We start from the raw sequence: 144,179 nt of genomic DNA, 5'->3' as shown, positions 1-144,179 counted from the left end.
ATTTTTTTCCTGACAACAATTTTCTCTTCCCTGCTGGAATGTGATGCTCATATTTCCACAAAAAACAGTTAAAAGGGAACACATCCATCTGGTACAGCCAGTCTGCATGTTTTCTAGCTCGATTGGGATGTGACACAGAAGTGGTGAGTGGATTTCAGGCTTCACGGTTATCAAAGACCTAAGGCACTTTCTCCTTAGAACACTCTAAGTCTTCATCCACACTTGCATATTTTAGTCAATATTTTCCATTGGTATTTGTAAGTCCAAAAAAAACACAAAAAACATGATAAAAAGATTTAAAAATACTGATGCTATATACAAGGCTTTCAGCTGTAAAATGCAGCTACCTCATTGGTACTACCTTATTGACTACTTCATTGGTACAGATGTTGTTGTCACACCCGAAACAGCTATTAAAGGAGAACTCTGGTACTTAACAACTTACCCACTACCCACAGGATAGGGCACAAGTTTCTGATCGCCGGGGCTCTGATCGCTGGGACCCCCTGCAATCTCCTGCATGGTGTTCCAGTTCCCCACAAGCATGGAGTAACCACCACTCCATGCATGGAGTATTGTTGACCATGGCACGGGGTGGTGGCCTGAATGCCACCTCCATTCACATCTATGGGAGAGCCTGAGATATCTCTGGCTCTCCCATAGTGATGCATGGAGGGTACATGTGGGACACCACTTCGTGAGGTGGTTGACACAGCTCTGTACATGGAGAGAGCTGGGGCGCAGGGCAAGAGACCCCAGCAAACAGACACTTATCCCCCTATCCTGTAAATAGGGGGTATGTTGTTTGGTACCAGAGTTCCCCTTAAAGCTCAAAGTTGTATTAGTACAGTGCTAAAATAGAGAAAAGCACCTACATAACCCTCATTCATATAGTTTCTAATCCCTTCTCATCCATCTGTTTAAAAATAATTTTATTATGACCAATGGTAAGCTGCAAAATGAAGGTAAACTAAAGTTTTATAAAATTACATTGTGCTTCTTAAATAATGGCCAAAAGAACAAACATGATAGAAACTTAATATCATACGGTTTAAGCATAGGTTTACTCAAATATGTTTTTAGTGATGACAGATCACAACCGGCAACTATTACTGCTGTTTTTCTTTTTATTTATCTTTAAGTATTGTATTCTTTAGATTGCAACTAGAGATGAGCGAACTTACAGTAAATTCGATTCGTCACGAACTTCTCAGCTCGGCGGTTGCTGACTTTTCCTGCATAAATTAGTTCAGCTTTCCGGTGCTTCGGTGGGCTGGAAAAGGTGGGTACAGTCCTAGGAAAGAGTCTCCTAGGACTGTATCCACCTTTTCCAGCCCACGGGAGCACCGGAAAGCTGAACTAATCTATGCAGGAAAAGTCATCAACTGCCGAGCTGAGAAGTTCGTGACGAATCGAATTTACTGTAAGTTCGCTCATCTATAATTGCAACAATGCCACAGTGTACAAACACACATTAATATTGGACTCAAAAAAGTTACACTTAGAATCTAATCTAAATAGCAGAAATTACCAAAATAAATGAAAACTATGAAGTATTTGTAATCTTATCAATGAAGACATAATATAAACAAATAGGAGTTGGAGATGTAACAAAGTTCCTGGGCCCCAATGCAGAGCTGTAGCAAGGGCCCTTCTTTCTGCCAGTTCATGAATAGATGTTTGTTCTATTTTTTTTACCATGTTTAATATAAAACTATGTAGTTTAATATATAAAATGTTAAATGTATAATATAATTAAAATATTTAATGCAAAAATATAGTTTCATTTTAACATGCAAATCTCCAATGTTCTTTGAGTCTGCAGTTTTGTTCAGAGCTAAAATGTCCATCAAATAAAGGCAGCAGTAATGCTCTTCTTTGGTGCTTTATGACTATTGTGGAACTCCAACCTAAATAATGGAATGATTGGGCTTGGTTTGTTTACAAACAGTAAAAATATGATTATAGTGATGTGAAGTCTGGATGTATAAAATGATGTTCCTGTAAGCATGGTCATAAGAATGCAGCAAATACAGGCAGTTTATAACATGATGGCTTCTGATGGTCCCTTTGTGTGCATGCAGATAACTACCACTTATCTTAAACAAGAATAATACTTGTTTATGCTACTTGTTTTGTTAGAGCAATGACCCTACGGCCTCACAGATAGTAAATTACTGGAGACTGTAAATCTATTATCTCCATTCTGATTCACCAGCTATTCTCCTGTCACAGAGGTTCTTATATGAAGTAGATAGCTTGGTGACACATTAGAATGTTACAAGGGTTAGCCTTATTCTTTTATTAACCAATTTATCTTAAAGGGTTATTCCAGCCTTAGACATCTTATTCTTGTCACGCCCCAACCCCCCCCCCCCCCCCCCATAGAACAGAATTATAGGGGCATGGATGGCGTAATGTCACGAGGGGGCATGATGTCACGTCTCTGTCTCGGGAGCAGCGCCCGGCACGGAATGCCGGAAGCTGCACCGAGATCGAGGGGGGTCCTAGCGGCAGGACCCCCGCGATCAGACATCTTATCCCTTATCCTTTGGTTCTTTGGAAAGGTGATAAGATGTCTAAGGCCGAAATACCCCTTTAAATGTTTACTGACTTTTAAGCTATGGTGAGTTGAACAGTGATCACGGATGAATACTAAAAAAGTAAATGCTCATTTCTTAACATAAATTCAGCCGGAATGCATTTCCATTAGTGGCTATGGCCCAGATTTATCAAATTGTTTTAGAAAAAAATGGAGTGATTTTCCCACAGCAACCAATCACAGCTCAGCTAGCGAGCTCTGGTAAAGTTAAAGCTGAGCTATGATTGGCTGCTGTGGGAAAATCATTCCACTTTTGCTCTCACATAGTTTGATAAATCTGTGCCATGTCCATAAAGATAAAAAATGTGTACCTATGTCACGCCACAAAATGAGGGATGCCAATGTGTAGCCTAAGGTGTTGCTGACATATCTTTAGATTTAAAGGGGTATTCCAGCCAAAAACTTTTTTTTATATATGAACTGGCTCCGGAAAGTTAAACAGATTTGTAAATTACTTCTATTAAAAAATCTTAATCCTTCCAATAGTTATTAGCTTCTGAAGTTTTCTGTCTAACTGCTCAATGATGATGTCACGTCCCAGGAGCTGTGCATGATGGGAGAATATCCCTTGCATGATGGGAAAATATCCCCATAGGAGCTGGACAGCTCCCGGGACGTGAGTCATCAGAAAGCAGTTAGACAGAAAACAGCAACTCAACTTCAGAAGCTAATAACTATTGGAAGGATTAAGATTTTTTAATAGAAGTAATTTACAAATCTGTTTAACTTTCCAGAGCCAGTTGATATATATATATATATATATATATATATATATATAAAAAAGTTTTTGCCTGGAATACCCCTTTAAGTGGGCCAAATGTATTCTAATTGTGACTTCATTACCCAAATATATACATGTTTTGAGTCCCTCTCACAAAGCATATATGTTCAGTAAAGGGATTGAATGTAGCCACTATAAGGGAGATTCATCAAGACCTGGGCTGAGGAAAAGTTGACCAGTTGCCCATAGCAACCAAGCAGATTGCTTCTTTTATTTTTCTGAGGCCTTTTTCAAAAAAGAAAGCAGCAATCTGATTGGTTGCTTTGGGCAACTGGTCAACTTTCCTCTGTACAAGTTTTGATGAATCTCCCCCTAATTAGACTATGTTTTGCCCCCTAAAGACTATGGGCCCCTCAGCAACACATCTGTCTACATGTCGGCGTACCTTTTTGACAGGATGAAGACATGTAGCCTGACGTAGGACTTTACACATGATGTGAATCAGAACTTAGTCACACCACACTTACAATTGTTTGTTTTATCTTTTCAAAAGAAAAACAGAAGACAACAGTTGCACTTGGGTCAACAATTGTCTGATCCCTTGGCCGAGGGTTTATGTCTTCTGAATGGAGAGGGATGGGTTAAAAGGGTTATCCAAGATTAGAAATACAGAGCTAATTTCCTCCAAAAACAGCACCACACCTTTCCTCTGGCTGTGTGTGGCATTGCAGCTCAGTTCCATTGAAGTGAACTGAACCAGGTTGTAATACCAACCTGCAGACAGGTATTGTGCTGTTTTTGTAAGAAATTTGCTCTATTTTTCTATTGCTGGATTACCCTGTTAGGTCACTTCAAGACTCCGCTGGTGGCAGTTTATCTACCCAAGAACACAAGGATCAATCAGTTGAAATCCAACATGCCCAGTCTTTTTTTCTCACAGCATGATCTGTTAGGGAGAGTCAGGAGGCCCCATACACATTAGATGGCCAATCAGTCCCACCTATATTGGTGGGCTCAGGTGACACATGTCTAATGTTGGTACCCATTGACTGTTTAGGAGTGAGATTCAGATAGAACACATGCACTATACTTCTAATACTATTAGAGCCATGTGACAAATTATACAAACTGAAAACATTACTCATACTAGGGCACATTCTTAATATTGTAATCCAAAAAAGGGCAATATCATAAACTGAATATAATATGGTCCAGTGTGAACACTAACTAAAACATCATACCTATCAAATCACACCGGTTACAGGAATAACTAAATAATCAGCAAAACTTTATTGAAAATTAATATAAAAACACTTGAAAAGAAACAGCAGCAATTGGACTACAGCTAGCTGCACATATATGGGACCATACACTATTAATACATTATATAGGTCTCAGATAAATAAATACTTATACGAATATTGCACCCAATTCATAGGAACTGCTGTATCATTTCTACAACCATGAATACATTTACAATGTGTAACCACATTGGTAATTCAAGTATCCCCAGGTAAGTATAAATATTACATTTATATTTATACTTACCTGGGGATACTTGAATTACCAATTTTTTTGCACACTGCATTTATGCTAGCATATGTGATACAGCACTTACTATGAATTGTGTACAATATTGTGCACAAGTATTTATTTAATATCTATATGAATTATTATTAGTGCATTGTCCCATATATGTTCAGCTAGGTGTAGTCCGATTGCTGCTGTTCCTTTTTAAATGTTCTTATATGCATTTTCAATAAAGTTTTTCTGATTATTTCATTATTCTTGTGTCCGGTTGGTTTGTAAATATTAATACATGTATGTCTTGTGCATATGTGAAAGGAGATCAGCAGAATGAATTCTCACTTTACTGCCGGAGTTATGCAAACAGAGTAGCCACGGAGCTACAGCGTTTGTGCAACTCCTTTTAAAGGAGATCTCCGGCAAAAATTATCCCCCATCCACAGGATAAGCAGCTGATTGCAGGGGGTCCCACTGTTGGGACCCCCTGCAATCCCCGGAACAGGCTACAACTGGCATGCGCTCCATTCATTTCTATGGGAGCGCCAATAAAATCCAAGTACAGCACTCGGGCATCATTGGCGATCTTATAAAAATGAAGGAACATGTGCCGTCTACCAGTAGACGACATGCGCTCCTCACCGGTGATTGCCAGGGGCTCCCAGTGGTCAGCTACTTATCCTCTATCGTGTGGATAGGGGATAAGTAAATTTTCTCATTTAAAGTCAAGGAGAGTTAAGCAACTTCCCCGCTTCAGCTGCTTTACGCTTTCCCGACCACCTCTGACCTCTGCAAACAGGTAGGAGGGGCTGGAAAAGCTGGAAGTAAGGAGGTGAGACAACTTCTTTAATCCTTTTGAGTATCCACTGATGGTGCTTTTACATGCTCTGGGAAACCTTCTAAAAATGCCACACTGACTTTAACAGCAATTAGCTTTTAGCATTGCAACACTTAAAGGCAAAAGTTATCTTTTTACTACAGTACTTTTTTTTACGTTTTAAGAAGTTTTTCAACATTTTATGAAAGTGTGCAACAAGGTAAACTAGGATTATGCAAATAGCATTTTTCTTTCTTTTTTTTAATCCAGCAACTAAATCTGCATGTGTTAAATTCCACAACGTCCAATTTTCTCTAACGTCATTGTTCGCCATGGTCTATATTCTCCAGAGAGGTGTCAAGTATACCTCAACACCAATTCTTACAGTATAGTGTTAAGGTGTGTCAGCTCTTAGCACCTTTCACTGAATGAAGGTTAATGGAGAGGACAATGACACTGTCACAGAGGAAGTCGTTCCTAATTATATGTGAATATCTTCAAAATCACAGAAAGGAAACTAAAGTCATTTCAAGGCAAGAAAAAAAATAACACATCTACAGGATTACGTACAAACAATAAACCAATGAACTATGTAATAAAAATGATAGAAATTATTTTTTTATTGACTTTTTTTTTTACTTTAGAGTATATTTTAACTCCTACCAGAGGTATAGCTTGGGGGCGCAGATGTAGCAGTTACACCATTGGTCTCTTTACCACTAGAGATGATGCCAACATCAAGCAGATATAAAGTCATTGTTAATTATTAAAGTGTTTATGACATACAAAAAATAGTTTTGATATGTCATAGAGATATGACAAGAGTTTTGATTGGTCAAGGTCTGGGTGTTGAGACTCCCAATGATCGTTAGAACGAACAGGGAGAAGCGTTAAGCTGAGGACTCCTCGCCCCCACCATCTCCTCGCTGCAGGAGACAGATTCTATAGTAAAATTCTATATTTATACTTATAACGAGGGTTCTAGTGATTAGTGGGGGGTCTTAGCAACCAGATCCCAACCAATCAAAACTTTGACAAGTGAGTTTAAAATGACAGTGACATTTTAAATGGGCACTCTCATTAACACAAATTTTTGCTATTGCACTCCTTATGGTAAATAAAAAAAATCTTTCTAATTTACTTTGTTAAAAAAAACTGTAGTTTTCTATGTTTTATTTGTGTTTAAAAAAGCTTCCACTAGGTGTCTCCCTACATGATCAGAGCACATTTTCCTCCATCTTTTGCACAGACTTTGGACTCCTGCTGGCCTGGCAGAAGTCCAAAAGCAGAAAATGCTGAGGGGTGTGTGTGCAGCCTTAGCCAATCAGAGCTCATCTCACACACTGAACTGCTATGGGCTGTGTGTAGCAGAGTGAGGGAGGAAGTTCTCCCTTGTATAGCTTCAGATGATGTCACGTCTGCTAGGTAACGCTCCTTCCCAGTCTGTGAATCTGACTGAGACTTAGCAGAAAATACAGAGCAATATCAAAGTAGAAAACTAAAAAACAATAAAAATAAAGGCAGGGGGTAGTTTATCATGATGGGGCAGTGAACTGGGAGGATTATAAAATGTCAAGATCACAAGAGCTACTCTTTAATGGAGAACTGTGGCGTGAATTTTTTAGGTCCCACTATGCCCGGGCTGAAAAAACAACCTTTAACAACCTTCCTACAGTCCCCTGTTGTGAGATATCGGCATCGCCTTCCTCCGGTGCAGCTGGCTTCTGAGGCTCGAAGCGTCACAGTGCAGGCAGCATATCGTCGGCCACAGCGATGTCCCACCTCAGCCACCTTCTCCCTGCTGTCTGGGCTCCTTACATGTCAGTGCGCTCAGCCTATCACCGGCTGAGGCGGGACATCGCTGTGGCCAGCAAAACATTGCCTGCACTGTGACGTTTTGAGCCTAAGAAGCCCTTAGCACTGGAGGAATGGGACGCCAATATCTCAGAAACGGGGGAATGTAGGAAGGTGAGTTAAAGTTTGTTTTTTATGTTTTTGCAGCCCCGGGCACAGAAGGGCTTAAAAAAATTACCCTGCAGTTCTCCTTTAACTATTTTATGTGTGGTATGGCAATGTCTCAGGGCCCATGCCCCAATTTTACGCAGAGCAAGATTCTGCTGAAAGAATCAAAATGTTTATACTTTTGGTGGAAACAGCCCAGAAAAGCACAATGTCAATGGGACTTTGAATTACAGGGTTAAATTTCATGGCAAATTCCGTGGCAAATTAACCAATTTCAATTGCGGGGATGCGCTGTCGGAATTCAGTGAGCCTTCTCTTTTTTTTTTTTGATTGATCTATGAGATTATAATTACTGAATAGTTTCAGAGAAGGAGATAGACAAACAGGGAGAACTTGTGCTTGGTCCAAGCGAACTGATGCACTCACCTGGATGGATAATGTAGCACTATATATGTGGCGTTGTTTACTCTGCATGTGCACTGTATTTGTTAATTGTGATTTCTTATTTGTATGCATTATATGGCACCACCTATACTTATCGATATTCAATATACTCCCCATAAATTATTTTAAAAACTGCACCCTGGTATTTAAAACAGCAATAAGGAAGTTTGGTAATTTAATAAATATTGTCATTAAATATTTAGATTGGCCACAGTATAGTCTTTTTAGACATCTTATGGTTATAAGCAATGGAACTATGGAAATATGAGACATCTAAGGAAAGGGATTGATGATATCAGCACTTTATCTGCATGTGACTGGTCTTTGAGATAAGTTGATCTGTGAGTAGTGTAATGCTATATAAAACGGCAATCTGTAATACATTGTATAAAGCTTGACAAAGATCCAAATGTTTCATGGGTCAAACGCTTGTTTTTCTGTATATACTGCTGGAATACTGCTGTGTAATAAATAATGTGTTCACACATGTTGTGCGTGTTATAACCACCATTTTCCAAAATCACAGTATAAATGACATGTTTTAACTGTGATGTGCACAATAGCAAAAAAAATGGCAAAAATGCAAGGTATGAAGGCATGGGGGGGAGGGTATATTAATACTATATATGATGATCCCATAGAGATAGCAGCAGCATATAGTATTTTTTATTAATTATTACTTTAATGCTGCAATTGTTTTAGAAATATCCCATTTGTAGCCCTAATGTGCATCCTTATGGGGCCGCCTGATCATAAAGAAATTTTTAGCCATCATTTCAGGAATTTAAATGGGTATTCCAGTGGAAAACATACAGATTTATTACAATTGCTATCTTTGTGAGTGTTAGCGCTTGGATGAGGCTTTTTGTGCTCTATGTTTTTTGGATTATTCTACGGCTCAGATGCCAGTGATGTGCCTTGGTGACCGCCAATCACAGCGGAGAGAACTACATAACTTCTGGCTTCTGGTGAGTTAGTTACATAATGGCTAAAGTGTTTTACAGCTGTCACGCCGAGCGCTCTGGGTCCCGCTGCCTCCCGGAGCGCTCGCGGCGTGCCTTTGCATGCAGCGCTCCGGTCAGCATCGCTGACCGCAAGCGCTGCTCTCGTGTCACCGGAGGGGACGCGATCCGAGGCACGGGACGTGCCCGCTCTCGGATCGCGCCCCATGTCACTCATCTGCCCCGTCCTCCTTCTGTCCCGTCCCGACACGCGCGGCCGCGCTCTCTAGGGCGCGCGCGCGCCGGCTCTCTGAAATTTAATGGGCCAATGCTCCACTAATTGGTGCCTGGCCCAATCAGTGCAATCACCTTTCTACACTATATTAACCCACTTCCCCTTCCTGTCCCTGGCGGATCTTGTTGCCTTGTGCCAATGAAAGCGTTCCCGTGTGTCTTTTGCCTGTGTATCCAGACCCTTGCCGTTGCCCTTGACTACGAACCGCTGCTGCCTGCCCTGACCTTCTGCTACGTCTGACCTTGCCTTTTGCCTAGTACTTCTGTACCGTGCCTGACTCAGCAGTCAGTGAGGTTGAGTCGCTATTTGGTGGAACGACCTGGGGGTTACCTGCCACAGCAAGTTCATCCCGCTTTGCGGCGGGCTCTGGTGAAAACCAGTAACCCCTAAGATTCCGTTCCCCTGGTACGGCCCACGCCATCACCTCACTGACATAGAGGATCCACTACCTGTGTCTGCCCTGCATACTACTCCGGATCCTGACAGTAGATCCGACACTGGATCCCGCAGTGTCGCTGACCTAACCTCCGTGGTCGCCCAGCAATCACAGCAGATCGCGCTACAAGGACAACAACTGACTCAGTTGACCGCTATGCTGCAACAGCTTCTGCCTCAACAACAGCAACCATCTCCTCCGCCAGCTCCTGCATCTCCTCTGCAGCGAGTGGCCGCTCGCAGATTCCACCTGTCTCTACCAGACAAGTTTGATGGGGACTCTAAACTGTGCCGTGGATTCCTGTTCCAGTGTTCCCTACACCTGGAGATGATGTCAGACCAATTTCCTACAGAACGGTCTAAGGTGGCGTTCGTGGTCAGCCTACTGTCTGGAAAGGCCTTGTCCTGGGCGACACGATCCTGCCACTGCTACTGTCCAGTCCTTCTTCTCAGAAGTCAGCAGTGTCTTTGAGGAGCCAGCCCGGGCCTCCTCAGCCGAGACAGCCCTATTGAATCTAGTCCAAGGGAGTTCTTCAGTGGGCGAATACGCCATTCAGTTCCGCACCCTTGCCTATGAGCTATCCTGGAATAATGAGGCCCTCTGCGCGACCTTCAAAAAAGGCTTATCCAGTCACATCAAAGATGTTCTGGCCGCACGAGAAATTCCTGCTACCCAGTCTGAACTCATCCATTTGGCCACCCGCATCGACATGCGTTTCCCTCTGAAAGACGCCAGGAGCTTCGTCAGGAAAATGATTTTGTTCGCACCAGGCGGCTTCCTCCCCTGGCACCTCTCTTCCAGCATCCTTTGCAATCTGTTCCTGTGCCTTCCGCCGAGGAGGCTATGCAAGTGGATCGGTCTCGCCTGACCCAACAAGAGAGGACTCGCTGTAGGAACAAAAACCTGTGCCTGTACTGTCCTAGTACTGAACATTTCCTAAAGGACTGTCCCATTCGTTCTCCACATCAGGGAAACGCTCGCACCTAGTTAACGTAGGAGAGGCGTTGCTAGGTGTGAATTCTTCCTCTCCACGACTGACTATACCTGTGCGGATTGCCATACCCGCTAATACTAATACTTCCTTCCCCGCTGTGGCCTCCTTGGACTCGGGTTCAGCAGGAAGTTTCCTTGAAGCCTCCCTAATCAACAGAATCAATATTCCAGTTACCCGTCTTGTCAAACCTCTCTTCATTTCATCCGTCAATGGAGAGAGACTGGTCTGCACCATGTGTTACCGCACTCAACCGCTACTCATGATTGTTGTAGTTCACCATCATGAACATATTGAATTTTTTGTGCTACCCAACTGCACTCCTGAAATTCTTCTGGGCTTGCCCTGGCTCCAACATCATTCGCCTAGCCTCGACTGGGTCACCGGGGACATTAAGAGTTGGGGAACTTCTTGCCACAAGCGATGTCTCCACCCAGTTTCTTCCTGCCAGGTCTCCATGGCTACTCCATTGCCAGGTCTTCCTAAGGCCTATCAGGACTTTTCGGACGTCTTTTGTAAAAAGCAAGCAGAGGTCTTACCTCCACATAGACACTATGACTGCCCTATCGACCTGCTCCCTGGTACCACACCGCCCCGTGGTAGGATTTACCCACTTTCTGCCCCGGAAACACAAGCTATGTCAGAGTACATACAGGAAAACCTCAAAAGAGGTCTTATCCGGAAATCTTCTTCTCCAGCTGGAGCTGGATTTTTTTTCGTTGCTAAAAAAGATGGATCTCTATGCCCCTGTATTGACTACCGCGGTCTTAATAAAATTACTGTAAAAAATCGCTATCCTCTGCCTCTCATCTCCAAACTCTTCGACCGACTGCGTGGAGCTAAGATTTTCACCAAACTTGATCTAAGGGGTGCATATAACCTCATCCGTATTCGAGCAGGTGATGAATGGAAAACCGCCTTCAATACCAGAGATGGTCACTTTGAATACCTTGTCATGCCCTTTGGTCTATGCAATGACCCAGCAGTCTTTCAGGACTTTGTTAACGAGATTTTTCGGGACATGCTGTACTACTGTGTGGTAGTCTATCTTGATGACATCCTCATTTTTTCCTCCAACCTAGATGAACATCACCTTCATGTCCGTCAAGTGCTCCAGCGACTACGCCAAAATCAACTTTACGCCAAAATTGAGAAGTGTCTATTCGAACGCAGCAGTCTTCCATTCCTGGGATACATTGTGTCCGGTCAAGGTCTTCAAATGGACCCTGATAAACTATCTGCGGTAATGGATTGGCCTCGTCCCACTGGCCTACGAGCTATCCAAAGATTTCTCGGATTTGCTAATTATTATCGTCAATTTATTCCCCACTTCTCCACCATCGTTGCTCCTATTGTAGCACTGACTAAGAAAAATACTAATGCGAAATCCTGGCTGCCACAAGCGGAGGAAGCATTTAACCACCTCAAAGCCGCCTTCTCCTCTGCTCCAGTCTTGTCCAGACCAGACCCTCTGAAGCCCTTCTTCCTCGAGGTTGATGCCTCCTCAGTTGGAGCCGGAGCTGTTCTCCTACAAAAATCCGCTAAAGGAAAAAATGTCACTTGCGGATTTTTCTCCAAAACCTTTTCTCCTCCAGAAAAAAACTATTCCATTGGAGACCGTGAACTATTGGCTATTAAATTGGCCCTTGAAGAGTGGAGACATCTTCTGGAAGGATCCCTTCATCCCATCACCATCTATACAGATCACAAAAATCTGTGTTATCTTCAATCCGCCCAGCGGCTAAATCCTCGCCAGGCTAGATGGTCGTTGTTTTTTGCCCGTTTCAACTTTCAAATCCATTTTCGTCCCGCTGACAAGAATGTCAGGGCTGATGCTCTATCTCGTACCACCGATGCCTCTGAAGCCGAGACCCTTCCTCAGCACATCATCCCCCCTGAGTGTCTGATCTCTTCTGCTCCTGCTTCTCTGGTGCCTATCCCTCCAGGAAAGACTTATGTTCCTCCCCGTCTTTGCCTCTGGATCCTCAAATGGGGCCATTCCTCCCTTCTGGCTGGTCACGCTGGAATCAAAAAGACTTTACAGTTGATTGCCAGACACTATTGGTGATCCTCACTGGAAAAGGATGTGACCGATTTCGTATGAGTCTGTACAGTGTGTGCCCGTGACAAGACCCCTCGCCAGAAGCCTTCAGGTTTTCTCCTTCCGCTGCCGGTGCCTGAACAGCCTTGGTCCCACATAGCCATGGACTTCATCACTGATCTTCCTTTATCCCATGGCAACACTGTCATCTGGGTGGTCGTTGATCGTTTTTCCAAAATGGTTCACTTTATTCTGCTTCCTGGCCTTCCTTCTGCACCACAGTTGGCGAAGCAATTTTTCTGCAGATTTTTCGTCTTCACGGGCTTCCAACGCATATCGTCTTGGATAGAGGCGTTCAATTAGTGTCAAAATTTTAGAGAGCTCTCTGTTTGGAGTCTTCCACCAAATCTCCATTTTTTGTGGTGTACGACCGTCACTCGCTGCCCCCCTCCCCATTCCTACTTCTTCTGGAGTTCCTGCCGTGGATGAAGTAACCCGGGACTTCTCCGCTATCTGGAAGGAGACTCAAAAGTCGCTCTTACTGGCCTCTTCTCGGATGAAGAGACATGCAGATAAAAAGAGAAGAACTCCTCCTGTCTTTGTCCCGGGTGACAAAGTGTGGCTCTCCGCCAAATACATACGGTTTTGTGTCCCTAGCTACAAGTTGGGTCCTCGTTATCTCGGGCCTTTTAAAATCAAGAATCAAATAAATCCTGTCTCTTACAAGCTTCATCTTCCCTCTTCTCTTCGCATTCCTAACTCTTTCCATGTGTCTCTTCTCAAACCTCTTGTACTTAACCGCTTTTCTATCAAGGTCACTGTTCCTGCTCCTATTTCTGGCTCCTCTGATGTCTTCTCCGTTAAAGAAATCCTCGCCTCCAAGATCGTCACCAGAGGGGAGGCGATCCGAGGCACGGGACGTGCCCGCTCTCGGATCGCGCCCCAAGTCACTCACCTTCCCTGTCCTCCTTCTGTCCCATCCCGGCGCGCGCGGCCCATCTCTCTAGGGCACGCGCGTGCTGGCTCTCTGAAATTTAAAGGGCCAGTGCACCACTAATTGGTGCCTGGCCCAATCAGTGCAATCACCTCCCTACACTATATTAACCCACTTCCCCTTCCTGTCCCTGCCTGATCTTGTTGCCTTGTGCCAGTGAAAGCGTTCCCGTGTGTTCTTTGCCTGTGTATCCAGACCCTTGCCGTTGCCCTTGACTACGAACCGTTGCTGCCTGCCCTGACCTTCTGCTACGTCTGACCTTGCCTTTTGCCTAGTCCTTCTGTACCGCGCCTGACTCAGCAGTCAGTGAGGTTGAGTCGCTGTTGGGTGGAACGACCTGGGGGTTACCTGCCGCAGCAAGTCCATCCCGCTTTGCGGCGGGCTCTGGTGAAAGCCAGTAACCCCTTAGATTCCGTCCCCTGGTACGGCCCACGCCGTCACCTCAATGACATAGAGGATCCACTACCTGTGTCTGCCCTGCATACCACTCCGGATCCTGACAACAGCACTAATATATGTACATTGAGCAGTTATACAGCTTTTTATTTGAAAGCTACAGGTCAAAAATGTTTTATCACAGAATAACCCTTTAAGTCACTTTTTATAATGTATCAAGGACTAATCTATATAGATGTATACTTGAGCAATTGTCTGCTAAAATGATCAAGGACCGGCCTGATCTTAACTAGGCATTTATGTGTTGGGTCATTTGTGTACGGGCACTATGCATTATCCTTATTTACTACATAGCGCTTTCCAGATCATGGCCATGTGCTGAATAAAAGTGGTGTAAAAAATATCTGCACTTTAGTACTGCTTAATCTTTTGCAATACTGAAGTACTGAAGTGCCATGTGCAGCAAGAGGCTGGTGATCCACCCATCATATAGAGTTTCGGGCAAAAAAAACAAAAAAACGGCTAGGCATACAAACCACCACTTTGCATCACTGAATTCCGAGTGCCATAACGTTTTTTCCGGCTGTTTTTTTTCTGTTGTATGTATGCCTTTGAGTTCTGTTTTGCAGTGGCACCATTAGGGAGTAAATTTAATATAGTGAAAAACTTTTCCTAAGGGTCCAGTCACACATACCTTATCCTCTGCGGGTTTCCTGCAGATTAAATTTTGCTTGTGGATTTTCTGCAAGTAAAATTTCTTAAGCAGTAAATCCACAAGTGGATTATGTTGCTACCCATCAATGTCAGCAAGTAGAATTTCAGTGGATAAGTTATGTGTGACCGTACCCTAAAGGTTAAAATGTATCCTCTACTAATAGGATGGGGATAACTAGCACATCAGCTGCTGCTCCATTCACTCTCTATGGGACTACCAAATAAAGCAGGGCACTATTCTCCACCCCAAGTGCAATACTTTACCGTACTTTTGGAAAGGCAGAACTACTGTCCATGTTTTGGACAATTTTTCCAGAACAGCTAAATTATTTACCATGTTGCAAACACTTGCGGGAGCATCAACCTTATTGCACACTTTTTTTTTTCTACAAGCAGAAAATCCTTACCAACCAAACCTTCTCATGTGTCACTTATTAAACATATTAAAAGCATAGGACCCAGAACATTGGTTATTTCCAATCATCGGGAAGGTCTTCTGTTGTTAGGGACTGGTTATATAAATCAATCAGGGTGCTGCAATTATTTTTTGCAGGGTACAAATCATTCTTTGAAGGGGATGAAGGTAGAGAAAAAAACAACCCTTGAAGTGGCGCTGCTGTGTCCAGTAAAAGATGGAGGCCAAACCAGAAATATTTCAAAACACTGGAGTGGTTTATTGAAAGCATAAAAACAATAAACTTATGGCTGATGCGTTTTGGGGGAGACACCCCCTTCCTCAGATCGGTGTGTGGGTTCTGGGTACAGTCAGAGTATATATATGTTACAAAATTGGCACCAATACAAAGGGGGTGGAGCTACAGAGATGACATCATACATCAGAAAAATAAGTGTATCGCTATAATAAAAAATACACATCATCACAGGGTAAAAGTCATGTAAACAATAATGCAGCCAAGGCACAGCGCCGCTCCAGGACTGTTGACATGCGGCTTCCAGATGTCAACATCCTGCGGACTGCTCTGTGGGGAGAAGGGGATGATGCTGACAGCGCTGGAGCCAGTGGTTAAGCCACAGCGCTGTGCCCGAGCGTCCACGTGACCTGAACAGTCCGAATCAGGGCTCGGGGGCGGGTGCAGCTGTCACTGCTCCCGAGGCTTGTACGGAGTTGATCTGTCATTACAAAGCCCTTGCTGGGGCGATATTAGCAGGTACCGTGGCACATGAATATATGAAAAATGCGCATAATGCGCGCGCATATTTATTCGGCACACTCGGGACTAAATGTTAAGCAATGCGGCACATGAATAAACAAACAAGCGCATACTTAATCTGCCAGAGCAGCGGCATGAATGACAGAGCGCACGGCGTGAGTGACAGAGCACACATATGTATTGTGATATGCAATACAAATGTGCTTCATGATATGATTATAAGATGAAAAAATGGTAGTGTGTATTATAAAGGATAGATGAAATTTTTTAAATATATATATATATATATTTATATATATATGAAAAATCACATCAATAGTTATGACATAAAAGATGGAAGTCTAAACAAACACACCATAGGGCAGAAGGCATATGAAAATAATAATATGATGGTGCATAATGGTATCATATTTGGCTGCAGAATAATTAGATAATAATAATATATAATTATAATATAATAGTATAATAATATTATAATAATATAATAATAATATAATATAATAAATATGAATAAATATAAGTAAAATCTTATTATAGGTGGTAAGTATAGACATAACCATGTGTAGCATCATAAAATAAAAAATAAAAAAAAGAAGTAGACGCATAAAAGAAGGGGGAGATGGAACTAACGGAAAATACAATATACTGGGTGGATAAAACAGAAAACCAGTGGGTTGTCCATTGGAAATTGCAAATGCCATCTTGTCGAGAACATGTGGCAAAGTGAAAATCTGAATATGAACAGCATGTTAATGTAATAGTATAATAATGTGTAATAGTATCGTGTTCAGCACTAAAATATAAATTCATGATAGTAAGTAGTATCGCATTCGACATAAAAATTCATGATGATAAGTAGTAGGTCCCAATGTAAGTGATAGATATATAATAGTATTAAACATTTATAAAAATAATGGCAATATGAAAATATGAAAGAGGGGACACACCCTCCGGAATCTAGTTGCCCCCAGTAAATTGAAATCCAAATCTACTATGGCGGCAACATGCAATTTTTTTTCTATAAAAGGCAACTTGCTGTCCTCACATTACACACAAATGTAAAGAATTCACTTCAAATGTCATTAGGGTTTCATACCCCATCAAGTCACGACTTGACTGTGGGTCCCAATATATAGTGTATTTACTTCAGTGCTCATGTGGGCTGCAATATGTAGGGAGGACCATACACTGCTTCCAAGAGCACCTTTATAAGCACAGGAATAACACAGTCCATGGGTTCACGTTACACAGTGTATCCCGCCATATGCGCGAGCACCACTGAGGCAACTTTAGTCTTTTATGAGCCACTCTGATAGAGCATATTGCCAAAGATGTATCACAGAGGTTTAACACTCTAAGAAAAAGGGAAAACTATTGGATACATTCTTTACAGACACTGTTGCCACATGGTCTTAATGAGATGATAGAGTGCAATTATTATTATTTTTTTATTCTGCTTTATTAATCAAGTGTATTTCCCCATTCCTTTATCCCACCCCCTCTTTTTAGACATCTATTTAGCTATTTTCATATTGTCATTATTTTATAATAATGTTTAATACTATTTTATATCTATCACTTACATTGGGACCCACTAATCATCATGAATTTATATACTTAATTTTTTGTGTCGAATGCGATACTACTTACTATCATGAATTAATATTTTTGTGCTGAACACGATACTATTACACATTAGCAGGGCCACCATCAGGGGGTTACAGGCAGTACCCCAGTACGGGGCCCCGGGCTCCGTGAATGACCCCGCTCACTGCCCGCAGGAAGTAGGTTAAGGGCCCACCTCCAGTTCTGAGGATCCGGGACATTCATCCCAGATCCCCGCAGACAGCGCTGTCTTCTCTGGTATGTGCGATACACGCACATACAGGAGAAGGCGTCCCCTCTATCTAAGCTGCATCTGCAGCTTACACAGAGGAGACATGACCTCCACCCCCGCGCAGCATACAGTACAGGCGCCGATGACATCAATGACATTACTCATCGGCGCCTGTACTGTGGAGGGGAGAAGACGCGGGCCCCTGCTGCTGAGGAGAGCATAATAATTTTTTTTTTAACTCTGCCTATACCTAATGGGAAGAAATGGGGGGGGGGGGTGTAACTCTATCTATAGGGAAAGGGGGGTAACTGCCTAAACCTATGGGGAAGGGGGGGGTGGCTCTGCCTCTACCCATGGGGAAGAGGGGGGGGGGGTAACTCTGCCTACACCTATGGGGAATGGGGGGGGGGATAACTCTGCCTATACTTATGGGGGGGGGGGTAACTTTATACCTGGATGCCTAACTACTTTCCTACATACCAGGCTATCTAACTATGTACCTGGCCTTCATACATGGCTGCCTAACTACCTAGCTAGCCCCCTACCTACCTGGCTTGTCACCTACCTACATATCTGGCTTCCTGATCTACCTACCTAGTTACCTATGTACCTGGCTACCTACCTACCTGCCTTTTTACTGTGCAGGACACCAATGAAGGCATTATTACAGTTTGTGGGCCTATAGATGGAAAGATTATGTAGAGGAGGGGAGGGCAGTGGAAAAATGCAGAGTCTGACATGTTTGTCCTGCAGATGTTAAGAGATCCACATGGCTGTCTTATCCGGATGGAGAAGAAAAGGAAAGAGGACGCCGCTGATCAGAAAAGACGTAATTGTGAGTCCCAAAATGTAACTGTAATCCTGTGTACAGCTGATATCTACCGCCATATGGTCCTGTATATAATCACTTATACAGATCCTTTATAGTATACTGATATGTGTATAGTGGTTTTATTCAGTACAGTATGGCGGTATTATCCAGTTATTGTGTGGTGGTATATATTTAATCCTTGTATACCAGAATTATTGATCATGGAAATTTACCTATGTTTAAGTGTTTCTTACATATATAAATTTTTGTTTATTGTGTGTGGGATTTGGGTGGAATAGAGTGTGGCAGAAGATTGACGAGCTGCAGAGCCTAGTAGGGGCCCTTGTCTTTTCGTCCGGGGGCCCCGAGTGTTGTAAGGAGTGATTGGACCATGGAAACTGGCCGGTACACCGATATACTGCCTGCAGCCGCATCCTATATATGGCTGGAGGCAGTATGTCTGTGGAGGGCCTACAGCAGTATATGTTGCACAGAGGGGAGGGGGGGGGGTCATTAAATATATTATGGGGGCACCAAGAGGGAATCATTAAATATATATATGGGGGCACCAAGAGGGGGGTCAATAAATATATATGGGGGCACCAAGAGGGGGTCATTAAATATATACAGTACAGACCAAAAGTTTGGACACACCTTCTCATTCAGAGTTTTCTTTATTGTCATGACTATGAAAATTGTAGATTCACACTGAAGGTATCAAAACTATGAATTAACACATGTGGGATTATATACATAACAAAAAAGTGTGAAAATATGTCATATTCTAGGTTCTAGCCACCTTTTGCTTTGATTACTGCTTTGCACACTCTTGGCATTCTCTTGATGAGCTTCAATAGGTAGTCACCTGAAATGGTCTTCCAACAGTCTTGAAGGAGTTTCCAGAGATGCTTAGCACTTATTGGACCTGTTTGCCTTCACTCTGCGGTCTAGCTCACCCCAAACCCTCTCAATTGAGTTCAGGTCCGGTGACTGTGGAGGCCAGGTCATCTGGCGCAGCACCCAATCACTTTCCTTCTTGGTCAAATAGCCCTTACACATGGAATAGCATGCCGCTACAAGATGCTGTGGTAGCCATGCTGGTTCAGTATGCCTTCAATTTTGAATTAATCCCCAACAGTGTCACCAGCAAAGCACCCCCACACCATCTCACCTCCTCCTCCACACCAGCACACCTGTGAAGAGAAAACCATTTCAGGTGACTACCCCTTGAATCTCAACAAGAGTATGGCAAGAGTGTGCAAAGCAGTAATCAAAGCAAAAGCTGGCTACTTTGAAGAACCTAGAATATGACATATTTTCAGTTGTTTCACACTTTCTTGTTATGTATATAATTCCACATGTGTTAATTCATAGATTTGATAACTTCAATGTGAATCTCCAATTTTCATAGTCATGAAAATGAAGAAAACTCTGAATGAGAAGGTGTGTCCAAACTTTTGGTCTGTACTGTATATGGGGGCACCGAGAGGGGGGGGGGGTCAATAAATATATATGGGGGCACCAAGAGGGGGTCATTATATATATGGGGGCACCAAGAGCGGGTCATTAAATATATAGGGGGGCACAGAAGGGAGGGGGATTTACAAATATATATGGGGGCACCAAGGGGGTCATTAACAATATATGGGGAAAAAGGGGGGGTCTATAAATATATAGGGGGGCACAGAGGGGTGTACATATACATATATATATATATATATATACAGGGGCACAGAGAGGCACAAAATGGGCACTATTAATGTGTGCAGCCATACACATGAGGAGTCTGTAAAGAAGTGGGCATTGTGCTGAAGAAAGGCGCCTAAAATGTTTGTCTGGCAGGTTCTTTGGAGACGAGTTTTCATGTTGGCCTCTAATCAAAAAAGACGTAGCTTGTGAGTCAGTAAATGTAACTGTAAACCCTTATAATAGCTGCAGAGCCCTTGCTAGTATTTACCTCTGTATGATCAGTATGTGGCAGTATTGTTGAATTTTTAGGGAAGTTTCACAGTAACTAGATTAGGGTGTATTAGAATATAGCAGGGTGCAGTGCAGTAAAATACTGTGCATCACAATGTCTTATTGCACTGCACTCTGCTTTAATCTAATTAGAAATATATCATTAGAAAATAAAATAAGATTAGGGACAGGCCTTGGGGACAGATTCTGGAGACGGGCCACATGGTGGAAGGGGGGGCCCAAGCCTTGAACTGTGTAAGGGGCCCCGAAATTTCTGATGGCAGCCCTGCACATTATTATACTATTACATTAACATGCTGTTTATTTTCAGATTTTCACTTCGCCACATGGTCTCGACAAGATGGCATTTACAATTTCCAATGGACAACCCACTGGTTTTTCAGTTTTATCCATCCAGTATATTGTCTTATCCATTAGTTCCATCTCCCCCTTTCTTTTATTCTTATTATATTCTTATTACTATTATATTATTATTATTACTTTATTATTATATTAATTATATTATTATAGTGTTATTTTCATATGCCTTCTGCCCTATGGTGTATATATTTAGACTTCCATCTTCTATGACATAACTATTGATGTGATTTTTCATATACATATACAGTGGAGCAAAAAAGTATTTAGTCAGCCACCAATTGTGCAAGTTCTCCCACCTAAAAAGATGAGAGAGACCTGTAATTTTCATCAAAGGTATACCTCAACTATGAGAGATATAATGAGAAAAAACAATCTGTAAAATCACATTGTCTGATTTTTTAAGAATTTATTTGGAAATTGTGGTGAAAAATAAGTATTTGGTCACCTACAAACAAGCAAGATTTCTGGCTATCACAGACCTGTAACTTTTTCTTTAATAGTCTCCTCTGCTCTCCACTTGTTACCAGGGCCGGACTGGGTGTGAAAACCAGCCCTGGAAGAAATTACATACCAGCCCCATAGTGTTGCGTCATTATACCAGCACGTCATCATTTTCTTGTTCATAAAAGGTAAAATCATGCATTTTAAAGCATATTAGTTTCCCCACATTAGGTGCAGTATAGTTTCCGCACATTAGGTGAAGTATAGTTCCCCCACATTAGGTGCAGTATAGTTCCCCCACATTAGGTGCAGTAGAGTTCCCCACATTAGGTGCAGTAGAGTTCCCCACATTAGGTGCAGTATAGTACCCCCAAATTAGGTGCAGTATAGTACCCCCAAATTAGGTGCAGTATAGTTCTCCACATTAGGTGCAGTATAGTTCCTCACATTAGGTTCAGTATAGTTCCCCCACATTAGGTGCAGTAGGGTTCCCCCACATTAGGTGCAGTATAGTTCCCCACATTAGGTGCAGTAGAGTTCCCCACATTAGGTGCAGTATAGTTCTCCACATTAGGTGCAGTATAGTTCCCCCACATTAGCTGCAGTATAGTTCCCCACATTAGGTTCAGTATAGTTTCCCCACATTAGGTGCAGTTCAGTTCCCCACATTAGGTGCAGTATAGTTCCCCACATTAGGTGCAGTATAGTTCCCCACATTAGGTGCAGTAGAGTTCCCCACATTAGGTGCAGTATGGTACCCCCAAATTAGGTGCAGTATAGTACCCCCAAATTAGGTGCAGTATAGTTCTCCACATTAGGTGCAGTATAGTTCCCCACATTAGGTGCAGTATTGTTCCCCCACATTAGGTGCAGTCACTGAGGACAAGCAGGGCTCTGTACACTGAGGACAAGCAGGGCTCTGTACACTGAGGACAAGCAGGGCTCTGTACACTGAGGACAAGCAGGGCCCTGTACACTGAGGACAAGCAGGGCTCTGTACACTGAGGACAAGCAGGGCTCTGTACACTGAGGACAAGCAGGGCTCTGTGCACTGAGGACAAGCAGGGCTCTGTGCAGTGAGGACAAGAAGGGCTCTGTACACTGAGAACAAGCAGGGCTCTGTACACTGAGGACAAGCAGGGCTCTGTACACTGAGGACAAGCAGGGCTCTGTACACTGAGAACAAGCAGGGCTCTGTACCCTGAGGACAAGCAGGGCTCTGTACACCGAGGACAAGCAGGGCTCTGTACACCGAGGACAATCAGGGCTCTGTACACCGAGGACAAGCAGGGCTCTGTACACTGAGGACAATCAGAGCTCTATACACTGAGGATACGCAGGGCTCTGTACACCGAGGACAAGCAGGGCTCTGTACACTGAGGACAATCAGGGCTCTATTCACTGAGGACAAGCAGGGATCTGTACACTGAGGACAAGCAGGGCTCTGTACACTGAGGGCAAGGAGGGCTTTGTATACTGAGGACAAGCAGGGCTCTGTGTACATGCAGGGCTCTGTACACTGAGGACAAGCAGGGCTCTGTACACTGACGACAAGCAGGGTTCTGTACCTGAGATCAAGCAGGACTCTGTACACTGATGACAAGCAGGGTCCTGTACCTGAGGACAAGCAGGGCTCTGTACGAGAGAGAGAGCAGCCAGGGAGGCAGGCGCACTGATCGGTGGCACAGTGAACTCTGACGTTGCACTGCTGTGCTTAGACGTGAGGTCACGGCACCCCCACGGTGACGTGACCTCACGTCTAAGTGCAGCAGCGTGCCATGCCTGAGTTCAAAGCACCTTTTCCCGGCAGCCGGCCACCCAGGGCCGTAAGTAAGAAGCAGGGCCGGCCTGGGACAGTGCAGGGCCGGCCCTCTTTTTCTGTTAAGATATTTATCGTCGGCGCCAGGCGGCCTGTGCAGCCAGCTGGGCCTATTTTTATGTAGGGGCCTGGAGCCCCTATGTTAATTCAGCCCCAAAGCAGCCCACCGGGAAAATTCTTGGTAGGCCAGTCCGGGCCTGCTTGTTACCTGTGTTAATGGCACCTGTTTGAACTTGTGATCAGTATAAAAGACACCTGCCCACAACATCAAACAGTCACACTCCAAACTCCACTATGGCCAAGACCAAAGAGCTGTTGAAGGACACCAGAAACAAAATTGTAGACCTGCACCAGGCTGGGAAGACTGAATCTGCAACAGGCAAGTAGCTTGTGTGAAGAAATCCTCTGTGGGCGCAATTATTATAAAATGGAAGACATAGAAGACCACTGATAATCTCCTTCGATCTGGGGCTCCATGCAAGATCTCACCCTGTGGTGTCGAAATCATCACAAGAACGGTGAGCAAAAATCCCAGAACCACACCGGGGGGGGGGGGGGGGGGGGGGGGTTTGGGGGGACCTAGTGAATGACCTGCCCTGCAGAGAGCTGGGACCAAAGTAACAAAGGCTACCATCAGTAACACACTACGCCATCAGGGACTCAAATCATGCAGTGCCAGATGTGTCCCCCTGCTTAAGCCAGTACATGTCCGGGCCCTTTTGAAGTTTGCTAAGTTTGCAGAAGAGTATTTGGAGAATGCCATATGGGCAGATGAAACCACAGTAGAACTTTTTGGTAAAAACTCAACTCGTCGTGTTTGGAGGAGAAAGAATGCGGAGTGGCATCCCAAGAACACCATACCTACTGTGAAGCATGGAAGTGGAAACATCATGCTTTGAGGCCGTTTTTCTGCTAAGGGACCAGGACAACTGATCCGGGTAAAGGAAAGAATGAATGGGGCCATGTATTGTGAGATTTTGAGTGAAAACCACCTTCCATCAGCAAGGGCATTGAAGCTGAAACGTGGCTGGGTCTTTCAGCATGACAATGATCCCAAACACACCGCCCGGTCAACAAAGGAGTGGTTTCGTAAGAAGCATTTTTTAAGGTCCTGGAGTGGCCTAGCCAGTCTCCAGATCTCAACCCCAGAGAAAACCTTTGTAGGCAGCTGGAAGTCCGTGTTGCCCAGCGACAGCCTCAAAACATCCCTTCTCTAGAAGAGATCTGCATGGAGGAATGGGCCAAAATACAGAAACAGTGTGTGAAAACCTTGTGAAGACTTACAGAAAACGTTTGACATCTGTCATTGCCAAAAAAGGGTATATAACAAAGTATTGAGATGAACGTTTGTTATTGACGAAATACTTTTTTCAACCATAATTTGCCAATAAATTCTTTAAAAATCAGACAATGTGATTTAATGATTTTTTTTTTTTCATTATGTCTCTCATAGTTGAGGTATACCTATGAAGTAAATTACAGGCCTCTCTCATCTTTTTAGGTGGGAGAACCTGCGCAATTGGTGGCTGACTAAATACTTTTTTGCCCCACTGTATATATATATATATATATATATATATACACACATATATATATATATATATATATATATATATATATATATATGTGAGTTTTTAAAATTTTATCTATCTTTTATGATACTACAATTTTTTCATCTTATAATGTGATATAGTAACACCAATCATATCATGAAGCACATTTGTATTGCATATCACAATACATATGTGCGCTGTCACTAACGCCGTGCACTGTCATTCACGCCGTTGCTCTGACAGATTAAGTATGCGCTTGTTTGTTTACGCATTGCTTAACATTTAGTCCTGAGTGTGCCAAATAAATATGCGCGCAAATTATGCACATTTTTCATATATTCATGTGCCACGGTACCTGCTAATATCGCCCCAGCAAGGGCTTTGTAATGACAGATCAACTCCGTCCGCCCCCGAGCCGAACATGGGCACAGCGCTGCGGCTTAACCACTGGCTCCAGCGCTGTCAGCATCATCCCCTCCTCCCCACCGAGCGGTCCGCAGGATGTTGACATCTGGAAGCTTGATGTCAACAGTCCTGGAGCGGCGCTGTTCCTCGGCATTCAACATGATATACTATGATTATATACAATGTTCACTCTGCATTATTGTTTATATAACTTTTACCCTGTGATATTGTGTATTTTTATGTATTATAGTGATACACTTATATTTCTGATGTATGAAGTCATCTCTGTCGCTTCTCCCCCTTTGTATTGGCACCAATTTTGTAACATATATATATATATATATATATATGTACATACTCTGACTGTACCCAGAACCCACACTGATCTAAGGAAAGGGGTGGCTCCCTCGAAACACATCATCCATAATTTTATTGTTTTTATGCTTTCAATGAACCACTCCAGTGTTTTGAAATATCTGTTTTGGCCTCCATCTTTTACTGGACACAGCAGCGCCACTTCACGGGTCGTTTTTTCTCTACTTTCATCCGCTTGTAGCAGGATTTGATCACTTCTTCTTCTGGGACCCTGGGCACAGCAGCCGTTTCTTCTTTTACTGGTTACCCACTGTGGTGGGTTATATGCAAATTACCTATTCGCTACAGGTGAGCGGCCACTATCTAAGGGCCATCTAAGCCCGTTCTCTCTACCTTATTTCCTAAAGGGTCTAAGTGGTAATACACGAGGCGCCTCCATTGGTATCTTTTTTCTTTTATTCACAGGTTCTTTAAAGGGGGGAAGCCTAGTAAGACGCTAGCGAGTTTAGTGATGGCGCAAGAAAATAGAAAACCTATCTGCACTATTCAAAATGAACAGGGAATTGTAACTCATGACTCAGGAGAGGTAGATAAAAAAAAATTCTGATTTCTTTGTTAGGTTGTATACATCAGAGTATTAGCCCGAGGAAGTGGAAACTGTAGCTTTCTTAGAAGGGTTAGGACTCCCTAGGGTTACACCAGAAGGGGCTGAAATCTTGAGTTCGCCTATTTCTTTGGAAGAGATTAGGAGTGCTATCTAGACTACCCCAGATAGATCCTCTCCAGGCCTGGACAGCTTGCCTTTTGGGGTTTTTAAAAGATTTTCAGATGTACTGGCCACAATAATGTTCGAATGAATTAATTAATCCTGTATGGGAGGTATTCTCCCAAAATCAAAGTCAAATCATTTAGACGAATCTCATTATTGAACTCAGATGTAAAAAATTTTTACAAAAATTCTGGCTAAAAGACTGAGCAGAGATATAGATGGGTTGATAGCAGAGGACTAGACAGGCTTTATTCCTCGAAGAACTTTATTTACAAATATTGAGAAGGCATATGTGTGTATTCAGAAAGGGGAGGGGGAACTCCGCTCCATCCTGTCCCTGGATGCCAGGAAAAGCATTGGACAGGATGGAGTGGAGGTACCTATGGGTGGCCCTTAAGTCTTTTGAAATCGGGGACACGTTTATTAAGTGGATTCAGTTACTCTATCACGCACCTAAGGCTTGTATCTCATTGGGCAATTCACGGTCCGGGTGGTTTGAAATGTCCAGGGGGACACATCTGGGGTGCCGTCTATCCCCTAAACTCTTTGCTTTGTACATCGAGCCGTTGGCTGAGATGATTAGAGGGTTGGAGGGGATTAGGGCGTTCAACAATAAAGATGGAGAGAGTCGTATCTCTCTTTAGGCTGATTCATGTTTGTACAGGATCCGGTCAAATCGTCCCCAATAATTATTAACCCCTTGGGGAGGAGCCCATTATGACCCAAAGGAAAGGAGCATTTTTTTCAAATCTGACCTCTATCACTTTATGCATTAATAACTCTGGGATGCTTTTACTTATAAATTTGATTCCAAGAATGTTTTTTCGTGACATATTCTACTTTTTGTTAGTGGTACATTTTCGTCGATACTTGCATCATTTCTTGGTGAAAAATGTAAAATTGTCATGAAAAAATTTAACATTTTGCATTTTTCTAACTTTGAAGCTCTCTGCTTGTAAGGAAAATAGACATTCCAAATAAATGATATATTGATTCACATATACAATATGTCTACTTTATGATTGCATCATAAAATTGACATGTTTTTACTTTTGGAAGACATCAGAGGGCTTCAAAGTTCAGCAGCAATTTTCTAATTTTTCACAAAATTTTCAAAATCAGAATTATTAAGAGACCAGTTCAGTTTTGAAATGGATTTGAAGGGCCTTCATATTAGAAATACCCCATAAATGACCCCATTATAAAAACTGCACCCCTCAAAGTATTCAAAATGACATTGAAAGTGTGTTAACCCTTTAGGTGTGCCACAGGAATAGCAGCAAAGTGAAGGAGAAAATTCAAAATTTTCATTTTTTACACTCGCATGTTCTTGTAAACCCAGTTTTTTTATTTTTACAAGGGGTAATAGGAGAAAAAGCCCCCCAAAATTTGTAACCCAATTTATCTTGAGTAAGGAAATACCTCACATGTGTATGTCAAGTGTTCGGCGTGCGCAGTAGAGTGCTCAGAAGGGAAGGAGCGACAATAGGATTTTGGAGAGTGAGTTTTTCTGAAATGGTTTTTGATGGGCATGTCACATTAAAAAAGCCCCTTTGGTGCCAGAACAGCAAAAAAACGCCCCACATGGCATACTATTTTGGAAACTACACCCCTCAAGGCAAGTAATAAGGGGTCCAGTGAGCCTTAACACCCCACAGGTGTTTGCCGACTTTTCGTTAAAGTCTGATGTGTAAATGAAAAAAAAAATTTTTCACTAAAGTGCAGCTTTTCCCCCCAAATGTACCATTTTTACAAAGGGTAATGGGAGAAAATGCCCCCCAAAATTTGTAACCCCATCTCTTCTGAGTATGGACATACCCCACGTTAGGACGTAAAATGCTCTGCGGACGAACTACAATGCTCAGAAGAGGAGTCACATTTGGCTTTTGGAAAGCAAATTTAGCTTACTGTATATACTCGAGTATAAGCCGAGTTTTTCAGCACGATTTTTCGTGCTGAAAACACCCCCTCGGCTTATACTCGAGTGAACCCCCCCACCCGCAGTGGTCTTCAACCTGCGGACTTCCAGAGGTTTCAAAACTACATCTCCCAGCAAGCCCGGGCAGCCATCGGCTGTCCGGGCTTGCTGGGAGTTGTAGTTTTGAAACCTCCGGAGGTCCGCAGGTTGAAGACCACTGCGGCCTTCAACATCATCCAGCCCCCTCTCACCCCCTTTAGTTCTGAGTACTCACCTCCGCTCGGCGCTGGTCCGGTCCTGCAGGGCTGTCCGGAGAGGAGGTGGTCCGGTGGCATAGTGGTTCCGGGCTGCTATCTTCACCGGGGAGGCCTCTTCTAAGCGCTTCGGGCCCGGCCTCAGAATAGTCACGTTGCCGTGACAACGACGCAGAGGTGCGTTCATTGCTAACGTACTTCTGCGTCGTTGTCAAGGCAACGCCTCTATTCCGGGCCGGAAGCGCGGAGAAGAGGCGCCCCCGGTGCAGATAGCAGCCCGGACCACCTCCTCACCGGACCACCTCCTCTCCGGACCACCTCCTCTCCGGACCACCTCCTCTCCGGACAGCCCTGCAGGACCGGACCAGCGCCGAGCGGAGGTGAGTACTCAGAACTAAAGGGGGTGAGAGGGGGCTGGATGATGTTGAAGGCCGCAGTGGTCTTCAACCTGCGGACCTCCGGAGGTTTCAAAACTACAACTACCAGCAAGCCCGGACAGCCGATGGCTGCCCGGGCTTGCTGGGAGTTGTAGTTTTGAAACCTCTGGAGGTCCGCAGGTTGAAGACCACTGAGGGCGAATGATGAGAAGAGGATGATGAAGGGGGGGTGTGGGGATGATGAAGGGGGGTGGGGATGATGAAGGGGGGGGGGGTGTGGGATGATTACAAGGGGATGATGAAGGGGGGATGTGTGGGATGATAAGGGGATGATGAAGGGGGGATGTGCGGGATGATAAGGGGATGATGAAGGGGGGATGTGTGGGATGATGACAAGGGGATGATGAAGGGGGGATGTGTGGGATGATAAGGGGATGATGAAGGGGGGATGTGTGGGATGATGACAAGGGGATGATGATGAGGATGTTAATGACAGGGAGGGATGAGGTATTTCCCACCCTAGGCTTATACTCGAGTCAATAACTTTTCCTGGGATTTTGGGTTGAAATTAGGGGTCTCGGCTTATACTCGGGTCGGCTTATACTCGAGTATATACGGTAAATGGTTTTTGGGGGGCATGTCGCATTTAGGAAGCCCCTATGGTGCCAGAACAGCAAAAATAAATAAATAAATAAAATAAAAAACATGGCCTACTATTTTGGATACTACACCCCTCAAGGAATGTAACAAGGGGTACAGTGAGCCTTAACACCCCACAGGTGTTTGACAACATTTTGTTAAAGTCGCATGTGTAAATGAAAAAAAAAAAAATTCACTAAAATGCTGGTTTTTCCCCAAATTTTACATATTTACAAGGGCTAATAGGAGAAAATGCCCCCAAAATTTGTAACGCCATTTCTTCTGAGTATGGAAATACCCCATGTGTGGACATCAAGTGCTCTGCTGGCGCACTACACTGCTCAGAAGGGGAGGAGCGCCATTGAGCTTTTGGAGACAGAATTTGTTCGGAATGGAAGTCAAGGTCCATGTATGTTTACAAAGCACCTCGTGGTGCCAGAACAGTGGAACCCCCCACATGTGACCCCATTTTGGAAACTACACCCCTCACATAATTTAATAAGGGGTGCAGTGAGCATTTACACCCCACTGGCATTTGACAGATCTTTGGAACAGTGGGCTGTGCAAATGAAAAATTAAATTTTTCATTTTCACGGACCACTGTTCCACTAATCTGTCAGACACCTGTGGGGCGTAAATGCTCACTGCCCCCCTTATTATATTCCGTGAGGGGTTTAGTTTCCAAAATGGAGTTACATGTGGCCCTCCCACATGTCACCCCATTTTGGAAACTACACCCCTGGCACTATGAGGGCTTTGTAAACACACATGGCCTTCAAATCCGGGCAAATTTTATCTCCAAAATCCCAATGGCACTCCCTCTCTTCTGAGCATTGTAGTTCGCCCGCAGAGCACTTTACATCCACATATGGGGAATGTTCTTACCCAGAAGAAATGGGGTTACAAATTTTGGGGGGCTTTTTTTTTTCCTATTTTCCCTTGTGAAAATGAAAAATGTAGGCTAACACCAGCATTTTAGTGAAAAAAAATGTTATTCTTCATTTTCCCATCCAACTTAAATGAAAATTTGTTAAAGCCCACTATACCCCCTTGTTACGTTCCGTGAGGGGTGTAGTTTCCAAAATGGGGTCACATCTGGGTATTTTTGTTTTGCGTTTGTCAGAACCGGTGTAAAATCAGCCACCCCTGTGCAAATCACCAATTTAGGCCTCAAATGTACATAGTGAGCTCTCACTCCTGAGGCTTGTTGTGCGTCCTCAAAGCATTTTACGCCCACATATGGGGTATTTCCGTACTCAGGAGAAATTGCATTACAAATTTTGGGGGTCTTTTTTTCCTTTTACCTCTTGTGAAAATAAAAAGTATGGGGCAACACCAGCATGTTAATGTAATTATTTTTATTTCTTTACACTAACAGACTGGTGTAGACCCCAACTTTTCCTTTTCATAAGGGGTAAAAGGAGAAAAAGCCCCCCAAAATTTGTAGTGCAATTGCTCCCGAGTACGGAAATACCCCATATGTGGCCCTAAACTGTTTCCTTGAAATACGACAGGGCTCCAAAGTGAGAGAGCACCATGCGCATTTGAGGACTAAATTAGGGATTGCATAGGGGTGGACATAGGGGTATTCTACCCCAGTGATTCCCAAACAGGGTGCCTCAAGCTGTTGCTAAACTCCCAGCATGCCTGGACAGTCAGTGGCTGTTTTGCTACAGCTGGAGGCACCATTTTGGAAACACTGCCGTACGATACATTCTTCATTGGGGGGCAGTGTGAATTTCAGTGTGAATTCACCGGCGATTTGCGGCGATTGCCAACATGGGGGGGGTCTCAGGACCTTTGCACGGGATGCCTGCTGAATGATTTCAGCAGGCATCCCGTTCCGATCACCGCCCGGCGCACTGCGGAGATCGGAAATGCGGAGGGCGTACATCACGCCCCCTACCGTTGGCTTGCATTGAGGGGCGGAGCGTGACGTCACACGCCGCCGAACCTGCAGTCGACCTTAATCAGACCCGGAGCAAACATGCTCCGGGGACTGATCACTAACGGGGTGCCGCGTGCATGATTGCGGGCGTCCCCAGCGGCAGGGACTCCCACGATCAGGCATCTTATCCCCTATCCTTTGGATAGGGGATAAGATGTGTAAGCACCGGAGTACCCCTTTAAGTGATAAGACATGAGGGCGTATCCATACGCCCTCCGTCCCCAACAAGTTCAGGCCTTTTCTGACTTTGGACACCATTCAGGGTTGGAAATAAACTGGGGAAAATCCTATATTCTTCCTCTTTCAAACACAGTCATCAAGGCAGATATTCCGTTTAAGATTATTGAGGAAGGAAGTGGTTTAGAATATTTGGGGGTAACCATTACAAAGGACCCCAGGAAATTCATAGAGTACAATTTTAAGCCCTTAGTAGGGAAAATAAGAAATAAAGTAGGAATATGGTAAAAACTGGTTCGATCAATGTCCGACCGTGTATCATTAATCAAAATGATAATACTGCCCCAGGTTCTGTTCTATCTTAATGCCTCTCCGGTAAATACGAACTGTGGTGTACCCCAACTGGGAAAGATGGGTTGGCCCTGCCAAATTTTAAATTATACTACCTGGCCAGGTTTACTAGGATTATCACTTTAGGAATTAACTCTATTGTAGGTACACATTGTATATCCACTGACTTAGATAGTAAAGCATTATTAGAGGGGCTAGAAAGAAGCCAAATAAGTTATTCTTTTACATACGGTAAAATTGTGAGTTAGGGGTGGGTTTTGTTGAAGAAATTAATAAAAATTAATGGGAGTACGGCTTTCACTCCAGTATGGAACAACACTAAATTAGTAGAATATGAATCAATCCCAGATGTGGGTTGGTCACGGGATAAAATATATGTTTCACATATAATGGTAGGGGGAAGTTTAAATAGTTTTGAAAATATGCAAAATTTGTACAGGATAAATAGAAATCAATATTTTAGGTACTATCAAATTCAAAAGACCTGTGGTTTTCAATCAGGATGCCTACAGTTGCATTAGTTCCAGATTGATCTCTCTGCCATCAATCGATCCCTCCACCCATTGAAGCAGACAGGCTCCCTGTCATCAGCTGATAAGTTAGTCAGGTCTCGGCTGCATTGCAACCTGGGAAAAATCTGAGACAACAGTCATTTTGTATGCTGTTAAAAATAAATATTGGGGTGAAAATCTCAGAAAGAATTGTGAGAAAACCGTCACACACAGGTACAGACACTATATTATGAACTATACTAACTTTACTGCCCCTGTTGCATAGTCAAATAAAAAAAAAAATCCTGGAATACCCCTTTAAGAACACTGAGAATAAAGCTTATTTGCACATACAGGAGCATCACTTGATGGAGTTGTTTCACAAAGGGATAGTAGGGAGAAAATTTCTGGTTAATATTTATAAATGTTTGCTACGGGAGGTTTTAGTAGGGCATTATGGCAATCTCAGAAATCTCTGGTCATGCCAAATAGGAGATATTAATGTAATAAGGTGGCAGGAAACTCTTAAAAATGTTAGGAATATCTTGGTGAATTATCAACTCATTCAAACAAAAATTATACATAGGGTTTATATTTCTCCTAAGCAGATAAAATTGTTTGGATATAAGGAATTGGACAATTGCCCTAGATGCTCGAGTGAAGGGGCTGACTTTATGGTTTACTGGTGTCCTAAATATGTATATTTTTTTCTTTTCTGTAATTTTGTAATAAAATAAAATAAATAATAATAAATTAAAAAAAAGCGAATAAACAAACATTTCCCACCAGTCACAATAACCATTTTATTGGTATCTGTGATCACAGAACATGTTTAAGCAAAAATAGCATTTTGCTGTTTTCCTATAACACATACTGTACAATAGAAACAGGTAAAATGATCATAAAGTAAACAAATAAATCCAATAAAAAGATTTTAATGTAACCACCGTTTTTTAGTGTGCAAAGTTTATAAGCTTTATAAATGCACCTCCACATTTACAGCATATTTTTGATAACATTTTACCAAATAATAAATTACCCCCTTAAAACATGAAATACAGATAATAATGTATAGTTTTTTTTTGTTGTTGTTTTTTTTTTTTTAGCAGCAATGAGGTAGATTATATTGCACAAAAACCTTATAGAAAAAGTATGAAATTTTCCATCTCACATCTGACAAATTACAGTATATGGCTTGTACTATATAATAGTTTTTCTTTCTCTTGTGGCACTGGCTAAATTACAGTAAACTTACAGGAATCAGTAACTCTACAGTGACTCTTTGTATAGCACCTAAGCCACAGAGCAAAGTCATAAGTAGACCACAGGTCATTGGTTCAATACAACCCAAGCTTTTGATAAACATTATTTACATTATATCATAGAAAGACACATCTCAAATATCAGTCATCCTAACTGGAACTAGGCACATATAGCAAGATGTTGCTACTTACACATTTTTTGTCTTATTGGTACAATATATCAGTACAGTATGTAGTTTAAATAAACAATTTAACGTTCTCATATGTACGCATTTCCGCATTTGGGATCTCCATTAACAAGCCAGAACAGAAAGAGGCTACAAAAGAACACATCTCTTTCTCTCTCTGGAGGTCTGGGCCTGTCCATAACTTACAAGAACAGATCAATGATTTCAATGGATGTCATGCATTAGTTTTTTTTTTATTTGTGCTCATGCAGGTGTTAAAAAAAAACCCTATTCTCAACTTCCCCACTCTCCTGTTGGTATAACGGAACACCATTGCGCAGTGCTTCAATCAATGGCTGTAGCGATGTACTGCGTCAGCCACTGATTGGCTAATTGACTAATACCATGTGAAAAACCCCAAACCCAGAAGCGAAGAGCAGAAGAAACAAGAGCTCCATGATACCAGTAGCGGCGGGGGAATAAGATAAGTAAGTATAGTGATTTTTGCTTTTATCACCTGCAATGAAAAAATTTATTTCCTGGAATTACCCATTTAATTTTTAACGTGATGGTGCTGTGAAGTAATAGAATGCTATCCTAATAGTAAGTGATAGCTGATGGCAGTCTTTGATGTGGACTGTTAATGTTTCTTATTTTTGTCTTTTATGGCACAGAAAACTATTTAAAAGAACAGCAATGCACAAATATTTCCACTTGTATTCTCATTGGGGGAGATTTAGCAAATCCTGTGCAGAGGAAAAGCTGACCAGTTGCCGAGTGTTTCTTTTATTTTTAACAAGGCCTTTTTATAAAGTGAAAGAAGCAATCTGATTGGTTGCTATGGGCAACTGGTCAACTTTTCCTCTGCACAGAGTTTTGATCAATCTCCCCTATTTTCTTGTGCAACCAAATCATCAAGAAAAATATATAAAATAATCTTTTATATAAATCCCATGAGATTAGCCATCCCATGCTTCCCCCTTCTTCCAAATCCTGGCAACTGGCTTGAGTGTTCAGTGTGCAACAGAAAGAACATGGAGCCCTCTTCTTCCTTCAGCCATCTGCCAGCTCAAAAAAAGTGATCAGGAGGAAATTTACAAGTCTGTTCCCTGCAAGATTTCTACAAGATTGTTTTTTTTTTTTTTTAAAGCATGTACAAATGGTGATTGAGAAACATACTGACAAACCATGAGGGCAAATATATCATCTGTTTACTTTTATCTTTCAATTCTCTATTAGGGTGCATTCACACCATGATTTGGGCATACAGCAGGATCCGTACCCTATTCATTTCAATAAGCCGCACGGCGTCTGATAGAGATTCCGGAAGGATCACTTTTGGATCATATCCGTTTTTGTTGCCAGACTAGAACTGCAGCAGACCACAGTTCTCTAACTGTGTAACTATGTGTGTGTTTAACTATGTGTGTGTTGTGTAGTGTGTTAAATCTCTCACACAACTAAATATTTGCTAAACTGGTGTACTAGTTGATTGCTATATAATACTTAAAGGGGTACTTTGCTGCCCAAGCGTTTGGAACATTTTGATCCGAACGCTTGAAGCAACTGCGGGGGTTGTGACGTCACGGCCACCCCCCCTCAATGCAAGTCTATGGGAGGGGGTGTGGCGGCCACCACGCCCTTTCCCATAGACTTGCATTGAGGGGGTGTGGCGTGACATCATGAGGGGGCGTCGCCGTGACACCCCAACCCCCACACCCAGGATTTTCAATGAACGCCGGGTGCTGCACCGAGATCGCGGGGGTCCCAGCTGCAGGACCCCCGCGATCAGACATCTAATCCCCTATCCTTTGGATAGGATATAAGATGTCTAGGGGCGTACCAATAGAATAAAAGTGTCAATAGAACGAAACTTTTGACATATGCCAAGGATATGCAAGCCATGGAAAATTATTCTTAGGTCCCTGGCTTCCATAGCAACTAGTGTTGCAGGAGTGCCAATGGGGTGCCAGAGGAACAAGACAGGCTTTGTCAAACAGGGTTTTCTGCTGTATGTTATGCTTGAGTTCTCATCATCATAGTGCTGTAATAGAATGGTTCAAGGTGGGAAAGGGTTGAAAGGAATCATTTGCCAACATTTTTAACAAAACACATTGGTCAGTCACATTATTTTTTTAAATACACATGTAGAAAACATCTTTCTTTTTGCTTTTACTAGCCCATATTATAATGTTCACATTCTGAAAATAAAATGGGTTGTCAGTCAAAAAGACTTTTTTAAATGTATTATACCTGGTACTACTACTGTGTAAGTCACAAGGCAGTGCATCAGATGCACTCTCTAAAGAGGGAATAGTTTAGTGAAATTCAGGTCTGAGTCTCCAGACCCCAGCTCCATCACTCTTTCTATGAAAGGTGCACAATTTGCGCAGCAGTTCTCGGAAGACACAGGACTGTGAAGGAGACAGTTTATGCTCGAACTCCTGAAGCATCTCTTGGGTGGTTGCTTCCCCATCTTGCTGAGCTTGGAATGCTACAAAATTTCTCATATCTGCTAGTAACTCATCATGCTCCGTGGGATCTGCTGTTGGAGGTCCACCCGCTGACTCGCTGTCCTCTCTGTGAGGAAGGATTAAATGATTTCTTGCCTTCATACGAGCAAGCAAACTGGATGAAGAGAGTGGAGAACTACTTGAGGTTTTGGTCTCTCCACTGAAATGAGAGGGGGCAACTGTCTTGTGTTCGTCTTGTTTAATAATCTTTACATCCTGAAAGAAAAAAATACATTGAAACTGCAGAAAATTCTATATAAACACAACAAATATGAAGGTTCACCTTTTCACTCATTTTACTTCTTGTTCCAATGTTTCTTGAAAATGCAAAAATGTTGCCACCTTCTAAATAGTCTTCTAAATATTTTACTTTCGAGTCCAATCCCATCTATAATATGAATAACTCTATAGCTACCGACAGCGCATAGCTTCAAGCTTAGTCAAATACTAAGATGACATAATCTAATTTACTGACTCCCCTCTTTGTAGTATTCATCTACTTCCCTTCTTTTACAGAAGTATAAGGATTAGGGATAAGTATTAGGGATACGAGCAGGTTTGAGAGTTAACTATACAAACAGAGAAGAGCAGAAGGAAGGGTGAACTGTACAAATGGCATTGGGTGCAGCGAGAGGGGTGACGATCACCCACACAGAGCAATGCACTAAAGGTTAGAGCAGATCAAACACAGGGACAGATTACGCAGGAGGGTCTGGTGAGAAAAAAGTAGATCACGCATGACTGTGTAAATGTTATCAAAAGAGAAAAGAAATTAATTTTTTATTTTACAAAAGGGGAAGCAACAAGCGACAAGTTTTTAAGTTAAGCAAATGTTGTTAATGTTTTTCTTTCTAAGGCTGGGTTTACATGTCTTGCATCTGCCTCAGTGAACCCAGCTTAAAACTCGCCACAACTGATGACAACATGCATCAGATGGCATCAGTTTTTTAGCATCCAGCGTTCATTATATCGGAATGATGGATGGGGGAACACAGCAAGAGGAGTTCTGTCTGTCTGGCGCCCGTGCAGGGTGTCCAACCTGAAATGCCAGGAGAATGTGAACTGTCCTTTTCAAAAGAATGAAATCAGTTCTATCATCAGTTTCCCTTCAATGCTTTTTCTACAGCGCCAGAGAAAAATGCTGCCAGACGATGGAGATTTAAGAAGGAGGCCAAACTGTTCATTTTCCTATCTATATTTGTATATATCTATACTTGCTGTTTTCAGTCTGGTCACTTATTCTTTTAATATGATGCTCACTGTTCTATAGCAAAACAGAAAGTAATATAGAGAAATACATTTAGATTTATTTACAGTAGGTCTATATATGGTTAAGAGATGCTATTCAAAGCTGGTTATGCTAACAAAATATAGGGATCTGCACTCTATTTTCAGCTGTTTGTGCTGATATGTATTATAGTTTACTAGAACATACATTATGAATCATGTATCGTGCATCTGGCATATTCACAGTGCACAGTGATAGGGATAAGTCTGTCAATTATCAGCAGGTGGGCGACGGGTAGAGGAATTGAATAAATATGCTGGCGCTGCATGCTTCAAAATGCAAGTTTTTGTGAACTACAATACATATGAATACAAGTAACAGACCACTAGCCTTAAAGTATTCTTTAGGTGTAACATGGGATTCCAGGGTGAACATATACGCAAGTCTGAAGATTACTTAGCTGTCTGTTGGCATAGGAACTTTAAGAGAAAAGGTTGCATCATGGAATGCATTTGGCTGACAAGGCAATCACACAACCACTCAATGTCACGTAACATCCAATCACATTTGATGGTTGACTTGATTTGGGATTATTGTTTTGGTTATTGTTGAATAAACTTGTTTAGCCTTTTGAAAAGTGAACATGGAATTATCTTAAATTTCTTCTAAAAAGTCTTGACATGTGAAAAGTTGTTGAAAGCCCTGGGACTCGCTCCTGAAACCCGCTGTGATCTTGAGCTATTAGCCAGGGAAGCAGGTGTCCATTTCGCTACATATAAGTCCATGCAGAGAAATGAACGGATCTCTCGGCTAGACGGGGAGTGGAGCGAAATATGGCCCTCTTCCCTGACTGATAACTCATGAACATAGTGGGTCTCAGGAGTAAGACATGGTGCGATTAACCACTTTTGGCATGTCTGTCTGACATGTCAAAACCTTTTAATATTTAAGCTTTTAATTACATTTTTTTATGGTAATGCTTTAAAGAAACTTTATGATTTTTATAAATATAACTAGTGCTGTATAGTGTTCACTAGTAGTCAACAATACAATACAACCACAAGAGGTATAAATAACTGATAATATGAAGGCATTTAGAAAAGGTTTAGAGGCTTATCTAATGCCAAATGGTACTGAGGGTTAATTAACCAAATAATGGTATATTCTTCATCTGAACTACAAGCTCTCCAAACACATTTTCCTGTCAAAAGTAGAAATTTCCAGAATTTATCTGCAAGTCATTTATTGCTTAGATAGCTTAGATGAGAAATGTATTTTCCATGTACTATTGATTTAGTCAAAACTTACTTGAAAATAGTTTTTTTTTAACAATCTGGCAATCTAGCTGCACATATATTAACTAATTGATAAAAGCTACAACATTTTTTTCCCTATGCATGGATATGTTGTATCGTTTGCTTACTGCAATAGAAATATGTTATTAATGTTGGCATATACTGTGTTTGGTACAAAATCAATACCAACAACCTATCCTTAAACAGCTACAACTGTGTTTTCCCATAATAAATTCCAGTTACATGACGGATAATTACAGTCAGTGTCCATTCATGTAAAGGATGCAATCACTAGAGTACAATTAAAAACACATGTAGCAAGCTTCATTGAGATCAATTAGATGCAAATCTTGAAAAAAATTTAAAAAAAAAAAAGATTCCTGGGAGACGGCAATTACTTCCCAGCACTGTGCGCTCTCCTGGGCAGGCTTCAAGCACAGAGATCACTGTCAGTTTGACTTTGAAGCAATTTGGGCTGTCACATTAGTGTTCTTGATCCTTGCTCTGTGTGGGGAAGCTTGCCCAGCAGAGATCACAGCGCCGGGAAGAGGTCCTTCTATAATGGTCTCTGAACACCTTTCCTCTAATCTCCTTCTGTTTCAACAGTAAACAGAACATGATCTCATATATATTTCAGTACATGCTGCAAATAAACCATAAATATGTAACTACACATAACACACGTGACCACTGATAAAGGAGGTTCTAAAGGTTAATTTCCAAGCAGGATTTCCTTTGAGGATCCTAGTATAAGTAAGTCACTTTACCTTGCACTTGTCCTGTGGGATCTTGGTTTCGGGTACATCTGCACGATGTAACAAAGGGTTCTTTTTCTGACCAAACCGCCTATAGGGAAAACATAGACGGTTGTATTTTCTTATATAAAGGAAAAGAAGTTTTACAAATGACAAGTTGTAGGAAAAATATTTACATACACTAAACACAAATAATGCAAAATACATATCACTTTCAGATATTTTGCATTGTCTGATAAAGATGTCTGAACCTTTATTAGTCACACATCAAAATAAATTAACACACATAGCACCATCTACAGGTCATTAGTGGGAATTGCACCTAGAAATTCTGATTTCAAAGGATTAAAGAATGTATGACCTGTATTGCACAGGGCTTTCAGTTACTTGTTGCACTGAACCTATTGTAGCTCAGTAGTGAAGCCCGTGATTAGGCTGCCACATTCCTCATATCTCTGCATGTCCAACCACAAGAATTAAACAATCCAGTCCAGTTCTATGACATAGGAATGTTTTATTCTGTATGCTATAAAGTCACTGAACAATTGTTATTGGCTTGGCATGCAGTAGATGTTACTGTGGCCCATGGCCTTACCACTAGCATCATAACCCTTTCCACATGAATAAAAGAAAGCAAGTGAATCGGCTCACTCCATAGATAGTCACAGAGGCACGGACCAGTGCGGACTTCACCGAAGCAAATACAAAACCAAAGAAAGGACGTCCAGACTTGCGGCTCGTGAGTGCGATGCTTGACTTTATTCACTAAGTTGCTACACAAAACACAGGTAGGGACAATGTAGTGATCCTTTTTGGCCGAGGGCCAAAACATGTCACTTCTTTGTCTCTACCTGTGTTTTATGTAGCAACTCAGTGAATAAAGACAAGCATCGCACTCACGAGCTGCAAGGCTGGATGTCCTTTCTTTGGTTTTGCATATGAACATACACAATAATTTTACATAAGACTATCAACTCAAGACATAACTTACTTATATAGTGTTATCACAAATTGTACTGGTTTTTGCATGATTCACCCCTGACAGGAAGTTGTGTAGTGCTTTCATTGTCAATGTGGTATTGTCTCCAGCTCCTCCCTCTATCCCGAGACAACACATTATCATCTGCTGTCTAAGGAGGTGTGGCTGGATCTTGTTTGTGAACTCTAGCCCCCCGAGTGGCGTCAGCTCCTCTGACCAGACCCTATATCACCATCTCCCTTTCATATACACATATATCTTCATTGGGACATTTAGGGAGAATGACGTGTGCTGAACAATGTCACAGGCAGAGATGCTGAAAGGAAATCAATAAGCAGGTGCTGTGGCCGCATCACTTCTCCCCCAGAATCTCAGTCCCAGCAAATTTGGGAACACAGGTGTCCAAACCCTGACCCTAGAACTCAGCTGTCAGACAGAGGAAGGGAGGAGGTGTGCCGATGGACCAATGATCTGCAAAAAATTCCCTATACTGTGGATAGGAAATACATTGATAAAGTGAGAAGAATCTTTTAACATACAATGAGCAAAGGGTTGAACTGAAAACACACAAACATATTTTTCCCTTTTAGCACAACTATAACTGCAAACAACTACAAGATTTTTCAGTATTTTCCAATACACCCACCTAGTTCCCACACTGCCATTAGTCCCTGTCCATGTTGGAATGCCAGAAGAGGCAGCATGGCAACGTTGGCGTGAGACTTTTAAAGCTCGCAAAGCCTCCTGGGCTACTCTACTTGCTTCTCCTTCCACGAGCACATAATCTGCATTAGATGCATCCATAATGACATCATGTTTCATCACACTGTGAATACCTAGAGAATACACATTTTGGTTAGAACATTACTTTATTTTCTTTACAGACAGTTGGATATTCCCTCACTTTATGATCGTGGTGGTTTAACCTTTGGGTGCCTCAGGGCTTATTTATTGATGTGTCCCCCTTCAGAGTTTTCCCTGTACAGCAGCAATCCCAGCTAGTCAGCTGTATGGGGCCATGCTGCAGTTTTCCAAATGCTTAACTAGAGGTCAGACCCCCCCCCCCCCCCCCCAAATAAAATAATAGCATATCCGTGCTGATAAACTTTATCAGATGGGAATAACTGTTTATGTACTAGAACTTATACAGCTACAACACAAACTTTTATGTATAATTGAACACATTTCAGAGCAGCACCTACCAGATTTTTTCATCAGTTTCTCCAGGACATACTCGTCACTCATCTTCCTGCTCTCATCTTGCTCCTCTTTCACATCCTTTTTAAGGGGCTTCAGTTTGGCTAGATGAGAGATCCGTTCCCCCTCATATTTGGCACCTTTCTTTCTTCTTCTCTCTTTGTCCTGGTGTTTCGTTTTAGCTTTGTGCTTGTGATGTTGCACAGGAAGAACAGAAACTGAACAATCACTTTCTCTGACAGCTCCCAAGTTAGAATCCGGATTTCTCCCTGAACTAGACTTGTCCTGCACTGTAGCTAGATCTGTGGCATGAGACTGAGTAGTACTTCCAGATGGCGAGGATGTACATAACACAAGCTGCTCACTTTTAATTGTATTCAAACCCTCTTTAGAAATACCATTGACTTCTGTTGCCAGCTGTTTTTTAGGATTCTTTGACAGCTTAACATCTGATCCAGTTCCTACAAAAGAGACATACAGCACACTATGAGACAAGTGAATGAGTTCCATATAGCTGATTTAGAGGCAAGAATTGTGATGTGTGTATAGTACACAACAAAATATATGCTAGGTAAAATGTGTGTGCTGACATGCTCTAATTATATTCCACACAAAAATGTTGTACATCAGTAGTGGGTGGGAGCTTGGTAACCCGAGTATTAGAAGAATGGCTGCATTACACAAAGTAATATATCAAAATACTGCCCTCAGATAGCACAGCATTAACCTAGTGACATATCGACTTTAACACCATTATCCTATGGAATGTTCTTAGAGCTCACTAAACACATGTGACTATTGAAAATATACATTAGCCATTTATACCTGCAAAAATAGCACTGGTTTCTGTTCCTTGGTTTGAATCTGGACTGGTCAGGGTAAACAGCTCATAAAGATCATTGGATTTGAAGAAGCGTCTCTGCTTTGGGTCTTTTAAAACTCGGTTAGTTAAGAACTGCTTAAAAATTTGCCTATGAGCAAGGAAGAACAGATGACACAAGGTAGTTAAAAGTGCAGAATTCAATTTAAGTCCGTAAAAATTAAATAAGGATTATTTATACATTAAAAACACATAGAATAATAGTAACAATTGAAGAAATGGCAAGGCACAGTGCTGGAACTTGTAATTCACTAATGTGAACTTCTAGTCCAAAGAAGGAGTGCTCAGCTCCAGGACCAGACCCTCCATCCAGAGAAACAATATGAATCCAAAGAGGAAGCGGCACTCCACAAAGCAAATCAAAGCAAAAAGTGTTGTTTATTCACTCATCTGTGACAAGAAGCTACGTTTGAGCTCCACAATAGAGCCTTTCTCTATTGTGGAGCCGAAACTTAGTTTCTTGTCACAGATGCATGAATAAACTACACTTTTTGCTTCAATTCTCTTTGTGGAGTGCCGCTTCCTCTTTGGATTTGTAGAATAAAAGTAATTTACTGTGTAATAATGCTACAACACGATCTAAACCATCTTTAGCCCAGACAAAGAACTGAAATGGAGAAACACCAATATACAGCATAGTAAGCAATGTAGCAGAAGATCATTTTACACTCCGCAGCGAAAAGCTATTTTATAGTCAATACCTGTGGTAAATTTTTTCTTCTATAGTTCCTGCGGTGAGCAGCCTGTAAACAGTAACATCTTTCTTTTGACCAATTCTCCATGCCCTCTCCCGAGCCTGGAAATTAAATAGTTTAAAAGCTTTTTCAGAACAATTTAAATGAAGACATAACCGTTTTATACTAATGATTAAGTGTCTGACACTTGACTAAGCTTTAAATCCAGAAATATTCTCTATGTAGTCCACCTACTTGTGTATCTGTGCTGGGGTTCCAGTCAGGATCGTAGATGACAACTCTGTTGGCTCCTGTGAGATTCACACCCAGACCTCCAACTCTGGTAGTAAGAAGGAACACAAAGATCGAGGTGTCCTGTAACACACACAATCAGGCTGACAACAACACAGCAAAAGCTACCAATATGAATCCGTATTTCTGCATAGAACATTACAAGCTTTCAGCCTCTGCATGCATACAGTTATTATACATAAACTCACACAAACACTCACGTCAATGTCAGTTTAACATACATAAAACAAGAAAAATCTCTGCTACCTCATTAAACTGTGTGATAAGAGGCTGACGGGATGCAATAGTTGTAGTGCCATCCATCTTCAGGTATGTATAACCTATTCTCAAAAGGAATGCTTCCAAGATCAGCAACATCTAATAGATAAACATTTGCAAAAAATGAAACAAATTAGAATTTTTTTAGAGCCACTCATAGGCAGAGTTCACATGTATAATTTTATTTTTAGCCAGTCCAAAATACAGAAAAGGTGGGAAAAGTGTTCCCCCGACATATTTACTAAGGTTTCCACAGAAAACCTAGTGGATTTGAGCTGAGGAAAACCAGACAGATCAGAGCATGGGTAAAAAAATAAAATAAATAAATATAGGGAAAAGTGCAAAATGTAGAGAAACCTTAGTAAATACCGTGGAAAAAAATTGTAGGGAATTAAAATCTACAAAGAAAACTACACTTTATTCTTAGTAAATCAGGGCCGCTGTGTATATAAGAAGGGAAAAGCTGTTCATACTAAAGAAACGTACAACGGACAATAGGAGGCTGTTTCCACATGATAAAGTGGTGTTAATATCTCCACTATGGGAAGTGGTTCATGGGAAATTATAAACATGAAAACCATAATTACTATATTCCATGTTGAATGTGCAACCAGAAGGACCAGAAGAACCGCTTATTACTTTTAACCATTTTGACTTCCTAACCTGCCGTGACTGAGTGAAAAGGAGAACTCTGTGTCCTTGGCGATGCCAGATCTTTAAAAGGGACTCCACCACAATCATTTTTCCTGACAGCTTCCAGTAACCAAACTGTTCTCCTTCTTCTATATCTTCATCTTTGGTTCCCACAAGAATTTTTTTCCCTCCTGTGAACAGATCTGGATGATTGCAGATTTTTCTTAAGGCAATCAGACCAGGAAACACCTATAGGAAACCAAATGTGAACCAACATGATGACCTACAGCCTAACATACTGTTCCATAAACCTGTAAACTTACAGGGCAAGAAGACCTCTTTTACTTTTTATTACTTGTTAAACTATAGCCAAAGTTCTTTGTCACATCACAATTTTCATTTTCATTTAAATTGTAAGCAAGAAAATCTCTCAACACACACCGAATGCGACTGTAGAGTTACATTAGATGATGTTACGGCATCCATCATAGCCATTATTTATCACATATGATGAGAGCATTTTCCACCATATCTTCTAAACAGAAACAAATAAAAGAGCTGGTCAATTCTTTTAAAGAGTACCTGGTCACGAAAAGGAGATTTTTTAACACTTACCGTAAAATTTCTTTCTCGAAGGATCCATTGGGGGATACAGACCGTGGGTGTATGCTGCTGTCTCTAGGAGATGTGACACAATGGCAACAAAAACAGTTGGCTCCTCCAAGCAGGATATACCCGCCTTCAGGCTCTGAGCCAATCAATTTAAGTTCCAGAGCAATAGGAGGAGACTAACAGGTCAAGAAAAACCCAAAACTGTCTGAGAAACAGAAGAAAAAACATAACTGAACACACCCTCGGACAGAGAACCAAGGAAAATCCCAAAAGGGTGGGAGCTGTGTCCCCCAATGGATCCTTCGAGAAAGAGATTTTACGGTAAGTGTTAAAAAAAATCTCCTTTTCTCTATCCGCTCCATTGGGGGACACAGACTGTGGGACGTACCAAAGCCCTCCCTTGGGTGGGCAGATAAGCAGTCAGGCAGACGGCCGTTCCACTGCCGCCTGCAACACTTTACGGCCCAGATAGCCGATGCGAAGGTATGAACTCGGTAGAACCTCGAGAAAGTGTGCAAAGACGACCAGGTAGCCTCCTTGCAAATCTGCGAGGCCGAGGCTCTATTCTGTAGAGCCCAGGATGCCCCAAGAGAACGGGTAGAATGAAACACAACCCTGAAAGGAGGAATCTTCCCCTTACAGCGATAGGCCTCCGAAATGGCAGACCGAATCCACCGAGAAATGGTGGCCTTGGAAGCAGGTTGTCCCTTGCGACGACCTTCCGTAAGGACGAAAAAGAAATCACACTGACGAAATGAAGAAGTGATGGAGAGATAAGACCGAACAGCCCGAACTACATCCAGCTTGTGTAGTAAGCACTCCTTAGGATGAGAAGGAGCAGGACAAAAAGACGGGAGGACAATGTCCTCATTGAGATGAAAGGCCGAAACCACCTTAGGCAAAAAGGAGGGATCTGGCCGGAAAAAACAACCTTGTCTTGGTGGATAACCAGAAACGGAGAACGGCAGGAGAGAGCTGCCAATTCAGACACCCTCCGGATGGAGGTGATAGCAACAAGAAACGCCACTTTCCAAGAAAGGAGGCGAAGAGACACCTCTCTAAGGGGCTCAAAAGGTGCACCCTGAAGAGCACTCAGAACCAAATTCAAGTCTCAAGGGGGAGAGGGTGACCGATAAGGAGGAACAGCACGCGTCACTCCTTGACAGAAAGTCCGGACATGAGAATTAGAAGCCAGGGGCCGCTGGAAAAGAACAGTAAGGACCGAAACCTGACCTTTAAGGGAACTGAGAGACAACCCTAGTTCCAACCCCGACTGCAAAAAGGAGAGATGACGGGGAAACAAGGTTAGTCAAGTCAGCCATATACTGGGACAGGGAAGAAACCCAGGCTGGTGGAGCGGCTGAACCCACTGAGATTGAAGGGACATCAGGGGGTACCAGGGGGTCTGGGGGAGCAGTGGAGCAGGCAGGGCAAGTGGGCTCAGCAGAGCCAGACATCTTGGTATTACACTGGTATTACAGAGATAGTAAGTCACGGAAGTTCCAGGTTTCTGTTTAGAGGAAGGAACAGCTCTGGATATGGACATAATGTAGAAAGAAAAAAGGAGATAGGAACTTTCTCACCCTAGTCTGTGTCCCTGTCAGCTGCAGTGAGGAGAACTCGCTCTGAGCAGCTAGAAAGAGAGTGAACAGGCCAGCCAATAGTAAGAGAGGGGCGTGCCTGAAGCAAGGCACTCACTAACTGACCGCTTCTAACTGAATATCACGCCCGCGGAGCTGATTGGAGGCTGCTTCGCGCCTCTGAGAGCTCCTAGCCCTGTGGGCGGAGCTATAGACGGCCTTAAAGAACTGTCATGGCGCCCGCTCCTTGTCCCGAGCGCACCTGACGGCCGTTTATGCGCCCGGGGGAAGAGAGTGAGTGGACAAAGCGCCGACAGAGACTGCCAGTGAAAGTAAGCCAGGGCTGAAGCGCCCGGCTCACGGCAGCGCCGCGGCTAACAGCCGCTTATAAGGCGCTGCCGACAAAACGAAAGTAAACCGGCGCAGAGAGCGTCCGGCCCAATACAGCGCCGCGGCTGACAGCCGCATATAAGGCGCTGACATGGTAGCACAAGCACACGCACACACATATATAAGTGAAGTGCACCAAGCACACATAAGTGTAGTGCCCCATATAAAATGCCCCCTCAGGTGCCACTGCTCCCCCAGAATAAAGTACAGCCCTTGCATAGGCTAGCCCATAAAGTGTAGGTGGGCCAAAACAGGGGGGTCTCCAGAGGTTGCGAGTTCGTACCTATGGAGAAAAAAGGGGGGAAAGTACTTACCTCAGTCAGAAGAACTTACCTAAAGGAGTCTTCAGTGAAGTCTTCAGTCAGCTTTAGTTACCTGCATCACGCCTGGCTGCTATGCGCGAGCGAGGCAAGCAGGTAAATAGGGCGACCCGGACCCATGAGGTACCACCCAAGCACTGACCATTGGCGAGGGGGGGGGTTAACAGTGCATATACGCAATGTCTGTGCCACCTCACTCGCAATGGGGAAACAGGGAACCGCAGTCCCTGAGTCCCCACCTGAAAACAGAAAAGAAAAAGAATAAAAAACTAACACGTCTCTAACTAGGAAAACAAAAAAACAGAAGACCTGGTCTGGAGCAGTCCAGACCATGTCCACCTCCTCAGACACTAAGCTTAAACTGATTAGCTCAGAGCCTGAAGGCGGGTATATCCTGCTGGGAGGAGCCAACTGTTTTTGTTGCCATAGTGTCACATCTCCTAGAGACAGCAGCATACACCCACGGTCTGTGTCCCCCAACGGAGCCGATAGAGAAAAAAAACTTTTGGTATGTTTTACACTAATGTATTTGGAACACATATAATTAAATTTTTTTTTATATTTTATTGTGAATTTTATGTTTAGTGGTAGAAAAATCTACCACCAGGGGTCTCCCTATATGGACGGGCCGCTAGTCTTTTATAGATTTCGGACTCATGCTTGGCAGACTTCAGCCGGGACACGTGACGCGCACAGCGCTGCTCCCTGACTGTTAATCAGACAGGCAGGAGTGAGCACTGTGCACGCTGCTAGGTTTACTTGCTGGCGAGATGGAGTTCGTACCCCCGCCGGCGTGTCCATTGTTCGAGCCCCCCCGAGAAGAGTTCAGGGACCCCACAGCGTGCAGCAGAACAGAGAGCGCTCCTCACATGGACGGCCGCGTCATCAGGCTCCCCCTGCCTGAGAAGGAGAGCCGACGCGCACTGGCCATATGTCAGTGCAGCGCTGCTCTGAATGAGGATCGGGTAAGTGATGGCTAATGTTCACATAAGCATATAAGTTTGGACATAGTGTTTCACAAATAGGGTGCCTCCAGCTGCTAGTACTAGATTTGCAATAGCTGGAGGCACCATGGTTGAGAAACACTGATCTATACATGTATAGAGGAAGAAGGGTGGAAGTGAGCCCGGCCAGGCTTCAGATGATGTCGCACCTGCCGGGTACCTCCCCCTTCCTCCCTCGCACACAGCAGAAGGACTGAGCAGGCATATTGAGGGGGAAAATGGTATTTATGAGCATTTTTAAGTAGAAATAAAGACAGGGATAGCGTTAGTGTCAGGGACAGATATGGGGAGGGGGGGATTAGGGACAGTTTAGTAGATGACAGATACTCTTTGAGTAAAACTTACTTGCATGTCACCATTCAGGATCCCATACACTTCCTTAGAGTCTATAAAGGCCTGGTAAACCTGTCTTTGCTCATCTGTCAGGTGGCAAAACAGAACCTGAAAGCACCAAGGTAAACCTAATAAAAAAAAAGCTCTACTAAACACGTACAAAGCACAAGACAATGACAATGTTGGTCACCTGTTCATTTTTGTCAGGAAGTGATAGGCTCATCTTCACATCAGCCTTCATACGTCTCAGGAGGTAAGGATTTATGGTGTCGCGCAGAACACAGGCACATTTGTATGCTGTTTTTACCTACAATATAACGTTTACTTAATTAGTATACTCTGTTGTTCCAAAGACATTTTCTCACCAAAAGGCCATACTGATCTTACTGGTTACAGACATCAAGCCTTTATGACTTCCAAAGGCTTCAGGCAATTGCTCAAAGTACTAATTAACCAAAATTGCTTGTGTAGCCAACCTCTATAGGTGCATTCTGTGCAGAGAATGAAACACCCAAATCCTACCAACAGATGTCAGATTCCGATTTTATTTCCATTACTACTGAACTTATTCTTTCAGGGTTTGTCGTTTTTTAACACAAATTAATATTTCATATGTCCCTGAGGTGAATTAGTTTATTAAAGGCTCATGGAGTAAGCAGATTAAGACTGAGTTCTTCGTTGTTAATCAACAGATAGAAAGTGTAAATAGGAGATAGTGTCATTACACCAAACTTTTTACAGGGGCTATCCCAACCAAACAGCCCTTCTATACACATTTGATAACTGCAGGATGAACATTTAGCTATTATTTCCGACTCCCCCCCCCCCCCCCACCCCATACATATGGATGTATAGGTAAAAGCACCATGTAGAGGCCGCTAAGCAGCTGAGACATGGCCTTTTTTCTATGGTAATGGATATGTAATACGACACACTGCATTTATAGTAGTGTTAAAGCATACCTGTCAGACCTCACAAGAAAAACAAAACTGTTATATGTTACTCAGTACCTCATCCTGATCATGTCCGTGTAATTTATATGTCTCTATCACCGATATTTCACAAAAATAGCATATTACAGCTGCTCAATGTCTTTTCCATCTTGTCAAAGGGAGGGGGCAGCCCAGCTCTGTAACCCATTACTCTCAAGATTTATTCTGTATATACATACACAATAATTATTGGGGATTGCCTGTACTCTACCAAAGACAATATGGCGAGTGTATAACTTACTATCTTCCTATGTCATTCGTGTGTGTCATCATTTGGCAGTAATGTAATGCTGGGACTTGTAGTTTTGGAATAGTTGGAGGTACAGTGTTTGGATAACTCTTTTTGCAGCAGTGTTGCCTTCAACTGTGTGCCTACAACTTTTGCAAAACTACAACTCCCAGCATGCCCAGACATCCTAAGGGTAGGTTCACACTACGGAATTCCGCAGTGTGAACTTAACATTAGTATGAATGGGTCTCCGCGAGACCCGTTAACACTGCGGAATTCCAGCGGCAGACAATTCCGCTGCTGAAATTGTTCCGAGCAAAGAAAATTTTTTGCGTGGATTCTGCGAGCACTGCATAGCCGTCAATGGTGTCGGCTCAGTGCCCTGCGGCCCTAGCACTGAAGTATTATCGGCAGCGCCGCCAGACGGAATCACCGCTTGCTGAATTCAGCAAGCAGAGATTCCGCAGTGTGAAAGCGCCCTTAGACTGTCCAGGCATGCTTGGAGTTGCAGGTTTGCAACAGCTGGAGGCACATGTTTGGTAAAACTCTGTGTTACAGAAGTGTTGCTGAAGGCTGTGTTCCTTGTCAATCAGCCATCTGGTGTCCATGACCATTGGACACGCTCATGCAGCTGTGGGACTCATCAGTGTACCAGGAGGTATGGGGACCCCTAGTGGTGGTATTTTCAAAGGCAGTTTTCTTTAACCCCTAAGGACCAGGGGTTTTACTGTTTTTGCCCTTTCATTTTTTCCTCCTTACCTTAAAAAAATCATAACTCTTTCAATTTTGCACCTAAAAATCCATATGATGGCTGATTTTTTGTGCCACCAATTCTACTTTGTAAAGACATCAGTCATTTTACCCAAAAATCTACGGCGAAACGGAAAAAAAAATCATTGTGAGATAAAATTGAAAAAAAAAAAATGTCATTTTGTAACTTTTGGGGGCTTCTGTTTCTACGCAGTACATTTTTCGGTAAAAATGACACATTCTTATTATTCTGTAGGTCCATACGATTAAAATAATACCCTAATTATATAGGTTTGATTTTGTCGTACTTCTGAAAAAAATCATAACTACATGCAGGAAAATGTATACGTTTAAAATTGTCATCTTCTGACCCCTATAACTTTTTTATTTTTCCGCATACTGGGCGGTATGAGGGCTCATTTTTAACGCAAGTTTTTAGCGGTACTATCTTTGTATTGATCGGACTTGTTGATCGCTTTTTATTCATTTTTTCATTATATAAAAAGTGACCATAAATGCACTATTTTGGACTTTGGAATTTTTTTGCGCGTACGCCATTGACTGTGCGGCTTAATTAATGATATAATTTTATAATTCGGAAATTTTCGCACGTGGCGATACCACATATGTTTATTTTTATTTACACTGTTTTTTTTTAAATGGGAAAAGGGGGGGTTATTAAAACTTTTATTAGGGGAGGTGTTAAATGATCTTTATTCACTTTTTGTTTTCACTTTTTTTTTTGCAATGTTATAGCTCACATATGGGGCTATAACACTGCACACACATAAGAAACCACTGATCGATGATTCTGCTGCTTGACTGCTCATGCCTGGATCTCAGGCACTGAGCAGTCATTTGGCGATCGGACACCAGGAGGCAAGGTAGGAGACCCTCCTCGTGTCCCACAGCTGTTCGGGATGCCACGATTTTGCCGCGGACACCCCGAACAGCCCCGTGAGCTAACCGGCAGTGATTTACTTTCACTTTAGATGCGGCGTTCAAATTTGAACGCCACGTCTAAAGGGTTAATAGCGCGCGCCACCGTGATCATTGTCGCGCGCTATTAGCCACGGGTCCTGGCCGTTGTTAGAGGCCGGGCCCGACCTGCTTATAGAAAGGGAAAGGACTCAGGACGTTAATAAACTGGTTAATAAAATGTTTTTTTTTTTAAAGAAGAATATTAAAAAAACTATTCTTTTGCCAAGATGTACAACATATAAAAAGTTTTTATATCTGACAGTGCCCATTTAAGTGATTGACTTCAAAGCTTATGATCTCTGTTTATAAACGTTGGTCACATTTACAGCCAATTTAAATCACAGTCTGGTGTCTTGAAGGTGACGACAATCATAAGCAATCAATCGATAACATCTCGATAGATTGTTGTCATCTGCCCACATCTATATGCTTCCACCTCTCTGCCGTATTATATTTTTCAGACATAATTTCCATAACAGAAATTTCAACCTAATAGAATCAGTTAGTGCTAATACATTATAGGATACATAGAAAACTTTTATACTAAAATTAACACAATATTTTAAGCTCAAAGGCCATAGATATCTGGCACTGGCCATTCGTATCTGGTATGGCCCATACAAGTAAGCTATCAGTCATGACTAGTACCAATAAAAGGCCCTTGTCATCATTAAAAAAGAGAACCTGTCATTACTTTCATGCTGCCTAAACCACCAGTCAGCAGGGCAGTCCAAAACAGCTTCTCCCCACTCCATCGGCCTTCAATGATAGATCTCTCCCTGTTTGAGTACAGAGATCTATCGATCCAAGGCTGGTGGTACAGGCAGAAGCCATCAGGGACTGCTCAGATGACTCGTGAAGCAGCATGAAAGTGATGACAGGTTCTCTTTAACCCCTTAAGGACCGGGCCATTTTTAATTTTTGCACTTAATTTTTTCCTTCTCACCTTCAAAAAAATCATAACGCTTTCAATTTTCCACCTACAGACCCATATGACGGCTTTTTTTTTGCACCAAGTTTACTTTGTAATGACATGAATCATTTCACCATAAAATCTACAGAGAAAACGGAAAAAAAAAAACATTTGTGGGGCAAAAAAAAAAAAAAAAAAAAAAAAAAACATTTTGAAACTTTTAGGGGCTTACGATTCTACGCAGTGCAATTTTCGGTACAATTGACATCTTATCCTATTCTGTAGGTCCATAAGGTTACAAGGATACCTAATTTATATAGGTTTTATTTTACTACTTTAAAATAATGATAACTACATGCATCAAAATTAGCATGTTTAAAATTGTCACCTTCTGATCCCTATAAGTATTTTTTAATTTTCCCGTATACAGGGAGGTGTGATCAGATAGATCAATTGCTTGGACGCGTTTCAGGATAGACATTCTTTTTTCAGCAGCCTATGTGGAATTCAGCAGCCTATGTATTCCACATAGGCTGCTGAAGAAAGGATGTCTTTCCTGAAACGAGTCCAGCCAATTGATCTATTTTAAGCCTACATTGCTGCCTTTTACTACTATTAGTATTTCAATTCTAACTGCCTTTCTTACATCTGGTTTGTAAAAACACCAACATCCTGCCAGGCATCCACGAGGATTCTGTCCCACCTGGCCCATCTCCTATCACTTATCATTCCACCTATTGGAGCAGCGTAGTCTGCGATTTTACCAGCGAAGCAACGCAGATCGCTAAACTTCAGGAAGCTGTGCAGTCCGTTAATCATCCCTACCTTCCAGATCTCCTTGTACCTGCTACTAGCTAGTGCCGCATGCGCAAACTAGCGAATCCCCAACGGACAGTTACATTGCGGGGAGAGGACTCACACAGGAGCAGGTAAGATCTATCTTGTTTTCTACCTTCGGATTATCAGTCTATTTGTTCAGTGGCTAACAGAGGAGCCTGCCAGTGGTGTACAACAGGCATCAACTGTCGCTATTTTTTGGTTGCTATCCACTATACCATTAACAATCTCACTTGCGAAGACTATAAATCCCACAATGCCCTACAAATACCAGCTATAACAGTTACTACACACATTTGTTATGTACTATAACACCAATGATTAATATTAAGTGGGTTTATGCTATATTTGGATAATTGCTAAAGACTTTACCCACGGAGACTACAAATCCCAGCTTGCCCTAAAAAGTACTGTTCAAAAAGTCACACAAATGGCAGTTACCGTTCTAGGGCTGGTTATATTCTAGATCCCAGCTCATTCTTAAATTAGATATATACAAGCAGCATTTTATATATTCTTATTGTTTTATGATTGTATTTTATACAAATAATTATATGTATTGGGCCCTGTGACTACACCACCTAGTTCACCAATATCTTAATAAATGTATTTATATTGTACACATTTATGTTGCTTATTTGCATAGAATATTATCCAATTTACTTTCTATTTTCCAATACCAATACCTATAAACCTGGTTCTTAACCCCTTAACGACTAAATATACGTCCTGCGCTGGCTCCCGCGATATGGCAACCACGCATCACATCGCGTCGGTCCCGGCGCTCATCAACGGCCGGGACCTGCGGCTAATACCACACATCGCCAATCGCGGCAATGTGCGGTATTAACCCTTTAAAAGCGGCGGTCAAAGCTGACCGCCGCTTCTAAAGTGAAAGTGAAACTATCCCGACTAGTCAGTCAGGCTGTTCGGGACCGCCGCGGTGAAATCGCAGCGTCCTGAACAGCTTACAGGAAACCGGGAGGGCCCTTACCTGCCTCCTCGGTGTCCAATCGACGAATGACTGCTCCGTGCCTGAGATCCAGGCAGGAGCAGTCAAGCGCCGATAACACTGATAACAGGCGTGTTAATACACGCCAGTGATCAGCATTAGAGATGGGCGAACTTACAGTAAATTCGATTCGTCACGAACTTCTCGGCTCGGAAGTTGATGACTTTTCCTGCATAAATTAGTTCAGCTTTCAGGTGCTCCGGTGGGCTGGAAAAGGTGGATACAGTCCTAGGAGACTCTTTCCTAGGAATGTATCCACCTTTTCCAGCCCACCGGAGCACCTGAAGGCTGAACTAATTTACGCAGGATAAGTCATCAACTGTCGAGCTGAGAAGTTCGTGACGAATCGAATTTACTGTAAGTTCACTCATCTCTAATCGGCATGAGAGATCAGTGTGTGCAGTGTTATAGGTCCCTATGGGACCTATAACACTGCAAAAGAAAAAGTTTAAAAAAAGTGTTAATAAAGGTCCTTTAACCCCTTCCCTAATAAAAGTTTGAATCACCCCCCTTTTCCCATAAAAAAATAAAACTGTGGAAATAAATAAATAAATAATAATGTGGTATCGCTGCGTGCGTAAATGTCTGAACTATAAAAATATATCATTAATTAAACTTAAATTCCAAAGTCCATAAAAGCGTATTTTTGGTCACTTTTTATACCATTAAAAAAATGAATAAAAAGTGATCAAAAAGTCCAATCAAAACCAAAATTGTACCGATAAAAACTTCAGATCATGGCGTAAAAAATTAGTCCTCAAACCGCCCTGTATGTGGAAAAATAAAAAAGTTATAGTGGTCAGAAGATGACATTTTTAAACGTATACATTTTCCTGCAAGTACAACAAAATCAAACCGATATAAGTAGGGTATCATTTTAACTGTATGGACCTACAGAATAAAGTTAAGGTGTCATTTTTAACGAAATATGCACTGCGTAGAAACGGAAGCCCCCAAAAGTTAAAAATGGCGTTTTTTCTTCGATTTTGTCGCACAATGATTTTTTTTCCGTTTCGCCGTGAATTTTTGGGTAAAATGACTAATGTCACTGCAAAGTAGAATTGGTGACACAAAAAATAAGCCATAATATGGATTTTTAGGTGGAAAATTGAAAGGGTTATGATTTTTAAAAGGTAAGGAGGAAAAAACGAAAGTGCAAAAACTGAAAAACCCCGAGTCCTTAAGGGGTTAATATCAGATTCTTTTAAATATTTTTTTTTTTACACTTATCTTTTGCCACTAATTTCACTTATATAACCAAGAGGACTGAGATATCTTGCTTAATCACTTTGTCTATACACTCCCAGGGTGTGGTAATTCCCATTTGACTTTAATGGAAGCTGCACAAACAGTGTAGGCTCACGTGGGCTACTCTGTTTATTTAACTCCGGCTTTATGTAAACAGTGTAGCTCACGGGTCTACACACCTTCAACAACTGCCATTAAAATCAATGGAAGTAACACAAATTGTGTAACGTCCCCATTTCCACTGCTCTCTGTTTTTCAGACCACCTCTGGCTGCCGCAAACAGGCTGGAGGTGGCAGGAAAATTGATGTACTATTCTCCTGATTGTACAACAGCTCAGCTTCTATTCTTGTGAATGGGAGGTGATATGCAGTAAACAACCCAACATGACCACTACATAAAGTATGGAACTATCTTCTTCCAGCTCTGCTCTCTATACATGTGGGGGTTATGGCTCTGGTAAACAGCTGATCAGCAGGGGAAGCTGGTTGTAGAACACCCACAGATCAAATGTTGATGGCCTAAATATAGCAAAATTCATGAATAGAAAAGTAGATTCTTGTGTTTACCACAAAATCTCTTTCTCGTAGGATCCAATGGGGGACACAGAGATTGTGGGTATATGCTGCTGCCACTAGGTAACAAAAGAAAGTCGGCCCCTTCCAGCAGAATATACCCCACCTTCAGGCTCTGAGCTATCAGCAACAGACAAAAATTTACCGAACCAACCCAGGCAACTGAACCAAAGACACCAGAACAAATGGGTAGGTGCTGTGTCCCCCCAATGGATGCTCCGAGAAAGAGATTTTACGGTAAGCACAAAAATCTACTTTTTCTTGTTCTGCTCCATTGGGGGACACAGAGACCGTGGGATGTACCAAAGCACCCGGGGTTGGAGGAAACTCAAGCAACTCAGGTGGAAGGCTGGGCCACAGCCGCCTGCAACACCGCACGACCCAAACCAGCATCAGCGGACGCAAAGGTATGCACCCGGTAAAACTTTGTAAACATGTGCAAGGACGACCAGGGTGCCGCCTTACAAACTTGCAAGGCTGAAGCCCTGTTGCAGAGAGCCCAGGAGGCCCCCGACAAAACAAGTGGAATGAGCTGAGACCCGGAAAGGAGGGGTCTTCCCTTTGCAGCGGTAAGTTTTCGAGATGGCAGAACAGGTCCACCGTGAAATGGTCGCCTTCAAAGCAGTAAATCCCTTACGACAACCCTCCGTAAGAACAAACAAAGAGTCACACTGGCGAAAGGATGAAGTGACCAAAAGCTAATTCCAAAGGCCCGTACCACATCAAGACCATGAAGCAACCATTCGCTGGGATGGGAAGGAGCTGGACAAAAGGGCAAAAGGACGATATTCTCATTTAGGTGAAAAGCGGAGAGCACCTTAGGCAAAAAGGACAGGACCGAATGGAAAACAACTTTGTCTTGGTGTAAAACCAGGTAGGGGGAACGGCAGGAGAGAGCCGTCAGTCTCGAAAACTCTCCTAATGGAAGTGACCGCAATGAGCAAGTCCACCTTCCAGGAAAGGATACAAAGAGAAACGTCCCAGAGAGGTTCGAAGGGAGTACTCTGCAAGGCACTGAGAACCAGATTCAGATCCCACGGGGGAGTAGGGGATCTGTATGGCAGAGCCGCATGAGCAACACCCTACAGAAAAGTGCGGATGTGAGGGTCGGACGCCAGGGGGCACTGAAAGAGAATGGAGAGAGCCGACACCTGACCCTTTAAGGGAACAGAGAGCCAAGTGTTGTTCCATTCCAGACTGTAAAAAGGAAAGAAGGTGTGGAAGGGAGAACACAACTGGGTAGAAGGAGTGAGATTCACACCATTGAAAGTAGGACCGCCAATTACGGTGATAAATCTTCACATAGGAATGCTTGCACGCCTTCATCACTGTGCGGATCACCTGGGGAGAAAACCCCCTGGCCCTCAGAACCTAGTTCTCAACCGCCACACGGTCAAATGCAGCGACAGTAAATTGGGGTGGCAAAGGGGACCCTGAGAGAGCAGGTCGGGGCGAACTGGAAGGCGCAGTGGTACCACTAGGCGAACGTCGGTGTACCGCGCTTGCCTGGACCAGTCCAGAGCCACGAGAATAGCGGGGATGCCCTCCGCTTTGAGCTACCTCAGGACGCTGGGAAGGAGAGGAGGGAAGAGATAGGGGAGGACGAAGTGTGACCAGGGGATTACTAGAGCGTCTATGGCTAGGGCCAGAGGATCTCAGGACTTCACGACGAAACGAGGAACTTTCTGGTTGTGGCGGGAAGCAAAGAGGTCTAGGTCCGGAGTGCCCCAGAGGATGCAGATCTCCGCAAACACCTTTGGATGAAGAGACCACTCGCTAGGGTCGGCCGAGGAGTGACTGAGGAAGTCCGCCTCCCAATTTTCTACCGCCGGAATGTGAATCGCTGAGATGGAGGAAACCCTCAGTTCCACCCAGAGAAGGATCCTGGAGACCTCGGCCATCGCTGCAGGACTGCGAGTGCTGTGACATATGCCACAGCCGTGGAGTTGTCCGACTGGACACGAACAGGATGGTCCTGGAGAAGGCTCTCCCAATGGAGGAGGCAAAGATAAATTGCCCGAAGTTCCAGGATGTTGATGGGGAGGAGAGCGTCCTGGGAGGACCAACGGCCCTGGACCGTCCGATCCCTGAAGACTACCCCCCCAACCGCTGAGACTGGCATCCGTTGTGATGACCTGCCAGTGAAGGGGCTGAAAAGATCGCCCCTGTCGAAGAAGAGGAGACCGAAGCCACCACAGGAGTGAGTGGCGAGTCCTATGGGGAAGAAAAATCCTGCGATCGAGGGATAGCGAAGACTTGTCCCACCGGGAAATTTGAAGAGGTCGACAATGAAACTGGGCGAAAGGAACGACTTCCATGGCCGCCACCATCCAAACCAGGACTTTCATGCAGAACCGAATTGAAACTGGAACCGGACGACGGAGAAGGCAAACTCCTGAAGACAGAGCGCGACGCTTGTCCGGCAGAAGCCGAATCCGGGCGATCGCCATGTTGAACTGGAGTCCCAAGAAGATCAAAGACTGGGTGGGAATCAGATTGAACTTGTCCTGATTGACGACCCAGCCGAAACGGGACAAGGTCTGAAGGGTGAGACGGAGACTCTCTTGATTCTGGGCCCTGGTTGAATTCTTGAACAGGAGGTCGCCCAGGTAGGGGATCACGGACACACCCCAGGCAGGCAATCACTGCTGCCAGGACCTTGGTAAAGACCCTTGGGGCCGTGGTCAGGCCAAAAGGAAGGGCCACAAACTGAAAATGGCAATCCGGAACCGCGAAGCAGAGATAGCGCTGATGTGCAGGAAAAATGGGGATGTGAAGGTAAGCGTCTCGGATATCCACCGAGGAAAGAAAATCCCCTTGATTTATGGATGCCACCACAGAACGGAGAGACTCCATATGGAAATGACGCAGGAGGAGGCGACGATTGAGGAGCTTCAGATCCAGGATCGGGCGGACGGAATCCCCTTTCTTGGGGACGTCGAACAGGTTGGAATAGAACCCTGAAAAATGCTCCTTGGGAGGAACTGGGACAATCACTCCCTTAGTGAGAAGGGTCCGAAGCGCGACCCGAAAAGCTACGGCAAAAGGAGAGCGAGGAGGGCGGGATCGAAAAAAAAAAAACGGTCCCTTGCAAGGGAAGCAAACCTGATCCCAAAGCCGTCGGACACGACATCTCGGACCAGAGTCCTGCACGTGGCAGACTAAATGTCCCGTAACAGGGACAAACAACCTCCCACCCGAAAAGAATGTTGTGGTGGGGGCGTCGCTTCAGGCAGAGGGAGGCTTACGGGTGCCCGACTTGGCTGCAAAATGGGCGGAACGGATATCTGACTTTCAGGAGGGACAGGCCTTGAAGGAAGGAGCTTCTTATCCTGTGAGGGCATCGGTCTGGTTGCCCAACATGAGCCAAAAGACCAAAAAAGCCGAAAGGAGGTCGACTTCCTGCAGCAATTGGTACGGCGAGGCTTGTTCTGCGGCAATAAGGAGCTCTTACCTCCAGTAGCCAGTAATCTCATCCAGGCTTTTCCTGAAGAGTTGGGTCCCTGAGAAAGGAAGTACAGTGAAAGATTTCTTGGAAGCGCCGCTTCAAAGGCGAATTTGGCTAGATTTTCAATCCTCTTGTCCACCGGGTCCTTTAAGGAAAACTGTCAGCTTGCTTCCCCTGCACTAACCAGCGGTACTGGCTGGTAGTGCGAGGGACGCTGATCAGTTTGCCCACATACACCGCGCCGTTCGCCCGTTATCTTCTTTCTTCTTAATACGCAAATTAGCTGCTAACTGGCAAGGACGGGGTTACTGCCTTCATCTGGCACGGTTACGTAACCGCCACCTGGCCCGCAGCACCGCCCTGCTTAAGAATATATTTATTTTCTCCCTCATCATCTCCCTCTCCTCCCCGCTGATTTCAGGACTTCATAAGCCGGTCAGTGCTGCGGGTCAGGCACCTATTATGTCACAGTGCCAGATGAAGGTAGTAACCCCGCCTGTGCCAGTTATCAGCTAATTTGCATATCAAGAAGAAAGAAGATAAAGGGCGAACAGCACGGCAGACCGGGGCATGGTATGCATCAAACTGAACAGCATCCTCCGCACTACCAGCCAGTACCGCTGGTTAGTGCCGGGGGAGCAAGATGACAGTTTTGATTTAAAGGATGCTGCATCCGTCAAAGGTAGAGTAGTCGATTTCGACAAACAGGAAATCGGAGGATCCACAGCCGGTGGAGATGTCCATTTTGCAATAATGTCCTGGGCAAAGGGAAACTGCGCCCGAACCTTCTTAGTCCCTTGCAAGCGTTTGTCTGGATGCTTCCATGCTGTTTCCAGTAAGGTCTCAAATTCAGCATGAAAGCTGAATAACTTAGGAGAGCGACGGGAGCGGTGAAAGGAAACTTCTGGAGCTGGGTCCGAAGTTCCAGGGTCCTCTAGGTGAAAGGTGTCCCTGATGGCTGAAACCAAGTTGTCTACCATGTCGAACACGCTGGCTCGGTCCTCTGGATCAGAGGCAGAACCTGAAGCCTCATATTCCAGCTTCCCAGGAGAGTGGGAGCGGGTGGAGGCAGCCTTAGATGAAGGCAAAGCGGACCTGGCACGCAGACCTGGAGACCTCGGATGGCGAATATAACAACGACCCTCAATTAAGGTCCCCCTAAACCCTGGTCGCTTCACCTGCAGTGCGGCCGGAGAGAGGAAAAACTGCCGGCCGTGTGCATGCGGCGCAGCCGACAGAGAAACAAAACCCCCGGCGCTCCGAGGCGGCCAAAGCGAAACTAAAATGCCGACTGTGTGCGTATATCGCAGCCGAAGGAAAAATGTAGGACTGTTAAAATGCCCTCTGCTTATGTCCCCTGGCTTCAGAATGGCCGAGCAGGAACTGTCCCCAGAATGAATAAAAAGGAGTGGGCCAGAAACAGGGGGCTACAGAGGTTGAGAATCCCAAATAAGATAGATTCCTAGGAAAAAAGAGAAGGGGAGGGAGAAGGAAAAGAGAAAGAAATACTCACCTTGTCCCGGGAAAACTCACCTACTGAAGTCTTCAGCCAGCTATTATACACATGCATCATGCCGGGCTGAGACAGCGAGACGAGCAGGGTAGGTAGGGGGACCTGGACCCAAAGGTGCCTCACAAATGGGGGAACAGTCAGCGCTATGCTCCTGAACCAAACCTAAAAAGAGAAATAAAAGAGGGGAAAAAAAAATCTATACACAGGTCCCTAAACTAAAAAATAAGAAAATAAGAGACCAGGTCTGGAGAACTCCAGGCCTGTGTCTGCCTCCTACGGACACTAAGCTAAAACTGATAGCTCAGTATATCCTGCTGGGAGGGGCAGACTTTCTTTTGTTGCCTAGTGTCAGCCTCCTAGTGGCAGCAGCATAAACCCATGGTCTCTGTCTCCCCCAATGGAGCCGAACGAGAAAAGCCCTTTACTGCACGTGTGAGGTCAGCAATAATATTTGATATATGCAGAATAATAACTTCGCAATGCAGAAGAAAGAGGCAGCAAAATTATGAACTACACATTAGTTTTTCTAGGGCCAAGCTCAACGAAACAGGTTGAGAATCTTTTAACGCAGCAACTGAAGTCAGTGGCAAGGTCTGAGTTCCAGTTGGTAGGTACTACCTTCTCTTCTCATCTAGTAGTAATACTGCCACCAACCAAGACTTGAACAAAGTGTGTACAGACCAGTTTTTCCCAACCAAAGTGCCTGCAGCTGTTGCAAAACTACAACTCCCAGCATGCACGGAGTTGTAGTTCTGCAACAGCTGGAGGCACTCAGGTTGAGAAACACTGGTACAGACTAATACAGATAAATCATTAATATGTTAGATGATACTGTATATTACATATTTTTGTTCACTATCGGGATCTGGGAAAAAGAAATGTCAATGACCATACCTGAACAGGAGAAGCATTCGAGTAACCTCCCATGGTGATGGGGACAGAGAACTGCTCCATGAACACAGGCAGGGTACCCAGTTTTCCAGGGAAAATGAAGTCAAACAGAGACCAGAGCTCTCGCAAATTATTTTGCATTGGAGAACCTGACAGAATTATGCGATGTGGAGTACGAAACTGGTAAGAAAAAGACAAGTATATAAAGCATTAGTAAACAGATTTCAATTTCCTTTTCTTCACCAATCATAACCCTCTTATGACCAAGGTATACATTAGCATTAAATGAAGAGACATTATCACCTATTTTGACATGCTCTAAAAAATTTCCGGGTTTCAACTTTTAGGTTATCTTACATTTTTTTATAAATATAGTTTTATTGTTCAAGACTTTTACCATGATTTTATCTGTGATTATAAGATAACAACCCAAAAAGTACAGTATGTAAAATACAATAGTTTCATTTAGAGGTAAAAGGGAACTTAATGGTGACCCTTCTAAGAAAGAGTATCAAATAACTCAAAGCACATTAAAGGAGATGTCCGGTGCAGACTTTTTCTATTCCATCCTGCCCGGGCTGCAAAAAAAGACAAAACAAACTTTCACTTACCTCCCTATGCAGCGATGACCCGCCTCGGGCGGTGATAGGCTGAAGCGCCATGTGACGTACCGGGCTAAGGGAAGTAGGAAGTAAACAGCCTGGCCGACCGATCAGCTGTTGCGGAGCTCCGGGGGAACGTAGGAAGGTAGGTTAAAGTTTGTTTTGCCTTTTATTTGCAGCCCGGGCGGGATGGAATAGAAAAAGTCTGAACCGGAAAGGAGTCCTTGAGCAATTTTTAGAGGTAGGGGCACCGGGGCTATGTGATGCTTCACTTAAAAAAAAGATTAAGAAATAATTCTACCACTGTACAAATCACTAGTCAGACCACACATCGAATACTGTGTACAGTAATGGGCACCAGTGTACAAGAAAGATATAGTGGAGCAGGAGAGGATTCAAAGACGGGCAACCAGAGTAATACGGGGAATGAAAGGACTACAGTACCCAGAAAGATTATCAGAATTAGGGTTATTTAGTTTAGAAAAAAGAAGGCTTAGGGGCGACCTAACTATGTATAAATATATCAGGGGCAGTGCAGAGATCTCTCCCATGATCTATTTATACCCAGGACTGTATCTATAACAAGGGGGCATCCTTTACGTCTTGAGGAAAGAAGATTTCTACACCAGCACAGACGGGTGTTCTTTACTGTAAGAGCAGTGAGACTGTGGAATTCTCTGCCAGAGGAGGTGGTCATGCTGAACTCTGTAAGAGAGTTCAAAAGGGGTCTGGATGCATTTTTGGAGAATAACATTGCTGGCTATGTATACTAGATTTATAGGGACAGAACGTTGATCCAGGGATTAATGCTGACTGCCATATTTGAAGTCAGGAAGGAATTTTTACCTCTAATATGAGGTTTTTTTTTTATGCCTTCCTCTCATCCTCTGGATCATCTCAGTAGGGACTCATTGGGGATATAGGTTGAACTTGATGGCCTTTTTTCATCCTTATGAACTATGTAACTATTTGAATAAAAAAGTAACAGTGTTGTGTATCAAGAAGTTACTTTAAATTGGCACAACTATGTGCCTGCAGTCATCACTAGGGGGAGCTCACTGTATACTGTTTACACCCTGAATGAGACTGTAAAACAGTTTGCAGTAAGCTCAAAAACTGTGCCTAATAGTGGTTGCAGACAGACACATTTTTGAAAGTTATCTCTACACATATCTACCTATCTACACATATGCAGAGATTTAGACCACGCTATTGGAACACATCTATGCTTTCCCTGCTATGATTTCATTACAAACAATAAAATTATGTATGAGTGGAAGCTTACTTCAGTGTCAAGCTATAAAATAGCAATGATTTGTGTACTTACTTGTTTACATGCCATTGTTACACCTGCATTGGGATTACGGATCTTGTGCCCCTCATCCAAGATGACATAGTGCCAATGATATTTCAGTAGTCCTTCTTGCAATAAGCGTACATTTGAATAGGAGGTTATAAGAATACCATGACTGCTGCCTATTTCCCCAATTAATTTAGTCTGTGAAATAGAGAAATATATTTAAAACCATGAATGAATGTTTAATATCATTAATATCATCAGTTTGATAAAGAGTTATAAGAAAAAGGCACAATCTATAAAATGATATTAAAATTGGGGCCCTGTTAGGCAGCCTAATCCTCTATAGTAAATGAGCATCAATCTTGTAGAATGGCGCTTGTTTACAGAGTCTTTATATGGCTTGAGCATTGGGTGGTGATCACTAGATCCTGCATGCAGTCCTTTGCTGCTGCACTTATTTCATCTAAGCGTCAGCCAGCACCACCTGTCTGTATCCCCAGCACATGGCACCGGGGCATTCTGGCCTGGGACACACTCATGTGGTAGCAAAGTGGTGTTTCCCCTGCACCTAAGACCATGTTCCGCATCACAAAGTGGGATAATGGGTGAAAACCAGGGGAGCACTAAGACTTCGCTCCCAAATGCGGCCCAAAGCCAAACGGGCAAGTGGCACAGTGGGTTCACACTTGTTTGAGCGTTACAGTAATACTTGTCCAACAGGAGGCTTTACCCTTTCTTGGGACTACAAAATGAACTCAGAATAGGTAGAAACCAGTTTTTTTTTTGTAAAAACTTTGCCTTTTACATCATACATGTGGGAGACACGTGCCACCCTCTTGGTCATACACGAATAAAACACCTGTCCTAGGCTGTTTTTATGTTTAGTGTATGGACAAATATGACAGAGGTAATTTATTGTTGGAAGTGGGTCCCCACAATATGATCAAAGTATGAATAAAAATATTATAAATATATATATATATATATATATATAGCTTAGCGCCTGCACAGTTTTGGTATATCAGTGTTTGTTTGCTTTTGCACTTCTGTCCCAGCAGATCTGAACCTGTTCCTTTATTTTACATTGTTTTAGATATAATAATAGCCAACATTTGTCAATCTATCAAAGACAAAAATGTTTTCAGAGAGCAACCGATTACAGCTAAACTTTCATTCTTCCAGTTGCTCTGATAAAATTAATGATTACCTGTGATTGGTCACCTCCGAAACATCTGATACAAAATCAGAAACATTTTTATCCCAGACAAACTCTCAGAAATATCTAAGAAATAATGTGGTTTGATCACCTTTTTACCAACAAAGCTCCCAGTCTCATGAAGTACAGCAACACGAAGCTTAGGCCACCAAGTATGAAACTCCTTTACCCACTGGTGCAGGACAGTGGCTGGGCACACAATAATACTAGGACCCAAGCCTTCGTACCTATAAATAAAAATACATAAAAATAATGTAATTTGTACAATGCAGACTTTATTGATGTAGACAATATTGATGAACCAATAAACCAATACCTTGTTGACTGTACTGGGAATAAGACAGTACAATATGTACACGAATTTGACAAAAAATGCCTGTTCATTAGATGTATAGTGGATATGTCTTCATATTTAGATGGATCCACCAACTGTCTACTAGTTATACATCTAGCTGTACAACCAAGCATTCAATGTGCTTTCCCTGTTGACTGTCCGCACTGAAGACTAATTTTGAGGTTGTGAGAAGTCACTAGGGTCAAATCCTTGGCTCTAAGCTCAGGCATGTGGAATTTGCATCGCCCGAAGCCCGGGACATGCAGTTCCGGCGTCGGGCAGCTGATTTCTTCAGACATTTAGCTCTGTTTCAGGCAAGCAGAGCTAAATGCCGGAAGAAATTCACATATGACGGGGCAACCAGTCTTGCCCCGTCACTAACTGCTAGTTAGTAACTGCTACTTACATCTGCCTGCAGGGACTTCCTTACGGAGGTGCGCGCGTTGAGTGACGTCATCGAAAGCACCGCACCTGGACGCCAATGTCCTGCGCGGCGCGTGCGAAGACGTCACTTACAGCACGCACCTCCGCCAGGAAGTCCCGCAGGCAGATGTAAGTAGCAGTTACTTACTACATAAGGGAGGACCTGATGAGTGTCACATCTATGAGGCGCCTGTCTACCTACTGTGAAGCCCTACCTGATGGGGGTCATTTCTATGAGGGGCCTGTCTACCAACTGGGGAGCCCTACCTGATGGGGGTCATATCTATGAGGGACCTGTCTACCTACTGGGGAGCCCTACCTGATAGGGGTCATATCTATGAGGGGCCCGTCTACCTACTAGGAAGCCCTACCTGATGGGGGTCATATCTATGAGGGGCCTGACTACCTACTGGGGAGCCCTACCTGATGGGGGTCATATCTATGAGGGGCCTGTCTACCTACTGGAGATCCCTACCTGATGGGGTTATATCTATTGGGGGTCTGTGTACCTACTGGGGAGCCCTAACTGATGGGGGTCATATCTATTGGGGGGCTGTGTACCCACTGGGGAGCCCAACCTGATGGGGGGTCATATGTATCTGGGGTCTGACTACCTACTGGGGAGCCCTACCTGATGGGGGTCATATCTATCTGGGTGTCTGACTACCTACTGGGGAGCCCTACCTGATGGGGGTCATATCTATCTGGGGGCCTGTCTTCATATTGGGGAGCTCTACCTAATGGGGGACATATCTATCTGGGGCTCTGTCTGCCTACTGGGGGGACATATCTATATGGGGCATTATTTACTTACTAGGGGGGCCCTACCTGCCTACCTACCTGATAAGGAGATGTACCGACCTGATAAAAGGGACATACCTTCCTAAAGGGGACTACCTACTTAATGGGGCGGACTTACTTATCAGGGGCCCTATCCACCTAATGGGGTGACATACTGGTCTACCTATTAAGTTTCTATTAATAAAAGACCTTATTTATATACTATTTTGGCTGAAATTATTTTATTTACCAGGACAAGTGAATTGTCATGAGGGACAAGTAGATTATGTTCCATTTTTGTCCCTTGGACAAGTAGTTTTTTTATTTTTATTTCCACACCCTTGTAGCTAAAGTTATAACAAGTAAAAAGAGGGGGATTGTGAACACATTGTATAAAGCTTTTCTAAAATGTTTTTTTTTTTTTAATAACAAATAAGAACAAAACAACAAGGGGTCCAATATGAGGTTAATTGGGATAAGAGAATGCCAGAGAATGTTATTTTACTAAAAGAGTAGTAGATGCATAAGCCAAACTTCCAGCAGATGTGGTTGGCAAATTCACAGTAAGTGAATGTAAACCTAGCATAAAATAAGGACATATTATAAAGGCATACTAGACAGACTGTGTCATCTAAAGCATACCAGGGTTCCCAGACTACCAGCAGCATCCACAATTTACATTCTTTGCATGGGAGCCCATAAGAACAATAATGTATGCACACACTGGGCTAGCTCAGCGTTTTGAGAATCTGCCAAGAAATAAACCCTAAAACTAGAAGTGACCATCCTAAAACCTTTTGCTTTTTGTTCTGGAATCCTTCTACTACAGAGGCCCCCGATAGCTTAAGAAAAACAAAACAAAAAAAAACACAAAAAAAAACAAGGTTAAAAGTTTTTTCTTTATTACCAAACCATTGATAAACTGCATTCACACTGAGCGATTTGCAGATCTTTTCTGGCATACCTGAACAACTTCAAAATGTAGCCAAACTTTAGAATAAAAAACGAGACAAAGGCCAATGCCTATAGATCTTTCCAATGTTTTTGTACCCAGCACTGGAGGGGGGGGGGGGGGGGGGGACGGACGGACAATACTGTTATTTTATATTGCATTATGGGAGTTGTACATACCTACTGTTTTAGGTTTTATTCACGTCATGTTTTTTTTCCTGCTTAGCATGTATCCCAGGAGAAAGTCTGTCGTACGTACACCCTAAACATGTCCATAGGCTTTCATTGCCTGATGGAGGCTGAAAAGAATACTGCAGGGTGTATACGCATAAAGGGAAACTGACAGTAGGTTCACCTTCACTAAACCCAAAATGTGGGGTTATAGTTCTATTGAATTGCATTACAACAAGATATATCTTACCAAGATCCGCGGAGCAGTCCTGGAGATACCTGTTGTATTAGCTTCTATTGCTAGTAGCCTGTAGTGAAAAAAATGGTGCCCTTACGGCAGAATGTGACCCAATGTTGAGCGGCTCAGCCAGTCACATTCACTTTGCTGAGTCAGTATTTCATCAGCTGCTCAGGTCACATTCCGCTACATGGAACCATTTCGTTCATTACACCCGGCTGTGCACAAGGCAGGTGGGACCCGGCAAGCTGGGTATGCCAAGTCACACCTCCATTGCACAGAACCGGCTATTAGCAACAGAGGTTAATACAACAGGTATATCCGGGACCGGTCGGCTGATCTAGGTAAGTGATATTTTGTTGGAATCCGATTCACCCACACTATAACCCAGTGTATTGGGTTTAGCGTGGGTGAACCGGTTGCCAGTTTTCCTCTAACTATGGCAGCGTGGCATAGCAGTGGTTTGTAGGAGTTAACCACATTGAAACAACTTACAGACAGTGGAGAAATCAGTGTAATGTAACTGGCATTTATATTACTATAAGGCTGGGTTCACACCACGATTTCACTCTACGGCTGCCGGCCCGTATCTAATTTATTTCAATGAGCCGACCGGAGTCAAAGGGTGACTCCTGTCAGCACATTTTTTCCCGGTATCTGGTTCTCTGACCAGACCAGAACCGTGGTATGCCACTGTTTTAGATCCGGGCAGAAAACCGGATACGGGGCAAAAATGTGCCGACCAGAGTCACCGTTTAACTCCGGTCAGCTCATTGAAAGAAATTAGATATGGGCCGGGTCCGGGATACGGGAGCACTCGGTTTTAGCTCCCCTCAACCGGATCCGGCAGCCGTAGAGTGAAATTGTGGTGTGAACCCACCCTTAGATCATTATCTAATAGTGTTTAAAAGGACATCAGTTTTCAAACATTATCCAATACTTTAACAATTAACGAAGTCTGCACTAGGAAAAATAAGGGTTAATATATTTTTTCTCGGTACACAGAAATGCATATATTATTCATTGCATACTTTCTTCAATATATTAATAATCTCTTAGCAGCACTGTGTCCATGACATATCCACATCTCTGTTACCAAAGAAGGTACCAGTCAGTGGGAAGACAAATGCTGAATCGAAGACACAGATGCGCAAGCCAAGAATTCATTACTAGTGTGAGCTCTTTAATTTCCTGTGCCCTGCAATTCCCCTCCCTGTCATAAACTGACTTTAAAGCAACCCCCTCCCCAGTAAGCGAATTAAAGGAGCTATCTAATTGAAATGCGGTGAATAATTCAGCAGGCCCGCCCTCTCTGTAATAATGCTGATGAAATATTCATGGCTGCCTCAGACTGGCAGTCTACAGGGCAGCCACTTGCCTGTAATCAGAGCCTCGTGTCCTTATCCGGCTGTAGCTCAAGCCTGCCAGGAAGGCAATTATCTGGATGGTTTTGCCCAATCCCATTTCATCTCCCAAAATGCCTCCTGCCTGCTGGCAATGTAGTTCCCACAGCCACCGAACACCTGTCTGCTGATACCTGTAGGAAGGAACAGATGAATCCAAACATAACAAAAATAAATAAATAAGTAAATAAGTTAAAGGAAACACAGAAATCTACGCAGGTGTGTTAATACATGGCGGATTTGCAGTGGATTTTCCATTTTCGATCTGTGGGTGGAAAATTGGCAGGGTATTTAGTAAATTTTACCAAATGTCATCCATGTGAGGTAGAGCAAAATATTCTTTGTAAAAACGGACCCGCAGTGAGATGGGGTGAGATACCAAACTGATCTAATGTGTATGGGAGCAAGCTGGCAGGAGAGAAGAATCAGCCGAATTAGATTTTTAAACATTCCCAAACCTTTGTCACCATGGCGGTGTCTGGTAGTGGTTTATCCTGCAAACACATATTGCAGATTCAAGTATGTTTATAGAGGGGAAATGAGAATAGCTGTTGGCTACTGTAACTCAAAAAGGTTGCTGAACATTCTTTAGGGTAGGGTCACAAGTACTGTATTCTGCTGCATATTTTCTGCAGCTGATTTTGTTACCCATTGAAGTCAATGGGTAGTAAAATATATGCAGCAGCAAATACCCAGCAAAATACGACACACGTGACCCTACCCTTAAACAGCGTATGTCCCAAAAACATCCCAGACACCCCTACTACAGTTAACCTGGTAAGACTGAACAATCTGGCTGACTTCTTGCGTAAGAAATTATCTTCTATACAAGATATGAGTTCTCTTAGCTTCTGCACGTGGATCAGATGTGACAACCAATAATGGCAACTATTTCAGTGCCCAAAGACTGTGCTGCATAACTCACCTCAGACCCGAAAGTGCACAAAACCTATGCAGACATTAATTTAGTTGCTGCTTCCTTTCCCCTACAGTTCTGTCTAGGTAAGTGCTCATAATTATTGTAGTTTTAACCTACTAGTATGAATAATCTGGACTGATAATACTACAGGTCTCACAGATCGAAGAGTGTTCAAAACTGTGCTGCAGTGAGATTGTTAGTGAAATTGTTAGAGGACAGATAAAGAAACAGGATGAATAAAACATGTGCTAACCATTAATAAACAATGCTGCATCCCAGCCTGCAATCTAGGAGGACCTTCTGGAATATCACTTTCTCATTTATTGGGTTGGACTTGTTTATAGCTCATAAGCTATACTCTTGCTATTTATGGGCAGACATGGACAGCTGGCTCTGTATCACATATGTATTAAAAGTGTCTTGCATACATGACAGCAGCTTCTCAGCAAAACACATAACAATCAGGAAGCGCAGAATCTGACTGCATGAAAGCCTTTATCAGGCCTCTGCGTGATGCACATTAAAATGTACCTCCAATTTTTTTTTTTCACTTTCATGCACTTTGGACGATTTCAAAATGTTTCACTTTAGGGGAGATTTAGCAAAACCTTTGCAGAGGAAAAGTTGATCAGTTATTTTTCAGAGGCCTCTTTAAGAATGAAAGAACCAATCTGACTGGTTGCTATGGGCAAGTAGACCACTTTTTCTCTCAACGGGATTGGATAAATCTCCCCCTTTGATTTTGAATTCATAGCTTTTCAAGTGCCCATTCTCCTCGCTCCCTGACGCATATCACCGCTCTGTCTCTATATCACCCATCTCCAGTGCGAGACCTAGACCTGTACAATCTCCACAGCACTGGAGAAGGGTGCTGTGGATAAAGAGCTGTGATATGTGGCAGATAGAGAGGATAAAAGGCGCTCAAAATGCTATTCTGGTGCCAAATTCCAAAATCAAAGTGATTTAGAAAAATTTAGTGCACAGTCCTACACTATAGTGATTTTTCATAAAAGCACTAGAGGTACACTTTAAAGCTCTGACTAAACCTAACAAACCCCAGCTACTTGGCGATGAACTATAACTTCATTCTGACACTTTTGATGTAACCCATTCTAGAAAAACACATCCACTATCATATATCTAAATCCCATAATGTCAGACTTAAAGAGATTTAGCTCTTACTTGTACAACTTTTTCCAAAGAGACCCTGGTATGCAGAAACCCTCATCAAATTCCACATCGCTGTCCTCAGACTCTTCTGCTACACTCCGTTGCTCTGCCTCCTTAGCTTGCTGTTTTAGGTATTGCCTGAAATAAACAATATAGAAAGCAAAACAAAAACCTTAATGGGAATCTACCAGAGTTTGAGATTACAAGTAACACTATATTTTAATAATCAATAAACTTGGTGTGCCTAAGATGACAGAAAAAAAAAAAAAAAAAAAACACCCACCATAGTGTAAGTAGTGTAACATGGTATTTCATCATATTAGGAAAACCATGGTAAAAATGCTGTCTAATTACATGCCAGTACTAAAAAAAAAAAAAAAAAAATCAAAATCAACTTTTAAATTGTTGTACTCATTTGAGGTTACTCCTGGGTATACCCCCCCTATCTAAATCCCCTGCAGCTCACAGTTAGACGCCATCTGGTCCCTGGCTCGTCCCGCTACTTTCAAAACCGACTCTTCTGGGCAGTGATGGCTGCTAAGATGGCTGAGCGGAATTAGTAGGAGACCAGATGATGTCACACTCAGAGCCACAGAAAAATATTTTAAAAATTTATACACCTGTATAACTGTATAAAAGTATAACCCCATTTAAAGAGTACCTGTCACCAAATAAAACCTTTAATATAGTGTTCCTTGTGTAATTAGCAGACACTTTCCCTTTCACTTGCTTTTAAAATTATCAACATAAATATGTTTAAAATGTAATAGAAAAAACGGCTACTAGGTGGCTCTGTTCTGTTCCCTGCCACAATTAATACAGTGAGTTCGGTCTCCTCCCGGCCTGGCAGGAGTCTAAACTCAGGAAGTGCTTCTCTCAACTGAGCTGGATTGACAGCTGCACAAAAGTGAAAGCTCCACAGATTCTCACAGAAAGCTGCACAGACTGAAAGCTGCAGGAGAGGCTCACTGATAGTAACAGACTGAAACATGCACAGAGCCTGAGGTCTTCTATTAATCACAGCACTGCAACCATCTGAGGGTGGAAGTGGTTCCCAAGCAGGCTTCAGTGATGTTATGCCTGCTGGGAAACGCCCCCTTTTCCTGTGGGAAATTGCACTATGTGAGCAAGAAGAAAGGGATGATACACAGCTTTTTAAAGCTCTAATTTTTTTTTTTTTTTTAAGGGCTGGAGGGGTGCTAGGAGTAGTTAGGGAACATAGCCTGAGGTAGTTTAAAACAGTATATTTGTTGACAGGTACTTTTTAAGTCACTTTTACATATTAGTATTTACATCAGCATTTTGAATCAGCATTTGTAAGCCATAATTATGGAACGGTCTAGTATATAAAGGAGAGACAAATCTTTTCATTATAGCTTTTCATCTTTGAAGGTTCCACTCCTGGCTTAACCCAATAACGACCATGGACGTCTATGCTCGTCCATGTGCCGTTAATGGGGTATGACGCAGGCTCCCGACTCGAGCACGCGACAAGCGGCGATATCCGCGGGCGGCTATTAAACCTTTAGATCGCCGCTGTCAAAGTTGACAGCGACGTCTAAAGGTGCCTTTATCCCGTCCCTGGTGGTCCAGTGGGGTGGATCGCACCCCTGCAGCGCGATCACCATCCACTGCTGGGGTAGCCTGAGGGCTTACTTCTCCTTTCATGCTGACTCTGGTGCTCAGAATGATAAAGCCTGGCAGGACCAGGCTTTATCAATCGAGCGCAGAGCACACAGATTAATGGGATTCTAAGTAACCTCATTGATCTATATGAGGAATCAAATGATTCCTCCTAAAAGTCCCCTAAGGGGACTAAAAGTGTAAAAAATAAAGTTTCAAAACACACACATTAACCCCTTCCTTATTAAACGTTTAAATCAATCCCTTTTCCCAAATTCCATGTAAAAAATATATAAACATAATAAAAGTACACATATATGGTATCGCCACGTGCATAAATGTCCGAACTATAAAAATATATTGTAAATTAAACCAATGGCGTACGCACAAAAAAATTCCAAAGTCCAAAATAGCGTATTTTTGGTCACTTTTCAAACCATTAAAAAATGAATAAAAAGCGATCAAAAAGTCCGATCAAAACAAAAATGGTACTGATTAAAACTTCAGATCACGGCGCAAAAAATGAGCCCTCATACCACCCCTTGGCGGAAAAATAAAAAAGTTATAGGGATCAGAAGAGGACAATTTTAAATGTATAATTTTTGTTCATGTTGTTATGATTTTTTTCCAGAAGTATTTTTGCCCATACCGCTATACCGGTCGGGCCCCTCCCCCACCCTCCGAGTCAATAAAAAAAAAAAAAAAAACTTACCCGTAATGGGGGTAGTCCGGGCCATCCATCCTCCCTTCCTGTAGTGTCCGGCGGCATTCCGGGTGGAGGGTGAACCGGTCCGGGCTGTCCTTCTTCTCCGGCGGTCATCTTCTCCACTCCACTCCGGGCAGGCTCCGGCGTAGTACGCTGCATAGACGCCGCTACGCCGTGACGTCAGGTGCGTCGCTGCGCACGGGCGTCACTGCGTAGCGGCGTCTATGCAGCGTACTAGGCCGGAGCCTGCCCGGAGTGGAGAAGATGACCGCCGGAGAAGAAGGACAGCCCGGACCATTTCACCCTCCACCCGGAATGCTGCCAGACACTACAGGAAGGAAGGATGGATGGCCCGGACCACCCTGACAGGTAGGGGGAGAGAAGTGGGTGGTGGTGGTGGCGGCGACCTTTGGCACCGCAAAAGCCACCGCAATGCATTGATTTAAAGCGCCTGCTTTAAATCAATGAGTTGCAGCGGTGTCGAGGGGGTATAAGTTATCGGCTATCGGCCCTAACCTCCACCGATTATCGGTATCGGCCCTAAAAAAACGATATCGGTCGATCCCTAATAAGTAGGGTATCATTTTAATCGTATGGACCTACAGAATAAAGATAAAGTGTCATTTTTACCAAAAAATGTACGGCGTAGAAACAGAAGCCCCCAAAATTTACAAAATGGTGTTTTTTCTTCAATTTTGTCGCACAATTAATTCTTTTTCCGTTTCACTGTAGATTTTTGGGTAAAATTACTGATGTCATTACAAAGTAGAATTGGTGGCGCAAAAAATAAGCCCTCATATAGATTTTTAGGTGCAAAATTGAAAGGGTTATGATTTTAAAAGTAAGGAGGAAAAAACGAAAGTGCAAAAACAGAAAAACGCTTTGTCCTTAAGGGGTTAATCTTACAAAATTTAATGCAAAATGCTGACTGAAATACTATTATATGAAAGCGGCACCAGTACAGTTCAATGTTGTGTCAGTAGGGACTAAAAACACAATGTACCGAATGCGATGCTTGTAGAGCTTGATGTCCCCATCATCTCTGCACCGTCTGCCCTTTGATAAGCGAGGAGTCTCTTCGTCATCTGTACCAGAACTTGGAAGGAACTCTGGGTCCATACCATGATGCCGTGGCCTTTTTTTAACTCTTTTCCGCTGAAGAGGTTTTAATTCATAGTCAGAGCATGGGCTATCATGCATTATGTCATCTTCCTCATCCTCTTCCATGCTTTGTTCTCTTTCATCAGGAGAATAAACCGACCCTCCACTATCATCTCCTTCACTCACTTGTGTGGACAAGGGATCTGATTTTTTACGAGGGACTCCTGTCCTGAATTGAGTCTGCAAGGCTTTGCTCTGTAATTTTCTCATTCTTTTCTTCAACCTTTTCTCAGCAGATGGAATGGAGGTATTTTTGTTTTCCAATTTCACAGCTCTACCATCCTTCTTAGGATCTGCTTTTTTTCTCTCTTTTTTAGGAGTAACAGGACGTTTTCTCTGTGCTGCCATTTGTGCTTGATCAGCCAGATATTTCTCAAAATCGGACGTCTCATTTAGCATCAGCTTTCTCGGTTTACGTTCCTCTTTTGGGGGTATCTTGGTGCCAAAGGGTGTCATCTGTCCTGTGCGGATCAGCTCTTCCCAATCATTATCCTGAGATGGCATCAACATACTACCCAAAGATGTGGGCAAGGCATCTGATAAAATAAACCAACATCTACATAATTATGCTTATTCTATTCAAAGATAACAGAAATTGATAGGTTTTCTATAAGCAAACAAAAGAAATGAATAGATGTGGACTGCTCACCATCCTCCAGATTATCTAATTGCTGCTCAGGATCACTCTCCTCTGGGTTGATACTCAGCTCTGCTCTTAGGCGCCTCTGTTTAGCCTTGATTTTTTTTAGTTGCTGTTCCTGAGCGGGGAAAATCCGCACAAACAAAAACCATGAGTGATCATGTAAAATAAATTTTTTTTCTTTTTCGCAATATATTTTGTCAGGAAATAGAAAATACAGATAGTTCTCAATGGAATAAGCACACATTTGAGAGAGTGTGTATACGTTTAAAAAAAAAAAATGGTAAGAGCAAATTTACATTGTCAAAAATGTATGCTGACATTCATACTGACACCATGTGTACCAGTAAAGTAATTACACTATTATTGGGATGTGTATTGCTTGTTGCTAAAATAATTAGAGAACACTTACATAATTCTGTCTGAATTGCAAAGAGCCAGATTATTGTCCCCAGATCTTGAAGCAACACTGGTTGAAGGAGAGTTGCTAAGAACAGGCAATATAGGGAGACAGCCCCTGGGTCATTTCAAAGTATCAAGTTGTCTGTGCATATACAGGATACTATAAAACTGGCATCCATGTGATACTAACAAAACTTAACTCTACATCTTATTAAGACCAACAGCATTTATAGTGGTGTTCCCATTTTAGAATACAAGGCTTGTTTTAATCCTGTTAGTTATATCGCTTTATGGGCTGGAACGTGGCGACACTAAAAGACACTAGGGATACCATCTGCATAAGGTTATATTCACAAAGGATTTTCCAAACACCTCTGCTGGTAGCTGTCAAAACTCTGCCCCCTTTTTCGGTGCTCTACAGCTTTCAGCTATAGGTAAAAAGTGCTGATAGCATTACTGCACGTTACTGCACCCCTCTGCTCAGCCAGAACTTGAATGCAGAGGGAACTGAGCTCTATAACATTATGCACAGGGAATGGCCATTGGTGATCTATTTGTAGCAGTTGTGTGCTGTGGGGTCCTTTTTATAATGTTGTTCAGTGTAAACTAGTTTCTAGCTTCGAAGTGGGGGTCCATTTTATAAAGTACTTCAGTGTAAATAAACTAGTTTCATATTAAGACAATGGGTCTCATTTGTCCAAAGAAATAAAAAAATAAAAAATTCAAGAAAAATCATGTTTGCTGTCTCAAACAACCAAGCACTGCACAGCTTTCATTTTTTAAACTACTGTAGTAAAATTAAATCTGAGCTGTGATTGGTTGCTATGGCTAATGTTTTTCCTTTAGACAGGTTCGATGAATGAGGTCTACTGATATACTTTTTGCTTGGATCCTCCTACATAGGCATGGAAAACATCTAAAGGAAATCTGGCAGCTACTTCTTGCTACCCTCTCTGAGAGCACAAGCAGCAGTCACAGAATTACTGCGTTTAACTGTATGACTGGTATATATGATTATGGCGTTGTTTGGTCAGACTCACAGTTGAATCCTTGCAGCGGGTGGCCAGCACTGTGAAGGAAAAGTCTGATGTATTCATGAGAGACAAGTGCCCCCTGATCCCCTGGTGCTGACCGACAGCTTTTCCCTATTACTGTGTGTAGGGGGAAATCTATCAATCAGCCGGGGCATATCATTTATACAATGGAGTCACTCTGCACAGTGGGAGTTTGACAAATAAGGCACCATAATCATAAATAAGAGGCACATTGTTCGTATTAGCGATCCTGTCACTACTACGATCAGTCTCAGACAGGGCAGCCTAAAGTAGGTGACAGGTTTCTGTTAACTATTAAACAAACGCGCATAAAATAGTTACTAACTTTATTATGTTTCTGCCGCTTCACAGAGTCCAGCTTCCTATTAATCTCTTTACACGTTGCAGCTTGTGGGGAAAGTTGATCAATGATTTTGTTGATTTGCCTTAAGGAGGTGAGACAAGAACTGTAAAGGGGGAGAAAAAAAACATTTACAATAAAGATCTGGTTTTTCGCTTCAGATATAAACAACTATGACACCTGATGAATTTCCTTATATCTGAACTTAGAAGTAAATATGTTCATGAATCTTCCTACTGTCAAGTAAACAAAAACTGTCGAGCTCATATGTCTATTGTTATTAATTACCAGTTTTTTCTAATTCTCTACTGTTCATATCTGCAGCGATGTCTAAAGTTTACCTTCCCTCTCCTTGTCCCAAGAGCTGCGCTTCTGCCTTTGTTCGACAAAAGATCATGTGTGGATGTTAAGGGCACTATTACATGGTGATTATTGGTCGAACAAACCAATAATCGCCCCATGAAACAGGACCAGGGATCAACTGACAAGTAAAAGGAGATTTTTTAACACTTACCGTAAAATCTCTTTCTCGAAGGATCCATTGGGGGACACAGACTGTGGGTGTATGCTGCTGTCTCTAGGAGGTGTGACACTATGGCAACAAAAACAGTTGGCTCCTCCCAGCAGGATATACCCGCCTTCAGGCTCTGAGCTAATCAGTTTAAGTTCCAGAGCAATAGGAGGAGACTAACAGGTCAAGAAAAACCCAAAACTGTCCGAGAACCAGAAGAAAAAACATAACTGAACACACCCTCGGACAGAGAACCAAGGAAAATCCCAAAAGGGTGGGAGCTGTGTCCTCAATGGATCTTTCGAGAAAGAGATTTTACGGTAAGTGTTAAAAAATCTCCTTTTCTCTATCGGCTCCATTGGGGGACACAGACCGTGGGATGTACCAAAGCCGTCCCTTGGGTGGGCAGATAAGCAGTCAGGCAGATGGCCGTTTCACTGCCGCCTGCAACACTTTGCGGCCCAGACTAGCATCAGCCGATGCGAAGGTATGAACTCGGTAGAACCTCGAGAAAGTGTGCAAAGACGACCAGGTAGCCACCCTGCAAATCTGCAAGGCCGAGGCTCTATTCTGGAGAACCCAGGATGCCCCAACAGAACGGGTAGAATGAGCCACAACCCTGAAAGGAGGAATCTTCCCCTTACAGCGATAGGCCTCTAGGCCTCCGAAATGGCAGACCGAATCCACAGAGAAATGGTGGCCTTGGAAGCAGGTTGTCCTTTGCGACGACCTCCCGTAAGGACTAAAAAGGAATCACATTGACGAAACGAAGAAGTGATGGAGAGATAAGACCGAACAGCCTGAACTACATCCAGCTTGTATGGTAAGTGCTCCTTAGGATGAGAAGGAGCAGGACAAAAAGACGGGAGGACAATGTCTTCATTGAGATGAAAGGCCGAAACCACCTTAGGCAAAAAGGAGGGATCTGGCCGGAAAACAACCTTGTCTTGGTGGATCACCAGAAACGGAGAACGGCAGGAGAGAGCTGCCAATTCAAACACCCTCCGGATGGAGGTGATAGCAACAAGAAACACCACTTTCCAAGAAAGGAGGCGGAGAGATACCTCTCTAAGGGGCTCAAAGGGTGCACCCTGGAGGGCACTCAGAACCAAATTCAAGTCCCAAGGGGGAGAGGGTGATCGATAAGGAGAAACCGCACGCGTCACTCCTTGAAGGAAAGTCCGGACATGAGAATTAGAAGCCAGGGGCCGCTGGATAAGAACAGTAAGGACCGAAACCTGACCTTTAAGGTAACTGAGAGACAACCCTAGTTCCAACCCCAACTGCAAAAAGGAGAGAAGATGGGGAACCGAGAAGGCTGACAGGGAGAAGTCTTGAGCTTCACACCAACGAAAATTAGACCGCCAAGTACGGTGGTAAATTCTTGCAGAGGAGGGCTTACGAGGCTTGAGCATGGTGTGAATGACTTGGGAAGAGAACCCGCGGGCCCTCAAAACCACGGTCTCAACCGCCACGCCATCAAATGCAGCGACTGTAAATTGGGATGGCAAAGAGGACCCTGAGAGAGCAGGTCCGGACGGAGCGGAAGGCGCAGTGGAGTGTCGTCCAGGAGCCTTACTACGTCGGCGTACCACGACCTTCGGGGCCAATCAGGAGCTACCAGAATGGCGGGGACGTCCTCTGCCTTGAGCTTCCTCAGCACCCTGGGAAGGAGCGGAAGAGGAGGGAACAGATAGGGTAGGGCAAACCCCACCCAAGGAATCACTAGGGTGTCCACGGCCAGAGCATGAGGGTCCCGGGACTTGGACACAAAAGGAAGGATCTCCCGATTGTGCCGGGACGCGAAGAGGTCCACGTCCGGAATGCCCCAGAGGTCGCAGAGTTGTGCGAAGACCTCTGGATGTAGAGATCACTCGCCGGGGTCGGGTGAGGACCGACTGAGGAAGTCCGCTTCCCAGTTGAGCACCCCCGGAATGTGAATCGCCGAAATGGCCGGAACCTTGCTCTCCGCCCAGGTGAGAATCTTGGTCACCTCGGCCATGGCTGCCGAGCTACGAGTGCCGCCCTGTCGATTTATGTACGCCACGGCCGTGGCGTTGTCCGACTGAACGCGGACAGGACTGGACTGAAGACGGGACTCCCAATGAAGAAGACAAAGAAGAATCGCCCGTAATTCTAATATGTTTATCGGAAGAAGGGTCTCCTGGGGAGACCAGAGTACCTGAACCGTCCAATCCCTGAACACGCCGCCCCAGCCCGACAGGCTGGCATCCGTTGTAACAACCTGCCAGTGAAGGGGAAGAAACGACCGCCCTTGGAGAAGAAGGGGGGAGCGGAGCCAGCAGAGCAGAGACTGACTGACCCTGCGAATCTGACGATCGAGGGACAGAGGAGACCTGTTCCATCAGGAAAGAATCGCCAGTTGAAGGGGCGGTAATGAAACTGGGCAAAGGGTACGGCCTCCATAGTTGCCACCAACCGACCCAGGACTTTCATACAAGTGCGGATTGAGACTGATACCCGGGACCGAAGGGAGCGGACCCCTGACCGGAGCGCCAGATGTTTGTCCGGCGGAGGACAAATGCGGGCAGAGGCCGTGTCGAATTGAAGTCCCAGGAAGGTTAGAGACTGGATAGGGTGGATGGAGGACGGACTTGTCCCGGTTGACCATCCACCCGAAGCGAGTCAGAGTGTGGAGAGTGACGTCCAGATTCTCCAGAGTCTGGGCTCTGGATGGAGCCTTGATGAGAAGGTCGTCCAGATAGGGTATCACCGAGATTCCCCTCGACCGTAACAGGCCCATCACTGGCGCAAGGATCTTTGTAAAGACCTGAGGAGCCGTGGCTAGACCGAAGGGGAGAGCTACAAATTGAAAGTGCCCCTCCGGAACCGCAAAGCGGAGGTACCGATGATGGCCTGGGAATATTGGCACATGAAGGTAGGCATCCTTGATGTCCACTGATGAAAGGAATTCCCCTTGTTCCAGGGACGCCACCACCGAATGGAGAGACCGTTGGACGCACAGAACCGTCCTTCTTGGGAACCACAAAAAGATTTGAGGTAGAAACCCCGAAACCGTTCCCCTGGAGGAACGGGAACAATAACCTCCTGAAGAAGCAGAGACTGGAGAGCCGCTCGAAATTGCTTCGCCAGAGGAGGAGACCGGGGGGCCTGGGAGCGAAAAAAGCGATCCCTCGGAAGGGAGGCGAATTCGATCCGGTAACCGTTGGACACCACATCCCTGACCCAAGAGTCCTGAATGTGAGAGGTCCAAATGTCTCGAAAAAACAAGAGACGACCTCCCACCCGAGAAGAAACCGCGGGTGGGGGCCTCACTTCATGCAGAAGTGGGCTTGGGGTTGACTGATTTGGGCGCAAAGCGGCTGGACAGGTTGGGGTCTGACTTGCAAGACGGGCGTGGCCGGAACGAGGGAACCTTCCTGTCCCGTGAGGGTGCCTGCCCGGACCCTTTGCTGGAGCCAGTGGTTCAAAAGGACCGAAAGGAAAAGGGCTTCCTTTGGGAAGTAGGGCGAACCTTATTTTGAGGTAATAAGGAACTCTTACCTCCCGTTGCCTCACAGATAATTTCATCAAGGCGTTTGCCAAAAAGACGGCCGCCCGTAAAGGGAAGCTCAGTGAGAGACCTTTTGTAAGCGGCATCCGCATTCCAAGCTTTAAGCCACATAGAGCGGCGGAGAGCCACTAGGTGACCCACAGCAAAAGCAGAACAACGGGCTGCCTGCATGGAAGCTGTGCACAGGAAGTCCCCAGCTTTAGAGCATTGGAGAGCCAGAGCAGATAGATCCTCCGGGGGGGATCCCGCTAAGATATCCTGATGGAGCTTTTGGCACCACTCCGCCAGACCCTTGGACACCCATGTCGAGGCGAAGATGGGAAGAAGAGAAGAGCCAGCTGCTTCAGTGGCAAACTTCGCTAAGGATTCTACCTTCTTATCCGTGGGATCCTTGAGGGTAGCGTCATCTGCCAGAGGCAGTGTAGTCGCCTTAGAGATCCGGGAAATTGGTGGATCCACTGACAAGGTCCTTGTCAAATGGATAACGTTCTTGAATTATCTTGATTCCCGGAAACCGCTTGTCTGGATTTTTCCATGCGGTTTCCAGAATGTTGTCAAAGTCAGCGTGAGAGCTGAACCTTTGAAGTGCTGGCTTAGCACTATGAAAGGATACTCCTGGATTGACATCCGAAGATCCTGGGTCCTCTAAGTGAAAGGTGTCTCTTAGGGCTGTCACCAAAGAGTTCACCGTTGCAATTGAGTCCGGGCGGTCCTCTGAGTCAGTTGCCAGCTCGGAAGCCTCGTCCACCAGTTCACCAGGGGAATGAGAATGAGTAGAGGCAGTCCTGGAGGGGGGCGACCCTGACGGAGTACGCGGCTCTGGCGTGGCAGAGCGGCGACTCCGAGAACGTCCTCTAGAGGAACGACGTTTGTGCCCAGATGACCGGGGGGGCGGGACCCACGAGGGGAACGCTCACGTCTATCTGAAGACTCAATGGAAGAGTCAGACGAGGCACCCCTAGGACGCTTGTGAGAGCGTGAAGTATGTGGAGACGAGGAACGGGAGCTTCCAGAGGTCCTGCGCAGGGAAGACCCCTTCAAGGCGGACACCACTTCCCGGGAGGTCTCAGCCACCGAACGGGAGACTTTGGTCAAGTCAGCCATAAACTGGGACAGGGAAGAAACCCAGGCTGGAGGAGCGGCTGAACCCACCAGGACCGAAGGGACATCAGGGGGTACCAGGGGGTATGGGGGAGCAGTGGAGCAGGCAGGGCAAGTGGGCTCAGCAGAGCCAGACATCTTGGTATTACAGTGCTTACAGAGATAGTAAGTCACGGAAGTTCCAGGTTTCTGTTTAGAGGAAGGAACAGCTCTGGATACGGACATAATGTAGAAAGAAAAAAGGAGATAAGAACTTTCTCACCCTAGTCTGTGTCCCCTGTCAGCTGCAGTGAGGAGAACTCACTCTGAGCAGCTAGAAAGAGAGTGAACAGGCCAGCCAATAGGAAGAGAGGGGCGTGCCTGAAGCAAGGCACTCACTAACTGACCCCTTCTAACTGAAAATCGCGCCCACGGCCCTGTGGGCGGAGCTATAGACGGCCTTAAAGAACTGTCATGGCGCCTGCTCCTTGTCCAGAGCGCACCTGATGGCCGTTTATGCGCCCGGGGGAAGAGAGCGGGCGGACAAGCGCCGGCAGGGACTGCCGGTGAAAGAGAAAGTAGGCCGGCGCTGAAGCGCCCGGCTCTCGGCAGTGCCGTGGCTGTGAGCCGCATATAAGGCGCTGCCGACAAAACAAAAGTAAACCAGCGCTTTGAGCATCCGGCGATACAGCGCCACGGCTGACAGCCGCATATAAGGCGCTGACATGGCAGCACAAGCACACACATATAAGTGAAGTGCACCAAGCACACACACACACACATAAGTGTAGTGCCCCATAAAAAAATGCCCTCTCAGGTGCCACCGCTCCCCCAGAATAAAGTACAGCCCTTGCATAGGCTAGCCCATAAAGTGTAGGTGGGCCAAAACAGGGAGTCTCCAGAGGTTGCGAGTCCGTAACTATGGAGAAAAAAGGGGGGAAAGTACTTACCTCAGTCAGAAGGACTTACCTAAAGGAGTCTACAGTGAAGTCTTCAGTCAGATTTAGTTACCTGCATCACGCCTGGCTGCTATGGGCGAGCGAGACGAGCAGGTAAATAAGGGGACCCGGACCCATGAGGTACCACCCAAGCACTGACAGTTGGCAAGGGGGGGTTAACAGCGCATATACGCAATGTCTGTGCCCCCTCACTCGCAATGGGGAAACGGGAACCGCAGTCCCTGAGTCCCCACCTGAAAACAGAAAAGAAAAGGAATAAAAAACTAACACGTCCCTAACTAGGAAAACAAAAAAAACAGAAGACCTGGTCTGGAGCAGTCCAGACCATGTCCACCTCCTCAGACACTAAGCTTAAACTGATTAACTCAGAGCCTGAAGGCGGGTATATCCTGCTGGGAGGAGCCAACTGTTTTTGTTGCCATAGTGTCACACACTTCCTAGAGACAGCAGCATACACCCACGGTCTGTGTCCCCCAATGGAGCCGATAGAGAAAAAAATTTTTTTTTGCTGGATGATCACATGCTTTTGACAAACTTAAACTTCATTAAACAACAGAAGGGCCATATGAACATTCCAGTGATCATTTAGGCCCCATGCATGCCTGATACTGAGCTGTGTAATGTGTAACTGGCTCAGTAAACAAGCTTGTATTGGGTGGGGGTTTGGCTGTCCTCTTTATTAGGTCTGGTGACATTACATGTGGACATAAAATGCATGCTGGTTAATGAAAACTGACAGAACAGAGATCATCTACTGAGAAGGCATTACTCTCTAATGTCACCATGACTAGTAGATGGGGCAGAGGCTGGTTGCTCAGGAAGCCAGCAATGATGGGGAGCAGGCTAGGTAATGATTTGATTTTCAATACATTCTAGTTCAAATATTAAAAAAACACACCCCCTGACTGGACAACCCCTTTAACATGTATTCTTTTATACGTTTACATCACCTCTTACCTCAACTCATCCTTAAGTTCTTGCTGTTCCTTCTCAGCTTCGGCTACTCGAGCTGCTCGACTAGCCTCATTTATGGCATTATCAACTTGCTGCAGAACTCCACGCTCCAAAACTTCTTGGTCATATACTGCCAAACCAAGCCCCTGGAGTTCCAGTGCTTGATGAGCTGCTTCCACGGCCTGGATTTGATGACGATCAATCTGCAGAATGGACTGTAATTTTCTAGATGGCACTTCATTGGGATGAGGAAAATTAAAACTACTTGAAGAGGTTGATGTTCCTGGACAATCATGACTGTCTTCCGGCTCTGCAAAATCCGAGGCCTGTGGTTGTTCTTCCATGGTAGATGTTTCCCCTGGCATTCTGTACATAAAGAACTAATCAAATGAGTACTCATTGTGTAATAAACATACCATATACATATGAATGTATCAGTAACATTACAAAGCTTCTGCAAAGTCAAAAATAAAACACATTTTTGGGGGAGAAGTGGCGATTGTAATAGTTCTAGTTAGAGTAGGGTAGTAAAAGGTGTTTTTTTCAGGAATACAAAATGTTTTGAATAAATCATACTTACTAGTCCAGATCTCCCACAGGTGTGGTTTTGACAGCTCCTTGTCCCTGCTGCTCACCACTTCCTGTGATGTTTTGTTCCTGCAGGAAATGCCCACTCGGCCAATCACTGGCCGAGGCAGGTCAACATTGCGACCAGCTACTGGCTGAGCCGACTAAGGAACATCACAGGAAGCGGGGAGCATAAGCCGTTGGAATGTCAGATGTAGAGCATCGGGGCAGGTGGGTATGGTTTGCCATTTTAAAACATTTTTGTATGCCTGGTAACACTCTTTAGGGTATGTTCATGGCAGAACGTGCAGAATTCAGCCAGAATATTCCACAGGGCATTCCGCTGCAGCAGAGTCCACTTGATTCCAATAGGATTCTGCTGCACTGTGCACACAGTGGAATTTCTGCAGCAGTTCCTGTCGCGGAAATCTCAATTTGGGCGTCCACATAAAGAAAAGACTTATCTATTATTTCTGCGGATTTTGCTTGGAAATGCATTGTTGTCTATGAGAAGGCACATTTCCAAGTGCTCCTAGCGCCCGGCGGAACATTCAAAAGGGCAACATGTCCGCCTGTGTTTTCTTTAAAAGGGTATTCTGGTATACAAGAGATGACTTCATTTGAAAGTATGCAGTACATAATAATAAAAAAAACTCAATATATAGTGATACAGGGGGATATTTATAATGGTGTTGACCTTTATTTGTGTGTAAATTAGTCCCTAACAAAGTCGCTGTACTGAAACTCTTTTTTGCAATTTTTCACATAGAACAAATTTTACACAACACTTGAATTGTGTGAAGTTATTTTGGAGTGATCATCGACTTATCATTTGCAACTTTTATATAAGTCACTTATTTATGTGCAATGGACCATTTATGCACCACATGGTAAAAAGTGTCTGTCATCACTTTCACTGATGCTTCTGCATACAATTCCTAATGGCTGTGAGAATTTTGATAAATTAGCTCCAGCCACGTCAAATACACTGCAAAGAAAACAAGATAAAAAAAACAAGTACATCACAAACACCATGATAAATTCCCCTAATAATCTTTGCAGTAAATTCAAACATAATCCCTTAAAACATTACTATCATTTGAAACAACTTTTGACACGTTGCCCAGATATGTCAAAAGATGACACCACACAATGGGGGATATTTATCAAAGTTGTCTATGTCCCGCATCAATATAGACCAAACTACAGAGGGTTAGTCTGGTCTATTGTGCACCCAATTTATCAAATGGCGCACAGCTCTTGATAAATTCTGTGCACAGACTGCATGATCTATGCTTTAGTCTATATTTAAACCTGCTCCAACATGGTCTGACATTTCAGCATACTTTCAGCCTATGCGACTTGTCGCTGAAAAGTCGCTTTTGATAAATTCAGCACCAATGCATTTTTCAATGCATTTCAGTCTAAAATAGACAAGCATGCACCATGTTCTAAAAATCCTCTAGAGCAAAATTTGCAGAAAAGTCCCACATATTTAGACTGCGACTTTCTGTGCGACAAATTTAGACAAGAAAAACCAGTCTAAATCCTTTGATAAATCTCCCCCACTGTCTCACTCCTGAGAACCCCAGAGTTTGCAAGTTATAAGGTGGTGAAGTGCATGGCAGTGTGTTCCACACACAGCCAGCCACCAAATCCAACTCATTCACTCCCTTAAAGGGGTTCTCCGGTGCTTACTCATCTTATCCCCTATCCAAAGGATAGGGGATAATAAGATGCCTGATCGCGGGAGTCCCGCAGCTGGAACAGCTGAGATAGATTTCACACGCACTCCCGTAGGCTTGCATTGAGGGGCGGAGCGTGAAGTCACACGGGGGTGTGACGTCACACGCCGCCGGCCCTGCGGTCGACCGTAATCAGACCCTGAGCGAACACGCTCCAGGGACTGATTACAAACAGGGTGCCGTGTGCATGATCACGGGCGTCCCCAGCTGTGGGACTCCCGCGATCAGGCATCTTATCCCCTATCCTTTGGATAGAGGATAAGATGTCTAAGCACCGGAGTACCCCTTTCACCCCTTAAGGACTCAGGGTTTTTCCGTTTTTGCACTTTCGTTTTTTCCTCCTTACCTTTTAAAAATCATAACCCTTTCAATTTTCCACCTAAAAATCCATATTATGGCTTATTTTTTGCGTCACCAATTCTACTTTGCAGTGACATCAGTCATCTTACCCAAAAATTCACGACGAAACGGAAAAAAAATCATTGTGCGACAAAATCGAAGAAAAAACGCCATTTTGAAACTTTTGGGGGCTTCCGCTTCTACGCAGTGCATATTTCGATAAAAATGACACCTTATTATTCTGTAGGTCCATACGGTTAAAATGATACCCTACTTATATAGGTTTGATTTTGTCGCACTTCTGGAAAAAATCATAACTACATGCAGGAAAATTTATACGTTTAAAATTGTCATCTTCTGACCCATATAACTTTTTTATTTTTCCACGCACAGGGCGGTATGAGGGCTAATTTTTTGCGCCGTGATCTGAAGTTTTTAACGGTACGATTTTTGTTTTGATCGGACTTTTTGATCACTTTTTATTCATTTTTTAATGGTATAAAAAGTGACCAAAATACGCTTTTTTTGGACTTTGGGATTTTTTTGCGCGTACGCCATTGACCGTGCGGTTTAATTAATTATATATTTTTATAGTTCGGACATTTACGCACGCGGCGATACCACATATGTTTATTTTTATTTATTTACACTGTTTTATTTTTTTTATGGGAAAAGGGGGGTGAGTCAAACTTTTATTAGGGAAGGGGTTAAATGACCTTTATTAACACTTTTTTTTTTTGCAGTGTTATAGGCCCCATAGGGACCTATAACACTGCACACACTGATCTCCTATGCTGATCACTGGCGTGTATTAACACGCCTGTGATCAGCGTTATCGGCGCTTGACTGCTCCTGTCTGGATCTCAGGCACGGAGCAGACATTCGTCGATCGGACACCGAGGAGGCAGGTAAGAGCCCTCCCGGTGTCCTGCAAGCTGTTCGGGACGCCGCAATTTCACCGCGGCGGTCCCGAACAGCCCGACTGACTAGCCGGGATACTTTCACTTTCGCTTTAGAAGCGGCGGTCAGCTTTGACCGCCGCTTCTAAAGGGTTAATACCGCACATCGCTGCGATCGGCAGTGTGGTATTAGCCGCGGGTCCCGGCCGTTGATGAGCGCACACCGACGCGATGTGATGTGGGGTCGCAGCACGACCCCGCTTCATATCGCGGGAGCCGGCGCAGGACGTAAATATCCGTCCTGCGTCGTTAGGGTTAAAGACAATGGGAAATAAGTCGGGTTTGAGTGACAACCGAGGAGTGAGCCAGACATTTCACCCAGTTGTAACCTGTAAACACAGAGGGTCTCAGGACAGAGACCTGGTGCTTTTAAGCTTTTAAAGGAGAAAATTGTCCCCCATACTGCCGGCAGTAAAAAAAAATAAAGATGTACATACCTTCCTCCGCTTCCCCGGGGCCTCCGGTAACCGGCTCCGGTCTCCGCTGTGATCCTCTTCCTGGTTGCCGGCGGTCGGCGAGTCATACTGCGCTCAGCCAATCACCGGCCGCAGTGAAGTCCCGACTCGGCCTGCGTTAAGCTGAGCGGCAGTGTAGAACGCTTCAAGACACACAATTTTTCACTACACCGGCACCTGCTGCCAGGGCCGAAAAAGTCACACTGCCGCTCAGCCTATTGCCGGCCGGGTTGGGACTTCACTGCGGAAGGTGATTGGCTGAGCGCAGTATGACTCGCCGACCACCGGCAACCAGGAAGAGGATCGCAGCGGAGACCAGAGCCGGTTACCAGAGGCCCCGGGGGAGCGAAGGAAGGTAAGTACATCTTTATTTTTTACTGCCGGCAGTATGTGGGGACAATTTTTATATTCTGGAGTTCTCCTTTAAGGCTGCATTCACACTACACTTCTGGCCTCAGTTCAAAAGTTGAAAGTAAATTTGCCCAAAAATCCCTAAAAAAATTAAATAGTGTCCCTGTCATAAAAAAATAAAAATAAATAAAACAACCAAATACTTTCACATGTAGTTTGTTTTCTTTTACTTTTTTAACCTACATGGTGCAGTCAAGTCCTCAAACAGGTCTATCGAAGAATAAAAAGTTATGGGTCTCAGAATATTTGGACGCAAAGCAACTTTTATTTATTTTTTAAAAATGTTTTATTTTTTGTTAAACATAGCAACAACATTATGAATTTATTATTATTACCTTTTTGTACTGATCCAAATAATGAAAAAAAAGGGTCTTTCTAGCACAGTCAGAGTGCTTAAAGGGGTAGTCCAGTGGTGAAAAACTTATCCCCTATCCTAAGGATAGGGGATAAGTTTGAGATCGCGGGGGGTCCGACCGCTGGGGCCCCCTGCGATCTCTCTCTACGGGGCCCCGGCTCTCCGCTGAGATAGCGGGTGTCGACCCCCGCACGAGGCGGCGGCCGACACGCCCCCTCAATACATCTCTATGGCAGTGCCGGAGATTGCCGAAGGCAGCGCTTCGGCTCTGCCATAGAGTTGTATTGAGGGGGCGTGTCGGCCGCCGCCTCGTGCGGAGGTCGACACGCCCCCTTCCAGCGGGCTGTCGGGGCTCCGTACAGGAGATCGCGGGGGGCCCCAGGGGTCAGACCCCCCGCGATCTGCAACTTATCCCCTATCCTTAGGATAGGGGATAAGTTGCTCACCACTGAATCACCACTGGACTACTCCTTTAAAGGGGTTATCCAGGAAAAAAGTGTTTTTATATATCAACTGGCTCCAGAAAGTTAAACAGATTTGTAAATTAATTCTATTAAAAATCTTAATCCTTTCAGTACTTACGAGCTGCTAAAGTTGAGTTGTTCTTTTCTGTCTAAGCTCTCTGATGACTAATGTCTCGGGAACTGTCCAGAGTAGAAGCAAATCCCCATAGCAAACCTCTTCTACTCTGTGCAGGTCCTGAGACAAGCAGAGAGCACTGTTTCCAGACAGAAAAGAACAACTCAACTTCAGCAGCTGATAATTATTGGAAGGATGAAGATTTTTAAATAGAAGTAATTTACAAATCTGTTTAACTTTCTAGAGACAGTTGATGTATACATTTTTTTTTTTTTTCTAGAATACCCTTTTAAAACTAAATGAAATACATACACCCCTGCTTACTCTCCTGCTGCTGCCGGGGGGGGGGGGTTGGGGGGATTTATCAAAATTTGTGTAGAAAAAAAAAAGTAGTGCAGTTGTCCGTAGTAACTAACACTTCTTTCAATTTAAAAAAGGCTTTTTATAAAGAAGCAATCTGATCACTTTCTCTAGTTTTTATTTGTTTATTTTGACACATAGTACCCCTTTGACTTTTCACGTATCCCAAACAGTAAACCCTATAAACACCAAACCCACAAAACAGTGACACAATAGCATATTTTTCCAGTCATACTGCGATGCACTGCAGTGGGCTCAATTCATTTCATTGGCCTGGATGTAGACAGCTGGAGAAATCGGGGAGGAGGGAGATCTATCAAAATCTGTGCAGAGGAGACGTTGACCAGTTGCCCATAGCAACCAATAGCTTGCTTTTATTCATTTATTTTTAATGAAAGAAGCAATTTGATTGGTTGCTATGGGCAACGGGTCAACTTTTCCTCTGCACAGGTTTTGATAGATCTCCCCCACCACTTGGACCACTTCCCGCTGGTATATACTTATTTGCAGAGACGCGATACACAGCAGACCACACTATTGTGTCCCGGTAAATAAGCGGATACTGGCAAAAAGTGTCCCGAACGTAGTCAGCAGCTTACCAAGTTTTAGGCCATTGAAGTGAATGGGGCCCGCTACAGTAGGTCACATCGGCATCCCTTTCTTGGTGGGTTTTCTGTGCTAGGACATACACAGTGTGGGGAAGAAAAAAAAAACGCATCACGAAAAATCACTGCCGGATCTTTAGTCAGCGCCCAATGGCCCCATTCTATAAGGCAGCGTTTCTGTTTTCAGCTGATACAAAACTACCACTCCCAGCAGCATTTGTTTTCAGCGGTTATAAAACTACAACTCCCAGCAGCGTTTGTTTTCAGCTGTTACAAAACTACAACTCCCAGCATGCCCGGACAGCCGTAGGCTGTCCGGGCATGTTGGGAGTTGTAGTTTTGTAACAGCTGGAGGCACACCGATTGGGAAACACTGCTATAAGGCAACTGTGGTCACCAGCTCCCTCACATCACCCACACACTGGTGAACAATGATATCTTACAGAAGACACACATACTTCTCTGAGAATACTACACATCCCTCACCACGTGACCTCAACAATACAACCCTGACTATGAGCGTGTCCCTAACTACCCCCACATACACCACACGTTCAGCTGCTCCCCAGTCACCTAATCGATGTGTGAGCGGAGACTTATTCGGCAGACGGTCCAGTACCGCTCACGTCCCTTGTCTCCGTCCCCGGCAGCTTACACAACCAGCCACTTCCGCCCGTGACGTCACGCGCATGCGCCGCTCTCTAGTCAGTCAGGCAGCGGTTCTGTTCCTGTGAGGCAGCGTGTGCACGTGCGGCTGAGCTCCGGTGACTGCTGGAGACGGGTGCACTGCACGGTGAACATCTCCGGTGAAGTCTCCGCTGTATTGCCAGGAGATTGACTGACTGAAAACTAGGAAAATGAATCCCTACCAATTCTCTTCCATTGTTGGGACCATTTCCTTTGCTGTCTAAACAAAGACAATTTACATTTTTGCATCTTCGTTTTTCCTCTCACCGAGTACTCCGGGATGTAAACATTGTGTTCCAGACTGCCGGCAGTAAAAAAAAAAAAAAAAAAAAAAAAAGGATGTGTACCCAGCTGCTCCAGCCTCCACTGCGATCCTCTTCCTGGTTGCCGGTGAGTCATACTGCACTCAGCCAATCACTGGCCGAAGCGAAGTTCTGCCTCGTCCGGCGATAGTCTGAGCAGCAGTGGGATTTTTTCGGCCTCGGCACTGGTCTTCTTCCTGGTGGCGGGAACAAAAACGTCACACTGCCGCTCAGCCTATCGCCGGCAGAGGAGGGACTTCAGCGCAGTATAACTCACCGACCAGTAGTAGTTCAGACATTTCTGCATGTGGCGGTACCATATGTTATTTTTTATTTTTTTTCTCGCTTTTTTTATTTGTGAAATGAGAAAAGGGGTGATTTCCTTTTTATTTCAAAATTTTTTAAGCCCCCATAGGAGATTATTTATAGTAATCTTTCAAATGCTATTACTTTTCAGTGATATCAGTTATCCACTCTTACAGCCTATCAGAAAACAGACCATGCAAGTGGGTGCTAGCAGAGTGACATGGAGCGGGTAAAGGGATTTTCAGCTGCCATCTTGACTCATTGGATACCCAAAATTGCACTGCGGGTTGTCCAATGAGTCCCACAAAGCACACCTAATGCTTTAAATGCAGTGATCAGTTTTGATCACTGTATCTAAGTGGTTAAAGTGTACCATCAACAAAAACTTAAGATATAATGTAGATAATAACGTTATATATACACTGCTCAAAAACATAAAGGGAACGCTAATAACACATCCTACATATGAATGAACTAATCGTATGAAATACTTTTGTCTTTACATAGTTGAATGTGCTGACAACAAAAAATTATCAATTTCTCAACCCATGGAGATCTGGATATGGAGTCACACTCACATTCAAAAGTGGAAAACCACATTACAGGCTGATCCAACTTTGATGTAATGTCCTTAAAACAAGTCAAAATGAGGCTCAGTAGTGTGTGTGGCCGCCACATGCCTGTATGATCTCCTTACAATGCCTGAGCATGCTCCTGATGAGGTGGCGGATGGTCTCCTGAGGGATGTCCTCCCAGACCTGGACTAAAGCATCTGCCAACTCCTGGACAGTCTGTGGTGCAACGTGGCATTGGTGGATGGAGCGAGACATAATGTCCCAGATGTGCTCAATCAGATTCAGGTCTGGGGAAAGGGCGGACCAGTCCATAGCATCAATGCCTTCCTCTTGCAGGAACTCTGCCACATGAGGTCTAGCATTGTCTTGCATTAGGGGAAACCCAGGGCCAACCGCACAAGCATATGGTCTCACAAGGGATCTGAGGATCTCATCTCGGTACCTAATGGCAGTCAGTCTACCTCTGGCAAACACATGGAGGGCTGTGTGGCCCCCCAAAGAAATGCCACCCCACACCATTCCTGACCCACTGCCAAACCAGTCATGCTGGAGGATGTTGCAGGCAGCAGAACGTTCTCCACAGCGTCTCCAGACTGTCACGTGTGCTCAGTGTGAACCTGCTTTCATCTGTGAAGAGCACATGGTGCCAGTGGTAAATTTGCCAATCTTGGTGTTCTCTGGCTAATGCCCAACATCCTGCACGGTGTGGGTCTGTAAGCACAGCCTCCACCTGTGGACGTCGAGCCCTCATACCACCCTCATGGAGTCTGGTTCTGACCGTTTCAGTGGACACATGCACATTTGTTGCCTGCTGGAGGTCATTTTGCAGGGCTCTGGCAGTGCTCCTCCTTGCACAAAGGCAGAGGTAGTGGTCCTGCTGCTGGGTTGTTGCCCTCCTACAGCCTCCTCCATGTCTCCTGATGTACTGGCCTGTCTCCTGTTAGCGCCTCCATGCTCTGGACACTACGCTGACAGACACAGCAAACCTTGCCACAGCTCACATTGATGTGCCATCCTGGATGAGCTGCACTACCTGAGTCAAAGGTGTGGGTTGTAGACTTCGTCTCATGCTACCACTAGAGTGAAAGCACCGCCAGCATTCAAAAGTGACCAAAACATCAGCAAGGAAGCATAGGAACTGAGAAGTGGTCTGTGAAGTGAGAAGTGGTCACCACCACTCCTTTATTGGGGGTGACTTGCTAATTGCCGATAATTTCCACCTGTTATCTGTTCCATTTGCACAACAGCATGTGAAATTGTCAATCAGTGTTGCATCATGAGTGGACAGGGTGATTTCACAAAAGTGAGATTGACTTGGAGTTACATTGTGTTGTTTAAAGGGGTTATCCAGGGAAAAACTTTTTTATATATATATCAACTGGCTCCAGAAAGAAGAGATTTGCTATGGGACTTTGCTTCTAAACTGGGCGGTTCCCGAGACACGTGTCATCAGATTACTTAGACAGAAAAGAACAACCCTAACTTCAGAAGCTCATAAGTACTGAAAGGATTGAGATTTTTTAATAGAAGTAATTTACAAATCTGTTTAAATTTCTGGAGCCAGTTGATATATATAAAAAAGTTATTTCCTGGAATACCCCTTTAAGTGTTCCCTTTATTTTTTGAGCAGTGTATATTTGTAATATATATTGGTTAAAAAATGTGTATATTTTTGGGTGAAAAAATGCTGTTCCTGCAGCTATTGCCTGTGTGTCTCTGTGAAGAGTCCAAATACAGGAAGTAAGGGCAGGACAAGCAGGGCTCTGTGCAGGCTCCTGGCTTGTCAGTCATCCTGATGTGAGTCGGGGGAATGTCACAGAGCCTCAGTGTACAGAGCCCTGCTTGTCCACCCACACTTCCTGTATTTGGACTCCTCATAGAGACACACATGTAATAGCTGCAGGGACAAAAATATACAATTTTTTTAACCAATGTATATTACAAATATACATATAATGGTATTATCTACATTATATAAAAAGTTTTTGTTGACGACAGGTACATTTTAATGGTGGGCATCAATCTGATCGCTGATGTCTGTCATTAGCGGTGGGTCCCTGGCGGTATTGCTTACTGGATCAGGCATTGACATGAAATCCATAACATTGATCGTCTTGTGACACCTATTTATGTAAAACAGCCAAAGAATAGAAAATTGCATATTGTGCATGCAGGATTCTCTTAAGCATTGTGGTTTTAAACAATACCTTCATACCAGGATGACATATTACTACTGCAGTGACTGAATGATAACCTCATACTGTCAGGAAATGTACTGAAGTCTATACTGTCAGGAACAACACTGAAGTCTATATCACCCAGAGGGCTACAAACACAGGAAGGGGAGGGGAGAGGGGTAGAGAGGAGAAGAAAGGTACATAAAGGGACCATGAAGACAAACACAGAACAAACCACAGAGCCAAGGGGGAAGAGAAAGCAGGAAGAAGAAAATGGAGAGGAGAGAGAGCTAGATAGATTAAGGTGGCTGACGATCAGAAAAGCGGTCCCAAGGTTCCCAAACCGAGAGAAAAGAGGGGACAGAATTGTTCAGTGAGGCTGTGAGGGATTCCAAGGAGCGGATCTCACCGATACGGGCCAACAGATCAGACTCAGAGGGAGGAAGAGGTCTCTTCCAACATTTAGCTATAAGGGTTTTAGCGGCCAAAGCAATATGCATAAAAAGCATAAATGTTTTTTTAGATAGAGCAGGATGAGAAACGTGGAGAAGATATATTCGGGGATCGAGAGGGACCATGACACCCAAAGAACCGGAAATCAATCGTTGTACCATTTTCCAATAACCCCCTATGAAAGGACAGGACCAAAAAATATGGAACACCGTACCCACTCCACAACGTCAGCATTGAGGAGGGATGGTAGGGTTCAGTCTATTTATGAGCTCAGAAGTGTGATACCAGCCCATAATCATTTTATACTGGGTTTCCTTATAGGATGTGCAGATAGAGGCTTTAGATGCCCTCTCCCAAATAACACGCCACTGAGGCAAGGTAATGGTAGTATTGAGAGCCACCTCCCAATGGCCCATATAGCGGTGTGATGGGGGATCCCAGTCTGGGGGCTGGAGGAGTAAAGAGTATATGTCAGAGAGAAGACCCCGCATCTGAGGTCCACCACGGCAAAAGATCTCGAGCCCCATTCCCGCACCATGAGAGATGACAGACCAGCAGGGAAATCAGGATGATAAAGGAAAGACCGCAGAGTGGAGGTTGGAGAAAACAGTCCGAACTTTCTGGAGCAATATCAATAAACGTACCTAGAGAAAGACATGGGACCCAAGAGAGGAGAGAGTGAAACAGAAGACGCCAGAGGGGACCAGAGAAGGGTATTCGGGTGAATAGGAGCTAGCCATGGTTTCTCCAACTCCATCCAGCGGCTATATGCATGGTAGGAGGACCAAGCCGCAAGGTGACGCAGGCGGCTGCCCAGTAGTATTGCGCCACATAGCCCTGCTAGCCATCATGACAGACAGAAGAGCTTGACCAAGCGGACAACCCGCGAAACGGAACTGTCTTTCCACGAGCTCGGCTGAGCTCAAGATTTCTCCCCGACCCGAACCGCTGTAACCCTCCAACATGGAATAAAAGCAACTTCTTTGGCATATACCGGGTGAGTGGGTGATTTATACCTTCCTTTCTTTGATACATTAGACATCGGAAGACGGTGTCTCTTCCCATCCCAGATGAAACGGAAGCTAGCAGATTGAAAGGAGCAAAGGGCGGACAAGGGCACTCGAGTCGGCAACATCTCGAAAAAATACAGTAATTTAGGTAGAATCGTCATTTTAACCGCCGCAATCCGGCTGAAAAAGATATATTGAGACCTCCATTTCTCTAGTAAGAAGTTCCCGAAAAAGGGGGAGATAGTTAGTAGAGTAAAGAGAGGTGTAATGGGAAGTGATGTGAACCCCCAAATACTTGATAGCAGAGGTGGACCATTTAAAAGAGTAATTAGAGCATAAGAGAGTAGACACAGACGAGAGAAGATTGAGAGGGAAAGCCACTGATTTAGAGAGGTTAACTTTGTAGCCAGAGACCACACCATAGTCATGCAGAGCTTTATAAAGGTTAGGAAGAGAAACTAAGGGACAAGAAAGCATGAGGAGTACATCATCAGCAAATAAACAAATCTTAAACTCTCGTGTATGGGAACGCCAGTGATACCCAGGTCCATCCTGATCTTGGCCGCAAGAGGCTCAATGCAAAAGGCAAATACCAGGGGGGACAACGGACAACCCTGTCTAGTGCTGTTAAACAGGAAAGGTTGGAGAGGGAGCATGAGAGAGTTTGAGGGAGGCAGTTGGGCAGGAATAGAGACCCCGCAGAGCAGTTAGAAAGTTACCCATGATACCGAATTTCTGGAGGGTAGGAAAAAGAAATGGTCACCCCAATCAAAGGCCTTTTCCGCATCCAAGCTAAGAATTAATGCCTGTTCGGCCCTCCGATTGATTAAGTCAACCAGTCCCACTACCCTCCTGGTATTATCACCTCCCTGACAACAGGGGATAAACCCAACCTGATCGTTTTGCATAAGGCAGGGAAGAAAGGAGCTTAGTCTAACGGCTAGAACCTTGCAATAAAGATTCAAATCAGAATTAGGGGGGCAATAGGCCTGTAACTAGAGTGATCATGGGGATTCTTGCCAGGTTTAGGTATCAGGGTAATCAAGGAGTGTAAAAAAGACTGCGGGATCTCCTCGCCCCCCAGAAAAGAATTAAAGAAAGAGGAACAAGTTTAGGTATGAGTATGAAGGAGTAAGTCTTGTAGTACAGGCAAGTGAATCCCTCAGGTCCTAAGGAGCAGCCAACTGGAAGGGATTTAAGGACCTCTAAGAGTTCCTCCCCCGTACCACTGACTTATGGGCTTCCCAAAGGACTGCCTGAGAGGAGACCGTGCCCTTGTTAGTGGCAAAGTAATCAGTGAGACACTTCGGAATAGACTCCCGGGAAGGCAATGATTTAAGAAGAGAATCATTAAGACGCCAATGGCAGCTCCTTAGCGAAGAAGGAGAATGAGAAAAAGAAAGGAGGACAGGGCAGTGGTCAGACCAAAAAATTGCCTCAAGGGAAGCTGTAGAGAGCATGCGCACCATGGGAAGTTTACCCAAAAAATAGTCTATGCGCGTGTGTGCAATTTATGAGAGTGCGAGTAAGAACTGAAAGAGCGGTCCGTATAGTCCACCTAAAAATGGTAGCCAGGCGCAATTGGGCAGGAGAAGGAGTATCAGAGAGGGAATGACGGTCCATAGAAGGAGAGAAAATAAGATTAAAGACCTAGTAACCAGGCAGAAGAAGGATATTTATGGAGCTTAGAGAGGATCCTACGTAAGAATGGGATTTGTGAAGTGTTAGGGGCATAAATATTACAGAGCAGAAGCGGGACCCCACCCAGGACCCCCTCCACCACTACATAATGCCCCTGTGGGTCTAGAGAGAAAGAGGAGACTTGTAAAGGGCAGGATCGAGAGACCAGGATAGCAGTCCCAGCCATCTTCCTATCAGAGACAGTGGAGTAGGCCTGAGGAAAGAGATTCTGAAGAAATTGAAAAGATCCAGAACGGTCAAAGTGTGTCTCCTGCAGAAAGACAATGTCGGCCCGCAGCTCAACTAATTCCCACTGCAGCAAACGACAGTATACGTCAGGAACAGTAGTAGTAATTGGAGTCGTGACAAGACCAAAGAGCAAGGAATGTCCTCAAACAACAGTGAGAAGTGAGCAAGGAATGCCAGAAACAATAGTGAGAAGGTGTAAGGCATCCCATGGCCACTCAGGGGGGAACCCGCGGGTGACCCCCGGAGTCACGAGGAGGCGACTTCTTCTGAGTCCAAGTCCGGTTGGCAAACAGGTTGCCATACAGGAGGTAGGGGAGGAGGGGGAGATGTGATGTTCCAATCTACCATCTGGGGTACCGGCAAGTCGGGGGCAGAACAAAAGGCCGGGAGGTCAGAGAAGGAATGTAATACAGTCCGTCCTTGCAAGCATGAAGCGCAAATGGAAAGTTCCATCTATAAGGCACCTGGTGGGAGTGAAGAACAGCCAAGAGGGGTTGGAGCATTCAACGCTTCCGAAGCGTCAGCCAGGACAGGTCTTGGTATAATTGAATAGGGGCTCCATCAAAGTTGAAGTTCCTCAGTGAGCAAGCTTTAGCCATCATGGCCTCCTTCACTTGAAAATCGTGTACACATTAGATAACATCTCTGGGAGTGCCTGTGTTAGATTTGGGGTGGAGGGCCCTATGAGCTCTGTCCAGCTTAATCTTATGGGCGTAATAACATGCACGCACCCGTATGTTATTACACCTTCCCCGATTGTCCAAGTCTTCCACATGGGCATGAAGGTCACAGAGAAAGTCAGTTTGGATGCAATGGTGGAATGGAGCTGGGCAATGTAAGCTCTGGTGGTATCATGCTCGTCCTCTAGGCCCTCCACCCGATCAGAAACATGCTGTAGGTCCTGGCACAGGGACTACATTTCTGCATGACATGTATCCTTCACTTCAGCAATAAGTGAATGAAAGTCCTCCTTTGTTGAAATTTGGGAGAGGAGCTGACTAATGTCTGGCAGAGTAGACGGTAGTGCTGGCAAGCCTGAGCAAGGCAGGGCGGCCTCGGAGAGAACATCCCAGGAGGAAGAAGCCGGCCCTTGAGGAGAAGGCAGCAGGGGCCCAGAGGAGTGGGAAGGTGACCCCTGTGAGGGCAGGTAGGAAGCACTTGAGGACATCTTGGGAACCCTCTGTGGTTTAGGGGTGGCTAGAGGAGGACATCAGGCTGCAGGAGGGTCCAGATGTACTGAGCATAGGAGTGCCAGAGATGCAGACCCTTATCCCACTGGAGGAAGTGGCTGAGGAGAAGGCTGCTCAGGCCCTCAGGCAGTGCACAGAGTTGGTGGTGGTGGGGGGGGGGAGCCGAGCAAAAAGAAGCAGCTGAGGGTGGCTGCGTGTGAGAGGATGGAGGCTCCTGGCCTCCCCACAATGGTCACCCAAGATGGCGGGCCTGCGCTCCAGCAGGGAGAAGAGGATGCAGAACCTTCAGGTGTAGGGAGCTGGTGTGCTTCTCGGGGGTTACAGCTCCTGTCTGGCAGGGGGTTATTCACACTCACCCCCAAATCAGAGCATTCTGGAGCCTCAGGAGTTAATCCAGCAGAAGCGGCGTCTAATGCAGCAGGCTCTGCCGGGAGCTCTTCAGCGTGGTGCAGGGATTGTCGGGTGAGATCGCAGTACCCACGGAGAGCAGCAGGGACGTGCAGCAGCTAGGATGGAGCCATCCCCGGAGACTCCGGTGCAGGGAGGCAAACAGCAGGAGGCTTGCAGACCCGGGCTCCGGTAAGCAGCCCCGGATGCAAGAGCAAGCCCTGCGCCGGCCCTGTAATGGCCGGCAGGCGGGCGGGAGGGGTTTGAAGATAGCGGAGAATATATCTGGGTGGCATAGCAGGCAGCCGGGTAACTGAGGAGCTTCCTCCCCATTTAGGGAAGCTGGGTCACCTGTAGTTTGAAGCTAGTTTAGGACCACAAGTGCGGGAGCTGTCTCAGAAAGCAGCCATCCTGTTCAGCGCCAAGCTACGCCCCCAGGTGATATCTTCTAAGAGGCCATTCACACTACAAATTTGCAGAATTTGGAAGTTCCAGTACAGCTGCCTTCCCTTATTTTCAATGGGGTTCTGCTGCACCGTGCACGCTGCAAAATGTCCATGAATTCCGCATGGACTGCTTTGCCATCAATGGGCATAGAGCATGTCTGCATGGTCATAGGACCAATTAATTTCCACAGCACCCACTGTGCATGGGATCTCTGCCCTAAGAGTTCTTTTCTATGGGGGCTCAGACTACCATGAAGATTTATTTCAAATATAACTCTGCCAGACAAATATCTTTGACTGCACATCACAGTCCCCACATTTTTTTCTACCCTCATTTCCCTCAATAACGCCTCCTTTGGTGCCCTACATAGTATGCGTGAGTAGGTAGGTGTGTAGGGAAAAGGGTAGGGAGTTTATCCCAGTATCCCTATAACATGGGCATATCACAAACTTTGTCCTGGACTTCAGTTTCACCAGCCAGTACAGTTAGGGGGAAATTCTTTTTATTTGTGGTTAACCCTACTTTTGGGAGCATCTGGGTCAAATGGTTTGGGGTTACCTCATAGCACATTACCTACTTTTATTGCAAGTTAACTTTCTTCCTTGCCACAAGTCCCAAAATAGAGGAAAGTCTCTTCCCAGATTCACATACATTAGTGCTTTAACTTTGCCCACTTTGTGACCAGCTACTCCACATAAAGTTTCTATTGTGAGCACAATAATAGGGTACTCTCTGGTTTCCCTGTGGATTCAGAAGACCTCAATATTAGGTCCACTGTATGCTTCCCGGTCTTTTAGAATGCTGTGTATCAAGGTCACCAAGCTCGTAGGGCACATTCACACAACGCAATTCCCGCTAAATTCCGGCAGTGAACTTTTACATCAGTGTGAATGGGTTTCCGCGAGACCCATTCACACTGAGCATTTTCAGCGGTGGACAGTTCAGCCACTGAAATTGTTCCGCACAGAGAATGAATATGTTCATTCTTAGGGTGAAATTCCGCGAGCACTGCCTAGCCATCAATGGTGACGACGCAGTGCCGCGGGGTCCGACTTCAGCTGCCAGGCTGAATCTCCACTCGCTGAATTCAGTAATAGGAGATTCAACGTGCATTCCACAGTGTGAATGCACCCTTAGAGTTAAGCAGAGCCAGCACAGCATAAGCTCCTAGGAATACCTTTCACACTCAGTCTCTGTCATAGTCTCTGCAGAAAGAAGTGGCCATGCAAACAGGGATACACATCGGGAGGTGTGGCAATCCATAGTCGTTGGGGGACAAGTGGCAGTTACAGTCATGGCCGTAAATGTTGGCACCCATGGCATTTTTCAAGAAAATTCAGTATTTCTCAGATAAAAGGATTGCAGTAACACATCTTTTGGTATACACATGTTTATTCCCTTTGTGTGTCTGGGAACTAAACTAAAAAAGGGAGTAAAAAAAGCAAATTGGACATAATGTCACACCAAACTCCAAAAATGGGCTGGACAGAATTATTGGCACCCTTAACTTAATATTTGGTTGCACACCCTTTGGAAAAAATAACTGAAATCAGTTGCTTCCTATAACCATCAATAAGCTTCTTACACCTCTCAGCCAGAATATTGGACCATTCTTCCTTTGCAAATTGCTCCAGGTCTCTCTTATTGAAAGGGCGCCTTTTCCCAACAGCAATTTTAAGATCTCTCCTTTTCCCAACAGCAGTTTTAAGATCTGGACTCATTGATGGCCACTTCAGAACCCTCCAGCGCTTTGTTGCCATCCATTTCTGGGTGCTTTTTGACGTATGTTTGGGGTCATTGTCCTGCTGAAAGACCCAAGATCTTGGACGCAAACCCAGCTTTCTGACAGTGGGCTGTACAGTTCAACCCAAAATCCATTGGTAATCCTCAGATTTCATGATGCCTTGCACGCATTCAAGGCACCCAGCTCCAGAGACAGCAAAACAACCCCAAAACATAATTGAACCTCTACCATATTTCACTGTAGGTACTATGTTCTTTTCTTTGTAGGCCTCATTCTGTTTTCAGTAAACAGTAGAATCATGTGCTTTACCAAAAAGCTCTATCTTGGTCTCATCTGTCCACAAGATGTTTTTCCAGAAGGATTTTGGCTTACTTAAAGGGGTACTCCGCCCCTGGCATCTTATGCCCTATCCAAAGGATAGGGGATAAGATGTTAGATCGCCGCGGTCCCGCTGCTGGGGACCCCGGGGATCGCCGCTGCGGCACCCCGCCATCATAACTGCACAGAGCGAGTTCGCTCTGTGCGTAATGACGGGCGATACAGGGGCCGGAGCAGCGTGACGTCATGGCTCCGCCCCTCATGACATCATGGCCCGTCCCCTTAATGCAAGTCTATGGCAGGGGGCGTGACGACCGCCACGCCCCCTCCCATAGACTTGTATTGACGGGGGCGGGCCGTGACGTCACGAGGGGCGGAGCCGTGACGTAACGATGCTCCAGCCCCTGTATTGCCCGTCATTACATGCAGAGCGATCTCGCTCTGCGCAGTAATGATAGCGGGGTGCTTCAGCAGCGATCCCCGGGGTCCCCAGCAGCGGGACCCCGGCGATCTGACATCTTATCCCCTATCCTTTGGATAGGGGATAAGATGTCTAGGGGCGGAGTACCCCTTTAAGTTCATTTTTGCAAAATGTATTTTTGCTTTTCTATGTCTCTGTCAGCAGTGGGGTCCTCCTGGGTCTCCTGTTATAATGTTTCATTTCATTTAAATGTCGACGGATAGTTCGCTCTGACACCCATGCTCCCTGAGCCTACAGGACAGCTTGAATATCTTTGGAACATGTTTGGGGCTGCTTATCCACCATCGGGACTATCCTGCGTTGACATGTTTCATCAGTTTTTCTCTTCCGTCCGTGCCCAGGGAGATTAGCTACAGTGCCATGGGTTGCAATCTTCTTTCTAATGTTGCACACTGTGGACAAAGGCAATCTAGATCTCCTGGAGATGGACTTGTAACCTTGAGATTGTTGATATTTTTCCACAATTTTGATTCTCAAGTCCTTTCTGTTGTCCATGCTTAGTGTGGCACACACAGACACACAATGCAAAAACTAAGTGAACTTATCTTCTTTTTATCTGCTTTCAGGTGTGATTTTTATATTGCCCACACCTGTTACTTGCCCCAGGTGAGTTTAAAGGAGCATCACATGCCTGAAACAATCTTATTTATCCACAATTTTGAAAGGGTGCCAATAATTTTGTCCAGCCCATTTTTAGAGTTTGGTGTGACATGATGTCCAATTAGCTTTTTTTTCCTCCCTTTTTTGGTTTAGTTCCAACACACACAAAAGGAATAAACATGTGTATAGCAAAACGTGTTACTGCAATCCTTTTCTGTGAGAAATTGCCAACATTTACGGCCATGACTGTATATGCCCAAGTTCAGGGCATCGCCAACACTATATGCAGCCCTGGTCTCAGACTTGAGACCTAGGTTAATGCCTGAATGTCCCACTAGGTTTGGGCCTGACCACTTGTTTCCCCTCTTGGCCACCTCCTAATTTTTGATCATTTTGGAACAGTCTTAGGCTGGGTTCACATCACGATTTTCCAATCCGGTTCCCGTGTACGGTTTCTTAGTAAAAACCGTATGGGACCGTATTGAAAAACGTATACATTGACAAATCATTGAAAACCGTATGCATCAAAATGCGTACGGGTGCATATGGTTTGCTGCCAACACGTTTTTTTCCAGTTCTGAAAACCGTGTCCGACCACGGTTTTTGGTCCTGTTAGAAAACCGTATTGCAACCGTATGCGTTTTCTTTAACATGGAGTTCAATGAGAACCGTACAACCATACGTGTCAATACGGTTAACCGTATGCTTTTTTTGCATTGCGCATGCACTTTGGACTCTAAAGTCCCTCCCACCTCCCCACCCTTCCAGAACTTCTCAGTCTGCTGAAGAGGAAAGAAGCCGTGACGTGAGCTCCGCCATATTCCTACACCTTTTTCTATGCTTACCGGATTCCATAGTGAGTACTCTGCCATGTTTTTTTAACCCTTTGTTTATCTGTAGTAACTTGATCCAATTGCATTGTTTTAGGATCCTTTATGGCTGTTTTGTGTTTCCATACTTTATTTTTGTTTGTTCCTTTTTACTTAAAATATATATTTATAATGAAAGGAATGATATTGATTAGTGAAAACAGTAAATTTTATATTTATGTAAATTCAAAAAGCTGTAGTGGTGCACTGGCACAGTTTTTCCAGGGTTCCTTTATGTATACTATTTATTTCTCAATCAATTCATATGTTTCATATAATTATATATACACTAAGAAGGTAATGATAGTGATTATAAACATTTTTGTGGGTTTTTTTTGCAAGAAAGCTGTACTGCTGCATTGGCACATGGTGCTATGCAAATCTATTGCACAGTTTTCCCACTTTTCCTGTATGTTTACTATTTATTTCTCCATAAATTCATGTGTTTTATATAATTATATATACACTATGAAGGTAATGATAGTGTTTTTAAACACATTTCTAGTTGTTTTTTGCAAGAAAACAGTACTGCTGCACTGGCACATGGTGCTATGCAAATCTATTGCACAGTTTTCCCACTGTTCCTGTATGTATACTATTATTTTGTCATTAAATATATGTTTTTTTTACAAATTAGATATTTAGGGTGCGTTCCCACAGGGTGTATACGCAGTGTATTTGACGCTGCACAAAATTTACGGCAGCAGCGGGAAATACGCTGCTTATCCCTTGCTTACTATACACACAGGGCTTTCCAATGGCAGCCCTATGTGTGTAGTGAGTTTTGGAGGCGGAGCCGCGCGTCACAGACATGTCGGCACACGGCCCCGCCTCCAAAACTCACTACACACATAGGGCTGCCGTCGGAAAGCCTTGTGTGTATAGTGAGCAAGGAATACACAGCGTATTTCCCGCTGCTGCTAAACATTTTGTGCAGCGTCAAATACGCTGCGTATGCGCCCTGTGGGAACGCACCATTAGACTATGAAGGGACTGAGATTGATAGACCAAATTTTGATTGTTTTTTTGCCAAAAAATAGTAGTGCAGCAATAGCACATGGTGCTCTTCTAATCTATTCCACTGTTTTCCCACTTTATCCTTTCTGGTTCCTAAATTTTGGCGAGGAATTTACTGTGTTTGTCAAAACAACCTTTTTTTTTTTTTTTATAAGAAAATTGTCAATTGTGTATAGTAGCTCTAGATGGTTGTTTTTTTTTAATAATTTTTTTTTAACCCCTTAACGAAGAAGGACGTAAATGTACGTCATGCGCGGCAGGTCCCGGCTGTTGATCGCAGCCAGGGACCCGCCGGTAATGGCGGACACCCGCGATCCCACGGATGTCTGCCATTAACCCCTCAGATGCCGTGATCAATACAGATCACGGCATCTGCAGCATCGCGGTCACTTAAATGGATGATCACATCGCCCGCAGCGCTGCCGCGGCGATCCGATCTTCCAGAACGGCAGACGGAGGTCCCCTCACCTTGCTCCGCTGCCTTCCGGGAGTCTTCTGCTCTGATCTGCCTTCCCGTATTTCCTATACATAGCACTGAACAGGATTAGCAATCGAATGATTGCAATAAATGGTCCCCTATGGGGACTATTAAAGTGTAAAACTAAAAGTAAAAAAATAAAGTGAAAAAATTTTTAAAAAACCCCTCCCCAATAAAAACGTAAATTGTCCCATTTTCCCCATTTCACCCCCAAAAAGTGTTAAAAAAATATTTTATATACATATTTGGTATCGCCGCGTGCGTAAATATCTGAACTATTAAATTCAAATGTTAATGATACCATATGGTGAACGGCGTGAACGTAAAAAAAAAAAGTCCAAAATAGCTGCTTTTTTATAACATTTTATTCCCCCCCCAAAAAAAATGTATTAAGTTTTAGATAAGCAAATATGGTATCAATAAAATGTACACATCACGGCGCAAAAATGAGCCCTCATACCGCCGCATATACGGAAAAATGAAAAAGTTATGGGTCTTCAAAATAGGGGGATTTTAAACGTACTAATTTGGTTAAAAAGTTTGTGATTCTTTTAGAAAAGTATGTTATCATGGGTATCATTTTAATCGTATTGACCCAAAGAATAAATAACACATGTCATTTTTACAGTAAATTGTACGGCGCGAAAACGAAACCTTCCAAAATTAGCAAAATTGCGGTATTCTTTTTAATTTCCCCACACAAATAGTATTTTTTTCAGCCCAAAAAAAGTCAGAAAAACAGGCATCTAGCCAACCAAGCAAGGTATTTTCACAAAGATTTAAATTTTTTAAAAACCTTATTTTCTGAAATTTTGCCGATGAAGATGCCGATGATAATCTTAAGAATATAATTTAAGTTAATTTTTTCCCAGAAATCCCACAAGGAAAAAGCTATTGACCAATCTGTGGACCCTTCTGATTTTCGACCAGAGGAAGTAATACAATTTGTGGTCAGGACTTATCAGTGTGCGTGGTCTTACCTGTTACCTGCTGCCAGGGAAACCTGAAAGAGACATGATTAATACCACACGAAGCTTAACAACTACCTGCCCCTTGAACAGCGGTTGAAGTGTGCCTGAAAACCGCGTTGAGGGTCTGCCTTTAGAGGGCATCCCCTTATGTACATGATAAATGAAAGAAAGGGTGAGGCGGGTGGGTTTCGCCAACCCAGCATACGCCCCTAGGGAGGGGTTGCCGGGGATTAAATATCCTAAGCCCCTCCCACAAATGCAGCCTGATAGGCTTTCTACTTGTGGTCAGGACTTATCAGTGGGCTTGGTCTTACCTGTTACCTGCTGCCAGGGAAACCTGAAAGAGACATGATTAATACCACACGAAGCTTAACAACTACCTGCCCCTTGAACAGCGGTTGAAGTGTGCCTGAAAACCGCGTCGAGGGTCTGCCTTTAGAGGAGACAACACTATTAGGGTAATTTGAAAGTGAACTTTATTATAAAGCAAAATGATGAAACTCATCAGCCATCTCCCTTGAGGGATCTGGGACATACGTGGCATACGCATAAGAGTGCCACCTGCCCAACTTCTGAATCACATGTACTGGCACCTTATGCCTGGAGGCCGCTGATGCCGCTCCGATCCGAAAGGAGTGCCCTGAGTATTCCCTGGGGTTGAGGCCTAACGTACGAAGTAACGTGCGAATATGTCACATGAACGTGGAAGTGGTGAGCGCCCCTGCACCGAAGGGCAACAGAGGTGACTCCGGAGGTTTGTCGTGTAGCATGTTGGCCAGTTGTGACAACACCGCCACCGGGCACCATTTATTACCTGAAGGGAAATACCTCACCACTGCACCCCACCTGCATGTCTTAGTGATAGAAAGTGCAACCTCAAACCAAGAACCCTGCCACCTCAAGTGAGCTTTCTGTAAGTGTGTGGTACCCCGCCTAGCACACGAGAATTCTCCCGGACGGAGGAAACCATAAAAAGCCAGATACACGGCAGATTTTAGAATCAAGCTGCGCTCGAAACCGAACGGGTTACTGTCCAAAGCATCAGACAACGCCCTGAACAGGTCACCGCTGATGGGTCTCCCGAGAGCCGGAACTCTGGAGCTACGGGCCAAGACCCCTCTGAGCGCAGCCTTGACCGCCTGAGATGAAAGAATAGAGAGCCTATCCGGGTGAGCTAAAGAAATGAAGTGCTGGATGCCTGACAGATAAGATTTGATGGTACTATGAGATAAGTGCAGAGAAGAGTGGCAAAAACCGATGAAAGATAGAATGACCTTAGTGTCGAAAGAGAAAGGAATATTGTGATGCGATAGATAAGACCTAAAAGTGTTGTAAGCCGCGTGGTATGCCTTCTTAGTGTTGGGTGCCAAGGCGTCAGACATTAAGTCCCGGGCCACTTTCGTGTAATAGGCTAATCCATGACTAGCTGGGCCAAACCTGGGGCCTGAGCTCCGACCAGCTCTGCCTGTGGGACCACCTGTGAAAAAAGACGGAAATTAGCCCTGGATAGCGCATCGGCAGCTGTATTCTCCACCCCCGGTATATGTATGGCCACAAAATTAAACTTGAACTGCAGGGACACCCAGACTAACTTACGAACGAACCTCATGACTGTGGTGTGATTGGAACTGCCTTTGTTTACTATGGCTACTGTCGCCTGATTGTCGCATAGGAATTGCACCGTCTGCCCTGCCCATTTGTCACCCCACACTACTGCCGCTGCTACAATAGGCAATATCTCAAATAGAGCAGAAGTGCTGCCAAAACCCCCCAGCGCCAACATCTGTTCGGACCATTGCCCCGCCATCCACCTGCTGCCCCACACTGCACCATATCCGGTGGAAGATGACGCATCAGTGCAGACTTTGGGGGACCACTCGGAGGCTGGCGGAACAAACATTGCTGTGCCATTCCAATGCTCCATGTACCTGTCCCACATCCCAAGATCAGCCAAGGCTTGCCGATCCAGGGATACCCTACTGTGCTGGTGTGGGACATCGTGTAGGAGGGACAAGATCCTGGACACAAATGCCCTACCCTGCGGAATGACCCTCATGGCAAAAGCGAGCATACCTAGCAAGCTTTGTAATTCAACCTTGGTCGTGATGCGAGAGATCGTGTACTTGTGGATGGTCTGTCTGATTCTATTGAGTTTGTCGGTTGGCAGGCTAACTTGCATGGTAACTGAGTCTAGGACTACTCCCAGAAAGGTGAGGCATCTGGCTGGACCAACTGTCTTCTTGGGAGATACCGGCACCCCAATGTCAGCAAACAGCCTGAGTAATCTGGCCAACTGGCCTGGCTCTTCCCTCGGACCACTGAGCAGAAGAAAGTCATCCAGGTAATGGATGACTTGGCTGCATCCGGAGACATTGACCAGCTGCCAGTGCAATGCCTGGGCCAATTGGTCAAACAACCACGGGCTGCTTTTACAACCGAAGGTCAGCTTGGTAGCGGAATAATAAGAACCCTGCCACTTAATACCGAACCACTGCCACTGATCCCTGCGTAACGGAAGCAACTTAAACGCGTCTGTGACGTCTGCTTTAGCCATCCAGGCCCCTGGACCGAGTTTCAGGATGAGCTGAATGGCCTCGTCTATCGATGAGTACTGCATGCTAAATTCGTCTGATGGTATGAGTGAATTGATGCTGGGAATTACTGAACCGTGGGGAGCCGACAAGTCAAAAATCATCCTTTTCTTCCCACTGAACTTCCCCGTCACCACCCCTACCGGGCTGACTCTCCATGAAGTGAAGGGAGAAACTGCAAAGGGCCCAATCATGTAACCTTTCAATAACTCAGTGTTTATTAAATCGGTGATGACTACGGGATCGTGCAGAGCCGTCAACAAATTATCACATTCATGTGTGGATTGTGGAATCATGACCATGCCAGCGTGGAAACCCTCTTTCAACCCGGTGACCAACCACTGCACCCAGGCCGGGTCTGGGTGATCTACGAGTAAGGCAGCTAGGACTGCGGTGCGAGCCCCGCCTAGTCATGCTGGCCCCTTTTGCCTGCAAGCCGAGCCCGGGTGTGCCCTAAAACAGTAAAAACAGACATGCAACAACCTGCAGTTGCTGTAGTTGCAGGAAGAGATGTTGTAATTGTTGCATATCTGCGAGCCACCGAGGTAATGCACCGGACGGCCCAACTTATCCACTGATGGAGCGGGCCTCGAGAAGGTATCTGAGGATGTGGATGGTCTGGCCGCCCCATGCTCCCCATGCTGCCCAAGCCCTGCGCACCATGCGGTGGCGTGAGTGATGGCCTGACAGTGAGTGCACGCTGGGAACTTCAGATTCGCAAAATGACTGCAAAACATCTGCGAATCCTCTAGGCTCCAGTCAGTCACGTAACCATCCTGGCTGAAAGCGGCCGCTGCCATAGCCAAGAAACTTCTATGATAGTCGTAGAAGTGGGTACCACCATACTTGTACGCATACTCAGTGACCCTCAGCAAGTACAGGTCGAGCTCCTCCCTTCTCTCCGGCCTGACAGAGCATATCACTTCCCTGTACTTGCTGAAGGCAATAACATACTCATGAATGTTCAATTTCCTTTTCAACCTAGCGTCCTTACTTTTGAGGACCACTGATAACTCTGCACAAGCTACCGTCTTAGTGTCCTCCACATCAAAAGCAGATATCAGAAGTGAAGCCAAGTTAATGTCCTTCCCTTCCAGTATGTCCTTCCTCGCCTACCTGGGTTGACCTCTGCTACTGGGGCAGTCGCTACCGCAGGGGCAGGCCCCTGTGGGGCTACTGGGGCTGCCGCCTCCTGAGTACCCCTCTTCTCAAGAGACTCCAGTCTGCCCATCATGGATATCATCATGGCATGTAGTTCATTTAGTGTAGCCTGGCTCGAGGTACCCTCCAGAGTGCCAGTAGCATCCTGATCCGCCAAGAAGAGCTTATATAAGTCCGCTTTACGAGCGGTGGCCGGGAAAGGAATTGCCCTCTTGCGCAATTCCTCCATTAGCTTGGGAATCGTCCACGCTCTGTATGCCGCAGAAGAGGACGTCCCTCGCATGGAGCTCCTGTCTGGAGTTTCGGGGATGGACATCAGGTCCTCGATGTCTGAAACGTGAGACATGACCTGTCCGGGCCGAAACGGGTGCCGGGGAAAAAGCGATAATAGTGAGTATCTTGACAAAACTGAAAAAACGTGTCCCCCTCAATGACAGCTACTGACCTGACCCCTAACGAAACCACAACAAATCGAAATATCCGATGGACACCTGTAACGCCTGTGGATAACCAAATGAGAACACTTATTACCTCGTACCCCTGACCGTGCCTGAAGTGTGCAAAGGTGTGGACCCTGAAACGAGTGATGACCGCAAGTCGAGTGTACCCCTTGGTACCCCTGATGCCACGTGCAAGGTGACTGACAGTATGTAGGAGAGCGCTATGAAATGCATGACGCGTGAAGCCATGATGTGTATTATGACAGTGAATACCTCCTGACGGCGGGCCAAGATTACAGTACGCACCATCCCTGACTAACTAGCAACGGTCCTGAAGACGTGTCAGCAACCATCGCAGGTAAACGGTCACCCTTGAAGAAGAGTCAAGATAACAGCAACCATTACCCATGTACCTGGAAATACTCTGAATGCGTGCCAGACCAACGAATGCACTGTAATCCCTCTGACGGATTGGAGTCAGACTACTCTTGATAACAGCGTCTATGTGATACTGCTACTGTATGTACTATTTAAGTTGGTGTAGACCAATATTATGTGAACTGAAAACGGAAGGCGTGAACTGGCCCCACTACCAGGAAAGTGACAACCACAGTGTGACATAAGAACAGGAAAAAAAAAAAAAAAGAAAAATTGCCGTGCGGCTAGTACTAACCGAAGCCCCTAGGCGTAGATGCAATGTACAACACAGGAACGTAGCGACCACCTAACCGAAATACACCCAATCTGAAACAAAATAATAACCAGTGTTTCTGAGCTGAAACTAACCACATAGTTACCTAGCTAACAAACCTGAAAATGACCCAACTAAACCCCCGCTAGCCCCCCTACTGCCCCACTCCCTGTTGATGTGAAGCATAAACGTGTGTGTGAATTACTGGGTATCTATATGTATGAGTACATATGCGGGGGGAGGGGGCATCCACCTTATCTTTTTCTTTAATGTATATATGCACATACATACACATACATATATATATATATATATATATATATATATAATTTTTTTTTTCTTTTCACTGGTGCATGTATCCGAGGCCTGTGCCCCCCGAACACCGGTGCACCTGCCAGGAACTATACTTCTTATACCAACACTGCATGTACCCCACTGCAAATGCTCTCTTTTTTTTTAATTATTATTATTTATTTATTTATTTATTTATTTATTTATTATTTTTTTTAATATGTGCATGTATTTGAGGCCTATGCCCCCCCAAACACCGGTGCACCTGCCAGAATAACACCACCTCCAATACCAACACAGTGTATGCATGAAATATACCACTATACATGTCCCCCCCTTTTTTTTTTTTTCGCACCGCATCACCACCTGCGGAACTGCAGCCCGAATCAGCTACTCCCCTGGCCTGCTGACTCCCCTCAACCAGAGACCCAGCGTGTCACGTGAGACGCTGAAGCTGTGCGCCCACGTGGGACGCTTCTCCCGTTGCCGGCTGTGTGAGAGCGACCGTGCCCAGCCGGTGAGGCCTGCCCCACCACCCGCTGACCTACGTGAGGTTATACCGTCCCCCCCGAGTGCAACGGCACTCCAACCACGTGTGGATGAGGAGGCGCAGGGAGACTCCGGGTGCCGCGTCTCCCCGCCCACCCCCGCTGCAGCCACGCACCACATAATATATCTCTGCATGACCGACCAGCCTGACTAAGCTGTCGGTGCCCCCTGAAGGATACTGCCGCCTTGCGGACCTTGGGTGCCGGAGACCGCCCGCCTGAGGGGAGAAAAGCTGCGGCCCAGGGCACCCAAGTGAGTGAACAACCCGCCGGTACTCCGGCACTTACCTGTATTACCAGTCCCACCTGCCTAGCGTACGCAACGAAAATCCCAGCCGATTTCGCCAACCCAGCATACGCCCCTAGGGAGGGGTTACCGGGGATTAAATATCCTAAGCCCCTCCCACAAATGCAGCCTGATAGGCTTTCTACATGTTCAAGAGAGGGCATCCTTATGGGATAAGTCCCACTCCAAGCACCATGACAACGTTTGCACACGTAGGAAATGGGAAGAAATTTATGTGAAACTTTTCCCAGAGTACAATACATATGATGAGAAATTACAAGAGGCAATAGGTTTATGCCTTTGTTTTGTACCTTTTTTAATGTCATAAAAAAAAAAAAAAAAGTCTAATAATTTTTTCCCCTTTTTTTTTAGCTGAAGGTATTGAAAAACAATGGAGGTCAGTAAGGGATAGCTTTTTTAAGTGGCTACGTGAATCAAAACTTCCTAGTGGGTCAGCAGCTAAAAAATGCACCTATAAGCACGCAGAACAGCTATCCTTCCTTACCAAAGTGCAAGAAATGCGGGCGTACGTTTTTACAAAGTTTTTTTTATAGGCTTTTTAATAAGTTTAAAAAAAAAATTCAAAATGGTGAAAAAAGGAGACTCCAAATTTTTCTAAATTAAAAAATCAAAGATTGTATAATAGATGGACACTACACACTACTATAATTTGAAATTTTTTAAACATCATAGGGGTTCTTTCACTCCAAATTTTCCTGCCCCACTGTGTCCGGCCTGCAAAACTCTATCAAATAATGTTGCACTTATCAACCTACGCACCACCGTTGTTCTGATCTCACTGTACCATGCTCTGCTTCTGGTCTCTTCAACTTCAGGTGGGTTGGTGATTACACTCTGCGCTCAGCCTATCAGCGGCCACTGAAAGGTCCTGCCGCGGACGCTGATTGGCTGAGCACAAAGTGAAGTCAACGTCCAGCAGGAAGAGGAAGAGTCCGGGAATGGAGAAGAGGCCATTTATTATATTCCCGAAATTACCTTCTTTCATTAGTTTTTTTCTTGTTACATTTCAGGACAACTTCAAATACTATGGTATCTGGATCACCTATTGAAAAAGTCCCCGTAGAAGAACCTGCACAACAACCGCCTAGTCATGCTGGCCCCTTTTGCCTGCAAGCCGAGCCCGGGTGTGCCCTAAAACAGTAAAAACAGACATGCAACAACCTGCAGTTGCTGTAGTTGCAGGAAGAGATGTTGTAATTGTTGCATATCTGCGAGCCACCGAGGTAATGCACCGGACGGCCCAACTTATCCACTGATGGAGCGGGCCTCGAGAAGGTATCTGAGGATGTGGATGGTCTGGCCGCCCCATGCTCCCCATGCTGCCCAAGCCCTGCGCACCATGCGGTGGCGTGAGTGATGGCCTGACAGTGAGTGCACGCTGGGAACTTCAGATTCGCAAAATGACTGCAAAACATCTGCGAATCCTCTAGGCTCCAGTCAGTCACGTAACCATCCTGGCTGAAAGCGGCCGCTGCCATAGCCAAGAAACTTCTATGATAGTCGTAGAAGTGGGTACCACCATACTTGTACGCATACTCAGTGACCCTCAGCAAGTACAGGTCGAGCTCCTCCCTTCTCTCCGGCCTGACAGAGCATATCACTTCCCTGTACTTGCTGAAGGCAATAACATACTCATGAATGTTCAATTTCCTTTTCAACCTAGCGTCCTTACTTTTGAGGACCACTGATAACTCTGCACAAGCTACCGTCTTAGTGTCCTCCACATCAAAAGCAGATATCAGAAGTGAAGCCAAGTTAATGTCCTTCCCTTCCAGTATGTCCTTCCTCGCCTACCTGGGTTGACCTCTGCTACTGGGGCAGTCGCTACCGCAGGGGCAGGCCCCTGTGGGGCTACTGGGGCTGCCGCCTCCTGAGTACCCCTCTTCTCAAGAGACTCCAGTCTGCCCATCATGGATATCATCATGGCATGTAGTTCATTTAGTGTAGCCTGGCTCGAGGTACCCTCCAGAGTGCCAGTAGCATCCTGATCCGCCAAGAAGAGCTTATATAAGTCCGCTTTACGAGCGGTGGCCGGGAAAGGAATTGCCCTCTTGCGCAATTCCTCCATTAGCTTGGGAATCGTCCACGCTCTGTATGCCGCAGAAGAGGACGTCCCTCGCATGGAGCTCCTGTCTGGAGTTTCGGGGATGGACATCAGGTCCTCGATGTCTGAAACGTGAGACATGACCTGTCCGGGCCGAAACGGGTGCCGGGGAAAAAGCGATAATAGTGAGTATCTTGACAAAACTGAAAAAACGTGTCCCCCTCAATGACAGCTACTGACCTGACCCCTAACGAAACCACAACAAATCGAAATATCCGATGGACACCTGTAACGCCTGTGGATAACCAAATGAGAACACTTATTACCTCGTACCCCTGACCGTGCCTGAAGTGTGCAAAGGTGTGGACCCTGAAACGAGTGATGACCGCAAGTCGAGTGTACCCCTTGGTACCCCTGATGCCACGTGCAAGGTGACTGACAGTATGTAGGAGAGCGCTATGAAATGCATGACGCGTGAAGCCGTGATGTGTATTATGACAGTGAATACCTCCTGACGGCGGGCCAAGATTACAGTACGCACCATCCCTGACTAACTAGCAACGGTCCTGAAGACGTGTCAGCAACCATCGCAGGTAAACGGTCACCCTTGAAGAAGAGTCAAGATAACAGCAACCATTACCCATGTACCTGGAAATACTCTGAATGCGTGCCAGACCAACGAATGCACTGTAATCCCTCTGACGGATTGGAGTCAGACTACTCTTGATAACAGCGTCTATGTGATACTGCTACTGTATGTACTATTTAAGTTGGTGTAGACCAATATTATGTGAACTGAAAACGGAAGGCGTGAACTGGCCCCACTACCAGGAAAGTGACAACCACAGTGTGACATAAGAACAGGAAAAAAAAAAAAAAAGAAAAATTGCCGTGCGGCTAGTACTAACCGAAGCCCCTAGGCGTAGATGCAATGTACAACACAGGAACGTAGCGACCACCTAACCGAAATACACCCAATCTGAAACAAAATAATAACCAGTGTTTCTGAGCTGAAACTAACCACATAGTTACCTAGCTAACAAACCTGAAAATGACCCAACTAAACCCCCGCTAGCCCCCCTACTGCCCCACTCCCTGTTGATGTGAAGCATAAACGTGTGTGTGAATTACTGGGTATCTATATGTATGAGTACATATGCGGGGGGAGGGGGCATCCACCTTATCTTTTTCTTTAATGTATATATGCACATACATACACATACATATATATATATATATATATATATATATATAATTTTTTTTTTCTTTTCACTGGTGCATGTATCCGAGGCCTGTGCCCCCCGAACACCGGTGCACCTGCCAGGAACTATACTTCTTATACCAACACTGCATGTACCCCACTGCAAATGCTCTCTTTTTTTTTAATTATTATTATTTATTTATTTATTTATTTATTATTTTTTTTAATATGTGCATGTATTTGAGGCCTATGCCCCCCCAAACACCGGTGCACCTGCCAGAATAACACCACCTCCAATACCAACACAGTGTATGCATGAAATATACCACTATACATGTCCCCCCCTTTTTTTTTTTTTCGCACCGCATCACCACCTGCGGAACTGCAGCCCGAATCAGCTACTCCCCTGGCCTGCTGACTCCCCTCAACCAGAGACCCAGCGTGTCACGTGAGACGCTGAAGCTGTGCGCCCACGTGGGACGCTTCTCCCGTTGCCGGCTGTGTGAGAGCGACCGTGCCCAGCCGGTGAGGCCTGCCCCACCACCCGCTGACCTACGTGAGGTTATACCGTCCCCCCCGAGTGCAACGGCACTCCAACCACGTGTGGATGAGGAGGCGCAGGGAGACTCCGGGTGCCGCGTCTCCCCGCCCACCCCCGCTGCAGCCACGCACCACATAATATATCTCTGCATGACCGACCAGCCTGACTAAGCTGTCGGTGCCCCCTGAAGGATACTGCCGCCTTGCGGACCTTGGGTGCCGGAGACCGCCCGCCTGAGGGGAGAAAAGCTGCGGCCCAGGGCACCCAAGTGAGTGAACAACCCGCCGGTACTCCGGCACTTACCTGTATTACCAGTCCCACCTGCCTAGCGTACGCAACGAAAATCCCAGCCGATTTCGCCAACCCAGCATACGCCCCTAGGGAGGGGTTACCGGGGATTAAATATCCTAAGCCCCTCCCACAAATGCAGCCTGATAGGCTTTCTACATGTTCAAGAGAGGGCATCCTTATGGGATAAGTCCCACTCCAAGCACCATGACAACGTTTGCACACGTAGGAAATGGGAAGAAATTTATGTGAAACTTTTCCCAGAGTACAATACATATGATGAGAAATTACAAGAGGCAATAGGTTTATGCCTTTGTTTTGTACCTTTTTTAATGTCATAAAAAAAAAAAAAAAAGTCTAATAATTTTTTCCCCTTTTTTTTTAGCTGAAGGTATTGAAAAACAATGGAGGTCAGTAAGGGATAGCTTTTTTAAGTGGCTACGTGAATCAAAACTTCCTAGTGGGTCAGCAGCTAAAAAATGCACCTATAAGCACGCAGAACAGCTATCCTTCCTTACCAAAGTGCAAGAAATGCGGGCGTACGTTTTTACAAAGTTTTTTTTATAGGCTTTTTAATAAGTTTAAAAAAAAAATTCAAAATGGTGAAAAAAGGAGACTCCAAATTTTTCTAAATTAAAAAATCAAAGATTGTATAATAGATGGACACTACACACTACTATAATTTGAAATTTTTTAAACATCATAGGGGTTCTTTCACTCCAAATTTTCCTGCCCCACTGTGTCCGGCCTGCAAAACTCTATCAAATAATGTTGCACTTATCAACCTACGCACCACCGTTGTTCTGATCTCACTGTACCATGCTCTGCTTCTGGTCTCTTCAACTTCAGGTGGGTTGGTGATTACACTCTGCGCTCAGCCTATCAGCGGCCACTGAAAGGTCCTGCCGCGGACGCTGATTGGCTGAGCACAAAGTGAAGTCAACGTCCAGCAGGAAGAGGAAGAGTCCGGGAATGGAGAAGAGGCCATTTATTATATTCCCGAAATTACCTTCTTTCATTAGTTTTTTTCTTGTTACATTTCAGGACAACTTCAAATACTATGGTATCTGGATCACCTATTGAAAAAGTCCCCGTAGAAGAACCTGCACAACAACCGCCTAGTCATGCTGGCCCCTTTTGCCTGCAAGCCGAGCCCGGGTGTGCCCTAAAACAGTAAAAACAGACATGCAACAACCTGCAGTTGCTGTAGTTGCAGGAAGAGATGTTGTAATTGTTGCATATCTGCGAGCCACCGAGGTAATGCACCGGACGGCCCAACTTATCCACTGATGGAGCGGGCCTCGAGAAGGTATCTGAGGATGTGGATGGTCTGGCCGCCCCATGCTCCCCATGCTGCCCAAGCCCTGCGCACCATGCGGTGGCGTGAGTGATGGCCTGACAGTGAGTGCACGCTGGGAACTTCAGATTCGCAAAATGACTGCAAAACATCTGCGAATCCTCTAGGCTCCAGTCAGTCACGTAACCATCCTGGCTGAAAGCGGCCGCTGCCATAGCCAAGAAACTTCTATGATAGTCGTAGAAGTGGGTACCACCATACTTGTACGCATACTCAGTGACCCTCAGCAAGTACAGGTCGAGCTCCTCCCTTCTCTCCGGCCTGACAGAGCATATCACTTCCCTGTACTTGCTGAAGGCAATAACATACTCATGAATGTTCAATTTCCTTTTCAACCTAGCGTCCTTACTTTTGAGGACCACTGATAACTCTGCACAAGCTACCGTCTTAGTGTCCTCCACATCAAAAGCAGATATCAGAAGTGAAGCCAAGTTAATGTCCTTCCCTTCCAGTATGTCCTTCCTCGCCTACCTGGGTTGACCTCTGCTACTGGGGCAGTCGCTACCGCAGGGGCAGGCCCCTGTGGGGCTACTGGGGCTGCCGCCTCCTGAGTACCCCTCTTCTCAAGAGACTCCAGTCTGCCCATCATGGATATCATCATGGCATGTAGTTCATTTAGTGTAGCCTGGCTCGAGGTACCCTCCAGAGTGCCAGTAGCATCCTGATCCGCCAAGAAGAGCTTATATAAGTCCGCTTTACGAGCGGTGGCCGGGAAAGGAATTGCCCTCTTGCGCAATTCCTCCATTAGCTTGGGAATCGTCCACGCTCTGTATGCCGCAGAAGAGGACGTCCCTCGCATGGAGCTCCTGTCTGGAGTTTCGGGGATGGACATCAGGTCCTCGATGTCTGAAACGTGAGACATGACCTGTCCGGGCCGAAACGGGTGCCGGGGAAAAAGCGATAATAGTGAGTATCTTGACAAAACTGAAAAAACGTGTCCCCCTCAATGACAGCTACTGACCTGACCCCTAACGAAACCACAACAAATCGAAATATCCGATGGACACCTGTAACGCCTGTGGATAACCAAATGAGAACACTTATTACCTCGTACCCCTGACCGTGCCTGAAGTGTGCAAAGGTGTGGACCCTGAAACGAGTGATGACCGCAAGTCGAGTGTACCCCTTGGTACCCCTGATGCCACGTGCAAGGTGACTGACAGTATGTAGGAGAGCGCTATGAAATGCATGACGCGTGAAGCCGTGATGTGTATTATGACAGTGAATACCTCCTGACGGCGGGCCAAGATTACAGTACGCACCATCCCTGACTAACTAGCAACGGTCCTGAAGACGTGTCAGCAACCATCGCAGGTAAACGGTCACCCTTGAAGAAGAGTCAAGATAACAGCAACCATTACCCATGTACCTGGAAATACTCTGAATGCGTGCCAGACCAACGAATGCACTGTAATCCCTCTGACGGATTGGAGTCAGACTACTCTTGATAACAGCGTCTATGTGATACTGCTACTGTATGTACTATTTAAGTTGGTGTAGACCAATATTATGTGAACTGAAAACGGAAGGCGTGAACTGGCCCCACTACCAGGAAAGTGACAACCACAGTGTGACATAAGAACAGGAAAAAAAAAAAAAAAGAAAAATTGCCGTGCGGCTAGTACTAACCGAAGCCCCTAGGCGTAGATGCAATGTACAACACAGGAACGTAGCGACCACCTAACCGAAATACACCCAATCTGAAACAAAATAATAACCAGTGTTTCTGAGCTGAAACTAACCACATAGTTACCTAGCTAACAAACCTGAAAATGACCCAACTAAACCCCCGCTAGCCCCCCTACTGCCCCACTCCCTGTTGATGTGAAGCATAAACGTGTGTGTGAATTACTGGGTATCTATATGTATGAGTACATATGCGGGGGGAGGGGGCATCCACCTTATCTTTTTCTTTAACCCCTTAAGGACTCAGCCCATTTTGGCCTTAAGGACTCAGACAATTTAATTTTTACGTTTTCATTTTTTCCTCCTCGCCTTCTAAAAATCATAACTCTTTTATATTTTCATCCACAGACTAGTATGAGGGCTTGTTTTTTGCGCGACCAGTTGTCCTTTGTAATGACATCACTCATTATATCATAAAATGTATGGCGCAACCAAAAAACACTATTTTTGTGGGGAAATTAAAACGAAAAACGCAATTTTGCTAATTTTGGAAGGTTTCGTTTTCACGCCGTACAATTTATGGTAAAAATAACGTGTGTTCTTTATTCTGAGGGTCAATACGATTAAAATGATACCCATTATTATATACTTTTATATTATTGTTGCGCTTAAAAAAAATCCCAAACTTTTTAACCAAATTAGTACGTTTATAATCCCTTTATTTTGATGACCTATAACTTTTTTATTTTTCCGTATAAGCGGCGGTATGGGGGCTCATTTTTTGCGCCATGATCTGTACTTTTTTTTGATACCACATTTGTATATAAAAAACTTTTAATACATTTTTTATAATTTTTTTTTTAATAAAATGTATTAAAAAAGTAGGAATTTTGGACTTTTTTAATTTTTTTTCGTTCACGCCGTTCACCGTACGGGATCATTAACATTTTATTTTAATAGTTCGGACATTTACGCACGCGGCGATACCAAATATGTCTATAAAAAATGTTTTTTACGCTTTTTGGGGGTAAAATAGGAAAAAACGGACGTTTTACTTTTTTATTGGGGGAGGGGATTTTTCACTTTTTTTTTACTTTTACTTTTACATTTTTTTACATTTTTTTTTACACTTGAATAGTCCCCATAGGGGACTATTCATAGCAATACCATGATTGCTAATACTGATCTGTTCTATGTATAGGACATAGAACAGATCAGTATTATCGGTCATCTCCTGCTCTGGTCTGCTCGATCACAGACCAGAGCAGGAGACGCCGGGAGCCGCACGGAGGAAGGTGAGGGGACCTCCGTGCGGCGTTATGAATGATCGGATCCCCGCAGCAGCGCTGCGGGCGATCCGATCGTTCATTTTAATCGCGAACTCCCGCAGATGCCGGGATCTGTATTGATCCCGGCACCTGAGGGGTTAATGGCGGACGCCCGCGAGATCGCGGGCGTCGGCCATTGCTGGCGGGTCCCTGGCTGCGATCAGCAGCCGGGATCAGCCGCGCATGACACGGGCATCGCTCCGATGCCCGCGGTTATGCTTAGGACGTAAATGTACGTCCTGGTGCGTTAAGTACCACCTCACCAGGACGTACATTTACGTCCTGCGTCCTTAAGGGGTTAATGTATATATGCACATACATACACATACATATATATATATATATATATATATATATATATAAATTTTTTTTTCTTTTCACTGGTGCATGTATCCGAGGCCTGTGCCCCCCGAACACCGGTGCACCTGCCAGGAACTATACTTCTTATACCAACACTGCATGTACCCCACTGCAAATGCTCTCTTTTTTTTTAATTATTATTATTTATTTATTTATTTATTTATTATTTTTTTTAATATGTGCATGTATTTGAGGCCTATGCCCCCCCAAACACCGGTGCACCTGCCAGAATAACACCACCTCCAATACCAACACAGTGTATGCATGAAATATACCACTATACATGTCCCCCCCTTTTTTTTTTTTTCGCACCGCATCACCACCTGCGGAACTGCAGCCCGAATCAGCTACTCCCCTGGCCTGCTGACTCCCCTCAACCAGAGACCCAGCGTGTCACGTGAGACGCTGAAGCTGTGCGCCCACGTGGGACGCTTCTCCCGTCGCCGGCTGTGTTAGAGCGACCGTGCCCAGCCGGTGAGGCCTGCCCCACCACCCGCTGACCTACGTGAGGTTATACCGTCCCCCCCGAGTGCAACGGCACTCCAACCACGTGTGGATGAGGAGGCGCAGGGAGACTCCGGGTGCCGCGTCTCCCCGCCCACCCCCGCTGCAGCCACGCACCACATAATATATCTCTGCATGACCGACCAGCCTGACTAAGCTGTCGGTGCCCCCTGAAGGATACTGCCGCCTTGCGGACCTTGGGTGCCGGAGACCGCCCGCCTGAGGGGAGAAAAGCTGCGGCCCAGGGCACCCAAGTGAGTGAACAACCCGCCGGTACTCCGGCACTTACCTGTATTACCAGTCCCACCTGCCTAGCGTACGCAACGAAAATCCCAGCCGATTTCGCCAACCCAGCATACGCCCCTAGGGAGGGGTTACCGGGGATTAAATATCCTAAGCCCCTCCCACAAATGCAGCCTGATAGGCTTTCTACATGTTCAAGAGAGGGCATCCTTATGGGATAAGTCCCACTCCAAGCACCATGACAACGTTTGCACACGTAGGAAATGGGAAGAAATTTATGTGAAACTTTTCCCAGAGTACAATACATATGATGAGAAATTACAAGAGGCAATAGGTTTATGCCTTTGTTTTGTACCTTTTTTAATGTCATTAAAAAAAAAAAAAAAGTCTAATAATTTTTTCCCCTTTTTTTTTAGCTGAAGGTATTGAAAAACAATGGAGGTCAGTAAGGGATAGCTTTTTTAAGTGGCTACGTGAATCAAAACTTCCTAGTGGGTCAGCAGCTAAAAAATGCACCTATAAGCACGCAGAACAGCTATCCTTCCTTACCAAAGTGCAAGAAATGCGGGCGTACGTTTTTACAAAGTTTTTTTTATAGGCTTTTTAATAAGTTTAAAAAAAAAATTCAAAATGGTGAAAAAAGGAGACTCCAAATTTTTCTAAATTAAAAAATCAAAGATTGTATAATAGATGGACACTACACACTACTATAATTTGAAAATTTTTAAACATCATAGGGGTTCTTTCACTCCAAATTTTCCTGCCCCACTGTGTCCGGCCTGCAAAACTCTATCAAATAATGTTGCACTTATCAACCTACGCACCACCGTTGTTCTGATCTCACTGTACCATGCTCTGCTTCTGGTCTCTTCAACTTCAGGTGGGTTGGTGATTACACTCTGCGCTCAGCCTATCAGCGGCCACTGAAAGGTCCTGCCGCGGACGCTGATTGGCTGAGCACAAAGTGAAGTCAACGTCCAGCAGGAAGAGGAAGAGTCCGGGAATGGAGAAGAGGCCATTTATTATATTCCCGAAATTACCTTCTTTCATTAGTTTTTTTCTTGTTACATTTCAGGACAACTTCAAATACTATGGTATCTGGATCACCTATTGAAAAAGTCCCCGTAGAAGAACCTGCACAACAACCTGAGAGGCGACAGCCCGAACATCGAGAAAGTGTGCTCAGTGGACTTCGGAATATTACTTCCAAACGCCATTCTTCAAAAAAATCTACTGAGCACAAAATGTTTGAGTGTCTCTTGGAGGCCATTAAAAAGCTGGAGGACTAATGCACGTCCAAATTTCTACACCTGGACGTACGTGTGTTAAGATTGGAAGGTATGGTTACGGGTCCCCCACAGAGTGCATCCAAAGATTTTCTAATGACCCTTGCCCCTTATATGGAGCGAATGAGTGAGGAGCAACAAGCTTTATATAAGCAAAAACTTATTAGGGTGACCCATGAAGTGCTGAATACAACACCATAACCACAAGTTCACATGTATCCCCCACCATCCCCTTCCCTTAGAGGTCGTCCCTTTCATACATATGGTCATCAATATGACGATACATTTGAAACCGAAGAGGGGCAAACATACAGACGTATGTAAATTTTAAATCCAAAGGCAAACTGTCTTGTTTTTTAACCCGCTGTATTGCGCAATACAGTGCGGTTAAAAATAAAATGGTTTGCCAAAAATAGAATGTTTTTTGCACAGAAAACAGTCTTGTTTTATACCCCACTGTATAGCGTAATAATACAGTGCAGTACAAAAAAACTGTTTTAAAAAAAACTTGTTGGCTCCAAAAAATTGTAACAACACCCACTGTGCCTGTGCTGCAAAAATATACCAGATACAATTCAACACGGTCCCCCGTTGTTGCAATCTCTTTCCAGTTCTCCCGTCCTTGTCAGCTTCCTCTTCCTGTGGGTCGGTGACTTTACTCTGAACTCAGATTTTCAGCAGCTGCAATGTGGCATTGCTTCAGCCTCTGAGATGCTGAGTGCATAGTGAGATCATCAACCCGCATGGAAGAGGAAGCTGACATGGACCGTAGAACAGGATTGCAAGATTGGACCAACGGGGGATTGTAGGTAGTACACACCATGTTTATTTGATATATTTTTCCATCACAGGGAAAGTGTGTGTGAAACCATTTGTTGTCTATGTACAGGCATATTTGAATGCCTTGAAATCTCTATTTCATTTTGTTGTTCTTATTTATAGTTATTTATTACTTTATTGTTTGGCCAAGGATTTTGTAAATGCAAGACATCGTGGTATTTAAGTGTTTATGTACTATTGTATGTAAAGTTAATATCTTTTTTTGTCAAATACCCAAAAAAATAAAAGTTTTTTACTTTTATAAGTAACATTTTTATTTCTGCAAAAAAAAAGGCTTATGTCTTTCTTTTTAGACACCAAGAACATAACCACAAATCATAAACATGATGTTGTCTCCCAAAACAGATCATAACACAGGTCCAGAAGAAGTCACCTGTCAAAAGAATAGAAGATATTACACTATAGTCACATTCTGACAATAATATTGCAACAATATAATTTCAAGATTAATACCTACATTGATTCCTGCGAAGGCAAGGCACCTTGCGATGATACAAAGTATTCCATAAATTTGTCCCGAATTTGCATGGTGTTCATATTTGTTCTTATGTGGCTAGGCTCCATTCCGGGCAAATTTCGTTCGGTCATTTCCTCCAAAGATGGTAGGTTTGTGGGCTCCAAAATTAGGACAAGATTGTGTAGGACTACACAGGCTTGAATTACTTTGTTCACCGTGTCTGGCTTAACCTGCATGCAAGTTGTTAGCACATGCCATTTATTGACCAGAATCCCAAAAGTACATTCTACATAGCACCGTGCACGGGTCAAGCGATAATTGAAGATCCGCCTTTGGGGGTTTAAGCGTCTGCCAGAGTATGGTTTTAATAAATTGTTGCACATTTGGAAGGCCACGTCGGCGACAATAACATGTGGAACAGGAGGGCCATCTGTGCAAGGTAAGGGTTGGGGGCCAGGGATATGGAATGAGCCATCATAAAGGGCTTTTCCGAAATTATATTCTTTGAACACACGTGTATCGTTGTTTTGTCCATAAGCCCCTATGTCCACAGCTAAAAATGTATAAGTTGCATCACAAATAGCCATTAATATTATTGAAAAGTACTTCTTATAATTATAGTAAAGGGATCCACTTCCAGATGGCTTCTTTATGCGAACATGTTTACCATCAAGGGCACCCACGCAATTAGGAAAATTTGCATTCGTCCAAAAAGATTCAGAAGCAACTTTCCACGTAGCAGTGGTAGGTTGTGACATGTAAATTGGTTGAAGGTTATTCCAAATGGCGATGCATGTCTCTGGGATCATAGTGGAAATGGTGGATTTGCCCAATCTGAACTGATTGTGCAAAGACGCAAAAGTGTCCCCACTGGCCAAAAACCTAAGAGTACAAAGAGAAAACCTTGGTGAACCAATTTGATCAGAAAGTATCATGTCTTTAAAGGATAAGTCTCACCAAACACAACTAGGATGGGGATAAGGTGTAGATCACGGGGGGGGGGGGGGGGCCCGAGCGTTGTGGCCCCCCGCGATCAGCTGTTTGAAGCACCGGCTCTACAGAGCAGCACGTCACTTCACCCGCCTGGAGCAGGGGCCGCCACGGCCCCTCCATTATGGGAGAGCCGTGCGGCCTCCACTCAGAGCGGGGGTCATGACGTGCCGCTCTGTATGAGAGTCGGCACTCCAAACAGCTGATCGTGGGGGGCCACAGCGCTCGGGCCCCCCCGCAATCTACAGACCCTATTCTACTAATTGTGTTTGGTGAGACATGTTCTTAAAATGATAATTAACATTTAATTATTATTAACATTAACATACTATCACTATGTCCATTTACATCACATATCAGGCATCAGACAGCATCAAAAATGTTGATGGTGGCTAGAGGTATCCATATAAAAACCTTAAGGGGCGATTTTAGAAAAATGGTACTGAATAAACTAAAATAATTGTCAATAGCAACCAATCAGATTGCATCTTTGGTTATTTTTTTTTTTTTTAAATGAAAAAAAATACAGTTAATTTAATGGTTGCTAGGGGCAACATTTAAATTTGGGAATAGGGATACAGCCAATAAAGACACAGCTGCAGCAACAATAGCCGAATACATTAAAAGTCTAGAAATTTAACATTTCAAAAAAACAAGCATTATTAATGCAACTAATAAAATAAATATTAAAATAATCTTACCTTAGGGTCACCACTAGGCGCTGTTCAGGCGATACTGCTCGCCGGAAGCGAGTATCCCGGTGCTGAATGTCATCCCTCACAAGCTCCAATAGCTGATCAAAGCTAAAAGGGGCCATCCTAACATACCTCTGAAATTTATCAGGAAATTGTCGTAGATGTGTATACAGGGCCTCAAATGCACCAAGCTGAGGACGAGTGGTATTAACTGGATGCACCCAGTAACGGCGCACCAGTCTTCTACGCACACGCTCCCTCTCGTGCTCACGCAGTTGTAAAAACTGCAGGCGCAAAATTGGCGCAACAATCATGATAATCGCAGAAAAAGTACTTAAAACACACAAGCTCCTGAAAACACCTGCTCTCCTATCTCTCTCCAATCTAGAAAGGCAAGAAAACAGGGAAACCACTCCTACTTCTATGGAAATTTCAATTAAACAATGAAATCTTTATTTAAAAATGTACAAAATTGATTGACAAAATCAGATTTTCACAGCCAAAAACATATGGAACAGTACGGAAACTGATACATTTTTTCAAACCGTATACGGTTAAAAAACGCATACGGTTTGCTTTTTCTCATACTGTTCAATCCGGTTCAGTCCGTTTTTAGACCCATACGGTTTTGGAAAAAAACCTGATGGAAAACATTATTGCAAAATCGTGATGTGAACCCAGCCCTACCAGTCATTTGGACATTTTTCCGGCATTGGTACGTATGGGAGATGTCTGGAGTAGCTCCTCAGTGGGTCTGTACTTCTCCACAAGGTAAACAAGCTGGTTAAAGGGGTGCTGTGGTGCTTAGACATCTTATCCCCTATCCAAAGGATAGGGGATAAGATGCCTAATCACGGGAGTCCCGCAGCTGGGGACGCCCGTGATCATGCACGCGGCACCCCGTTTGTAATCAGCCCCGGAGTGTGTTCGCTCCGGGAATGATTACGGTGGACCGCAGGGCCAGCGGGTCTGGCGTCACGCCCCTCAATGCAAGCCTACGGGAGGGGCGTGATAGCTATCACGCCCCCTCCTGTAGACTTGCATTGAGGGGCGGAGCTTGACCTCACACGCCGCTGGCCCTGCGGTCGACCGTAATCAGTCCTGGAGCGAACACGCTCTGGGGACTGATTACAAATGGGGTGCCGCGTGCATGATCACAGGCGTCCCCAGCTGCGGGACTCCCGCGATCAGGCATCTTATCCCCTATCCTTTTGATCGGGGATAAGATGTGTAAGCACAGGAGTACCCCTTTAACATCTGTAGCCCCCACTTATCTAACCCAATAGTGGAGCCTTGGTTGTAGGGATCAGACTGTAGCAATTTTTTTAACATATGAATAGGTATGAATTAGGTCATGCATCTGTGACTTTCAAACTCTCTGTTAAAGTCTAGTCGTGTATCTGGTCTGTACGGACATGCAGGTTTTATCCAAGTCTGACTAGGATCTCACCCTTCAGCATGGAGTAATCTCTTACATCTTGCTCACTCAGGTCTTAGTATGCCTTTTTTGCCTCTCTGGTCAGCCTGTAAAGTTTTCATGCTCTGCGAGTCTTTCAAAGACCATTAGATCCACATCATCGATGACATTTTCTCTGCAGTATGTTTCACCAATAGCCTATTGGTTTCATTCTGCTGCTGTTGAAGCCTGGCCTGGGTTTTCTTACTGTTCTAGTAGGGCCTGGGTAAACGATTGCTGCTATTTTTTAGCCAGGACCATCCAAAAGTTTTTTGCACCATTATGCGCAGGCTGCCAGCATCTAAAACAACAAACTGGACTCACCTGATGTGGCTCCCTTGGTGCCCCAATATTTCCACTCAAATCCTCTGCTTTAGTCTTTTTCCTGGTTGCCCGTGTCAACGCGTCACACTTCTGATCAGCAAATCACCGGCCGCAGTGATGTCCCTCCTTGGCCTGCGATAGACTGAGTGGCATTGTGATGCATTAAGCCCCTGCACTGGTCGCCAGGGCTCAATGCACCATACTGCCACTCAGCCTATCATTGACCGAAGCGGTACATCGCCGCGGTTGGCGATGTGCTGATCAGCTGTGTAACATGTTGACTGCGAGCAACCAGACAGAAGACAGAAGCAGAGGACTGGAGAGGGAATATCGGCGCACCAAGGGAGTCGCATCAGGCGAGTCCAGTTTGTCATTTTAGATGCTGGCAGCCTGGGTAAAAACTTCTGGAAGGGACTTCTCTTTTAACAATGCTCACAAATAGAAAAGTCCCATTAGTATGTTTCTCTTTAACCCCTTAAGGATCAAGCCCATTTGACCTTAAGGACCAGGCCAATTTTATTTATGCTTTTTCTTTTTTTCCTCCTCGCCTTCTAAAATCCATAACTCTTTTATATTACCATATACAGACTGATAAAAGGGCTTGTTTTCACCTCATCATCACATCAGCACCACACATGAGATTGCCCCCAATGATCCTAAAGGAACAGGAAGCACAAAGAGGTTAAAGGCCCCTCCCCAGACAACCCCTCAGTGTTTCCTTTTCCTTTGTGAAGCACTGATGTTTTACCTCCTGGTCCTGGGGCTGGTGACAGGATCGGTGCGGACCAAGCCAGGCGGTGGAGGTTGGTTCCCTGGGATTCCCCCTCAGTAATGCCTCTCCGGGTCGTGCGCTCCTCATAGCGTGCCTTTCTGAACCCTCTGGCTCCATGAGTTTATGCGGCGGGGAGAGTTTCTGTGCAGGACCTCGGGTGCATGCGCATGTCCTCCCTGATCTTTTCTGGTCTCCGGCGGTTCTGGCGCCTGCATGTGACGTTACGTTGCATTAGATTGTGAGATTGCCGGGGACCGGAAGTTCCGCCTCCTCATGCGGCTGGGATTTTGGAAACCAACGCTGGGGGCAGCGCTGCACACGGACGCCACTGGGAAGATGCCAATTTCAAACAACTGGGCTATTTAATGGTACAACCTCCTCATACTATCTATTGTCAGAATGGAGGCTGCTTCTTCAATCCGCTCTGAATCTGTGGAGCTGGAGAAGTCTATCAGCCCAGTAAGTATCTGACCTCTTGAGGTTTCATTTACTTGAACTTGTGGGCTTTTTCTTCCTTATTTATGAGTGTTCCTTTTCTCCTTTCAGGGAGACAAGGAGACCCCAAAAAAACCTTCTAAGGCCAAGCCTAAGAAATGTGCTGTATGTTTTGAGAAGTTCCCTGAAGGGCACCTGAAAACCCTATGTAATTCTTGCACGGCCATGATTGTTCAGCAAGAGACTTCATCCTTTATGGACGAATTGAGATCTATGATCAGTCAACAGGTCCAGGCCCTTATTGCTGCTGCCCTGCCTATGCCATCCACTTGTGATCCTCCTCCTGCTAAAAAATCTTAGCAAACTTTTCATGTGAGTTCAGATTCATATTCTGAGATGAATATTTTGTCTTCTAACTTGGATTCGGAAGAGGATATTCCTTCTACTTCCAGAAAATTAGAAGATAAAATATACTATTTCTTGGCTGAAGATACAGATACCCTCTTAAGTGCAGTAAAAAGTACTATGAATAGAAGAACCCCAGGTTACCCTTTCAGTACAAGACTAAATGTTTGCAGGGTTAAAACCTAGAAAACTAAATATTTTCACTATTCATGAGAACCTTAAAAGTCTGATCTTGGATGAACGGAAAGATCCTGATAGAAAATGAATGATCGCTAAAGAATTCAGAGCAAAGTTCCCATTCAATAGTGAAGATACAGATTTATGGAGCGAAGCCCCTAAAATAGATATCCAGGGGGTGTGTGGCCTGGACGGCGAGCAGAGTGGTCGCATGTAGGAGCAGCTCCCGCTCTGAGCCCGTGATTTCAGTCTCCTGCACATTCTCCTGACTCCCTACCTACCTCCATTGCTCTCTTGATGATGGTCCAGTCCAATAGATCCGAGCAGACCCGGAATCGTGACAGATCAGCCATAGATAGGCTCCAAGATTTTGTCCAGGATGCCAGCCAAGATGGCGCCCATGGCCCTGAGGACAGCTGTGAGCCTGGCGAGCGAGCGGAGGCTTCCAGGACGCAGAGGTAGCAGACGCCGACACCAGCCCCCGATCTCACACTGAAACAAGTTACTGCACAACTTCTCACTGCCATTACGTCTTGCCAGACCGGTAAGATGGAGGAAGTTAAAATTGACGTGGGGCTGCTGCAGCAGGACATGCAGATCCTACGAGGCCGTATTACAGAGGCTGAGGGCAGGGTATCTGCTCTGGAGGACACTTTGGCTCCTGTACCTAATGCAGTGTCAGCTTTAGAGTCATAATTGATGAGTGGGTGCGGCAGCAGTGGCTAAGAGATGGACTTCTCTCCTTTTGGCCTTCCTCTGGGACTCCTTGTACAGGACTCTGCGTAGTTGCTTCGGGACTGCCCTACACATTATGGGTCACTGACCGTTGTCCTCATCCTGCCGCCTCCCTTCCTCCCTGCTCGTCCTATTTCCTCCCCACACCATTCTTTCTTCTCTTCTCCTGCCTTGCTGCCCTTCTCCTCCTTCTCCCCTTCTCAGATCCTTCATGTCTTGCCTTTTCTCCTCCGCTTGCTGACCTGCCCCTCGCTTGCCTCTCCTTTCCCCCCGATTAACCTTTTTGCCTTACGGGGACCGTTTGCCGATTGTCCAATTTGGTCTCTACTATTGAGGACTGATGCACCGAAGTCTATGTCCATTCTGTGGTGAATGACTACTCATAATTGAAGGGTGGGAGTGGGATATTCTACATGTATAGCATCACGGGCTCTACCCCATACTAGAGCCACTTTATATACCTATACCTTTACTTGCTAGTCCTTCGTTGGGCGACTGATTGTTATATATGATGTTCTTTTATTCGTTTAGCTTGTTAAGAGGGTTTTTCTGTATCATTGTAGGAATTATGATCTTGTTTACCAATTCATCTGGGCAAGCATTTTGTGTGATGGTGGGCAGGGTGTAGTCTTATCTCCCTTGTTGAGATTTTTATTGTCTTCTCATGATCCCTCTTAGGAGTGCAAAATGCCTATTTCATATCCGCGATGGGTGATTGTAATGTTATGTCTTGGAATGTGCAGGGAATGGGTGCCCCTAAGAAACGGATCTTGATTTTTCAACATATTCATAAATTTAACCCTCAAATTGTGTGCTTGCAGGAGACGCATTTGGTGAAGGAGCGGTACCATTTGCTTAACAGGCCGTGGATTCAGTGGCAAGTCCACTCCCTTCATACCTCATTTTCTCGTGGTGTTTCTTTCTTGGTGCATCGTTCTTCAAGGTGGGAACCAATTAGTACAGTTATGGACCCCAATGGCAGATTTATTTTTATTTATCCCTATATAAAAATGACCCTTTTGTTCTTATGGGCATCTATAACCCTCCTCCTGCTTCGTTGGATGTTCTCCACCGAGCTGCGGTATTCGCCGTGGCTTATCTGGCTGCTAAGTGTATATGCTATGATGATTTTAACATATTGCTGAATCAGAATTTGGACCGCCATGGGGCAGGGGTGGGACCTCCACCTTCTGGGGCCTCCCCCCTGTCCTCATTGATGTCTGAATTGGGATGGATAGCTACGGACTACACTTCCAACATAGTCATACTTACACGTGTTTCACACTGGGGCGCCACTCTCCGTCCCGTATTGATTTAATGTTTGGGAACTCGCTACTTCTGAATTTGGTGTCAGAGATAGCTTACAAGCCACGGGCGATCTCCGATCACTCCCCTGTCATTTTGAAATTGGCCCTTATGTCTGATTAGGCCATCGTAGGTGGAAGGTACACCCCTTTTGGTTGACACTACTAGGCCCAGTAGATAGAATACCTGACCAATTGCAAGCCTTTCTGGGCGCTTACATAGAACATGCTGACCAGGGGACACTATGGGACATGCTGAAAGCTTATCTACGGGGGTTACTTAGTTCGAGTATTTCTTATTTAAAACGGGAATCCTCTCACATTGAGGAAGACCTGGCTGCTAGGTATTCCGATTTGGAGGCTAGATATGTCGCTGATTCCTCTGACGCCAACAGGGAGGCTTGGTTATCTATGGGGAGAGTGTATATGCAACACCTAAATAAAAGGATGAATAGGAAACTTTTCTTTACTAAAGAATTCTATTTTGAACATGGCAATCAATCCGGGAAATTGTTGGCCCATATAGTTAGGCAGAATGGGGCCTCCCCCCCTTATATTACAGATCCGTTCGGATACTGGTGAGGTTCTGATACAGACGCCATAGCTCGGCGCTTTACCCAATTTTACACTGATCTCTACGATTCCAGAGCACAATATAGCCCTGAGGACCTTGACCTATATTTAGACGAGATACAGTTCCCGACCTTAAATCCTTCCCTATTTGCGATCCATGTTCGGAGAGTCATTTTGGTCAGGGTGTCATTGCCTAGGTCCCTCTATGAGGCAACTATTGTGGTCTTGTTGAAACCTGACAAGGACCCACTGGATTGCAGCTTTGTACCACCCGATTTTGCTTCTGAATATGGATTACAAAATATTGACGAAAATCCTGGCCAATAGGCTTAATAAGGTCATTCTGTCCATTATTCATGCCGATCAATCCGGCTTTATGCTGGGTCGGTCGACTACTGACAACATTAGATAATCCCAGATAGTGGTGCAGCTGGGAACTGTCATTGGTGGGGACTGGGCCCTAGCCTCACTGAATGTGGCCAAGGCTTTTCACTCCGTTGAATGGCCTTATCTTATGTCCGCTATGAAGGGCTTTGGCTTTGGGGCAGTCTTCATGCACCTACGGCCCAAGTTATGGTGAATGGGACTTGTTTCCCTTCCTTCTCGCTGGGGCGTGGCACTAGACAGGGGTGTCCCCTGTCCCCGCTCCTATTTGCGGTGGAAGTGGAGCCCCTTGCTCACCGACTGCGACAGGAAGTTCTCATCCCGGGCATAACTATAGGTGATAGGGAGGATAAGATAGGCGAAAGATTGGTGAAAGATAAGTTCAGGGTCTGGAGTGCTCTCCCGTTGTCGTTCCCTGGAAGGATACATTTAGTAAAAATGATTATATTGCCCAAATGCCTTTACATTATACAACATGCCTCCACTCCTGTACCCACCTCATTTTTTAAATCCCTTCACTCACTGTTACCGTCCTTTATTTGGGGAAATTCTAGGTCTAAACTGAAATTGTCTACTTTACAAAGGTTGAAAGATATGGCGGGCTACTCTCTCCCGGATTTTCATGTTTACTATTTAGTGGGTCGACTGCGCCTTATCAGGTCCTGGTTTTTGTCCTCCCCCTTGCCAACTCAAAATGCCACCTTGCTCACTTCCTAAATTCTCCTGATCTATGGATCTGGCTCGAGGCCCGGTTGACATCAGGGCGGCGGCTCCTGCCGATCCACAGGTTGGCTTTACAGGTGTGGAGGGCGGCAAAAACAATTTATTCTTTCTCTGATATAATGGCTGACTTGCCCTATGGGATAGCCTTTCCCCACCTGACCCAGGATCTCGACCCACAATTTTGGAAGGAGCACGAGGTGCTTCGTTTAGATTCCCTCTATACTAACAATACACTTAAGTCTTTCTCTCAACTGCAGGACAAATTCCATCTCCCTAGAACATCCCTCTTTAAATATTTACAATTGTGGCACGCACTACAAAGTCAGTTCCCTCCTCCAGGCCCTACTATCTCCACCTATCCCTAATTGTAGACATATGCTCTCGGGGTCCCCGGGGGCTCATTTCGGTATTGTATGCCCACCTGATCACCACTAAACATAGTAGTACCTCTTTGGCATCCTAGGAATACCGGAGGCTCCACCTGCCCTCTCTAACTAATGAGGAGTGGCAGGGGGTGATCTCCTCTCATAAGCTGGAATCTCCGGCAGCTAACAACAAAATGATTCAGCTATATATTATACATGCTAGTTGCTTAACACCCCTGAGACTACACCACATAGGAAGAATGCCTGATGCTAATTGCCATAGGTGCTTTGCCCCGCGTGCAGATTTTTGGCACCTGATGTGGGCCTGCCCTTACGTTGCTTCTTTCTGACAGGACGTTGTCAATATTTTATCAACTATACTCTCCTTACTTGTCCCCCTGCTACCGCTAATGTGTCTCTTTGGTATTTTATCTGAGGAAGACTGGTCTCATCATATGAGTATATTCTTGAGGGAGTCTCTATTCTTTGCTAGGAAAATGGTAGTGATGAGATGGATGGATCCCAGGCCCCCTTCCCTGTCTGGTTGGAAACATATGGTTAATGCATCCATCCCCTACGATCAATTAGTATACAAACATCTGAGTTGCCCGGGTAAATTTGACAATGTGTGGGGCGGCTGGTGCTCATCCTCGTTAACCCAGTACACTGTTCCAGGGTTTAAGAATGCTCGTGATGCTCTGTTAGATAAGTTGGTTCGATGAGCCGTATAGGTTTCCCTGACCTCCTTCTACCCTGGGATTCACACACTGACAATATCCATTGGGCGCTCATTCCTACATCACGCACTCCATTAGCCTGCTGGGCTTTCCTTAACTACCACCCTGCGGAAGAATATGTATGCTTCGACTATTAGTAAACTTTGCCCATCAGATGGGATTTCTCAAATTTATATCACTGATTAGGATGGCTATGTGTTCCAGCCCTCGCTGTCATTTACTGTTCGCTTGACCCTCGAACCTACATATTGTAATGTTGTCTATAATTTGTACCCTCGACTTTTATATTTTGTTTATTGTCTTTCCCACTTTGTTCCCGTTGTGGGATTTTGTCGTGCTGTAATAGTCCTGGTATGACGATTGTTTTGATTATTGATTTCACTTTTCTATAAAGCGAATAAAAAAAATGTAATAGATATCCAGGTGGCTAAAGTAGTCAAAAAGACATCTTTCCCATTTGAGGATTCTTCTCAATTAAAGGAGCCTATGGATAGGAAAATAGAGGGTTTACTAAGAAAAAATTGGGATGCTTCTGCTGCATTATTAAACCCTAATATTGCTGCTACAAGTGTTGCACGATCTCTGTCTTTATGGCAGCGACAACTGGAAAACCACATTGAAAATAAAACGCCTATAGATCAACTACTTTCTTCTATTCCTATGTTAAAACTCGCCACTGCCTTTTTGGTTGATGTATCAGCTGAATCAGTAAGGATGGCAGCAAAATCTGCAGCATTATCCAACTCTGCCAGAAGAGCCCTGTGGTTGAAGAATTGGCAGGGTGATTCTGTTTAAAAAACTAAACTATGTTCTACTCCCTTTAAAGGTAAATTGGTGTTTGGCTCTGTATTAGATAACATTTTACAGCAAGCTGCAGACAACAAGAAGAAATTTCCTGAAGAGAAGGGTACAAAGCCGAAAAAAGAATTTTCGTCCGTTCAAGAATAAACAGAAAGAATATAAAGGTAAAGGAAAGTCCGGAAGGTGGAGTTACCCTACAGGAGGTAAGGGGCGAGATTTCTTGCTCAACCCTAACACTTCCCACAAAAAGCAGTGACTTGTCTCCGATGGGGGGGGGGGGGGGGGGCTCACTCTATTCTACCATTAGTGGAAGGATATAACAAAAAAAAATGTTTATTCTAAATTCTATCAAGAACGGGTCCAAAAATGAGTTTGTCTCTCTTCCACCTCAAATATTTTGAACAACAAATCTCTGTTCCGATTGTCTAAACAAATGGTTATTTTAGGGGGTTTAGGATCTACTAGCTCTAGAAGCAATCATTCCTCTCCCCTTGGAGGAACAAGCACAGGGCCACTATTCTTGCCTTTTTCTTGTACCCAAATCCAATGGTTCTTTCAGGACAATAATAAATCTAAAACATCTGAACCGTTATATAACTTGCAAATGCTTCCAGATGGAAACACTCAAAACAGCTGTACCTTTAATACCTCAGAATGCCTGGATGGCAACAATAGATTTAAGGGACGCATATTTTCACATACCCATTTTTCCGAAACATAAAAATTCCTGAGATTTGCTGTTACCCAAAACCAACTAACCTTTCACTACCAATACAAGGCACTACCGTTTGGGATATCCTCGGCCCTGAGGATCTTTACCAAAGTAATGATAGAAGTAGTGGCATTCCTGAGACAAAAATAAATATAAATGATTCCTTATCTGGATGGTCTTCTGGTCATTGCTCGGTCCAAAGAGCTCTTATCCTAGCATGTCAATCTAACAATTCTCTTTCTACAGAATTTAGGCGGGATCATAAACCTCCAGAAGTCAAATCTCCTTCCTGCAAGACAAAAATGTTTTTAGGAATGATATTAGATTCAAACAATCAAATGACCTTCCTGCCAGAGGAAAAAGTCTATCGAGCGGACATGACTACCATCAGAAAGGCAATGTCCCTGTTAGGTTCCATGACGTCATGCATTCCAGCGGTCTCATGGAGCCAAAGTCTGGGATCGTTCTCAGTATACTCTTGAAAAGAAGATGGTGATTCCTCTGACTGTGAAGAAATCTCTCAAATGGTGGATGAAAGGTCAAAATCTAAAGATAGGAGTATCCTGGATTCCCCTTCCATCAGTTACAGTCACAACAGATGCCAGCCGAAAAGGTTGGGGAGCATATGTTCAGTATTTTTTTCTCCAGGGCACCTGGTCAGAGGAAACTCGCCTTCGCTCTTCCAATTTCTGAGAACTGAAAGCTGTGTTCAAGGCTTTGAAGGCATCACAACATCTCATTCAGAAACATCATGTGAAGATTTACACCGACAATGTTACCGTGGTATCACACAGATTCCTACAAGCATTGACAGAAAACATTTTTCTTTGAGCGGAGGACAAGATATTGTCAATTTCTGCTATATATCTCAAAGGAGGCGAGAATATTCAAGCTGATTACCTAAGCCGTCACCAGATCAATCAAGGAGAATGGGAACTCAATACACAAGTTTTTCAGGAGCTGGTCTTGAAGTGGGGAATACCAGAAGTGGATCTTTTCGCCAATCGAAAAAATCGGAAAGTAGACAAATTATTTTCCTTGTTTCCAGGCAACCTCCCAGATGGAGTACATGCTGTTCAACAAAGTTGGAACTTCAAAGCAGCCTATGTGTTCCCTCCATTCCCTTTGATCAGCAGGACTCTGCAGACAATTTGTGTGGAGAAATCCAAAGTCATAATCATAGTTCCAAGGTGGCCCAAGAGGGGTTGGTACACCCTGGTTCAACAACTGTCCATGGATCATCCTTATCCTCTTACTATACGAGAAGATCTTCTGTTGCAGGGCCAGCTATTCTTCAAGGATCTAACAAATCTATAATTGACAGCCTGGGTTTTGAGTGGTCAATTCTAAATCAGAAGGGTCTAATAAAACCCCTTAAGGACCGGGGTTTTTTCCGTTTTTGCATTTTCGTTTTCTGCTCCTTGCATTTAAAAAATCATAACTCTTTCAATTTTGCACCTAAAATTCCATATGATTGCTTATTTTTTGCGCCACGCTACCTTGTAATGACATCAGTCATTTTGCCCAAAAATCTACGTTGAAACGGAAAAAAAAATAATTGTGCGACAAAATTGAAAAAAACCGCAGTTTTGTAACTTTTGGGGGCTTCCGTTTCTACGTAGTAAATTTTTCGGTAAAAATGACACCTTATCTTTATTCTGTAGGTCCATACGATTAAAATGATACCCTACTTATATAGGTTTGATTTTGTCGTACTTCTGGAAAAAATCATAACTACATGCAGGAAAATTAATATGTTTAAAATTGTCATCTTCTGACCCCTATAACTTTTTTATTTTTCCGTGTATGGGGCGGTATTAGGGCTCATTTTTTGTGCCGTGATCTGAAGTTTTTAACGGTACCATTTTTGCATTGATAGGACTTAATGATCCCTTTTTATTCATTTTTAAATTACATAAAAAGTGACCAAAAATGCACTATTTTGGACTTTGGAATTTTTTTGCGCGTACGCCATTGACCGAGCGGTTTAATTAACAATATATTTTTATAATTCGGCCATTTCCGCATGCGGTGATACCATATATGTTTATTTTTATTTACACTGTGTTTTTTTATGGGAAAAGGGGGGTGATTCAAACTTTTAATAGAGGAGGGGTTAAATGATATTCATTCACTTTTTTTTTGCAGTGTTATAGCTCCCATAGGGACCTATAACACTGCACACACTGATCTTTATCATTGATCACTGGTTTCTCATAGGAACCAGTGATCGATGATTCTGACGTTTCACTGCTCATGCCTGGATCTCAGGCACTGAGCAGTCATTCGGTGATCGGACAGCGAGGAGGCAGGTAGGGGCCTTCCCCCTGTCCTGTAAGCTGTTCGGGATGCCGCGATTTCGCTGCGGCTATCCCGAACAGCCCACTGAGTTAACCGGCAGCTTTTACTTTCACTTTCACGTTATATCACGGGAGCAGGACCAAGGACATACCTGTACGTCCAAGAACATACCTGTACTTGGTCCTTAAGAGGTTAAAAAACAAGAAACCTACAACCTCTGCTATTTATTGAAAACAATGGAAAAAAAATGTTTCTTGGTGTGGCTCCTGTCCTCCAGATGCCTTGAACCCTAATATCTCTCAAATTCTCATTTTTCTTCAAGACGGATGTTATGATTCGGCTAGCTGGATGTGGATCCTCTGTGTCAGCGAGGGATTGGCGTGGACCGTGTCGGTGGACTGGTTCTAGGTTGCTACTGGTATTCACCAGAGCCCGCCGCAAAGCGGGATGGTCTTGCTGCGGCGGTAGCAACCAGATCGTATCCACCGGCAACGGCTCAACCTCGCTGACTGCTGAGAAGGCGTGGGACAGAAGGACTAGGCAGAGGCAAGGTCAGACGTAGCAGAAGGTCGGGGCAGGCGGCAAGGTTCGTAGTCAATAGCAATAGCAAGAGGTCAGGTACACTGGTAAGGCAAACACTGTAACGCTTTCTCTGGCACAAAGGCAACAAGATCCGGCAAGGAAGTGCAGGGGAAGTGAGGTTAAATAGACAGGGAGCAGGTGGAGGCTAATTAGACAGATTGGGCCAGGCACCAATCATTGGTGCACTGGCCCTTTAAATCTTAGAGACCTGGCGCGCACGCGTCAGGACGAGACAGTCGGGGACCGGGACAGGTTAGAGACTTGGGATGCGATTCGCGAGCGGGCGCGTCCCGCTATGCGAATCACATCCCCGACGGCAGTGTCAGTGCAGCGCTCCCGGTCAGCGGGTCTGACCGGGGCGCTGCAGAGAGAGGAACGCCGCGAGCGCTCCGGGGAGGAGCAGGGACCCAGAGCGCTCGACGTAACAACGGACTTGACAAAGGTTTATCCATCAGTACTTTAAAAGTACAAACAGCAGCCCTTGTTTTTATTTTTATTTTTTTTGACAGATGGTATTGCAGATCACAAATAGATTAAAAGATTCTTTAATGCTGTTGCAAGATTGAAACCTAGAATAACTAACCTCTTGCCACCTTGGAATCTAAATTTAGTCCTCACTAGTCTTACTAAAGAACCTTTTGAACCACTTCCGGATTCTTCAATAAAATTTCTGACCCGGAAAGCAGTCTTCTTGACAGCCATCATGACAGCAAGAAGGGTGAGTGAAATTCAAGCATTATCGATTAAAGAACCTTACCTAACTGTGCTTGAAGACAGTATTATTCTGAAATTAAATCCAGCTTTCTTACCCAAAGTAGTGACAGACTTTCATAGGTCTCAAGACATCATCCTACCTACTTTTTGTAATTCTCAAACAAATAGAAAAGAAGAAATGTTCCATTTCTTGGATGTGAGAAGGACTATTCTTCTTTATTTTCAACAAACCAAGGACTGGAGGAAAGATTTAAATTTATTTGTTTAGTTCCAAGGCCCTAACAAAGGGAAGAAAGCTTCTAAGGCCTTTATTGCCAGATGGGTGAAGTCAACTATTTCTGAATGTCAGGGTTCGGCAGGCTGGAGGTGGATCCTCTGTGTCAGAGAGGGATTGGCGTGGACCATACCGGTGGAGCGGTTCTAAGTTGCTACTGGTATTCACCAGAGCCCGCCGCAAAGCGAGATGGTCTTGCTGCGGCGGTAACAACCAGGTCGTATCCACCGGTAACGGCTCAACCTCTCTGACTGCTGAGACAGGCGCGGTACAGAAGGACAAGGCAAGCGCAAGGTCGGACGTAGCAGAAGGTCAGGGCAGGCAGCAAGGGTCATAGTCAGGGGCAACAGCAGAAGTTCTGGAACACAGGCTTGGGACATACACAAAACGCTTTCACTGGCACAAGGCAACAAGATCCGGCAATACTGGGAAGGGGAAGTGAGGTTATATAGGCGTGGAGCAGGTGGGAGCTAATTACAGTGATTGGGCCAGGCACCAATCAGTGGTGCACTGGCCCTTTAAATCTTAGAGAGCTGGTGAGTGGGCGCGTCCCGCTATGCGAATCGCATCCCCACCGGCAGTGTCAGTTCAGCGCTCCCAGTCAGCTGGTCTGATCGGGGCGCTGCAGAGAGGAGAACACCGCGAGCGCTCCGGGGAGGAGCAGGGACCCGGAGCGCTCGGCGTAACACTGAAGCTTATAGAAGATTAGGGAAATCAAGTTGCGGAATATCCAAAAGCTCATTCAACTAGAGCAATGGCAGTCTCCTGGGCTGAAAAGTCTTCTGCCTCATTAGAGCAGATTTGCAGGGCAGTGACTTGGTCTACCCCTCACACCTAAACACTTCAAATTGATTGTAGCCTTGTCTCAAGATTTGACCTTTGGACGGAAAGTGCTGCAAGCTGTAGTCCCTCCCTAGACATAATTTATCTGGTATGTCTCATGTGTGGTGCTGATGTGATTAGGTGAAAAATGGGAATTATGACTTACCGATAATTCTGTTTTCTTGAATCATCACATCAGCACCCTTTAATCCCTCCCTAAGTTGTGTATGTATGTTTTTATTTACATATATGTATGCTTCTTAGTAATTTGTAAACACTGAGGGGTTGTCTGGGGAGGGGCCTTTTAACTCTTTGGGGACAGAGGGCGTATGGATGCGCCCTCGCGTCCCGTCACTTAAGGACGGACGGAGGGCGTACCTGTACGCCCTCTGCATTTTCGGTCACCGCCGTTTGCCGGGTGGTGATCAGACCTGGATGACTGCTGATCCCGTGGCAATGCCTAGGGGGGTCCTGAGACCCCCCCCCCATGTCGGCAAATAATTTGTGGCGATCCGGGCCAATCGGGTCACTGGGGACCCGATCGCCCGGAAAATAAGAATGATCGTCCATCCTATAGGACCATCCTATAGGACCATCCTATAGGATAGGAGTGAGGTGGCAGTGTTGTCACCTTCTCCTATCCCCTGCCATTGATTGGTCAGAACGACCACCAATGGCAGGAGGGGGCAGGGGGTTAGAGTTCATTTCCCCTGCTCTGCCCGCCGATCGAAGTTGGGGCAGAGCGGGGGGGGACACGGGCGGCGAGGGGGGGAGCGTGGCCGGCTTACCCGGACTGGCGGCGGCATCTCCGAGCAGCGGCAGTATCGGCGGCATCATCGGAGTGGCGGCCGGAAAGTGTGGCGGTGAAGAAGGCTGCAGTGAAGATCTCGGTAAGTGATCTTCACTGTGGCCTTCTAAAAGCCATCCAAAGGCTGTCTGGGCATGCTGGGATTTGTAGTTTTGCAATATCTGGAGGACCACAGTTTGGAGACCACTGTGTAGTGGTCTCTAAACTGTAGTCCTCCAGATGTTGCAAAACTACAACTTTCAGCATGCACTGACTGTCTGGGCATGCAGGGAGTTGTAGTGTTGCAACATCTGAAGTGGCACAGTTTGGAAAGCTTATAGGAGACCACTATACGGTGGTCTCCAACCAGTAGCCCTCGAGATGTTGCAAAACTACAAAACTACAATTGGCCCTTCAGATGTTGCAGAACTACAACTCCGAACATGCCCGGACAGTCTGGGCATGCTTGGAGTTGTAGTTTTGCAACATCTGGAGGGCTACAGTTTGGAGACCACTACTTAGCGGTCTCCAAACTTTTTTCCCCAGCTGTTGCATAACTACAACTCCTAGCATGCCCAGACTGTCCAGGAATGCTGGGAGTTGTAGTTCTGCAACATCTGAAGTGCCAAATATTGCAGAACTACACGCCCAGCATCCCTGACCCCAGACCCCCTTACATGTCCACCTCCCCCCCTAATAAAAATGGAAAATGTCTCATACAGCACTGTTTCCTAAACGGAGCCTCCAGCTGATGCAAAACAACAACTCCCAGTATTGCCGGACAGCCATTGACTGTCCTGGCAGGCTGGGAGTCTTGCAACAGCTGGAGGCACCCTGTTTGAGAAACACTGCTGTAGGGTTTTGGTGGAGACAAGCCCCATCCTTGTATCCGGGTCCGCCCCTATTGCAAATTCCTCATTTAGGCTTCAAATGCGCATGGTGCTCTCTCACTTCAGAGCCCTGTCGTATTTCAAGGCAACAGTTTAAGGCCACAAATGGGGTATTTCCGTACTCAGGAGAAATTGCGTTACAAATTTTGGGGGGATTTTTCTCCTTTTACCCCTTATGAAAAGGTGAAGTTGGGGGCTACACCAACATGTTAGTGTAAAAAAAAAAAAAAAAATTTACACTAACATGCTGGTGTTGCATTATACTTTACATTTTCACAAGAGGTCAAAGGAGAAAAAGACCCCCAAATTTTCTAACGCAATTTTTTCCGAGTACGGAAATACCCCATATGTGGACGTAAAATGCTCTGCGGACGAACTATATGGCTCTGGAGTGAGAGAGCGCCATGTACATTTGAGGCCTAAATTGGTGATTTGCACAGGGGTGACTGGTAGTAACAGCAGTTCTGACATGAACGCAAAGAAAAAAAAAAATGTGACCCCATTTTGCATTTTGCATTGAGCCTTAACACCCCACAGGTCTCTGACAAATTTTTGTTAAAGTTGGACATGAAAATTAAAAATGTTTTTTTTCCTCCTGAAATGCTGGTGTTACCCCACATTTTTAATTTTCACAAGGGGTAATAGGAAAAAAGCCTCCCAAAATTTGTAACAACATTTTTTTCTGAGTAAGAACATACCCCATATGTGGATGTAAAGTGCTTTGCGGGCGAACTACAATGCTCAGAAGAAAAGGAGCGCCATTGGGCTTTTTGAGAGAATTAGGCTGGAAATGAAGGCTATGTGCGTTTACAAAGCCCCCATGGTGCTAGAACAGTGGACTCCCTCCACATATGACCCCATTTTGGAAACTACAGACAGGCGTCTGACAGATTTTTTGAACAATACAATTTGTCTACTGAAGAAGGGGTCGGATTAAGCACACTGAAACGCGTCTAGAGTCACTTATATGGTCTGAGTATAGCACTAAAAAAGAAGCACTGCTGCTTGGCTATAATCTGCATTGAAGTACCGGCTCTAAACATTGCAAAAGATC

General features: G+C 44.7%; 1 protein-coding gene and 1 long non-coding RNA gene across 4 annotated transcripts; one reads left to right on the top strand and one right to left on the bottom strand.

The window, feature by feature from the left end:
- Nucleotides 1-35,052: 35,052 nt before the first annotated feature.
- ERCC6 (ERCC excision repair 6, chromatin remodeling factor) lies at nt 35,053-91,836 on the bottom strand. Of its 3 annotated transcripts, XM_056531246.1 has the most exons (22): nt 91,696-91,744; nt 91,117-91,195; nt 84,751-85,113; nt 77,694-77,814; nt 75,921-76,029; nt 75,114-75,807; nt 71,794-71,919; nt 69,668-69,826; nt 65,484-65,619; nt 64,204-64,374; nt 62,278-62,454; nt 49,078-49,194; nt 48,900-48,995; nt 44,679-44,897; nt 44,004-44,114; nt 43,701-43,820; nt 43,473-43,567; nt 42,717-42,862; nt 41,897-42,352; nt 41,341-41,530; nt 39,728-39,806; nt 35,053-36,653 (listed from the first exon to the last, which is right to left on the bottom strand). In XM_056531246.1, the coding sequence occupies exons 3-22, from the start codon at nt 85,110-85,112 to the stop codon at nt 36,243-36,245; spliced, it is 4,095 nt and encodes a 1,364-aa protein (XP_056387221.1). In that variant the 5' UTR covers nt 85,113; nt 91,117-91,195; nt 91,696-91,744; the 3' UTR covers nt 35,053-36,242. The 3 variants fall into 3 exon arrangements, with proteins under 3 accessions (XP_056387221.1, XP_056387220.1, XP_056387223.1); XM_056531245.1 differs by lacking the exon at nt 91,117-91,195 and having other exon boundaries at nt 91,696-91,836; XM_056531248.1 differs by lacking the exons at nt 77,694-77,814; nt 84,751-85,113; nt 91,117-91,195; nt 91,696-91,744 and having other exon boundaries at nt 75,114-75,827; nt 75,921-76,025.
- A 258-nt stretch (nt 91,837-92,094) lies between these two features.
- On the top strand, nt 92,095-114,239 carry LOC130282713 (uncharacterized). Its single transcript, XR_008846492.1, has 3 exons — nt 92,095-92,199; nt 104,497-104,584; nt 114,103-114,239. It is a non-coding gene; the product is annotated as an uncharacterized LOC130282713 (long non-coding RNA).
- The last annotated feature ends 29,940 nt before the right edge of the window (nt 114,240-144,179 follow it).

The sequence above is a fragment of the Hyla sarda genome, chromosome 7 (genome assembly GCF_029499605.1).
Source record: "Hyla sarda isolate aHylSar1 chromosome 7, aHylSar1.hap1, whole genome shotgun sequence".
NCBI classification, from domain to species: domain Eukaryota; kingdom Metazoa; phylum Chordata; class Amphibia; order Anura; family Hylidae; genus Hyla; species Hyla sarda.
The sequence above is the reverse complement of the archived record's forward strand: the minus strand, read 5'-3'. Positions and strand labels throughout refer to the sequence as shown.

Coding starts and splice junctions, on each gene's coding strand:
- ERCC6 (XM_056531245.1), bottom strand. CDS start 85,112: ATGCCAGGGGAAACATCTACCATGGAAGAACAACCACAGGCCTCGGAT. Junction 69,827..71,793: donor CTTTGGAAAAAGTTGTACAA/GTAAGAGCTAAA, acceptor TCCTTCCTACAG/GTATCAGCAGACAGGTGTTC. Junction 64,375..65,483: donor GGAGCTTTGTTGGTAAAAAG/GTGATCAAACCA, acceptor TCTATTTCACAG/ACTAAATTAATTGGGGAAAT.